This window comes from Megascapheus bottae, unplaced genomic scaffold (genome assembly GCF_031878675.1).
Source record: "Megascapheus bottae isolate mThoBot1 unplaced genomic scaffold, mThoBot2.hap1 H_1, whole genome shotgun sequence".
Lineage (NCBI taxonomy): Eukaryota > Metazoa > Chordata > Mammalia > Rodentia > Geomyidae > Megascapheus > Megascapheus bottae.
In genome coordinates, this window is record NW_028327858.1 from 55235 (window position 1) to 181971 (window position 126737).

The 126737-nt window shown below is 42.1% G+C and overlaps 4 protein-coding genes across 6 annotated transcripts; 2 read left to right on the forward strand and 2 right to left on the reverse strand.

The window, feature by feature from the left end:
* Positions 1-12124: 12124 nt before the first annotated feature.
* LOC150038954 (11-beta-hydroxysteroid dehydrogenase 1-like) lies at positions 12125-44471 on the forward strand. Its single transcript, XM_090328115.1, has 6 exons — positions 12125-12292; positions 13090-13220; positions 14152-14263; positions 14388-14573; positions 41126-41269; positions 43544-44471. Exons 1-6 carry the CDS (start codon positions 12205-12207, stop codon positions 43759-43761), a joined length of 879 nt encoding a protein of 292 aa, XP_090184241.1. The 5' UTR covers positions 12125-12204; the 3' UTR covers positions 43762-44471.
* An 18349-nt stretch (positions 44472-62820) lies between these two features.
* LOC150038955 (TRAF3-interacting JNK-activating modulator-like) lies at positions 62821-88416 on the forward strand. 2 transcript variants are annotated; one of them, XM_090328118.1, is made up of 15 exons: positions 62821-63192; positions 65724-65871; positions 65986-66049; positions 66628-66652; positions 66924-66953; positions 67051-67146; positions 75649-75720; positions 80030-80170; positions 80279-80416; positions 81699-81834; positions 82387-82449; positions 85422-85478; positions 86467-86603; positions 87322-87435; positions 88324-88416. In XM_090328118.1, the coding sequence occupies exons 1-15, from the start codon at positions 62833-62835 to the stop codon at positions 88414-88416; spliced, it is 1674 nt and encodes a 557-aa protein (XP_090184244.1). In that variant the 5' UTR covers positions 62821-62832. The 2 variants fall into 2 exon arrangements, with proteins under 2 accessions (XP_090184244.1, XP_090184245.1); XM_090328119.1 differs by having other exon boundaries at positions 63048-63192; positions 65702-65871.
* Positions 88417-88653: 237 nt separating this feature from the next.
* On the reverse strand, positions 88654-90890 carry LOC150038956 (UPF0739 protein C1orf74 homolog). 2 transcript variants are annotated; one of them, XM_090328120.1, is made up of 3 exons: positions 90581-90890; positions 90244-90452; positions 88654-90100 (listed from the first exon to the last, which is right to left on the reverse strand). In XM_090328120.1, the coding sequence occupies exon 3, from the start codon at positions 90034-90036 to the stop codon at positions 89227-89229; it is 810 nt and encodes a 269-aa protein (XP_090184246.1). In that variant the 5' UTR covers positions 90037-90100; positions 90244-90452; positions 90581-90890; the 3' UTR covers positions 88654-89226. The 2 variants fall into 2 exon arrangements, with proteins under 2 accessions (XP_090184246.1, XP_090184247.1); XM_090328121.1 differs by lacking the exon at positions 90244-90452.
* Positions 90891-93991: 3101 nt separating this feature from the next.
* Positions 93992-112059, reverse strand: LOC150038957 (interferon regulatory factor 6). The gene is made up of 8 exons (XM_090328095.1): positions 112008-112059; positions 107630-107814; positions 102738-102942; positions 101585-101713; positions 98496-98669; positions 96664-97056; positions 95673-95791; positions 93992-94586 (listed from the first exon to the last, which is right to left on the reverse strand). Exons 2-8 carry the CDS (start codon positions 107801-107803, stop codon positions 94362-94364), a joined length of 1419 nt encoding a protein of 472 aa, XP_090184221.1. The 5' UTR covers positions 107804-107814; positions 112008-112059; the 3' UTR covers positions 93992-94361.
* Positions 112060-126737: the final 14678 nt, after the last annotated feature.

Consider the following 126737-nt stretch of genomic DNA (forward strand, 5'->3'; position numbering starts at 1 on the left):
AGAGTAAAGGGCTATTGTCATAGCAACAGACTATACAGCACTTAGTTGGAAAAGAAGCAAGACAACTCCAAAAGAGCTTGTCTCCAATTAAAAGGGGAAACAAAGGAAAGGAAACAGATAATCAGACATAACTGTACTTTCACCTATGGAAGAGGCAGAAATGGGAGAACGGTAGTTTAAAGTCAGTCCAGGCAAAAATAATTAGCACTTAACACTATCTCACAAAAACAAGCAAAGAAGGACCGGGAGTTTGGCCTAGTGGTAGAGTGCTTGCCTAGCATGCACGAGGACCCGGGTTCAATTCCTTGGTACCACATACATAGAAAAAAGCCAGAAGTGGTGCTGAGGCTCAAGTGGTAGAGCTCTAGCCTTGAGAAAGTCCAAGGACAGTGCTCAGGCCCTGAGCTTAAGCCCAGGACTGGCAAAAAAAAAAAAAAAAAAAAAGAAAGAAAGAAAGTGGGGCACTGGCAGCTCATGTATATAATCCTAACTATCAGGAGGCTGAGATCTGAAGATGGTGGTTCAGAGCCAGCCCTGGGAGGAAGGTCCATTCACTCTTGTATCCAATGAACCACCAGAAAACTGGAAGTGGCACTGTGGCTCAAAGCCCTGAGCTGAAGAGCTCAGGAACAGTGCCCAGGCCCAAAGTTCAATCCCCATGGCTAAATACACACACACACACACACCAAACAAACAAGCAAACAAACAAACAAAATTCAAAGCATAGAGTACTAGCCCACATCTGTAATTACCCTGATACGAAGGGGCAAGGTAGAAAATGCATAGTCTTAGGCTGGCCCTGGGCAAAATGGAAAGACTCTACCTGATTTTTTTTTTTAAGTCTAGAAGTATGGTTCAAGTGGTAGGGCACTTCCCTAGCAAGCAGAAAACCTTGAGGTAAAATCCAGTACACCTCATATCCCCTCTCCCCAAATAAAAAAGGAACTAATAGATTACCCAGTTCATGTGACCCATTTATTTGAATTTATTGCTCTAGTCAGAGGGTTTGGAGAACATGAACAATGAGAAAGCAAATAAATAAAAATAGAAACGAAGCCAGGTGCAGTGGCTCAAGTTTATAATCCTACTCAGGAGACTGAGATCTGAGGATTGCCGTTCAAAGCCAACCTGGGCAAAAAAGTCTGTGAGACTCTTCAATTAACCACAAGAAAATCAGAAGTGGCACTGTGGCTGTAGCCTTGAGCTAAAGAGCTCAGGGACAGCACCCAAGTCCAGAGTTCAAGCCCCCAACCAACAAAATTAAATAGAGATGAGTATTAAGTCCCAAGAGAAACAGAACAGAAATGCAATCAAGATAAACTATATCACTTGGCTAAAAGTACATCAAAAATATTGATAGTGAGGGGGGGTGGGGGGGAGGGTAATGGGTACCAAGACATATGAAAGGGTATCAATGTATGTGAATTAATGCACCTTCTATCTGGCAAATATCATGTAACCCTTTTACTAATTACAATAAAAAAAGAGTTCAAAAAAAATAAAAAAAAATATTGATAGTGAGGGCTGGGTAGTAGAGTCCTTACCTGGCATGCATGAAGCCTGGGTTCAATTCCTTGGTATCACATACACAGAAAAGACCAGAAGTGGTGCTGCGGCTCAAGAAGAGCTCTGGCCTTGAAAAAGCTCAAGGACAGTGCACAGGCCCTGAGTTCAAGCCCCAGGACTGGCAAAAAAAAAATGGAAATTAATAGTGACTTCATTAAAACTATGATACTCTAGGATTAGGAAACTGGAAGAAAAGGAAGGTACTCCTTAGTTTTAAAAAGAAACAATAATGGGGCTGGGAGTTTGGCCTAGTGGTAGAGTGCTTGCCTAGCAGGCATGAAGACCCAGATTCGATTCTTCAGTACCACATACATAGAAAAAAAAAAGGCCAGAAGTGATGCTGTAGCTAAAGTGTTAGAGCCCTTAGCCTTAGTAAAGCCCAAGAACAGTGCTCAGGCCCTGAGTTCAAGCCCCAGGACTGGCAAAAAAAATAAGTTTCTCAAATTGCAAAGCCAAGGAATAATAGTAAAAGCATATCTTTTAACAAATATGGAGTTGGTTCCTGGGGAAAAGATAAGAGTTTAAAAGTGATTGCCAGGAGACACTGATCAAGACATATTGTATTCATAAACTGCTTTGTTAAATGGCAACTCCTATGTACAAGTACTCAAAGATAATAATAATAAAAGTAAATTAACTTTTGAGCAAAACAATTTTTTTGGTGGGTCATGGGGCTTGAATTAGGCCTGGGTGTTATCCCAGAGCTCTTCAGCTCAAGGCTACCATTCTACCCTAGAGCCAAGCCCTACTTCCTTTTTTCTAGAGGTTAATTAGAGATAAGAGTCTCAGGTCCTTTTGTGCCCAGGCTGGCTTTGAACCTTGATCCTCAGATCTCAGCCTCCTGAGTAGCTAGGATTACAGACTTGAGCCACCTCGCCTGCTACAAAACAAATTGTTTAAATAAGTGATTATCTCTGCGTAGGAGTAGGGCATGGGAAAAGAAAAGCAAATGTTATTATTTATTTTATACCTTTTGCTATCTTATGGCTTTTACAATCTTCTGCATACATTATATCAACAGAGGAGTTGGTTTTTTAAATGGCTCAGTCATAATACAGCAGTATCCCAAGGGTTGCATTCTGCTACCAGCCAGCATACTAATGACTGAAACTATTTACTTACTTCTCAAACAAGGTTTGGCTAAGGTATTTACCTAACTACCTAACACAGAAGTTTTCTGGTCTTCCCACAGGCTACTTCAGAATCACCTGAGGAATGTTTAAAATATATATATATGTATATATATATTATATATATATATATATGATCCACAGAGATAGACAGTAGTTATAATGGAACTGATTTTATTTAGGATTATTGTTACAGAGCAAGAGAGACCACAGAATAAAACCAAGCTCAGATGGTAATATTGCATGGACACATAAGAATTTATAGCAAAGTTGCAAGAGGGTGGATGGTAAGTGGAAAATTACTGAAAGGAAACATTAAGAATAAGACTAAGAGAGAGGGAGAGATTTCAACCAAACTGACCTAACAGGATTCTTGCTGAACACTGCCAAAGTGACCAGCAATTACCTGAGGATGGAGGAAGATGAAGAAACTGACTAAATATCAAAGGCGAACTGATCATGAGTTTTGACTAATTTAGCTGTATGTTACAAGGAAGAATGCAGCTGGATCTAACAGAAGGCCTGAAATCCTGACTACAATTAGGCATAGCCAAAACACTTCCTCAGGGGTTTTGTGAAAACACAGATTGCTGGGACCCACCCTTAATGACTTAGTGACTTCACAGGCACTGACCAAGGCTGAGAACCTGCCTTTAGCCCCCCTCCGCAGTCAGTGAGGTTTGGGAATTACAACTAAAGCAAGTCTGAGTGTGAAAGAAGGGTCAGGTTCAGGAGTCTGGTAATATGGATTTTATGTGAGAATTTCTAGGTATATATCAGTGTCTTACAAGTCTTTATCCTCTTCTCTTTCATCTTAACCTACAAGTTCCTCTAGACTACTGAAAACATATCAAGTAAAAAAAAAAAAATCATCTCCTGGTCTCTGGCCATAACCTCTGCAGTCTGAGCTTCTTCTTCATTCCTACGGCGCCCTCTCCTGGCAAAAGCTGTTAAAACTTCCAGCATCCTAAACTCAAAAATACTCCCTGGGCTCCCTGTTAGGTCATTGTGCAGGGCTATGGCCAAGTTCTCAAACTTAATGAACCCTGATCCCATCAGACAGAAAAGAAGAAATTAGGATGTGAGAAAGACTTTTCTGCCTTATAAGGGATGTGGATATTGGGAAGCAGTGCTGTGAGACAGAAAGGGAAGATGGGAGACACACACGATGGCCAAAACTGAGGAGGTAGCTCTTACAGAATTTCACTCCCCACCTTCTTTGCCTCACCCTCCCTCAAGATTTATGGGTAGATGGGGATTCCTCATTGATCTGCCTTCCAAAAAGTGAAAAGAGGGAAATGAGCGATGCCAAAATAGCACACTGGATTTGGAAACAGAAACCAAGAGTTCAACAGTCACACTCTCTTTCCTCGGTCCATCGTCAGTCATAGGCTCCTTTTCCAGAGACCTGTGCCATGTTGTCTGGAATTGGACTCCATAAATCATGACTTTCCAGAGGTCCTGTTCTCACACTTTATATAATGAGATCTTTCCCACAAGCTGAAAAAGATGCTTAGCCTAGCAGGTCTGTCACATAGTTTCCGCATGCTCTCTCTCTCCCTCTCTCTCCTTCTCTCTCTCCTCTCTCTCTGCCTCTCTCTCTGTCTCTATCTCTGTCTCTGTCTCTCTGTCTCTCTCCCTCCCTCCCTCTTTCCCTCCCACTCCTCCCTCCCTCCCCCTCTCCCTCTCCCTCCCCCTTCCCCTCTCCCTCTCCCTCTCCCTCCCTCCCTCCCTCCATGTCTCTCTCTCTCTCTCTCTCTCTCTCTCTCTCTCTCTCTCTCTCTCTCTCTCTCTCTCTCTCTCTCTCTCTCTCTCTCTCTCTCTCTCTCTCTTCAAATCAGGTACTCCTATGGTTTCAACTTCAACTTACGTGGGTTTATTTTCCCAAAGTTCTTTCTCCAACCTAGGCCTAAATACCTACTGGATACCCACAATCTAGGTATTTTGAAGACATTTCATTCACTAGCACTCATAAGTTGCTTACTGAGCACCTACTGTGTACCAAGCACAGTGCTAACAGGAGAGGATCTGGCCAGCAAGATTGGCCAGCCCTCCCAGAGCCATGGCTAGTGGGAAAGATGATGCTAATGGGAAGAAAAAGGGATGCGTGACATATAAAGAGAAGCATCCAGTTCTGGGAGCATCGTGCCCAGGAAAGATAGATAAGGTAGCATCCACATAGGTATAGCTAAAAGATCTTTAAAGATCATGAAGAACTTACAGAACTGAACTAGGAACTTCACACTTCATCCAAGGAACAAATGAGAACCACTGAATCCTTTGAAACTAAAAATTGTACTAGTCAGTCAGCTGCAGTGTAAGGAAACAGGCAGATTGGAATCCACAAGGATTGCCACTAGCAACTTCCACGTCTTGAACTCTGGGGCCTGGGGGCTGTCCCTGAGCATTTTGATTAAGGCTAGCACACTACCACTTTGATCCACAGAACCACTTTCAGTATTTTGGTGGTTAATTGGAGATAACAGTCTCATGGACTTTCCTGCCCAGCTAGCTTTGAACCGGGATCCTCAGATCTCAGCCTCCAGAATAGCTAGAATTACAGGTGTGAGCCACAGGCCCACAAGCAGCCAGCACAATTGTGTTCTTCTGCTTTATAAACTGTTTATGTTTTCATATGGTCTCTGGTTCATACTAAGTATTTCATGACCTTCATAGGACAGGTGACATAGATGAAAACTGGTGGTCTGAGGAAGTATATCACAGTGTGGATAAGGATACTTCGGGGGAGACTGATGAGATTGAGTGATTAATGGAATATGAAGACATGGAAAGGGATGTATAAAGAAGTACTACTCAGGTTCTAGATTATTCATTGGGTGATAGTTAGAAATAGTCATTGAAATAGAGATCACTAGGAAATAGCAAATAAAAATGAAATCACTGGAGAACAACTTGGCAGTTCTGACAGTTACATACGAATTTATCATAAAACCCAGGATGCTACTCCTGAATATAAACCCAAGAGAATAAAACCATATGTCCACATAGACTTCCCTGCCACTGTTCATAGCTGCCCTATTCATTATTCCACAGAAGGAGGGCAATTACAAATAACAGCTAACCAGTGAATGCATAAACAGAAGGCGGTAGAGTAATAAAATGGTACATGGGTTGGCAATAACAAAAGAATAAAATACAACATCATGCCACTATATGGAAGAATCTCAAAAATATGCTAAGTGAAATAATCAAACAAAAAATACCCTAATGAGCTGGGCACTGGTGGTTCATGCTTGTAATCTGACCTACTCAGGAGACTGGGATCTGAGGATCATGGTTCAAAGCCAGTCAGGGCAGGAAAGTCCATGAGACTTCCAATAAATTATTTATAAAAAGGCAGAAGTAGCACTGTGGTTCGAATGGTAGAGAACCACCCTTGAGCAAAAGAAGCTCAGAGATGGTGCCAAAGCCCAGAGTTTAAGCTCCAGAACCAGCAGCATAAAAATCCTAACAGTGTAATGATGGGCCCACTATTATGAAATGTATAGAAAAAGGCACATGTATAGCAACAAGAAGATTCTTGATCATCTGGCTCCAGGGATGGGACTAGAGAATGAGTATAAGTGGATATGAGGAATCTTTGGGGGATGATAAAAATGTACTGAAATAGTATTGTGGTAGTGATAGTTCCTAACTCTGTAAAATTATTAAAACTTACTGAACATTTGAAATGAGGTAATTTTCTGGTGTATAAAGTGTACTTCAATAAAGCTGATAAAGTAATTAAATAGTTTGGCATTTTGAATTTGAAATATTCAAAAGGAGGGGTTGAGTAAACAGTTGGCTATACTACCTAAAGCTAGGATAAAATGCTGCCCCAGAGAGAGATTGTTAAGGACTTAGTGCAGAAATAGGACTGAAGGCATGAGGATGAGAAAAATTACCTAGAGGAAAAAAGAGGATAGAATAATCAGGACCAAGTCAAGAAGGGAAGTACAATCTACAAAGAACATCAAAGAGCAGTCCAAGAAGTAAGAAGCTATCCCAGTGAAAATGAACTGACCACAGCCAAGAGAAGGGAGTAGGAAGAGTGGGAAGGGTTACCCAGGGGCCAGGTGGTTATAAACAAGCAAAGAAAGAAAAGACATGGAAGAAAACTCTAGGTGGGGCACAGTTCTAGGGGGCTTCAAGCTGGATGCAAGGCTACACCTGAATGGATGGAAGCCCATGCTAATGGAGGGAGGGGACTGGACTAATAAGCCTAAAGAGTGCAATATACACATGGGGCATTTTCTGCATGGAGCAAGAATGGCCTGCAAAGCACCAGTGGACAAGTGCATTCTGGGAAGAAGATGGAGAAGCCACCAGACTTCAGAGACTTCCTAACTGGAAATAAGTGAGAAGAATGACAGAATCTAGTCATGGCTACTGAAAACTCAAATACATGGCCCTCTCCATGTAATCCCCTACTCCTGAAAAGAATGCCCTTTACCTTTTCATTTATAGTGTCTGACCACTGGCAAATAATAAACTAAATAAGTATCAGTGGATGAATCTTCCACTCAACCATCATGTGTTATGTAACCCTCTTTTTTTTTCCCAGTCATGGGACTTGAACTCAAGGTCTGAGCACTGCCCTTAGACTTTTCTCAAGGCTAGAGTTCTACCACTTAAGCTACAGCACCACTTCCAGTTTTTTTCTATGTATGTGGTATGGAGGAATCAAACCCGGGCCTTCATGCATGCTAGGCAAGCACTCTATCACTAGGCCAAACTCCTAGCCCTTTTTTTAATTTTTATTTTTTTTTACTAGTCCTGGTCTTGAGCTCAGGGCATGAGCCCTGTCCTTGGACTTTCTCAAGGCTAGAGCTCTACCACTTGAGCCTCAGCACCACTTCCGTGGTACCGAGGAATCAAACCCGGGTCTTTGTGCATACTAGGCAAGCACTCAACCACTAGGCCAAACTCCCACACCCCCTTTTCTCTTTTCTGACTGAGAGCCTTTTGGGGGGCTTCTGTAGCTAGGCTGCTGGACTCCATTACAGGTAGACAAGATGGCTTATTAATGGCCATGATCCATGATATTTTATCCACACCTAAGGCAGAATGTCTCAGAGTTCCCAAAGCCCTATGTCATTTCCAAGGTTGCCAAGTAAAACACATCCAGTTAAATGTGGCTTTCAAATCAACAATGACTAATGTTTCAGTATAATATGTCTCTTTCAATAGTTAAGAGAGGAGAGAGATCCTTTAAAAGTATTCATTGTTTAGCTAAGATTCAAATTTAACTGGATATCTGATATTGCTATTTGTTAAATCTGGCAATTCTGTTTCCCACCAGAGGGAAACAGAAAGGGTATGTGTCCCTCATCTCCTTCCTCATTGGCCTGGAGCATTTACCCCTAATGCTCAAGTGCATGTGTGCATCTCCGGCTCATGCCATTGGCACCTGCGAAAACTCACCTGGCTGTCAATGCCACTTCAATGTGCTTCCTGAAAGTTGAGCTGATCAGCTAAGGAAAAGCTCTGTACAGGCCTCGGCCGAGCAGGGTGTGCAGGAAGGCAGCAAGCTCTCACTTGTGTGGTTTCCCACTTGTATGGGGCTCTCACTCAAGCTGCTTGTGTTTCACTGAACTTTCCAAGGAGTCAGTTTTTTCAGCAACTGTATAGCCTTTCTCTCCTCCATAATCAGACATGGGCTCTCCAATCTTATCTAGGTCCGTGCCATGGCAGTGGGACAAGGAAACAAATCAAGGTTGTGAGGTTCATGGCTCTCCCACACAAAGAGATCCCAGGAATCTACCCATCAGTGGTCCTGCCACAGACTGTTTCCTGCCAAGAAAACAGGACAGTTTATCCCACATCCACTTTTGACATCCAGTCCTGAGATCCCACTAGGTGAAAGTGAAAGTAAATCAGTGCATTGGAATTATTGGATCATACAGAAAGACTGACAAATAAAACTAACTTCTTCCCTCAGGACAGACAGGGATGGGGAGAAGGGGAGGAATAGGAGGAACTGTTACACGAAAGATTATATAACATGATCATCTTCTCTCTGTCTAGATGAACAGATTTAGGCAGCTGTGGTACAGATTTATGACTTCCTAAAATCAGATCTAAAGAACACTGAGCAGGGACAGGGTGGTAAAAAGAGAATATTTTTGTTTACATTCTGATATAACACGGACAGCCTTTCCAGTTTTAATGTGTTGGAGCCATTCTCAAGGGGTCAAGGTAGAGCCTTTGAACACCTACCTTTAACTCTGAGGTCAGCTACTACACCCCCAGCAAGATTAGTTTCTGAAACAAAGACATTGAACAGTCATGAAAAATACTACAGTAGCTGCCTTGGGAATGACAGGTGTTCTTTTCCTGGTCTACATTTAATGTCGAATGTATGGAAATCACACACACACACACACACACACACACACACACACACACACTGGGCCCCCTTACTTTTTTTTGCCATCTCCTATCTGTCCTTCCAAATCTGGCCCGTCCTTCACAGACCCTTGGCTCCTTCATGACGCATGTGCTTCTCGCTTTGCTATTTGGTTTTATTTATTCTGATGAGAAGGATTAAATGAGAGTTCCTGGCAGAGCACTGATATGCACCTGCTGCTGGACATACCCACTTTCTCTGGATAGTCACAAACTATTAGGCTGTGTGCAAAAGAGTTCGCTCTAGAATGTAGGTGACCATTGCGTGACCAAAGAGGAACAACAGGAAGTGCAGTCTACAACAAGCCCACCTAGCATTTCTTTGCTCTAACAAGAAAAAGAATTTGCTGGAATCCGGAGTCAGGTGGTGCATACATGTAATCCTGGCGAATAAAAGACTGAGATCTGGTGATCATGGCTTGAAGCCAACCTGGGGAAGAAAAATCTCCAGGAAAAAGTCAGAAATGGGAGTGTGGCTCAAGTGGTACAAAGCCAGCCTTGAAAGAAGAAGTTCAGCAACAGTTTAAAGCCCTGAATTCAAGCCCCAGTAGACACAGAGAGAGAGAGAGAGAGAGAGAGAGAGAGAGAGAGAGAGAGAGAGAGAGAGAGAAATTGCCAAATAGGGAATATATGGCTCAAAACAAATGCGGACACTTTGGGAAGAGCACTTAGGGGATGAGTTTGATCTCTTCTGATCAGAGGGCTGAATCCTAGTGATTTCTCTGGATTAAATCAGACACCAGAAAGGCAGAGATTTTCTTATTGCCACAGAATCTCAAAAACGAAATTAAAACAGCAAAAGTTTACTGAGTGCCTATTCTAGAACAAGTCTGGGGGCAATGCAGAGAGGCCGAGATGAAAAAGGAATAACCTAAGCTAATGAGAGAACCAGCCATGCAGTGAATTCTGGGTTTATTGCATCAAGTATGGTCCCTAGGACCCTTTTGGGAGTTTGAAAGGTCAAACTATTTCCATAATCATACTAAGACATTATTTAACTTTTCCAGAGGCTTCAGGATGTGTGATAATGTCATTGCCTTGACTGCTAATGGAAGGTATGCTTATGTATTATTGAATTTTAAAAATACTAAGTCTCAATTTCTAATGGATTAATATCAACACATGAAGCATGCACGCACGATTAAGCTTGGGAGGCTCTTTGTTTATCTTCTTGGTAGACAATTCACTTCCCTATTCTGCCCATGTTTTTTTGTTATTTTAGTATCATGGTATTTTAAAACAAAACTCCAAATCATTACCTATAATTTCACTATTAATTGTGTAGGAGTAAGAAAATAGACCTAATACTTTCTTCCTGTAAGGATGAAAATGAAGTCTGGTTTGTAATGTGGCTTGGTAGCATAAAGTCTTTTATGAAATTATGCAAATATATCTGGCAGTTCAGATAGTAGTAGGTAACCTCATTTTCACTTGGCTTTGATCTTTTTCCTGTTTCTGGCCCCCTCAAACCTTGAGTTCTAACTAGCTCCCACTGTTCTCAAATCATCCTTGTTTTGTGGAAGTGAACCCCCCAGCTGGGAGCCCTTGTTGACAAATTGTTTCATCTCCTCTGGGTCTTAAATTATTTTCTCTGTCGCTGAATTAAAAATTCACTGAACGTTTCCAGATACTGAATTTAGGATCATAACTCAATTTCTCTTAGCTTTGTGTAAATTCCAGCTCTCCCTCTGTCCCCAACCTCATCACTCCTCCAAAGAACTTGTACTCATTCTTATTGTCATGCTTCTGATGTTCCTTTTTTCCGTACTCTATTATGAGTACCTTTCTGCAGAATTTGCAGAAAGATTTGCTTTATGACAGTGTAATTTTCATGACTGGGCTAGTTGGTTTTAAGTTGAACAATTGAACAGTGGAATGTCTTAAGTTCTTTGGTGATTATATATTAAAGAAATTTTTTCATTTCAATAAATATTATTTTAGATGACCAGATGCATATAGGTATTGAGTCTTTGTCTTCTCTCCTAAGAGTATACCCTAAAGAAATCTTAATATAGATATACTGAGGTGGTCATTTCTATATTGTCTGTAATAATAAGTTGCTAAGCAGTTCTTCCTCCTGTCCCTCTTATCATTACTAAATCTATTATTACCTAAGTCACAGGAATTCATCCCACACTATTAGTTTTTCCTTCTGCCCAGGCTCTCTTCATCCTAGCATCTTTTCCATGTTTTTTGTTCCGCTATAGCATTTAGCACTTTTTTTTCCCCCACTCATTACTTCCTTGTTACATTGCATTCACTTGCCTGAGAAGCTTGAACTGGTCTTGGCTTTCCCGCCATCTGGGTTCTGGCTGGATTGCAATTTCCCTTTGATGTTGTAATACTTTGCCATTGAACTGGAGTATGAGGCTTATAGGGCTTGTTTACTTTTATTTATTTTTATCTCCCAAGATGTGTACTTCTTTTTTTCCCCCTTGAATTTATTTTGCTGTTTTGTGCTGTTATTTTTAATTGCTTCTGACTGGGGGGTGGGGCTGAGAGTGAGATTTGGCTTGAATTTGGTTCTCTTTGCTATTACATTTCTCCAAAAAAACAAACAACAAAAAAACTACATGCTCACTCGCTCACTTTCTCTCTCTCTCTCTCTCTCTCTCTCTCTCTGTGTGTCTCTCTCTCTGTCTCTCTGTCTCTGTCTCTCTCTCTCTCTCTCCTTTCTCTCTCTCTCTCTCTCCCTTTCTCTCCTTTCTGTCTTTCCCTCTCTCCCTTTGAAAAACCCCTTTTGAACAGCCATTGACCTCTGGTGTAAATGGTGTCAAGAAGGAGATGGGGGATGCTCAGGAATCCAGTCCTGTACAGTCATGAGCTTGGCCATCTGGAAGTCTCCTCTTGCTCAATGAAATGGAGTAAACATTGTCCATTATGAAATACACCACGCAGGCTGCCAGGGACGAATGGGATCCCACCCAAAGCCAATCGCTGCTCTGACAGGGAAATTGGCTAGCACTGCCTTGAGACAACTCCAGCCTCCCCCGTCCCTGATGTCACAATTCAGAGGCTGCTGCCTGCTAGGAGGTTGTAGGGAGCTCAGTAGGTTCTCTCTGTGTGTCCTACAGGACTCCTTGGGCCAGTTCCCTGACTGATGGCTTTTATGAACAAATATGTGCTCTCCATTCTGGTGCTCTTCTTGGCCTTCTACTACTATTCTGAAAATGAAGAATTCAGACCAGGTAAGTACCAGTATGTCTAATTTTGGAGGAATACGTTAGATAACACAGGGTTGCTAGAGTGTTCCTAAGGATCAAGATGTGTTCATGATCCCTAGTTGCCAATAAAATAAGCAAAAGAAGGGGGTTAAGGTGAGAAGATATGTATCTGTGTTCTCCAAGCTGTCCACAACTTGTGGACAGGAGAAGTGTGAGGAGAGGCAATCATATTGCCCAAATCTTGCCAAATAGGCTATGCTTTACTTGGCATCCCTAATAGAAATCCATTTTCAATTGGCAAAAAGGAAGGTAATACTCAAATTCACAATCAGCCAAAGAGCTAGGTTTACTGGAGAGGCTGGTAACTGGCAGGTTAAAGAAGAGCGGACCCTGAAGTTGATGACTAAGTGAAGTGAGAGAAAACCTTTGGGCTCCTTATAAACAAGTGTCTTTTGATTGCTTTTTGAAATTTCCCTTTCATTTGTATAAAATTAGATGAGTTTCGAATTTTCTGGAATGCCAGCATTTTAGCTGAACCATAACTTCTCTGACCTTATTCTTATGATCTCTGCACATGGACATTTTGAGAAATGACAGTAGGAAGACTTGTTTTTTTACTAATCAGGCCAAAACCCCACTTCACCACATGTTCATGAATGACTTGAACTGCTTTTTCAGTGATTTACAGTTTAAAACAAAGTGGCCTGGGTTCATAACCTTTAGAGATGAAAAGCAGAAGGAGGCCGCTCATCTCCTGAGAGGGAGAAGAGATGGTGCCGCCACTTCAAGGATGGTTCTCACCTCCTTGTCTGCTATTCCAGAGATGCTCCAAGGAAAGAAGGTGATTGTGACAGGAGCCAGCAAAGGGATTGGAAGAGAAATGGCTTATCATCTGGCAAAGATGGGAGCCCACCTGGTGGTGACTGCAAGGTCAAAAGAAACTCTAGAAAAGGTGAAGATTCTTTGCCCATTTATGTTCTCATATATACCTACATAGACACAGAACTAGTCTCTCTCTCTCTCTCTCTCTCTCTCTCTCTCTCTCTCTCTCTCTCTCTCTCTCCCTCCCTCCCTCCCTCCCTCCCTCCCTCCCTCTCTCTTCCTGTCAATTACATACTTTCATAACCAGGTTCACATATTCTGAGGAATACAGAAATATTCATCCCTATACCTCTCCACTCTGTGTGTGTGTGTGTGTGTGTGCACATGCTGTACATGCATCCAGCTTCATACCTACTCACCAATAATTAGCCATGGAGTCATAGAGACCTATGTTCAGCTACTGACATTCCAGTACCTTCTCTTGAATACATGTCTTCATGCCCATTTAGACTCTCTGGCCTCTCAGACATTCACAAGTCCAAAGTCCTACAGGCAGAGTAAAAAGTACCTACACCCATAATGCATGTATATCGTGGACATGGGCTTAAAATCCCAACACAGAGATGATTTATGTGTTTAAACCCCATTTTGTTTCAAAAAATATTTCCAACAGAAGGCAATGACAACAAAAGTAAGATTGGAAATCCACACAGACTAACAGCTGGGTGCCAGAGGCTCACACCTGTAATCCTAGCTGCTTAGGAGGATGAGATTCTAGGATTGCAGTTCAAAGCCAGCCCAGACAGGGAAGTCTGTGTGACACTTATCTCCAATTAACTACCAATAAGCTGAAAGTAGAGATGTGACTCGTGGTAAAGCACCAGCCTGTACCAGCATGCACACACACACACACACACACACACACACACACACACTCACACACACTCATTTCTTATCCAAACAGAGCTGCAAGCAAACTCTCAGCTGAGCCCCCTTTACTTGAAACTGCGTACAGAAGTCTACAAAGCAAGCCAGATGCTATTTCTGCTGTGTCTCTGCAGGTGGTATCCCACTGTCTGGAGCTGGGAGCCGCCTCTGCACACTACATTGCTGGCTCCATGGAAGACATGGCATTTGCAGAACAATTTGTTACTGAAGCAGGAAAACTCCTGGGTAAGGCTATTTCTCCTCCTTCCTGCTCTGCACTTCACCTTTCAAAGTTCCCACAAAGCATTTGGGCAGGGAAGGGAAGGTACCAACCCCAGATGCTTTCTCTTAACATAGCCATCTCTTGCAGGAGGACTAGACATGCTCATTCTCAACCACATCACCAATTCTTCATTAACTTTTTTTCATAATGACATCTACCAAGTGCGAAAAAATATGGAAGTCAACTTTTTTAGTTACGTGGTCCTGACTGTAACTGCCTTGCCTATGCTGAAGCAGAGCAATGGAAGTATTGCTGTCGTCTCTTCAATAGCTGGTAAGTGGGGCAGGGATCCCTGTGGAAGGCAGGAGGAAAAAAAAAAAGGTGTGGTGAACATAAATTTCTATTGCTTGGCATTAAGAGAATTTGAATGAAAACAGTAAACATAATGAAGCTAAAGCAGTGAAAGGAAAAATAAGATTGCTGTTATGAATTCTGATAATACTATATAAACTTGGAAGGTGAAATGCTCACAATGATACTAGGCAAAAGATGATTAGCAGATATGTACAGAGAGACAGATATACTAAGAAAGAACCTGGGTATGTTAACACAGTAGGAACTAAAAGAGACACTTGTAAGAATTAGTGAATCCAAGAGGAGGGGTGGGGGGAGAGGAAGATGGAGAGAGAGAAGGAGGGAGAGGAGGAGGAGGAAGAGGAGAAGGAGGAGGAGGAAGAGAAAGAGGAGGAAGAGGAAGAGAAGGAAGAGGAAGAGGAGAGGGAGAAGGGAGAGGGAAAGGGAGATGGGAGAGGAAGAAGAGAAAGAAGGAAGTAAGTGAGCTATAAAATCCCTAAAAATGACAGAGAAAGCAAACATTCAGGGCACCCTGGGGAAACCTGGTTTGTGATCAACAGATAATGAACCTGAAGAGGCTGCTGGAGTTACTGCCTCTCCTGGTCTTCCAAATGGAGATTTAGTTACAAGGAATAAGCAAGGCTTTGCTTTCTTCGTCATTTAAGAGCCCTATGTTGGTGAAGTTAATGGATTCAAAAATAGAAATTAGAATTGAAATGCTTTGACAACATATAATACCTGGCTTAGCTAGGATAAAATGAAATGAATTTTGCTATTGCAAAGACCATAATGAAAGAAAAAAACAAAGATTGGGCTCAGGAATGAGGCTTGAAGGAACTTGGTTAGCATGCATGAAGTCCTGAATAACAGTCCCTAACCATTAAAAATAAATAAATAAAAAGAATTAAATGGGGGCACTCTCTACTTGTACTCCAATTTAAATATTCAACTGAGTAGGGCAGAAAGAAATATCCATGAAGAGATCTCTGTGGGGTAATGTTCCTGATAGAACAGATAGTAGTAACATCAGAAAATATCACCAGTTTTTTGTTTTTGTTTATGTTTTTGTTTTGTTTTGGTCAGTTATGGGACTTGAATTCTGAGCCTGGGCTTTTCAGCTAAAAGCTACTGTCCTACTCCTTGAGCCACAGCACCACATCCATCACCAGTTTTTTTTTTGTTTGTTTTTTTTTTTAAAAAAAAAGGTCAAGGAGTTTCTAGCTTGAGAGATAGGTTGGCCTATTTCATTATGTAGCCAGGACGGAAGTTCTTCTACATGTCTTTGTTGATGAATCAGAAAGATACTGTTCGAAGATCCCAACAGCCCATCAGAATCTGCTAGCTAAATGTAGTTCCTAGCAATGTAAAAATGAATGACCTAAAAGACTCTGCAAACAGTGAAGTACTTCACAGACACCAGTTCATACTGAAATAACACCGTCCATGTGGTAGAGAGTTCCCCTTTCTGGCTCAGTGAGGCCCAGCACAGTGACTCCATAAAGAGGGAGTGTGTTTCTGCTACCCGCCAAACAGAGTGATTGATATGCATCCCGGTGCTTCCCAGCCAATACAGACACCTCACCCCTCCCCAGCCACAGACTCTCTGCACTGAAAGGAAGGCAGAGCTTCCAGATGCATACTGAGTGGGAGGGTGGTGGGCACATCCCCAATCCATCCAGGACATTGGCCAAAGCCCTGACAGTTGTGGCCTAAATGGCTTTCATGATTTCCGTTGATAAAGAAAGAATACATGTGGATGTTTCCCTTACTGTTGGAGAGTTTAACTTTTATACCATACTCAATCTACATGTGCTTGGAAATATTAAAACTTCTTGTAGAAGCCCAAATGCGTAATAGAAATTTGATAATGGATGGGAATGTGGCTTAGTGGTAGAGTGCTTGCCTAGCATGTAAGAAGCCCTGGGTTCGATTCCTCAGCATCACATAAACAGAAAAGGCCAGAAGTGGTGCTGTGGCTCAAGTAGTAGAGTGCTAACCATGAGCAAAAGAAGCTCAGGGATAGTGCCCAGGCCCTGAGTTCAAGCCCCAGGACTGGCAAAAAAAAAAAAAAAAGAAAAGAAAGAAAGAAAAGAAAAGAAAAGAAAACCTACTTCCTCTCTGTTTCACACTTTAGGCTTCAACTGTTACCCTAACTCTACTAATAACAGTAATAATAATAACAACAACAATAAAATGCTAGGCAAATGTGAATGCAGAGCTAGGGGGTTTTTTTTGTATTAAGGAAAATGAAAGGTACATTTCAAAGCAAAATTGGGCAAAATAAAGGACTGGGTTTCTTTTTAAGTTCTTTGTTTTGTTTTGTTTGCCAGTATTAGAGTTAGAATGCAGGGCCTCGTGTTTGCTAGGAAGGTGCTCTACCACTTGAGCAATGCCTACAGCCTAAGACGAGGTTTCTGAACTCTTCAAAATCAGCATAAAGAGTGTCAAACCTTGTCAATAACCTCTAAATACGCAGACCTCTTTGGAAGCACCACAAGTGTCTTATTCTATTACTTCATTCTCCCAATAAATCTTCAAAATAGATCAATTTTCAAAAATACATGTGTGCCTATGCACATAACAATATCTATGTAACTTTTGTCCTATTCAGGTGCATTCTTTTTCCTCTTTTCCATATTTTATTCCCATCAATTAGTTGTACAAGGTTTCATTTTGATATATCCACATACGCATGCAACAACCCGTGATCAGACTCACCACATTCATCATTCTTTTATCCCTCCTCCCTTCTTTCCAAACCAATCTCAATGCCTGCCTTTTCTGATTTACTCATTTTCAGCATTGTTACATACTATTTTAACAATGTAGTATTTAATTACGCAGTATTTTGAATTGATTAACCAGAGGAAACATCTCATTAAAACAATGCCACCAAGGAATGAAGTGAATTATTGAGCTAATCTATTTATCAGTTGAGAGCTGCCTGTGTGGTCTAAAGCAATTCGGAGAATTCAGTATTATGGGGTTAGAGGAGGAGTGAGGAAAAACAGGTTTCTCAACTGTACATATCAACTAACAGGATTTAGAATATCTATAACGTTGTTATAAAGACAAGAATTCACAGATGTTAATCTTGTCCCAAACTTCAGCTCTGGCACCTACTCTTTCCTGAAAAAGTACAAGTTGGCTTGTCAACTTGTATGTATGGTTGTATGGGTGGGCCTTGGGGACATGGTGGGTGGTGGTGAAGGGCCTGAAATCTAGGCTGTGAAAGGATCTTGGAACTAGAGTGGAAAGCAGTAATTTATCCCTCGTTGAAACTGTTCTATTGTTCTAAGAAAAAGTGTCATTTTGCCCTTAAATCCACATTAGCCTGGAAATAATTTTCAAGGGCACTATTTCCGAGATGAGTGAAGCGTCTGGACATGTGGAAATGGCCAGGGGTTTGGGCTGCCGGTGGGTGGATGGAAAAGCATGCAATGTGAGACACATGTGGACAGAGGTACACAGCTACAGGACTTAGAGAAATGTAAAGAAAAAAGGGTGAGAATTAACATCAAGAACATATAAATCCCAGGAGATCTTGCTGTTCAAAAGGAAGAGATTATATTTGGGCCCAAACTGAGGGATTTAGACAAAACCTGCTGGATTTTTTTTAAAGAATTTTGTGTTGTTTCTGCCTCCCCCAGAGGAAGGGGATAAGTGAAAACAGATGAAGAGACTCTCTAATAAATATAGTTACAATTTAGATCAGGTAGAGAAAACTAGATAGATACTCATGACCATTATCCCAAGATCATCCCTTAAGATACTGAGTGGAGCTTTAATTGTAAAGGTACTTACTTGTTAAAACATGGGTTTCCTTCAAGTGCACTTCTGGGATAAAATTCCAAGCTTATGCCATCCTTTGTATCTTTAAATTTACTCACTAACATGTCTAATGCTTGTGATAAGTATATCTCATTTGGAAATATGTAAATAAAAAATAAGTCTTAAGGGATGAAGTACATTAATATGCCCAAATTAGATGAATACACACATTGTATGTTTACAACTTAGTTTTCTAGCAAAAGTATGACACATAATAAGGTCATATTTAAAAGGTAGCAAGAAGCAACGAAAGTGTTAAGTAAATTTTTCATTAGAGTATAAATAGCCAGAGACAGTGAAACATGTCTGTAATTCAAGCACTCATAAAGCTAAGACACAAAAATTACTAATTTGAGGTCACTCTGGGCTATATAGCAAGTTCAAGGCCAACCTGAACTACCATAGGGAAATAATCCTTAAACAAAGCAAAACAAAAAGATCATAAATAAAATGTAAGATGCAAAAAAAAGCAAGGCTCCTATCAACTTTTAAAGATGTCCCTCTGACCAAAAAAAAAGTTATGCATAGACACAGTGAAAATTTAGAAAATAAGGAAAAATAAAAATCATTTATAGTCTTATAGATATAACTGTGCTGACACGCTGAAGAAATTCCTTCCAAAAATATAGATGCATAGCTACAGATATCTAAGTGAAAAATATTTAGATGGCTTCTAGTGTTCTCACTTTAAAAAAAAAAGGTACTACAATAAATGTTCTTGTATCCGAATGTGTGACTAAGTTGATGCTTACTTCCTTGAGCTTTTAGCATTAGATTAAATGATATGACGGATCAGCGTATTGCCTGTACAAGGAAGCTTCATTTTCACGTGTCTGTTTGTGTCTACAATGCATCTTGATCTTGATTCCCTCAATCATCCTCCCCTCTCCTCTCTCCTTTCCTAAACCAGTGTCAACAAGTTTCTTTGTTCCATCCTCACACATGGACATTAAGTACGCTGACTACATTTACCTTCCTTTCCATCTCTTCTCATTCTTCCCCTTCCCACAAGTATCCACCTACTCCTCTGTTCTCTGTTAAAATGTGTATTTTTCACCATGATATTTCACACATCCATATACCATGCTTTGTCAGAACATATAAATGCATTTACTTATATATATGAGTATATATGTGCATATACATATTTGTGTATAAAATGTGTATGTTTATTATAAATCTATCACACATGCTTACATGTACACTGAAATGGCTCAGATACCCATATATTGAGCTCCTGTCCACAACTGCTTCTGGAGAAGTGACCCTGCTTGGTTTCCCATGGATTTTATTAGGCTGTTGGCTTTGCAGACAATTACAATTAATGATAGAAAGGTAAACAGAGCTTGACCAGGGAATAACAATACCACTTGTCCTGTGCATGCAGTTTAAAAAATAGAGTTATAAATTAAACTTTCTCACAAGCCATGGAGACCTACATGCTTTTAATGCCTCATGGATCACCACGTATGATAATGGTTAAGACCAGGAACACTGCTGACGTGTTAGTCGTTCCTTTAACAAACAAACATGTCCCACAGTCCCAGAGACCCTATTCTAAGAAGGTGTATCTCCATATTCCCATATCTACATACACACACACACACACACACACACACACACACACACACACACACACCATTTTGTTTTAGTACCTTCTAATAGGCCATAGTGGAGCTACATGTTTTTTAATGTTTCATGGATCACCACGTGTGATAATTGTTAGGACCAGGAACATTGCTGACATGTCAGCTATTTCTTAGAAAAACACCCCCCATAGTTCTCTCACCTAAAGTATCCCCACCTATATATTTTATGTCTTAAAAAATATCCACATATGAGGAATCATATGGCCTTTATATTTCTGGGAATGGCTTACCTCACTTCATTCATTTTCTTGCAAATGATATTTCATCCGTTTCATGCTAAATAATATTCCATTGTTTATCTATGCCACATTTTCTTGATCCATTCGTCAGTTTTTAGACATCTGGGATGTTTCATAGCTTAGCTATTACGAATAGTGCTGCAAAAAGCAGGTGTCTTTATTATATCCTGACATTCCACTGGATAAATAACCCAACAGTAGGATTAATGGATCACATGGTAGATCAATTCTTAGTTTTTAAGAAACCTCATGGCAATTGCACTAGTTTACAGTGCCACCAACAGTATATTAGGGTTTCTTTTTCCCCACATCCTCTCTGTGTTCTTGATACTGCTATTGTGTTCCCTTATATTGTTTCTCTCTTGAAATTTTCTGAGCTTTACTCCCATTATTTCCTGTGCTTAGTGTCTGAAAAATAATGTTATGAAAATGCTCTTTTGTAATCTGTTCTGCTGGGTGTTCTATACACCTCTTACATAGGGATGGGCTTCTCTTTTTCAAGATTTTGGGAATTTTCCATTATTACGCTGTGGATAGCTATGCATTTAGCTATCTCTCCTTCTCCTAATAGAGTCCTGAGTTCTTGCAACTTCTTTGCATGTTCTTTTTCTACTCTGTCTACTCTGTCTTCAAGTCCTGAAATTATGTCTTCCAGAGCATCTACTCTGCTGAAGAGGCTTTCTATTTAACTTTTTAACTCCAGAACATCAATCTGATTTCTTGTAAAAGACATCTATTTTCAAGATTCTTTTCCCTGTTTCACACTGACTTTTTGTTTTATTTACTTCTGTATGTCTTTTTGCTTTTGTTTTTGGGGAGGTTTTTGTTTTTGTTTTTGGTCGGTCATATGGCTTGAACTCAGGTCCTGGGTGTTGTCCCTGGGATTTTTTGCTCAAGGCCAGTGCTCTATCACTTTGAGCCACAGCTCTACTTCCAGTTTTCAAGTGGTTAATTGGCGATAAGAGTCTCACAGACTTTTTAATTGGGCTAGCTTCAAACCATGATCCTCAGAACTCAGCCTCCTGAGTAGAGGATTGCAGGCGTGAACTAAGCTACTAAGAGTAAGGAGGGTGAGGGAAGAGATTCAGAGTAAGGAAGATTGGAATAGACTGTAAGAGAATAGAATGAGACAGCTAGAGGCAGTTACTAATGTGTCGGCATATTATTCAGTTATTGTTGGAAAAGGTGCTAATAACAGAGATGGTAAAGGGACAAAAAAGTATTAAAGTGAGGAACAGGCAGGTAGAATAGGCCACTATTTAATGAAAAGAAAGAAAAAAATAGTTTTTCTCCTTTGCTAAGAGTCAGCCAAACTCTATCAATAACATGAATCAGCTCTTCCCAGCTCGGTTCACATCGTAGGACTTTGAACACCGTAACCCAGCAAGTTGAAGAGAGCACTCTGCCTCTCCTTCTCTTTGCCCTGTTCAGGTTGAGCTATGTGTATGTGCCCTGGCAGTACCCCAGGTACAAAATAGATAAGGATTCCCTAGCACTGTTTGTCACCGGCATCTTTTGCTATGGAAGTGGGGAAGGGTAAATGTTCTCTGGCCACTCCATTAGTCACCTTTGGGGAATTTTACTGCTAGACTTAACAATGACACAAGGGACATCCATGTCCTGGATGGTGTGGTCATCTTCCCCTTGAATACAGTACATTGAATTACAGAGACATTCCAATTAGGCACCATTTTGTTTCCAGACTGTCATGGGTTTTTGCTTAGGACAGTAAAGTGTCCACTGATTAACAGTAGCCTCTCAGGGGTAATTGTGTGGCATACTTGTCTTTAGATGAAATTCCCTCTTGAGCCTGTGCACTCAGATCCACTGGCTCAATGTAGGCAAGAGTCCTAGGAAAGAAGTAGGTTACAGAAAATCTCAACAGCATGTTTCCCCAATTCTGATAGGGTAAGGGAAATTTGCCCCTGGCTCTGTAAAGCACCCACCCCCTGTAGAATTAGGCACATGTTTCTGACCTCTACCTACTTAGCTGGATTCCTCTTATGGAGTATACACACCCAGGTCTTTCTTTTGTGTTGGGATGGCATAGGACTCACAGATCCTGCTTGCCCCATCAGATTTGTACTGCACAAAGGGACATGAGGCTAATCTATTCCTGATTCTGGCATTTCCCCATGCTGGTTTTATTGTTGTTTATTCCATTGGTTTTCACATGTATGGGTTTCTCTAGGAGGGATAAGGAGAAGCAAGGAGAAAAAAAAAAAAACAGCCAGGCACAGGCAGCTCACACATGTTATTCTAGCTACTTAAGAAGCTGAGATCTGAGGATTGCAGCTTGAAGCCAGTCTTGGCAGGAAAGTCTATAAAATGCTTATTTCCAATTAACCTCCAAAAAAGAAGATAGAAGTATAGCTATGGCTCAAGTGTTAGAGTGCTAGCCATAAGCAAAAAAGTTCACACACACACACACACACACACACACACACACACACACACACACACACACAAGCAAAGGCCACCACCAGAGCAAGTAATAGAACAAAAAAACCTTTAATCCTATTGTCACTCTTGCAAAGGACTTTGCCTCTCAGGGCTCCATCTAAGATTCATGTCTTTCTTCTTTCTTATACAAGTTTAAGATCCATCATCTGGATTTCTACTAGTCTCTGACTGCAATTTTTTTTTTGCATCCTCAACTTAGGCTTTTCTTTCCCTTAAGCCACATATCTGGCATTGGTCAGCAGGGACTCAGGAAAACTAGTTGTCAACAATCTGCCTTTCTTTTTTCCAAGGAGCTTGGGAACACTTATTAGGCAGTGTGTTCAAACAGACTTAAAAGTGTTCCCAAATGAGAAAAGATATCCAATATGATGGGCTCAAGCCTATAACACCAGCTACTAGGAAAGCAGAGATCAGGGGATCAAGGTTAGCCCAGCCTGGGCACAGTGTTATACACTTGTCATCACACTGACAAAAGAAGCAAAATGAGTGGACTTGTTTGCAGTAGCCTGTACTCGTCATCTACAGCACCAGGAAACATAAGCAGGAGGACTGCAAGCCAGGATAGCCTGAGCTTAAAGCTAGACTTTGCCTCAAAAATAACCAGTGAAAATGGGGCTAGAAATATGACTTAAGTGGTACAGAGACTGCCTGCTGAGCTAAATTCAATCTCACTACTTTAAAAATATATAGAGAGAGAGATTCCCTTCTAGAATACTTGTTTGTTAAACATGACATTTGAAATACGATGTAAAAAATGCTAATAAAATCTAAATCTACATATATATATATATATAAACAAACAAGCAAGTAAGCAAGCATACAAGACTGAATAATCATGTCTCTTTCCCATTCTGCATGAGTTCCCATCTCACACCTTGCAAAGTTAATTGCTTCCAGAATTGACAAGTTTGATGATCAAAAAGAAGCTTTAACCTGGGCTGGGAGTCTAGCCTAGTAGAAGAGTGCTTGCCTAGCATGCACAAAGACCAGGGCTCAATTCCTTGGTACTACATACATAGAAAAAGGCAGAAGTGGCACTGTGGCTCAAGTGGTAGAGCTCTAGCCTTGAAAAAGCCCAAGAACAGTGCTCAGGCCCTGAGTTCAAGCCAGGACTAGAAAAAATGCCAAAGTGGTGCTGTGACTCAAGTGGCAGAGCTTTAGCCTTAGAAAGGCCAAGCCCAGAGCTCAGGCCCTGAGTTCAAGTCCCAGGACTAGTTAAAAAAACACCCTATAATATGAACTTCTTCGTTGACTTGTGAGATGAAACATGAGTTATTCTTGTTGAGCATTATATCCTCTGTACCTACAACAGCATCTAACATGATAATTCTGGTAACTCAGGAACAAGTCTCAAGTTTACAGGCTACTTATAGCTTTCGCCAGGACTAGAGATAGGGCTCAGCAGAAGAGTGCTTGCCTGTACCTACAAGATGATGGATTTGTTCACCATCACCACAAGGAAACATCTTTTGTCCTATAAAGTATTTTTCCATGGCCTTGCCGAACTGAAATGTTGGAGAAACTTTACTAACAAAATACAGTAAGTCAATTTCTGTGCAAGTTCTTGTTGCAAACTCTGAAAAGGAGCATACCTAAATATAAAAACAAAAATAATTGAAATATGGCAATTATAAAATTAACAAAGTAAAAGTAAATGCAGCGAGATGTAAATTTGCAGCTTTAAAGGTTTCCTCTTAACCCAAGGAAGATTTTTTTAATTGAAATAATTATTGAGGACTGGGAGCATAGTCTAGTGGTAGAGTGCTCACCTAGCACACACAAAGCCCTGGATTGGATTCCTTGGTACCACATACACAGGAAAAGCCAGAAGTAGCACTGTGGTTCAAGTGGCAGAGTGCTAGCCTTAAGCAAAATGTGTCCAAGGACAATACCCAGGCCCTGAGTTCAAACCCCAGGACTGGCAAAAAAATAAATAAATAAATAATGGGGCCAGGAGTTTGGCCTAGTGGTTAAAGTGCTTGCCTAGCATGCATGAAGACCCGGGTTCGATTCCTTGGTACCACATACATAGAAAAAAGCCGGAAGTGGTGCTGAGGCTCAAGTGGTAGAGCTCTAGCCTTGAGAAAGTCCAAGGGCAGTGCTCAGGCCCTGAGCTCAAGCCCAGGACTGGCAAAAATAAATAAATAAATAAATATTGATTTCAATGAGTAGAAGTTCACTTAGTGAACTTGACAAATCTCCACAAAAAGATTTATGCAAGTGCTTCTCAAACATATTCATTCATTCATTTACTCACTTGAAAAGTGTCAGCTCTGAGTCAGACACTGTGCCAGAGGTCAGGGTTCTGCCAAGGTGAGGTACCTGTCACAGAATCCACATTCCAATGAGCCAATTTTTACTGCATTATTTATCGTTGTGATAGCACTGGAAGCAATCTAAATAGCCACCTCCAGGGGCAGGCTTTTAAATTGTAGTAAAATATTATGTAAGTTTGTATACATGTGACTATACAAATCATATGCTTACACAGATATGTCATATAAGTTATGTTCATATATCATATGAAGTCAACAGACCTTTTGCTTTTCACTTAATCCACTTCTGGATTATTTACTGTATAATGCCCTTGGTGTAAATTTTATTAGAATAATTTTTAAAGTATAGGATTCCAGCTCATGTGTAAACAATTCAAATAATGGCTACTAAATACTAGTGGTTCATTATTGTTATTTGGTAGGGTTTGCTGTTGGTGTTGCTGCTTATGTTTATGAGATTATCAGTTGTCAAACTCTTTCATTTTGTTTCTGTTTGACAGTATGAGGACTGAGTCAGGGCCTTAAGCTTTCTAGGTACTCAAACTATCACCTGAAAAACTTTGTTAAAGGTTGCACCAGGGCAAGGTGGGCATTCTCACATTCTCCTAGTGGAATAAGATGTAGCTCTTTTATTCTATCTGTTTATTTATTGGCAGTGCCTAGAATTCACACAGGGCCTTGTTCATGCTAGACAAGTATTCTAGTTTTGAGGTGTATTTCTTCATTCAGGGCCTTACACTTGCTAGGCAAGTGCTCTTCTACTGAGTTAAATCCTCAACCCTCACTATTGATTTTAAAGGTATAGTGTTTCATGTTTTCATTTTTAAGCAATTTTATAAAAATGTACAGTAGCCTTAAACACATTTACATTATTTCACCCAGTAAACATAATGCTAAAAATCCACCAAGTAATAATTGACAGTTCTGTCTTAGATGTATGCATAAAAACATTTGTTGTAGGATGTTTTTGAATGTATTAATGTCCCCCATAAGCAGAAATACCAATGCTAAAGATACAGCTAGACAACTGGTATATCTCTGAAGTTAACAATCATAGCCAACTGAAGGACAGACCCAAATAACATATGGCTTAATGGATTTTATTATATAAGTTTTAAATTATTTTTCTCATGGATTTTGGTAGTTCAGGAATTCACATCTACTAAGCACATAAAAATAAGTCCTTTTTTAGCATTAGGAAATTAAATTTTCCCTGACTTCTCTAAACAAATGCTGAACGACATTTAGGGAATGTTATTTTGAAGAAGTGCCAATTCACTGGTCTTCTTGGGGAACATATCCTTCTCAGTCCACCCCTACCGAGACAGCAGGCCTTGTGGGAATTATAACCAAGAAGCATCCAGGAAATGAGGCCTCCCCAGGGTCTCACAGGGATGACATTAGTGTACCTGCTTCTCCCAGTAATTCTGCTCCTCTTGCATTTCTCACTATTATCCTCTGCTTCATTTAGTGCATAATTCAACCTGGCTGCCACAATCCCCCTCTCAGCATGAGAACTATCAACATACATCAGGCTTCTGCCTCATTGACAACTATCACTGTCTCTCAATCTCTCAACTCCACATTCTCCTCAGAGAAGAAACATCTAATTAGCCCAGTTGAATTATATAATAATCAATCCCTCCAATCTCTAGGAAGGTTCGATCATCTGATCAGGTCTAATCAGCGGAGGTCATAGGAAAGACAATGTTAGAATAGAATTAAGGCAGACCATTCCAAACCACTTGCATATCCTTCCCTAAACAGTGTTTTGTTTTTTTTGTTTGTTTGTTTGTTTTTTTGCCAGTCCTGAGCTTGAGCTCAGGGCCTGAGCACTGTCCTTGGACTTTCTCAAGGCTAGAGCTCTACCAATTGAGCTTCAGCACCACTTCCGGCTTTTTTCTATTTATGTGGTACCAAGGAATCGAACCCGGGTCTTCATGCATGCTAGGCAAGCACTTTAACCACTAGGCTAAACTCCCAGCCCTAAACAGTGTTTTTGTTAGCCAGAGTTAATATCTCCAAATCACCTGAATGCCCTAGTTATCAGAAACAACAACAGTAAAAATCCAAGTTAATCATTATAACATTCCTTTGTGAATGTAGAATCAGAGCAAAGGGAAGATTGTGGTTACAATGTGTTTCAATTATTATAAAATGCACATTTATCTACAGTTTAACAGCAAGGAAAGAAAAATATATCTTATAACCAGGATAATCAGGTTGACAATGGTTGTGGCATAGCTGTCATAACTTGTATATACAACACAGCCATTGCTGTTTATACTGTCATCACTTCAGTTGAGTTGTGTACCTGTTGGTAAAACATAACAACTTGATATAACATTTTAGAACACCTAAGTGTGGCTGCACACATACAAAGAGATGCCTAACTATCTTCTGGCATAGTATGTGTGTGTGTGTGTGTGCGTGCGTGCGTGCGTGTGTGTGTGTGTGTGTGTGTGTATAAGAGAGACAGAGATAGAAAGAGAAAGAGAGAGAGAGAGAGAGAGAGAGAGAGAGAGAGAGAGAGAGAGAAGTCAGGATCTTGTACTTGCTAGGCAAATGTATGATGAATCAAACTTATATATAGATGATTCAAATCTTATCCCAAGTCAAGAGCTCTATAGTAACAGAGAGGAAAAATACCTAGAAGCAGATGAAATTCTGTTATACTGTGTGAGTGAGATTTCTAATCACAGAATCAGCAAAACTAAAGCCAAAAGTAAAATTCCAAAGTCCTCTGAAATATGTACATATATAATTCAATATAGCAAGAGCCAGTAGCTCATGCCTATAATGCTAGCTATGCAGGCTGAGATATGAAGGATCACAGTTCATGAGAAGCACAGGGAGAAACATCTGTGAGATCCCACCTCTGAAATAACCAACAAAAATCTATACTGGGGTCATAATTCAAGTGACAGAGCACCAACTCAGGGAGCACAAGTCCCTGAGTTCAAACCCTAATACCACCAAACAAAAAAAAAAGGTGTAAAATATGCATCAGTTACTTGGAAAACACTCTTTTAAGAAATACTACGGGGCTGGGAGTGTGGCCTAGCAGTAGAGTGCTTGCCTCGCATGCACGAGCCCTGGTTTCAATTCCTGGATACCACATACACAGAAAAAAAAAAGCCAGAAATGGCACTGTGTCTCAAGTGGTAGAGCACTAGCCTTGACAAAGCTTAAGGACAGCTCAAGCTCCAGGACTGGCGAAGAAGAAGAAGAAGAAGAAGAAGAAGAAGAAGAAGAAGAAGAAGAAGAAGAAGAAGAAGAAGAAGAAGAAGAAGAAGAAGAAGAAGAAGAAGAAAAAGAAGAAGAGGAAGAAGAAGAAGAAGAGGAAGAGGAAGAGGAAGAGGAAGGAGAAGAGGAAGGAGAAGAAGGAGAAGAGGAGGAGGAGAGGAGGAGGAGGAGGAGGAGGAGGAGGAGGAGGAGGAGGAGGAGGAGGAGGAGGAGGAGGAGGAAAGAAAGACAGACTATGTACTAAAGGATGATATTGCACAGAAACTGTTCTAGTTTTAAAGGTGCTTCTGAGTACAGCAGAATGATGTATGATTTTTAAACTATGTCAATATAAATCTAAAGGAACTCCAAACAAGTTATAAAAATAAAAATTCCAAAGGATAAAAATCATGCCATTGCTCTACTGGCAGACTTTTTGTTTCTTGGTACACAACATAATGATGTGCCTTCTAACTGCTCGGCTCACAAAATGAACGAAATACAGCCTTCCATCAACAGTGAGTAGGCCATGCCCTCCGTGCCTTCCTGGAAGGCAGACACTCCATTCATTCATCTTGGACTCCCCCAAGCTCACGATTTTGGCAAGCAGTCAACACATCCTTCTTGAATGAATAGGTAGCAAAACAGCTTGTGTTAGACTAAGATGGTGACACATGATCCCATTTCCCGTTCCTTGTTTTCTTGGTGTTTCTAGGCTTCTGTGGTGGGACTTCTTAATGGAGACACTTCTGTCCTTTGGGGTGGGGGGCAGTTCTTCACCATACCGAACTGTGTGGTGTACTGTAGACCACTGGGTGTCCTTAAGACTGAATAACGCTATGTAAAAACCATTCGAGGGGAATGAGAGGAGGAGAAAGGACAGTAGCACAGTTTGTCAGATGTGAGCAGGACAGGCCAGGACGGTCAGTAGGAGCCATGGAAGCTTGACTTAGATACTGAAGACTGGTGAAATGAGGAGGGCATCCTCACAGCAGTGGTATCTTGTATGAAGTTTCAGAGAATAAATGAGCCAAGAAGGCTATCTACATGGATGAAGAAGGCATTTGTGGCATGAGATGTGAACACACAGGTAGATGAGAAAAGTATCCATACAGAAGAAGCAGAGGCAAAGGACAAATTGTCACATACAAGGAGCATCAATCTCATAAGTAAAATATACCCAATATATATTCCCAATATATATTAGGAATTAGGTTTTCACCATTGATGTTGCAAATATGAAAGGGGAAAACATTAGAATGGATCCTGTAGTGGACTAGAAGGTTAATTTTTTAATATGCACAGTAGATATAGAAATGTAGATATGTTTATCCATATATACATGACAATATTCTCCTCTCCCTGTCCACAGGGAAGACCTAAAAGCACTCTTAGGCCCCACACTTTGTTCTCTTTTTTTGGGGGGGGGGCGGGTCATGGGGCTTGCACTGGGCTTGGGTGCTGTCCCTGAGCTCTTCAGCTCAAGGCAACCGCTCTACTCTTGAGCCAAGTCCCACTTCCTGTTTTCCAAAAGTTAATTGGAGATAAGAGTCTCGGGTCCTTTTGTGCCTGGGCTGGCTTTAAACCTTGATCCTCAAGCCTCAGCCTCCTGAGTAGCTAGGATTACAGGAGTGAACCACCTCCACCTGGCCCACACTTTGCTTTCTACCTACATTTCTCCTCTAAAAAGATAAGATACAAGATGAACTCAAAAGTCTTGTTTCTTCATTAAGCAAAGAAATGCTCAAAGAAGCCGGGGCAGTGGCTCATGCCTCTAATCCGAGTTTAATTCCTTGGTCCCACATACACAGAAAAGCTAGAAATCAACAGGTACAGTGGCTCATGTCTGTAAGTCTGTAATCCTAGCTATTCGGGAGGCTGAGATCTGAGGATTGTGGTTCAAAGTCAGCCCAGGCACTAAAGAAAATAAAAGAATGAGAGACTCTTATCTCCATTAATCACTAGAAAATGGCAAGTGGGGCTATGGCTCAGGGGTAAGGTGGTAACCTTGATCTGAAGAGCTCAGACATAGTGCCCAGGCCCAGAGTTAAAGTCCCATGTCCCACAAAGAAAAAGAAGAAAGAGAGAGAGAGAAAGAGAAAGAAAGAAAGAAAGAAAGAAAGAAAGAAAGAAAGAAAGAAAGAAAGAAAGAAAGAAAAAGAGAGAGAGAGAGAGAGAGAGAGAGAGAGAGAGAAAGGGGGAGGGAGGGAAGAAGGGAGGGAGGAGGGAGGGAGGGAGGGAGGAGGGAGGGAGGGAGGGAGGGAGGGAGGGAGGAAGGAAGGAAGGAAGGAAGGAAGGAAGAAAGGAAGGAAGGAAGGAAGGAAGGCAGGCCATAAATGGTGCTGCAGCACTCTAGCCTTGAGAAAGCCCAAGGACAGCGATCAGGCCCAGGACTGGCAAAAGTAAAAATAAATTTAAAAATTATTGTAAAAGTGACCTGCAGAGCGGTTACATTTACATAAGCCAGGCAATGGACGCATTTCTTTTTGAACAGTGTCACCCCCTCCCTCACTTTCTCCCAGTTTTTCCCCTCCTAACCCTCCTTCCCCACCCAAGTTGTATAGCTTTCTCAAGACTAGCGCTCTACCACTTGAGCCACAGCACCAATTCTGGCTTTTTCTGTGTATGTGGTACCAAGGAATTGAACCCCAGGGATTTGTGCATGCTAGGCAAGAATCCTACCACTAAGGTACGCTCCCGGCCCTGTACAGTTCATTTCTAACATAATATCTAGTGGGTCTCACTGCCGAATTGGTTCACTTTTTGTCCCACCATCATGTTAAGGCCATGAAAGTTAAAGGCAGATTAGAAAATTGTTTCAAATGAAAGGAAATTGAAGTCAGGACTAAAAGTAACATGCAATCCTTAATAAAACTTATTACTAAAACAAGTGGCAAAACTTGACAGGGGGGCTATGGACTAGATGACAGGAATATATCAACACTAGAGGGTTGAGTGGTACACCCCCTCAATGTATATCCACGTCCGAACTCATCAACCCTATGGGCATGGCCAATGCTAGTACAAGTGGCTCACACCTGTAATCCTAGCTACTCAGGAGACTGAGATCTGAGGATCATAGCTCAATGCTAGCCTTGGCAGAAAAGTCCATGAGACGCTTATCTCCAATAAAATACTCAGAAAAGGCCAGAAGTGACACTGTCACCCAAGTGGTAAAGCACTATACTTGAACACAAAGAGGCTCAGGGACAGTGCCTGGGCCCTGAGTTCTAGCACCAGAACCAGCAAAAAAATGAAAAAAAAAGAAAAGATTGACATAATGTTTCATACCCATAATCACAGCGTTCAGGAGACTGAAGCCAAGGGTCTCGAGTTTGAGGACACCCTATGCTACACTGTGAGATTCTCAAGAATAGGAAAAGAGGAAGGACAGGCAGGGCAAAAGAGAAATAAGGAGAAATAGGGAGAAGGAAGAGAGCAGGGGAAGAGGAGGAGGGAATGGAAAGGAAAGGGAGGACTTTGAAGATGTAATTAAGACAAGGCTCCTGAGATGAGATCATCCTCAATTATTACAGTGAGCTCTAAATTGAATGGCCTCAAAGGAGAGAGAGGATAAGAAAAACACAGGAAGAGAAGATAAGACTAGGTAAAGAAAGGCAGAGATCGAAGTGACTGAGCCACGAAGAATGCAGATATCCAGGAAAGATTCTCCCCTGGGGCCACTCATTGGCAAGAACTAGGCACAACCAACACTGATGGCATACACATCAAGCCCAGAACTGTAAGAATGATCCCTGTTGTCTTAAGCTACGTAGTTTTCCATGAATTGTAACGGCAGCCCTGGAAACTACTGAATGATGCTCTTCGTTTTGATGATGGTTGTTATTTCATAGGATGCTGTCATCAACATACTCAAGGTGATAAGACAGAGGCCACTCCTGACCTCAGGTACAGCAATTCACTTCTAAATGACTCAGGGAAAAGAAACAAGGCTGTAGGTACTAATCTTTCAACTTTCCTATAAGTTTGAAATACTTTCAAAAGAAAAACATCCCCACCCTATTCCTAGGGGACCCGTGACGTGTAGGAAGTGTGAAAAATGGCTCGGGGTGGGGGGGAGGAGAACAGAGGACTTTCTCAGGGACTCTTTGGAGCTCTCCTGCAGGAGGCACCTCTAACTTCACTACTTCCTAGGTGTGAGAAGAGCCTTTATAAGCCACTTTTGCCCAGCTTTCTTCTCTGCTCCAGGAATCTGATGTTCCAAAAAGCTTCTTGACTCAGTTCATCCACAAATGTTAAGCTTCCTTCCACATGATCCACATTTGGGATCAGCCCATTAGGACATAATCTGTCCCGCAGTGTGCTTAGCTTTGTTCTCAAGTGAAGACAGTTTCCAAGCTGCCGAGAGCTCACTTTTAGACTTTTATGTATGAGCCAAATACCAGCCCTGGAAGACGCTTGTAAAGTCTTCGACAATGTTCTCTTCTTTCATGAACTAAAGTGAGGGAAATGCAACTATCTCTCTTATCCCAAGTCCTAAAAGCACATAAGAGACAGACAATTCTTCCCCCTTTTCGAAGCATCGGCTTTAGGCTGGCCATGGATTTGGTCATGTTGGCAGAACTGGTTGGGCCTACTCTATGACTGTGAAACTTCCTGAAATTGAGTCTTTTATTCTTGCCTTAGGGAATACTCGTGGATAATAGGAGAAACCCCATTTCACATACTGTTACACAAGTCTCATACCTGCACAGGAATCACCTTGCCAAAATCACCGTTGTGAAATTTTGTTAACAGGTTTCATCATGACTTATCTCTGGAGCGTTTTTTTATTGTTTCAACACCTTCCACCCTCCCTCATGATCAACCAATCTTCCTTACTACCAGCCCCTGATTTCATCTGCCAGCACTAACTGGTGTTTTAGTATCTCAGAGTTTTCTTCATGTCTCCAACCTCCACTGTTGATTTCCTTGGGATTCTTCCATCCTAAACACGTCTCTGTCCATTCTCCCCAGACCATTCCATCTGTCCTCATTGCCTCCATTATCAATGGACTTGACTCAATACTAACTGTGGCATCTTAGTTCCTCAAGGCCTAGAATAGACAGATTGACCTTTAGAACTTGACTCAACCCAAAAGAACTATAAAGTTGCAATTACAAGGGAAGATGTTTGGGCAGATCTAGAGACAGGCAGGGATAGGAGCTCAGATGAATTTCCTAGAAGCATGGATGAGCATTAAATAATGGAACGTGTAGCTCATTTGCATGGGGTCCCTGTGAAAGTCTGAAGGAAGGCAGGAATGAAACTTTCCAGTCCTGGACACTTGGTTCTGAGCACTCAATTAAAGCCATTGAAAATTCACCTTTGAAATGGAAATTATTACCAAATCTCAGCAAGGCTGCTGAGCTGGGAGGGGAAGGAAGAGATAAACAAATGTACCAAAAGCCTCCTTTGACCTCTTCTGTTCCACTAACAAGGCCCAGTGCACAGCTTCTCTGCCAGCTCTCTGGCTCTTGCGATTTATTTCTACAGTGGCTATGCCCCAGCATTTCTGGAACAGAGCTAATTACAAACATTCTGTCCCATTAATCACCATATCTACACTCACACATGTCAGGCCCCTTGTCTCATATTCTGCTTCATAAAAAGAAAAAGTCACCATAAGCTCTGCTGCTCTGTGGTTTTAAACTTCCAGAGGAGAATCTAGCTGCCATATGTCCACTCTGCTGTGAAGGCCCATCTTGGTACATACCAAAACTCAATCATGGACAAAGGCACTCTGGCATAACTTCCCATCACCTTTATGACTATTTCATGCATACTGAAAAAGTATGTTTAATTATCCCACTGCCTGTCTAAACCTTCAGCAGCTGTTCCTCCCTGAATGTGCTTGTTGTATAGGGCAGACTATAATCTTTTTCTGATCACTCTGGGTAATATAAGACCCTCTGGCTACTTCCAGTCTCAAGACTGGTCACCATTTAAAAAAAAAAAGACTGTCTACTCTTGCATAATTTCACAAAAGCTTCCTATCTCAAGCTCAAACCCACTCCTGGTGGGAAATCCAAGGTAGGAAAGAGAGATAAATGTTTCTCCTCTCTCACCTCTTATTTTCTAGCCTGAATCTAGAGAAGTGAAAAATGTAAGAAGTTAAGAAGTAGAGAAGTCTTACTTGGCTAGTCCCAGCTAGGGGAGTACTGGTCTCCTCTGGCCTGGCCAGCCATTCAGAGCTTCTGCTTTCTGACCACTGTGTAGACAATCAAATCTGTTCCTTGCCTGCGTTGCTTGCTCAGCCCCCTTCTGAAGTATTACTAGTTTTTACCTGGATGTGGCAGGAGTTGTTTATATTATTTGCTACAGGGTCCAGAGAATATAATGCAAACATAGGAGAAAATACCAAGGACTCATATAAGAGCCAAATGAAGGGAAAAGCCATCCCTGTCTGGAAGGTCAGTGTAACATTGCTAACTTCCTCTAACTCCCAACCCCTCAACTCCAGTCCTTTGGAGGTCTATGTATTGTAAACCATTTCTGGTGTTTGTGTTATCACAACCCATGTAAACACAGAGATAGTCTAGAACCTCCCTGAAGAATATGTAAGACTTGGCCAGGAGTGGTAGAGTGCTAGTTTAGCATGCATGAAGACCTGGGTTCGATTCCTCAGTACCACGTACATAGAAAAAGGCCAAAAGGGGTGTCATGGCTCAAATAGTAGAGCTCTAGCCTTGAGAAAGCCCAAGGATAGTTCAAGCCCTGGGACTGGCAAAAGAAGAAGATGATTCCATGTTGGTGAGGCCAAAAACTTACAAATACGGAATTTCAACGAGGTTTAGCCTTTGTATTCTAAGTATTCCTGAATATATAAAATAAATTCTTAAACACATAAAATAAAAACTCCTAAATACATTTTATAGAGAGAAGAATGCAAACAGTTCCTTATCCAAACTAATTAGCATTAACACCTATGAACTGGAAACAGCCTTTAATTCATTGCATCAAAAGTGCTGAGAGTGAAAGATTTTTCTTTACTCATTTTTCTGCTTTCTTTGCTAGGTTCCAGCCTTCCTTTAGTGAGCTTAGACTGGCTCATAACATTTATTTGCAATTCTAAAATCCAAAAATCTATGAGAAAAAAAAACAAAGTTCTGAAAACTAAGGATTTCCTTTTCATAATGAATTCTACATAATTAAATTAAGCTGTTCTCAAGCAGAAATAATATTTGCTTACAAGATGTCTCTCAGCTCTTTCTGAGGGTGTGTTTTAATACACTGTATACACCCCAAACCACTTTATAAAATCCAAAAATTTTTCTTATTTACATAATGTCTGGCTCAGAAGTGTTATGTAAGTATTTATAAAAGGGAAAATATGATGGATTTTGCTATAACTTTTCTTCCTACAAAATAATTTAAAAAATAAGTTAAAATAAAAGAGAGTCATAGTCTCTGTAGATTAAAAACTACCTACTGATTAGAAATGTGAACCACTAAAGTCACAATTGATTCCTGGTTTTCCAACTGATTAACCTTGCAATTCTGAGCAAATATTTAAGCCTGGAACTTTAAAGTGACGCATATATTTTTTCCCTAATAATAATAACAATACAACCTTCTGTGCTAAAGTTTGCCTCCTATTCCTGCTTATTTTTTGGAGGTTGCTTTTGTCTGCTGACTTGGCCCTTTCGATGCCAGGAAATGGATACCTCAGCCTCAACCTTATACCACCTTTGATTCAAATCCAAGGGTACAGCTGGAAATGTGGCTTAGTGGTAAAGTGCTTGCCTAGCATATAAGAAGCCCTAGGTTCAATTCCTCAGATCCACATACACAGAAAGAGCCTGAAGTAGTGCTGTGACTCAAATGATAGAGTGCTACCCTTGAGCAAAAAGAAGTTCAGGAACAGTACCCAGGCGATGAGTTCAAACTCGGGACTGGCAAAAAAAAATCAAACAGTAGCAATTAGAATCCTTGTGTTATTCACATCATACTATGTGTTGAAACCAGTGTACACATAATCTATTATGAAGCCAAACTCCTAAGGCTAGAAAAATTGTCTCTTGTGAAATATGATGCTAAGTATTTCTAAGATACTGCAAGTTTTTATGGTTTTGTTTGGGCTTGGGTTTGTTTTAGGTTTTACTTTGCATGAGTTGGGGCAGTGCTAAGGATTGAACTCAGGACCTAGCAGGTGTTCTACTACTTGAGCCACATGTCCAGTTTTGGTTTGTGTCTCACTGAACAGCTGAAATCGGCCTTACACATTTGATCTTCCTTGCCTCAGTCTTCCAGTCTTCCAAGGGCTGGTACAAATCATATATATATATATATATATATATATATATATTAAACAGGATGTTTAGATACATCAAATAACATATTAATCAATTATTATGTTGTATAGTATATACACTATATGTTATATCATATATTATATATAATATATTATATAGTATAAATGCTTTTTTGGTCAGGATAATGTATAGAGGGGTTATAGTTACATTAATCAGATAGTAGATACATTACTTCTCACACATTGATACCCCTTCAGATGTTTTGTCCCCATTTCCCTTCCCCCACCCTTCCCAATCATGTTGTTTTCCCCCCTTCCCTTTCCTATTTCAAATAAACAAATAAATGTGTATACAATATACCAGATACAGTAACAATATGAGATTAACCATAAAGGGAAAAAAAGAGAAGAGAAATAACATAGTATATTAGGAACAACAACCACACAAGATAAAGCTCTTGTTTCCATATCCGAGAGTTTATTTCATTTAGTCTCATCCTATATGATCTTATGAACCTAGGTTTTGAGCTATGGTAATCCTCTGCTAGGAGAGTCCTAGATGTGGACTAATTGTTACAAATGAGGAACCTATGTACTTTTGGATCTGGCTTACTTCACTTCATATGATTTTTTCCAAGTCTCTCCATTTCCTTAAGAATGGGGCAATGTCATTCTTTCTGATGGCAAGTATATGCTATATATTATGTATTGTTACATAATGTATCATATGTAATATTTTATATAGTACATAATTTTAAAATATAATGCTTATAATTATAATATATAATTTTAAGATTGTTTATAATGAAATCTACTTTTATCTTCCTTCCTGGTGCATGCCTTTGATTTCATGTTTTAAAAGTATAGCTCTAGATAGTAAATTCATCTATATCTTACTTGACTATTCCACATACACTCTCTAATGCAATTTAAATTCATTTATTAGAAGGGCACCCTTCTTTTCTCCAAGCAATTAGCTATTTGTCCTAGTCTGACTTTTTGAATAGCTCATGTTTGAATATTAATTCTGTTAACAATAGGAGCATTCTCTGAATTCTTTCTATATGCCAGAGGTTGTGCTAGTGCATTACATGGATTATTTCAGACTAGTAATACTATTATCCACAAGTGATAACTGAGAAATTGAATCTTCAGGATTCATACCCAAGTGATCTGAGTATACATACTTTTAAGGAGTATGTTATTTCTATAAAGAATTTGCATCTATTTTTGGCTTAAACAATAAGGACAATTATTGACAAAACTGGAGTTCAGTGGTAATGCAGGGCTCACAGCTGATTTGGCTCCTGTTCAATGTCCCCATCATTCTCTTGGCTCTGCTCTCTTCTGTGTATGGCTTTCTACTCAGGCTAGAAGAGTTAGCTGCAGCAATCCCAGCCCCATATCCATACACACAATTTCTAGCAAAAGTAAAAGAAGCTGGGCATCAGAAATGGAGTTGTGGCTCAAGTGGCAGAATGTTGATCTTGAGCAAAGAAGTTAAGGACCCAAGCTCTGAGTTCAGTTTAAGTCCCAGCACACACACACGCATGCACGCATACATGCATGCATGCATCCACGCATGCATGCACCCATTGCCACTCTCAGAAACACTCTCAGGAAAAAAAAATTTTTGAGTCAATCCAACAAGATTCACCTCAAATCTTATTGGTCCACAATGGATTACATGGGCCACATGCCCATTTCTACATCAGTAATGAATAAAAAGCATGAGATTAAATTAAATAAATATATTATACAGTCTTATACCTAGGGTTAGAGACAGTGTCATATTTCCTCTCACACAGAAGGTGTATAGAAGTGAGAAGTATAGATATAGGTTAAATTCAGCTTTCAGATGCAAAAGGTCAAAATAATCAAGTAACAGTAGGTTTTGCAAATTATAGGGTAGATCAAGGCTTCCATCTACTGTCCAAGATTGGCTGGTGCCACAGTTGTTATACTTACCTTCCAAGAAAAAAAACGAGTGAAAAAGGAGGGAAACATGTCCCATAAGTTACATAATCGATTTCTACTGGACAGAACTTGGTCATTTTGCACTATTTAGTTGATGGAAGTTGTGAGATGTGAACTGTATTCCAAATAACAATGAATGCATACACAATTAAAAGGTTTTACTGTCATAAAAGAGGAAAAGAGCTGGGCACCAGTGGCTCACACCTGTAATCCTAGCTATTCAAAAGGCTGAGTTCTGAGGACCTCAGTTCAAAGCCAGCACGGGCAAGAAAGTCCGTGAGACTCTTATCTCCAATTAACCATCAGAAATTTGGAAATGGAGCTGAAGAGCTCAAGGACAGTGCCCAGGCCCAGAGTTCAAGCCCCACAACCAACCAAAAAAAAAAAAAGGAGGGAAAGATATGTTGAAAGAAGCATAAGTTCAACTGGAGATCTGTTATAAGAAAGAAAAACTAATGAGAAAACAGTGGGTGGATGACAGCCTCACCTGAGCCACTGGCCAAGTCTGGACCAGCCAGCGGTCTGCTCAGGTTGACATTCTGTGTCAGGCACACACCCATACCTGGAACACAGCTATGAGCTATCCCAAGCCAAATCTCATGATTTAGGATGAAATTGGAATAGTTCCTTAAAACTATGGGCTTATATTTTTTTATCTATAAAACTTTTGTTAAAAGAGTCAAGGGGCCAGGAGCTTGGCCTAGCTGTAAAGTGCTTGCCTAGAATGCATGAAGCCCCTGGTTCAATTCTTCTGCACCATATATACAGAAAAAAAACAGGAAGTGGTGCTATGGCTCAAGCGGTAGAGCACTAGCCTTTGAGGAAACTCAAGGACACTGCTCAGGCCCTGAGTTCAAGCTCCAGGACTGGGAAAGAAAGAAAGAAAGGAAGGAAGGAAGGAAGGAAGGAAGGAAGGAAGGAAGGAAGGAAGGAGAGAGAGAGAGAGAGAGAGAGAGAGAGAGAGAGAGAGAGAGAGAGAGAGAGAGAGAGAGAGAGAGAGAAAGAAAGAAAGAAAGAGAAAGAGAGAAAGAAAGAGAGAAAGAAAGAAAGAAAGAAAGAAAGATTCAAAATAGAAAATAGCAAGGTTTTGTCTGTCTAATAAGCTGGTCTGTCTGGTTTATTATTTGTTCTTTATAGCAGTGTTATGATAGTAACTGCTTGACATACAGAAGTTTTGTTTTTTATAAAACATTCTGTGCCTATATATATTTTATTATTCACTATTAGAGTGATCATACATTCCAAAGGATATGATAAATATTTTATACACTGTCTTCTTGCTCTAGTTCAATTATTTTTCTGTCAGTAGGAAGTTGCATTCTGTTATAACTAAACCCTACATATAGTAGATAAAAACAGGGATACCTTTTTAAGCCAGGCATGGTGGCTTATACCTGTAATCTAAGCTACTCAGGAGGCTGAGATCTGAGGACTGAAGTTCAAAACCAGACAATAAAGAACATGAGACTCTTATCTCCAGTTAACCACCAGAAAACTGGAAGTGGCACTGTGGCTCAAGGGATAAGATGGTAGCCTTGAGCTGGAGCTCAGGGACAGTGCCCAGACCCAGAGTTCAAGCCTCACAACTAGGGGAAAAAAATATAGCAATACCTTTTTGTTGAGTAAGAAGTTCAGGGCTGGGCTGGTAGGCTTGGAAAATTCTTTAAGAATCTAAGCTTATTCTACATTTTGTTCCATTATTCCCAATATAAAGCTTTTACTGCAACTCTGCTATGATTCTAAGCATTGCATTGAAGTGCATTTAGGAAAAGGGAGGGAAAGGATGTAATATAAAAGCTGCATAATGCTCAGATCCATTTCTTTTTTTAAAATTAGGAATTTATTATCTTTCCTGGAAAGTACATCTATTAGATTAATCATTGGGAAGAACTATATCATATGACCAAAAGGCAAGAAAATCTTGGAGAGATGAGCATTTTCTTTCTTTCTTATAAAAAGAATCTCAGGGGCAATACCCAGACCCAGAGTTCAAGTCCCACATCTGACTAACAAGAGTTAAAAAGGGACAGCACAGTTTCTGTATAAAAATCCAAAGCAGAGGTTCAAGCCTCTTCATAAAGAGAATGAACATCCCCTTTCTACATCAGAACCATGGCCCCAAGTTGTCAAGAAGCTCTTGTCAACCCTAGGCTCCCCAGCTCAGAAGTGGATGACTTAAAAATCATGGGATTACTTGGTTATATCCTAGTCCAGGGCAATCTCCTCTCTTACTAAAAATCTATCCAATCCTTCTAGTGAAGTCTATCTTGTTCTCTGCCCTTTATTGATACACTGATACCACTGATACACAATTCCACTGCTATATTAATATTTTCCCCTTAAAAATTCAACACAATGGGACAGTCTAAGGTACAGTGAAAGACTAAGACACAACAGGGTAAGATAAGTCCTCAAGGTTCATAAAACCAATTAAAAATAAAGGCCAGATCTGCCAGACTCTAAAATGGATCCAGTTTTTTCTTTGTTTAATCTAGTGTCTTTCTTTGTTTTTGCTGCACTGGGGGATCCAATGCAGGATTTTATGAAAGCATGCACTGAACGCTATCACTGATCTATGTCCTCAGCCTTAGCCAATTTCTTTTATCTCTCATTTAGGGAAAATCCCTCATCCTATGATTGCTCCCTACTCTGCAAGCAAGTTTGCTCTAGATGGATTCTTCTCTTCCATTAGGAAAGAGCATTCACTCATGAAGCTCAATGTGTCAATCACCCTCTGTGTCCTTGGCCTTATAGACACAGGTAAGGTTAATATACTAGAATACATGGATGGAAACCAGACTGTATGTCTTACTTAGCATTGTAGGCAAAGTGGGATGCCATACTCCTTGATTCATGAGCACCAAGAAGCAGTGGGCAAATGCACTAACACTCTCACATAATGAAGTACAGCCTATGCCACATCCATCCACTGAACATCTTACACTCTTGTGGACTCTCAACAGTCACTACTTTTCTGCATCAACAGCAGTAAGGCATTGGTCCATTAACCCTCTGCCATGATGCACAAAGGAAAACACAATTGACTGAAACAAAAAATGGATAAACTTGGACTCACATAAAATGAACAGCTTGGGCCTGGTGGATCACACCTTCAAACTCGACTACCTTGGAGTCAGAGATTAGGAAGGCTGTGTTTTGAAGCTACCCTGGGCAAAATGTTAGTAAGATCTCTTCATCCCAATCAATAGCTCGGCCTGGTGGCACACAACTGTCAATCGTAGGTATATGAGAAGCTGGGGGATTATGAGAACTGGAGAACTGGATGATTATGAGAACTGGAGGATTATGGTCCAGAAAAGACCAGGCATAACCAACTCCTAGCTCAAAAATAACTAAAACAGCCAGGCACCAGTGGCTTATACCTATAATCCTAGCTACTCAGGAGGCTGAGGATCACATTTTGAAGCCAGCGCAGGCAGAAAAGTCTGAGACTCTTATCTCCAACAATCTACTTAGAAAAAGTCAGAAGTGGTGCTGTGGCTCAAATAGTAGAGTGTTAGCCTTGAACAAAAGAGGCTCAGGGGCAGTGCCTAGGCCCTGAGTTTAAGCACTAAGACCAGCAAAAAGAAAAATGGTATGAAACCATGTACCAAGTAGTAAAGCACACACCTAACAAGCACAAGCCCCAGGATCGCCCAAACAAATAAATAAAAAATTTAAAACAAATCCAAAGCTATTCCACAAAATGAATGATTCTTGATCTCTGCTCTTTGAAAGTGTCAAGGCCATAAGTGACCCCCTTGTATTGAGTGAAGAACTCTTTTACATTGGAGAAAGACAATATACAAGGAATTACTACTAAATACAATCCCAGAACATACAAGGATATTAATGAAACATGAGTCATGTAATTTAGTTACTTGTATAGAATTATATAGATTGTATTGTTGATCAGTGTTCCATGCTTACACCTGACATAGCAATCAGGAGAAACATATATACAACATATAAGGACGCACTTTGTTCAGTTTTTGTAAGTTCTCTCAGTCTAAATTCAAGACTCCCCAAAACATACAGCAAGTATGGTAGGAAAAGTTCTTTAAGGAACAATGAATATTTGTTATAGAATGAGACAGGCAGAGACTCCATGAAACAACAGAGAGAAAAAGAAAAGGATTCAATGTGAAGACATGAAAAGAGTAAAGGAAATAGTAGAGCTGCCTTCTACTGAGAAGTGGTCATGGTTAGGAAGGAAGTAAAAGGCTAAGTTCTACCTATGTTTTTACAAGTCAGTAAGTAAGCCATTATAAAATATACTGGGAGAGCCAGGCATGGTGGCTCTCGTCTGTAATCCTAGCTATTCTGGAGGCTGAGATCTGAGGATCAAGGTTCAGCCCTGGCACAAAAGGACCTGGGACTCTTATCTCCAATTAACCTATAGAAAACAGTGAAGAGGGGCTTGGCTCAAGAGTAGGGTGATAGCCTTGAGCTGAAGAGCTCAGGGACAATGCCCAGGCCCAGGGGTAGGGCGGTAGCCTTGAGCTGAAGAGCTCAGGGACAATGCCCAGGCCCAGGGGTAGGACAGTAGCCTTGAGCTGAGCTAAGGGACAGAGCCCAGGCCAAGTTCAAGCCCCATGACCCCCTGCCACACACAAATATATATATATATATACATATATATATATACTGGGTGTTTGCCCATGGATAGTTCCCATTAGCTAATAAGTAATCACATGATTCTACCCTTATTCTTGAAACCCCTCATATTCAACTTGCACCTCAACTAAACACTCAAGAGAAAATCATGATTCAGAACTCCCAAATACACACCTCTAACACTTCCAAAAAATCTGCATTCTGGAAGGCATGCCTTTGTTAGTACCAAATGTCTCTGGTCAACAGAGACTAAGCAATTCCCAGTTCCCCATGTATTGCCTCCAAGACGTATGAGGGTCAAGCACTAACAAATAGTCCCTAACTGCCAATCTGTGTGTAAACCTTCAGGTAATCCATTGTCTAGTCTTTGACAGCTACTGGTCTTAAATAATACCCCTCTTTCTTTGTCATCCACAGAAACAGCCATGAAGGCAGTTTCTGGGATGATCAATTTAGTAGCAGCTCCAAAGGAAGATTGTGCTCTGGAAATCATCAAAGGGACAGCTTTACGTCAAGATGAAGTATACTACGACCGCTCAGCCTGGACCAAATTCCTTCTTGGCAATCCAGGAAGGAAAATCTTGGAGTTTCTCACAATAAGAAGATATAATGTTGAAAAGCTTACAAAAAATTAAGAAGTAGCTTTAGGCTCAGAAAGGTAATGGACCTTGTGGCCATTCTGACCCATATTTCTTTTTTCTTTCTTTTTTTTTTACATTTTTTATTTTATTTTTTATTGACGGGGGTAATGTATAGAGGGGTTACAGCTACATTCACCAGGTAGTAGGTGCATTACTTCTCACACATTGATATCCCCTCTCATGTTTTTGTACCCATTTCCCTCCCCCAACCCTTTCCCAATCATCTTGTTCCCCCCCCCATTTTCCTATTTCAAATTAACAAATAAAGGTATATACAATATACCAGGTAACAAAGTCAGATACAGTAACAATATGAGATTAACCAAAGTCTGCCCCACATTTCTGAGTTCTTTCCACAAAAGCATCCTCCAGAGGGATAGCTAAACTATCCGCAGAGACAAGCAAGTCACAATTGGAATCACAATTTGCACAATGGAAATGTAATTTCCACAATAAATGTATGAGCCACTTTGCAACCTGAGGTTGCGAGATTGTTAGTGACCACAGATATAATGACAGGTAAAAGTTATATCAGATTCATCCCTTCTGTGTAATTTTGTGATGCTAAATACAATATTAATGGTAATAAAGATCATTTCAACTTTATAAATTCAATACTGATAGGTGTAATTTGAGTTCACTGGGTATTGATATTGTAAGAGAATAAGCTATACAAATAAAGCTTGTCAAAATTCATTTCATAACTTGTGCTCTGGACTTTTCCAAGCTGAAGAAATCACTTCTATGTTCATTTTGGTGGGCATCCTACTTTTCATCATTTCCATGTATTTCATATATTCTTCATATTATTGCATTCCCATTCTTTGGGGAATGCAAATACCTGAGCATGAGTCATGAAGGCAACTCAGGGAAGTGGCAGTCCTTAAGAATCTGAGCCCATCCAATATATAATTCTATGTAGGAATGCTCAACTGTTCATTCAACGTTTAGAGTGAACAGATTGGAATTCAAATTCCATTACTACTTTAGTCTTCATTCAGTCAACAACGCTTGCTAGTCATCATGTGACTACAATCAAATGAGAAGCAAAACACCTGTTACTGCTCACAACCTAGCAAAACCGTCCATTGGGCAAGACCCAACAGGTAAGAGATGACACTTCTATGTTGGATCATTTCCATGAAGTTTAATTTATAAAGAAAGGAAACTACTTACAAAAGCATGAGCAAAGCTTGGACATCACCAACAACAGTGCAGCATCTCAAGACTACCGAGAGGCCTGTAGAGACAAAAAGATAGAACTGTTAGGAGAACCCAGAACAGAGGTCAGTTTGGAGAGCACCCTGTGGCAGGAGCAAATTTGGTTAAGAGATCCAGTCTGCCACAAAGAGACATGGAGGAGGGAACCAGAAACAGAAACACCCCAGCCCAAATTATCTCTTGCCCTATGCTCTTGGCCAGTGTTTCCTATTCGCTTAGAAGGAGGATACAAAAGAGCAGACCATATAGGTCAGTGTCTCCCAAGACTAAGCATGATAGCAAAGGGTAGAAAGTATACTGGAAGGATCCATGGAGCATGTGTATATTTACATATCCAGCATGAACTCAACACTCCCAAACATAAGGCATGAATGATGCTAGAAAGTGGAAGCCTGGGGAAATCTTTTACCACCTCGAATGCTTGGGCAGCAGATTACATCAGAGATGGTTGAGCTGCTGGAGAAATGTACAAGGAACTCGATCTCAGAATATGACTATGGATGGAATTTTCTTAGAAAGAAGTTCCTCAGCCAAGTGTGGTGGTACCAGCATTTAGGAGACTGAGGTTTGCCACCAGCTTTGGCTATATAACCAGACCTAGTCTCAAAGCAAACAAAGAAATAAGAAGGAACGAAAGAAAGCGAGTATGGGAAGGGGGCTCCTAGCTCATGGTTCATAGGTATATATGCAAGTAAAACTTGGTCTGACAGGTGCCTCCATTTCTAATCAGTGAGATTAGCATTTGCAATCTTTAGAAGAAAGGAAGTTCCCCCTTCACCTGGGGAGAGGAAACACAGGGACTGATTTTCTAAAGGGAGGAGACAAGATTAAAGTGAACTTAAAATTTGTTTGGAAACAGGTGAAACTTCTAACTGAAGCCTGTCCCCAGGATCTGAAGAGATGAAGATTTCCAAAAGTAGGTCTGAGAATTGAAACCATCTACACCCACACAGCTTATTATCTTCATTAACATCACATTGAAATTCCATTGTCTTTCATCTGTCTGGCTTTACTATTCCAAGAAAGTCTGGCCCAGGAAGATAAATGCTGCAAGTCTGGTTTAAAATGCTCCAAATTTTGCCGGGCACGGTGGCTTACGCCTATAATCCTAGCTACTCAGGAGGCTGAGATCTGAGGATCAAAGGTTGAAAACCAGCCTGAGCACAAAAGGAACTGAGACTGTTTTTTCCAATTAATTTCTAGAAATTGGGAAGTGGAGCTTGGCTCAAGGGTAGGGCAGTAGCCTTGAGCTCAGGGACAGCGTCCAGGCCCAGAATTCAAGCCCCATGATCCACCAAAAACTAAATGCTCCAAGTTTTCAAAAGATAGCATCTAATGACTGCTACTCAGAAGGCTCTTCGGAACCCTCACTTCCTGTCTGCATTGTCCTGGCCAATCCCAATCTGCTGTATCACAATCCTTCCCCTGTCCTCATGGAACACATCACTGGAGCCCATCTTAGTCTAGACTCCCTGCTCTGAGAGGCTAAGGGGCTCTGTCAAGGTCCCCTCAGCTGAGCATGTGATACACTCAGCGTGAACTTATCAACAATTTTATTGGAATATGCACTTACTTAAAAATTGATTTGATCTGGCAAATATCATGTAACCCTTCTATTAATTACAATAAAAAATATCATAAAAAAAATGATTTGAGCCGGGAGCTGGTGGCTCAGGCCTGTTATCCTATCTCAGGAGGCTGAGATCTGAGGATTGCAGTTTGAAGCCAGCCAGGACATGAAAGTCCCCCGCAAGACTCTTCTCTCTAATTAACTACTCAGAAAAAAGCTGGTAGTACTACTGTGGCTCAAGTGGTAGAGAACTAGCAATGAGCACAGAGGAACAGCACCCAGGCCCTGAGTTCAAGCCCCAGGATCAGCAAAATAGACAAGTAAACAAATAAATAAACAACTGATTTGTTGCACGGTATCTCCTTTGTACAACTACTTAAAGATTTTTTTTATAAACTTTTTTTTTTTTTTGCTAGTCCTGGGTTGAGGCTTAGGGATTGAGCACTGTCCTTGGGTTTTCTCAAGGCTAGAGCTCTACCACTTGAGCCACAGCACCACTTCTATGCATGTGGTACTGAGGAATCGAACCTAGGTCTTCATGCATGCTAAGCAAGCACTCTACCACGAGGCCAAACTCTCAGCCCTGACTTAAAGATTTTTTTTAAAAGTTCTTTGACAGTTTTTTTAGGGAGGTACTCTTCAGGGCCCTCATTCAGTTCCTAACCTGCTCCCCAGCCCCTTTGGTATCTGCTGCCTTCCCTCCCCAAGTGTCAGTGGTTACCACACCTGGAACTGTTAAGTCTGCCCTTTCCTCCTTCCTCTTCACTGGCCTGGAACCAGTCATCACCTGACTGTTAATCACCTGTGAGTCAGCAAAGGCTCCCAGGCTTTGAGGTCACTTCCTCATCCTCGAAGGTCATTCCCTGAACTGCCCTGGTCCCCAAGCTCTGAGATCACTTCCTCATCTGTTGTGATCCTGCCTCCCGCCCTTCTCTATATAATGCATCCCCCTCTTTTCTTTTCTTTTTTCTCTTTCTCCTTCCCCTCTGTCTCCGCATGTCTCCATCTTGTCCGGATCCACAGTCTGCTCTTCCCCAGCAAACTTTCCTAACCTTACATGAACCAAATTCTAATGTCAGCATTCTTACTATTGGGCCAGAACCACTGAAAAGCAACCATCTTAGAAGTGGTGCTATGGCTCAAACGGTAGAATGCTAGCCTTGAGAAAGCCCAAGGACAGTGCCCAGGCTCTGAGTTCAAACCCCAGGACTGGTAAAAAAAAAAAAAAAAAAAAAAAAAAAAAGCAACCATCTTTCCTAAGTCACTTTATCAAGAGTTCAAAGATATGTGCCCACACCACATGTGGAATCTCAAGAATAAATTACTTAGCACTCTGGATCCCTGAACAGCACCTTGGCCTACAAGCCAAAAACAGATGCAAAAAAAAGACAACTATTTCAAGACATCTTGCCTCAGCCCCTCCTCAGGCCCTTCTAGTTTCTATAACCTTCTTGTGACCTTTGGGAGATAGTAACCAAGAGGAATCTGATTAGGAATTAACAACCAATCAGAATGATGTGGGGCCCAATTATTAAAGTGTACTTTTCAAAATATCTAATTACTATAGGGGCTGCCACTCAGTATAGGAGTCTAAATAGGCCTGAGTAGGCCAGGTACTGATGGCTCAGGCCTGTAATCCTAGCTATTCAGAAGGCTGGGATCTGAGGATTGAGGTTCAAAGCCAACCTGGGCACGAAAGTCTGTGAGACTCTATCTCTAATTAACCACCAGAAAACTGGAAGTGGTGCTGTGGCTCAAGTGACAGAATAATAGCTTTGAGCCGAAGAGCTCAGGGACAGTGCCCAGAGTTAGAGCCCCATGACAGACAAAAAAAAAAAAAAAAACCTCAGCCAACTGGAGAAGATGAGAGGATACGTGATGGAGGAGCCAGCAGCCAATATTTCATCGAATTCCTGAGACAAGAACCTAAGAACACTACAGTGCCCCACAGTGAAGCTGCACCTCTGGCAGGCACTGTCTGCCACTAGACTGCGGCAATAAACAGGTTTTTCCTGCAACACTAGTGGTCTGTACTGGCCGCTGAGCCAGGAGGGCTGTGTGGGCCATGCCCCACAAGCAAACAGCAATAAGTAAATAAATAAATAAATAATCTGTGTCATCCTAAACTTCTGCTGTAATTGGAAGTATTTGTGACCAGTGAAGCATTTCCCCAGTATATCAGAGGGAAGTTAGAGTCAGATAAGAGGAATAGCTGGGAGGAAGCATTTTGAGAAAAATTTGGCCCCTGAGAAATTTCAGGTGATGTGAACACACTGACTTAAATGCAAACCACTCCCCCTCCTCCTCCTCCTCCTCCTCCTCCTCCTCCTCCTCCTCCTTCTCCTCCTCTTCTTCCTCCTCCTCCTTCTCTTCCCCCCTTCCCCCTCCCACTTTTTTTCCCCTGGTTATTTGGAGTCTAGCAAACTTGTTATTTAGACTAGCTGAAATCCTCCAGATCTCAGCATCCTGAGTAGATAGTATTACAGGGAAGATCCAGCAATGCCCTCCTTTACTGGTTATTTTTGAAATAGGGTCATACTTTATAATAATTATGACCTGAACTGAGATCCTGCGCCTTCCCTGCCTTGCATCTCTGGGATGAGAAGTGCACGCATCCCCACCCAGTCACTGTGTTTCCACGGTAGCTGGGATGCTATGCCATTGATTGAGATGAAGTCTGCCCAAAGCTTTTGGCCCAGACTGCCTCAAACGACGATCTCCTGATCTCTGCCTCACAAGAGCTCAACAACCTATGCCAGCTACAACTATTCTTACATATAGTTTTCTGGTAAAAGCTAAAATTGTTTGACAAAGATGATGATTTAATTTTGACTAACTTTGCTAAAACTTGATACTAACTACCAAGAAAAAAAATAAGCCTAATCCAGGATATTATTAAGTCTAAGTAAGACTATTATACAAACTGGGTTCATTTTGCTCTTACTGGTTTTGTTTTTATATTTGCCTTTTTAACCTTTGTACCTGTTGACTGACAAAACTCTGTAGCTGACGTACTCAAAACAAAATAAAGCTTGCCTGACTTTGAGGACAACTACAGAACAGAGAGAACCAAAGTAACAAGGGACTTCAGGTGTGGTAAGCTTGGGAGCCAGGTGTAGTGGTTTCCATCTATAATCCCAGAAGCCAGGAGGCTGAAGCAGGACATACACATACATGTGTACATCCATCTGCTTGCATGAAAGTTACCACAGCCTTATTGAAAAAAAGGGTCACCTCCCTAGCAACTGTCTCTTCAAACTTCCACTGAGACTTGCTGTTCATCTTTGTAGCTAAGGAGTAATGTCTGAAAATATCTGATGTAATCCTTATTCGTTTTTACCTTAAGTAAGTTGCCATTGCTTTAATCTTATTGAATTCAGCCACAGTTTACTACAGTGTGCCGTCATCCCATTGCAGTGCCCTACACTTCCCAAATAGAGGTTACATTATTCTTTGGAGAAACACTGTATTCCATTTTGCTAGTTTGCTTTTCAAGACTGACATGTTTTATCTCAGCAATCCTCATACCAGGTCTATTATGTCAGATAAATAAGTCTAGAGATCTAACACCCTCTTAGTTAGCATCCCTACTAGGGCCAAGAATTAAACTGACATAGAGAGATGGAAGGAGAAAAGCATGTTTAATATAAATTTTGAAACTAGTTTTAAGCTTCAGACCTCAAATCCAGGCTTCTCCATGTGAGCTCCAGCCACTTGCCCCAACACATTAAGAATCAATTAGTGAAGAGCAGAGAAGATTTATTAAGCATTGTGAACACATCTAGAAGACAGGATTTCAACTCCTTTTCAACCATTACAGGGTAAAGACATCAGCTTTAGGGGTTTTTGTTTGATTTTTTTTTTTTGCTTTGTTGTCAACCATGGGGTTTGAACTCAGGGCCTGGGCACTGTCCCAGAGCTCTCTTGCCCAAGGCTAGTGTAGAGCACTGGCCACTTTGAGCTATAGTTCCATATCCTCTTTTCTCATGATTAATTGGAGATAAGAATCTCACTGACTGTATTGCCTAGGCTGGCTTTGAGCCACCATCCTCAGATCTTAGCTTCCTGAATAGCTAGGATTACAGGCATGAACCACCGGTGCCCTAGCAAGGTTTGGGTTGAGATAGAGGATGAGGACAGGGAGGGAGAGGTATGTATAGCTTGATGAGTCCCAAGTCGCTGGTAAGGTTGAGTGGAGCATCATCTCAGTCCTGGTTCTAGAAAGGGTTCTGGAAAACTCCTCTCTGCTCTTACCCGAGAGGAGCACTCCGGTCAAGAATAACCAGTCTTGATTGCTCGGTAGGTAGACTGTGCGGAGGACACTCTGCCGCTCCTTTCCTTGGGGGTAGCTTTCTCCATCCTTCCTGGTAGAGATGTTGTCAGTTCCACCCTTTCCTTGATTCCAAGGTGGCTTAGAACATGTAACACACGTATGAAAATACAGGCAGGATTCTAGGTGTTTCTCTTGCTTTGAAGTTAATCCACGGACCCAAGTAAGCAGTCAGTACTTTTCAACCAAAAAAAGTTTAAGTACCTGATATCATTTTACATGGCACGAGAGCCCTCATAAGAAAATGATGCTTGGAAAAGCAGCTAGAGTAAGTTACTTAAATGCTGAATTAAGACAAAGAAGAATAAAATGAAAGAAGTGATGAAAGGAGGGATTGGGCCTAGGTATTTAACTGAACAGAGAAGTGACTAGAAGAAGGAGGGTTAGTAAGGTTGTTTTGTGCAGCTTTCTCTTGTCATCAATTTTCTGTTCCTAAAGAAAAGAATGTTGGTTTAAATGTTAGTGCAGGAAGGATGGCTTTCAAATGGAAAGTGAAGCTTTTGCTTTTAAGAAAAAGCTCTGGGATCAGAGTGATGTCTCTGCTATTTGTGAAGTGCCTTGAACTATTAGTCATTATGCCAAAATAGCATTACTTTAATGACTTCAACAACAGGAAGACATTAGTTAATAATTGTATACTGGAAGTTTTGCTAAGGGAGATTTCAGGTCCTTTAAACACACACACACACACACGCACGTACACACCAAAACTATGTGGAATAATGGATGTGTTACTTTGCTTAACTGTAGTAATCCTATATATAAACATTATAGCTTATACTATAATTGAACTATATTATGTGTATTTTACAATATGCATCATATTGTAAAGTATACATAATAGTTATATAGTACACTACACATTATAAAGTACAACCCATTATGACTTACAAATGGTGAAATAATAGTATTTGTACCATTCATTATACATGGTCTGTAACACTCATATATCAATATCAAATATGAATAAATTCTAAAAAAAATATGCTGATCATGTAGGAGAACCGACATAACCTGGAAGCAGAAGATAGAAACCAGGGACAGGTCCAAAAGCCCCACAACCATCAGAGCTGAAGCCCCAAAGCCAACAGAAATAACAGTGCTCATGTGTCTTTTGTGCCAAGTCACTGATTGGCTAATGAGTGACCTTTGGAGTGGTGTGTTTCAGGGCTCCTGTACTATGTCTTTGGTCTGTTCTGATGTATCCTGAACTCCAGGTAACAGAATGAACCCATGACCAAAGAGCAAGAACACTTAGCCAGGCTTCCTTTCACCACCTCCTTATTTACTCTCAGGGATGGCAGCACCTGACACTGGCTGAATGGTGGGGGAGGAGGATTGCATCACACAATTTCTTTCCCAGTTTCTGCCAATTCAATTCCAAAGTTACCAGCACCCCAACACCTGTGAGCCTTCAAGTCAGTCATTCATACTGTTGTCCTAGAACCAGATGAGGAAGCATGGCATCTGGAACTCGGTCCTGACCCATTAGTCTATCATTGGCCTTAAACTGGGGCAAGCTAGACATGTCACTCTCAAAAACAAGGGAAAGAAATGTCAAGACAGCAGGAAGTCGGGGCAGATTCTTGGCTCTGAACAGAGGTTAACTTACATCCAAAGCTTTTCTTGACTGAAGATAGTTCACAGAGACCCAAAACTCTTTCATGTAAAAGAACCTTGGCTGGGAAGTGGGGCTGTGGTTCCAGGGGTAGGGTGGTAGCCTTGAGCTGAAGAGCTCAGAGACAACGTCCAGGCCCTGAGTTCAAGCCTCATGACCAACAAAAAGAAAGAAAGAGAGAGAGAGAAAGAGAGAAAGGAAGAAAAGAAGAAAGAAAGAAAGAAAGAAAGAGAGAGAGAGAGAAAGAAAGAAAGAAAGAAAGAAAGAAAGAAAGAAAGAAAGAAAGAAAGAAAGAAAAAGAGAGAGAAAGAATGAAAGAAAGAAAGAACGAAAGAACCCTGGCCACCTCTCCAGGGTTAGGCCACCTAACCGGAGAACACCAAACTGCTGGCCCTTGGCTCCTGCCATCTCCAGTACCCAGAAAGCTCTTCCCTTGCTTGCTGCCTACTCAGTATTTACTTCCCTACTCATGCACTCCTTTTTTGAGACAGTCTCCCTATATAGTCCAGGATAGCCTTCAACTTGCAATCCTCCTATCTCAGGCTTTCAAGTACTAGAATGACAGGCATGTGCCACCATTCCCCAGCTCCTACAAGACTTTGAAACAGCCCAACTATTACCTCCTGCAAGAAAATATTATTCTCTTTCCCCTATCCAGAGCTCTTAAGGTTAGGATTGATGATACATGTGTACCCTTCTATCTCTTGCATCTATAACTTTATATCTGGCTATTACTAGAATTTATCATATTTTAAGTTTGGCTTTAATATCACCACTTGTGTCTATATATAATTAGGTGAAGATCCTACTGTCTATTACTTAAGATTGCATCCTTGTACTAAATGTAGTTCTTGGCATGTATGAAACGTATGAAGTATTTAACATTTGTGAAATTAAAGATTTATAGGTCCTCTTACAGAGAATCTCTCTCTCTCTCTCTCTCTCCCTCTCTCTCTCTCTCTCCCTCTCTCTCTCTCTCTCTCTGCATCTACATAAAAGTTGTCCTTTGCTTAACACCAAAACCACAAGAATTGATCCAAAGATTATTGGATAATAGTAATATAATACTCTTATAGAGAGGATACTTTTGATTAAAATATGACATATACAAATCAAAATTTTAAAAATTGTGCCTTTCAAGTATCAGTGAGACTTAAGAATAGCACTATACTGGGAGAAAGGGAAGGGATGACATAGTTAAATATACCTGACCTAGTTAATTCCAATCACCTTCTCATATCATCTTTATAGTAACACTAAAAAAATTTACAAAAGAATAGCACTACAATAGGACTAGTAAAATGGGAGCATATTAAAGGAGGTAGAGGCAAGGAAAAAAATTATTTTTTTATGAGGACTTACTTTTTTTTGCCATCATGGGCTTGAGCTCAGGGCCTGAACACTGTCCTTGGCCTTTCTCAAGGCTAGAGCTCTACCACTTGAGCCTCAGCACCACTTCTATGTATGTGGTAAGGAAGAATGGAACCCAGGTCTTCATACAGGCTAGGCAAACACTCTACTACTCCCTGCTCAAGGTTAGTGCTCTACCACTTTGAGCCACAATGCCATTTCTGGTTTTCTGGTGGTTAATTAGAGATAAGAGACTCATGGACTTTTGTGCCTGGGCTGGCTTTGAACCACCATCCTCGAATATCAGCCTCCTGAGTAACTAAGATTACAGGCGTGAGCCACCAGCACGTGGCAATATAACATTTTTTTTAAACAGTAATGTTTAGCTCCCGAGATCAGTAACAAGGGTGATATCTGTCTAAGAGCAAATAAATTTCTATCTTTGCAGAAATGTGTGTGTATGTGTGTGAAAGTTTCCCTGGGTTTTATGCAAGACTATGGTTCTGCTGGGGTCTTTGTGAATAGTTCTTCTTAGGCACATCTTTACTGTCACTATTGTTATTATTGGATCCTGACAAAAGTAAGATTTTAATTAAGACAAATTTAACGGTATCTATGTAAAGTTCTTGCTAATATTGAACATCTCTTACAGTACAACTTTGAAGTTGCAAAATACTAAAATGACCTCTACCAACAATAACAATACAACATGAAGACATGGAGCAGACTGACTGCACCGGCCTGCCATGTAAACAAAGGAGTTATGAAAATGGTCATCTTCCTTCTGATGACTTTGGACTATATCAGGTCTGAGAATAAATATTTGTTCCTAAATTGTTTGTGTGGACATTTGATTAAACAGTTCTTCTGATGATTTTGGACTACAGCATTGGTTATTTGTCCTTGAATTGTTTGTGTGGACCTTTGATTAAACAGTTACCAGCTGGCTGCTTATAAGACAGAGTTCATAAGAACTCAAATGGGAACAGATTTAAGTATGCCTATACTGGGCCGTTCTGTAAAATTTAAGTTGTAGCTGTGCTAGTCAGATTTCTTTCCCTATAATAACTACCTGAGATAATCAACTTAGAAAAGTTTTATTTTTTTCCCTCACAGCTTTATCCTTTGGCCACCTTGCTTTTGAACCTGTGGCAAAGCACAGAATAGCAGAGCAAAACCACTCCCTTCATAATCAGGAAGTGAAAACAAGAAAACAAGGAAGAGGATGGGTACACACTGGGGATATACCTTTCAAGTGCACATCTCCACTGACCTAACTTCCTCCCACTAGGCTCCATCTCTCAAAGGTTCCATTACTTCCCAATAGCATCAATCTGGGGAACAAGGCTAGAGGATATTCCAGACCCAAACAATAGCAGGGTTTCAAGGCCACCACAATATTAAGTGTGTCTGTGATATTATTCTAGAAAATACAGCTTAGAGTTGAAGATTGTTGGGAGTGTTGAGCAGGAAGAAGCCCTTTACTAGGATTGACATTTTCTAAAAGAGAAGCAGAGAGTCACCCAGTAGAGTAAAAAAGAAGCAAGGTTATAAGTCCCAAGGTATAAAGGCCCCCACAACAGAGGACTTTCATTAGTGTTGTATCTTGGAAAAAGTCAAGTCCCATGCAGTTTAAATGTTTTCCTGTCATACTTGAGATTCCTTTTAGTTACTCCATTATATGGGTTACTGTAAAGAAACAAAGCTATAAACAAAAGTATTGCTTATTTTGTATTAATACTTTCATAGGAGCCATACAAGGTCTAGCATCCATCCAAGTGATTATTTCTTGAAGTTCTAGGATATGGTCATCAACAAGGAATGTTTCCAATGGGAAATGTTTCCCAATGGGAAGGGCAAGGCAAAACACAGATTGCTAGCCAGTTCATGCTTGGCGCTTCACTCAAAAGCAGCTTAAGACTGACACACGTAACTTACACCTATACTCTTAGCTACTCAGGAGGCTGAGATCTAATGACTATGGTTTAAACTCAACCATGGAAGTCAAATCCAAGAAACTCATGTCCAATTAACTATCACAAATACATAAGTGAGGTATTGCTTAAGGGATCAGCCTTAAGCAAAATTAAGCTAAGCAAAACCTAGAGGTCTTGCCAATGGCCAAGGACTTGTGCCTATAATCCTAGCTACTTAAAAAGCTGAGATCCGAGGCTCAAGGTTCAAAGCCAATCCATAAGACTTCTATTCCAGTTGTCTACTAAGAATCAAAACAAAACCCAGAAGTGGAGAATGCTAGTCTTGAGAATAAAAAATAGAAAATAGTTAAAAAGAAAAAAAGCTAGAGGCCTTGAGTTCAAGATCCAGCATGGGGATATAAGTAGCCTGATTAGAATCTCCCCTTGCATTCCATTTAGAGATGTAGATGCCAGGGACCTTCAGACAGAGGCCAGCTGGTGGTGAGACTGTAGAGCTCTCCTTGAGTTTAATTTGTTAAGTTAGAGTTTTCTTAATCTACTTTGCATTTTCAAGATCATTGCATAGTTATATGAATGACTCCAGTCACTTTAATTTTCATTCTACAGTGGCTACTTACCATGTAATATTTCTAAATTTTTATAGATTCTCTTTTTCATTATTTTATTGGTATTTATACTTATCTCCAAGTAAATCACAGAAAATGCCAGAAGTGGCACTGTGGCTCAAGTGGTAAAGTGCTAGCCTTGAGCAAAAGGAGCTCAGAAACAGCACCCAGACTGAGTTCAAGCCTCTTGGCTTGAGTTCAGTCTTGACAAAATAAATAAATAAATTATGTTATTAGTCCACATTAGACACACTAACCCTTCTGTTCTCTACTCATGCTTACTCTCCTGTGCCAAGTTCCACATTCAGGGTTGTGGAATACCCTGAAGGAATGTCCCATCTCAGATTCCAGTGCTTAACTGTACCTATTTTTCTTTCTTTCCTTCTTTCTTTTTTTATTGTCCATTGTGGGACTTGAACCCTGGGCCTGGGCACTGTCCCTGAGCTCTTCAGCTCAAGGCTACCACCCTACCCCTTTAGCCACAGCACCACTTCCAGTTTTCTGGCGATTGATTGGAGATGAGTCTCACATACTTTTTAGTGTCGGGGCTAGCTTTGAACCGAAATCCTCAGATCTTAGCCTACTGAGTAGCTAGGATTATAGGCGTGAGCCTATGCGCCGGGCTCAACTGTACTTATTCCTTGCTTTTTTTTTCCCCCTTAGGGAACAGGGGAAGTAGTTGCAGTGAACAGGGCTGTGGCACTCCCCACATGCTCACAAACATTACAAAAACTACTTGAAAGTCTCATTACCTGCCTCAAATGTGTCAAACCTATCTGACCACCATGCTGAAGAATTCATTCTGACAAGGCCAAAGCTACTCTCAGGATTGGATTATTGGGACAATAATCTCTACTCTTACCTTGAATTTGGGGGGAATTTCTCAACTAGAACACTGGTAATCATTTATTTTTAAATAAATTCCCTTTAATTTCCCCCCAAATTTCCTAACTGAATGGACTAGAAAAGTTTTTGGCAAGATTCTGTCTGCTCCGTCTACCTCCCAACCAGAGCTGCTTCATAAAAGAACAACTCTAGAACTGTCCTTCATGCTGAAGTCCACAAAAGACACAAAGTACTTCAGAAGAGCAGAAACTCTTCCAAACATCAGAATCTGGAAGAAGTGACTAAAGGAGAGGGGAAATCCTTACAAAGAAAACTACCTGGTACGTGCGAAAAAGCTACACTGAGGGGCCGGGAGTTTGGCCTAGTGGTTAAAGTGCTCGCCTAGCATGCACGAAGGCCTGCGTTTGATTCCTTGGTACCACATACATAGAAAAAAGCCAGAAGTGGTGCTGAGGCTCAGGTGGTAGAGCCCTAACCTTGAGAAAGTCCAAGGACAGTGCTCAGGCCCTGAGCTCAAGCCCAGGACTGGCAAAAAAAAAAAAAAAAAAAAAAAAAAAAAAAAAAAAAAAAAAAAAAAAAAAAAAGCTACACTGAGAATGTCTATTGTGTTTTACTATCAAAAATGCATTTTGGGGGTGCCAGCCATGGGGCCTGAACTCAAGGCCTGAGTACTGTCCCTGAGCTTCTTTTGCTCAAGGATAGCACTCTACCACTTCTGGCTTTTTCTGTTTAGATGGTACTGAGGAACCCAGGGCTTCATGAATGTTAGACAAGCACTCTACCACTAAGCCACATTCCCAGCCCTGCATTTTTTTCCTACCCATAAAAACTGCAAGGATTGAGCCTGACCCGGAGGCCTATCCTTGTCTAAATCTAGAAATGGATCACAACTTGATCCATTTCACAGGGCCCAGACCAATTGGTAAGCAGAAAAAAGGGTGACTGGGGTGCCCTCTGATGGGAGGAGCTCCTCAGCCCAGTGCTGGGAGGCCCCACTGTTCAGGGGCCCACTCAGATCTGCAGAGAGCAAGAGAGAGGAACTGGGGTTTGTGAGCACTGTGGCTTTGTCTGCTTCCTGTTTCAGCAAGGCTGCTTTGCAAGAAGAAAGACAGAACCAGAAGGGAAATTTTAAGGGGGCCCAGAGCCTTGGATTGACTGCTTCGCACAGCCGCATCTTGTGTTCCATGTGAGATCACAGACAAGAGCTTCCCAGGAATGCTTTCCTGAGCTGCAGAGAAAAGAACCTGCAGACCTGGAGGTAATTGGCAGAAGGATGTCTTGTGTTCAGGTTTGGCGCCTTTGACTTTGGGGTGGGTCAGAAGGAGCTGCACTACCCAAGTTCTCTTGGTGTAAAGGAGGCACAGAAATAGATGTCAGAATATAGTAAAAGTGCTGATGTTTGGGTAACCAAGAAATCATCCTGCATTGGATTCCAGAGCCCTAGCCAGGCATGGAGAAATAGCTCCCATTGCTCCTCTACTCCATCCAGATCAGGTTTGGGGTGAGTCAAACAACTTTCTGTTTGAGCTATTTGGTGGCACTGATGTACATTAAATGCCCTTTCATGGTTCTCTTCAAGGTAGAAATCCCCTTCGCTTCATGTATACCTTCCTTTCCCAAGCTTAGGGGCAGATCTCTCTCCTTCAGCTAACACTGAGAGCTTGAACTAGGAAGGACAGACACCTGCAGGAAGACATCAGTCTCTGTTGCACTACCAGGAAGTGGAAGTCTAGAGACTTACACCAACAGTGAGTGACAAGCCACGTAAGGTGAGAAGCAGCAACCTGGCCTCTCCCTGTGGCAGTTAGGAAAGCCTCCGTCCCCATGTACCAACTCTTCCTCTGAGCTCCCATTGGCCCTAGCATCTTGCCCAGGAGTACCACATAGATGCCCCAAAGCCTGGCTAGTATCTACATGACCGTTCTCTGAACCCCACAAGGATCAGTTCCTTTTTTCAATAGCCTATTCCTGTCCATCAGACATCTCACAGGGCTTCTTGATTCCAAACAAGTAAGTATGGTCAAGACAACTCAGAAGGCTGGTACGGTTCTGTTCAGTGGAGCCACGTCACATTAAATCCCACCTGGTATAGGAAGCAGAAGATCTGGGGCATGCCCTTCTCCCAGGGGCCACATCTACAGAAACTCCTCCTCTGAGTAATAAGATTTGATGTCTGGCCCTAGAGCAGCCACATTTAGTGGCTGTGTAGGTGGACAGCTTAAAGATACATCATCTCAGGCCTGTCTTCCTCTCCACAGCCCTTTCCTCTTCACTGCCAGAAGGTTGGCAGACTCAACATTGGGGAAGGGGATTTATCTCCACTATGAAACGCTAGACAACCACGCTGAACAGAGAGGGACATCATACCACCCATTTCAGTAGTGTGATGTTAACACTCTGAATGCTAATTGTTCACTCTCACCTCTTCCCTGCCTTTCTGCTTGGCCACTTTAACATGACTGTGTCAAGACTACAGAGAAGTCTTTTCTACTTGCAGCCCAAACTCAGAGGTCAGAGAAACAAGAGCAGTAAAAGTGATTTCAAACTGGAGCTACATTGCCTCCAGCTGGAAAACAAGGTTCCACTTCAATGAGGAAGAGGTTAGGGGAATCAAAAGAAGAAATCAGGGCTGGGAATTTAGCCTAGTGGCAGAGTGCTTGCCTAGCATGCACAAAAACCTGGAGTCGATTAATTGGTACTACATACATAGAAAAAGCCAGAAACAGTGCTGGGGCTCAAGTGGTAGAGTTCTAGCCCTGAGAAAGCCCAAGGACAGTGCTCAGGCCCAAAGTCCAGGAAGAAAAGGAAGAAGAAAGAGGAGCAGGAGGAGGAGGAGGCGGAGGAGGAAGAGGAGGAGGAAGAGAAGTCATGCATTCTTGTTCCTAGGAGTACCCATTTAGCTTGGAGATTTTATTTTATAATACCATCTTAGGCATCTAATACCACCATAATGCTAGTCATGATAATACCTTATATTTATTATAAAATGCACATGTGTGCCATGTACTAGATATATGGTATATATTTTCAAGGTAGGTTTAGCCCCATTTTATAAATGAGAATACTGAGGCTTAAAGGTGTTCAATAACTTGTCCAAATAATATCCACTTATAGGCAGTTACAGAGCCAGAATGTGATTCCATACAGTCTGTCCCCAGAGCCAGGTTTTCCTCCTTTATCATTAGAAGACTAGCCAAGTGTTATGGCCTAGAAATGCCATAAGTGTCGGTTCTAGAACTCCTTGTCCAGAGGAAGTAGGGCACAGGTATGCACCATAATCCTGAATCATCTATAACTCCATAGGGTCTCTCTGATCCTTTTCTAAGTTTTGTTTGTTTGCTTGTTTGTTTTGTCAATTGTGGGGCTGGGACTCTGGGCCTGGGCACTGTCCCGAGCTCTTCAGCTCAAGGCTACTGCCCTAATCCTTGAGCTACAGCGCCACTTCTAGTTTTCTAGTGATTAATTGGAGATAAGAGTCTCAAGGTCTTTAGTGCTGGGGCTGACTTTGAACAGCTATCCTCAGATCTCAGCCCTCTGAGTAGCTAGGATTATAGGCATGAGCCACCGTGCCCAGCTCTTTCCTAAGTTTTTAAATAAAGTGACAGGTGGGAAGTCTAGGCATGTCCCAGGGAGTGGAAGTGAGGTGAAAAGTCTACAAAAAGGCAAGAGCCATTCAGAGATGGGATGCAGAGGACAACACTGACAATCTCACCATTCTTCTGAGATCAGCACTAACCAATACACAGTGAGCCTCACCAAGCTTCAACTGTCAGACATCAGAGTGTTCACACAAGGCTCCTCCAGAGTGTGAGATTGCCACACCCACAACCCCTACAATTATATCCCTTACAGAATTATACTGAGCCTCGAAGGGCAGAAAGGTCATTACCTGTGGAATCTGTTTAACCTATGAATATACCTGAGGGGCCAGAGAAACCAAATGCCTGCTGATTGATAAGATTGAAATGTCCTCCTTTGACCTAGCCAGGAACCAAGTTGTGTGGATAGTGAGGTCATGGGTCAGAGAGAAGAGGCAGCAGCTGTGAGGGGGAGTACCTCTTCCTTCATCAGTCCCTGGTCTGACTCCAGTGTGCAGAGGAGGCAGGGCACAGAATTTCCGATGCCTAGAATCCTGTTCATCCAACTCCACACCCAACTCAGTAAAACTAGCAGTCACTTGTGGGAGAAAGTAGGTGTAAAGAGTAGGAAATAGAAAGGCACAGAAGGTGGGGGGAAGAGAATTAGGATTGGAGTGCAATGTGGACATCTGGTAAGGCAATATAGTGGGGCTTGGAGGATGGCCTCATCATGGAGCCTTGTTTCCTGGGGACTTTAGGTTACTGTCCTTGCTTGTTGGGTATGTTTCTTTGTGATTGCAGGGGCCTTACTGAATACAAACCAAGCACTCACTGGTCTAGGTGACACAATCTGTGTCTGGACTAAGAAAAGCAGATATGGCACCAGACTTAGTCCTGATAGGGAGATGATTTAAAAAAAAATAGAATCCTCTTCTCTGAAAGCTATTGATTTAGATACTCTGCATGTGGCAGATAGTCAGTACAGGTTTGTCTCCATCAGTAGCTAAGAGAGTCTAGTCAGAGTATGAAGTAAGAATGTGCCATGGCAGGTACCAATGTCCTGACATTATGGCAGGTTTTTCTCCAAATCATGTCACTCTAGACCCATAAACTGGTTGCTATGGAAGGAGCAAGAAGGTAGCACTGGGTGTTGGCCACAAGACCAGTCATTTTGTGAAAGGGGTACAGTCTTCCTGAATGACCCTCTCCAGGCCTTAAAGAAATGTCACACAATTACTGCATTAACAACCTGGGCTAAAAGAGAAGTAGAGATGTAACTTTCCCTCTTCTGTTGGGGCAGGAGAGGGTTGGCCATAAAGATGTGATGGCAATTTAATTATTTCTCTATAAATCTTGAAATGGAACAAATACATGTCATTCAAAGAGCTACATGCTCATTATGAGTCATGTGTGTGGACATACATGCACAAGATGCACACAAATACCAGAGACTGAACTCAGGGCCTCAAGCTCTTGCTCACAACTGATGCTTTTCTACTTGAGCCATACCTCTAGCCCAGGAATTTCCTGATTAGTGTCCTAATCTTTTCTTCCTGGGCTGGATTCAAATGGTGAGTCTCAAATCTCAGTCTCCTGAGTAGCTAGAATTACAGGGTAAGCCACCAGCACTCAACTTCATTATAGGTTTTATCAATCATTTCTCATGTCTCCCTTACTTAGAAACATGGTTGGTTGTGAAGACATGGAACAAATGGCAGCCAGAGAGACCCTGCTTCTTTCGACAGGAGGGACAGAGACGAAAGCAGAAATTTGTTTTTATTGGGTTTTGTTAGTGAAATAAGGATTGAGCTCAGGAGTCCTGGCTCCTAGTCTGATGCCGTGGCATCATGGGTTTTCAACCCATCTCAATGGATCATGTTATTTCTGCCCCGTGCTCTGGGGAGATGGTCATTTTTCTGCTCCTCTTACGACTCCTCCCTCTTGACATCTGGCAGATCCGGGCGGCTATTCGAGGAACTGGAAGCAAGCACAACAGGTGCTAGGGAGGTCATGATGATCAGCCCAGACTCCAGGCCGTGCCCTGGCTTGGCCCGGTGGGTTGAGAGCTATGAAGCTAAGTGTGAGCGCCGTCAAGAGACCCGAGAGAGTCGGCGCTGCCGCCCCAACGTGACCACTTGCCGCCAGCTGGGGAAGGCGCTGCGGACTCAGCACAGAGAGCAGCTCCAGAGAGCCCGACAACAGCAGTTCTTCAGGAGAAGGAACTTGGAAGTGGAGGAGAAAAGTCAGGCCCGGCATCCCCAGGCTAAGGAGCAAGGTCCCTCCAGGAGGCCAGGCAGAGGGACAAGCCAGACAAATGCCCTCAAGGAGCTACTCTTCTGTGTCAACAGAATCCCATCTTCTGTACAGCAGGTGGGTCATACCCAGACACATACTATGTTGTGGGGGTAGAGGGAACACCATGGGAATGGATGGGTTCAAGGCCACTATCAAGGGATTAAAAGTCCCCTCTTGTACAGCCATATAATAATATACTATTAGTACATTTGCATGCATTAACACGCAAATGTTATGCACATTAGCTTATATGACATATCAGCATATAATACGTACATGTGGACGTATACATATATAACATATTAGCATATGCTACTATATTAGCATACCTATATCATAGCATGTATTACTATGCTATGGTAATCTGCCATAGTGCCCAGAAGTTAATAACAAGCCACAGAAATATACCTTTAAAGCCATCTGTGAAGCTGGGCATGGTGGCTCACACCTATAGTCCTAGCTACTCAGGAGGCTGAAATCTGAGGATTAAGATTCAAAGCCAGCCAGGGCACAAAAGGACCTGAGACTCTTTTTTTTTTTTTTAATTGTAATTAATAGAAGGATTACATTACATTCACCAGATAGAAGGTGCATTACTTCACAAACATTGATAACCCTTCTCATATTTTTTGTCCTGATTTCCCTCCCCCCACCTCCTCCCCTCATCTTGTTTTCTCCCCTACCCTATCCTATTTCAAATAAACATATATATAATATACCAGATAACAAGGTAAGATACTGTAACAAGATGAGATAACCAAGGGACAGCAAAAGAGATGAGAAATAACATAGTACATTAACAACAACAATCACACATTATATGGCTCTTGTTTCCATATAAGGACCTAAGACTCTTATCTCCAGTTAACCTCTGGAGAACGGGAAGTGGGGCTTGGCTCAAGGGTAGGGTGGTAGCCTTGAGCTGAAGAGCTCAGGGACAGTGCCAAGGATGTGATCAAGCCCCATGACCCCCCCAAAAAAAAGAGAAAAAAAGAAAAAATTTTAAAAAGCCATCTGTGAAATATGAATCATAATGATTCTAGCCACTTGCACATTCAGAGGAAGATGTTGGGATGGTTTTATTTGCTTAGCACTTTTTTGTTTTGTCTTTACCTTCTAGGAGAGAAAAAATAATTACAAAAATAACCTCATTGGAATGTTCTTCTCTATTGCCTGCATACAGGCCTATATACCACATTGAGTGGTATGCAAGTGCACACAAATGTATCAACTGAACTGTGATAGATTCAAGGGGGAATTCCACTAGCATGCTTCCTTAGAAAGGCAAAGTCAATGAAATAAATACCAGGCAGGGGGTAGTTGAAGGGAGTGGAGTGGGGCCAAGGGGAAAGAGGTACAGGAAGGAAGAAGAAACTAAAAGAGAATTTAATCAAAAAATTGGTGTAAATTCTGCAAAATTAAATAGTGAGGGAAGGAGTAGATAGGTCAATGATGGGTGAGAATGTTGACAGGGATGACATTGATCAAGGTGTCTTGTGCTCATAAACTTGTCTGTCTTGTCCTTTGTACAACTACTTAAAGATAATAAAAAAAAGAAAAACTAAAAGAAAAAAATAACATCATTGCTATATCTAGTATCGGTCAAATTTCAGCCATCTATGCATACCTTCTACCTGTCTTATAATTTTCATTCAGCTCTCATCCATCAAATATTTTGAAGGCTTGTTATATTTCAGGAACACAGGCCAGTCATCTTGATGCCTCTACACAGACAGACAGACAGACAGACAGACAGACACACACACACACACACACACACACATTTTCTTCTGTAAGGCTACAGTTCCTACTTATCTTTTTTCCTTGCACCATTCTGACTCCATTACATTGCCTGATCCAGGAAGCCTTCCCTGGCTTCTCTAGGCTACCTCTGCTTTCTGTGGGCCTGTGAGATAATGAAGCTAAGTCTATGTAACTCACAGAGAATACTAGTATGATCCAGAAAGGAACAGTAGACTTTTTGAATTTGTTTCAACATGAATATAAAAAGAGCACTCTAAATTGTGACAACCCCACACTACAGCATTCTCACGATAACTACCTACTTTGCCTTCTCTTCACACAAAACCTCAGTGATTCTGCAGCTTTAGACAAGGGTGAAGGAAGCAGCTTTCAATCTTCATTGCACTGGCAGGGAACTGAGACCAAAAAGGCAAGATCTGAACCCAGATTATTTATTCCCAACTCAGATTATTTATTCCCAACTCAGACCGTTTGGATTACTATAACAAACTCCCATACAGGGTAGCTTAAAGAATATACACAAAGTTAGTTCTCACAATTCTGGAGTCTGGAAGATTCCAGCAGATCTGAAGTCGGGCGGGACACTTCCATATATACACATTGTATTCACCCAGGATGGAAAGCAGGCAAGGATGCAAGCAAGGTCTATCATGTATCTTCTGACAAGGGCACAAATCTTATTCATGAGGGCTTCACTATCTAACATATTTATTTCTCAAAGGCTCTGCCATTAAATTGGGAGTTGGAATTAACCAACCCAATCACCAGTTCCCCTTCAAAATATCATCTGGAAATTTCTTCTAATTGATTCTTTTTTCAGTATCTCTCACTTGCTTTCTAAGGTGACAGGAACCAGCTCTCAGGTGTCACCAATTCAGCATCATCCTTCCACAAGTATCCAGGGAGATCTGTCGACTCATCACTCCTCACAGACTGGGGCCTTTCTACTACAAGCCTCTCCCACCAAGAAGCCACACAGACACCACCGGGGTAAGAGCAGAGCTCCCTCATCTGTGGAAAATCCTGCCTATTAGCCCAGCTCATTAGCAATGGAAAGTCTCTGCCCCTTCCCATTTCTGAATCACTTTATCCTCTGTCTCTCAGGCACGCAGACAAAGGCAGAAAAGGCACAGTCAACAATTAAGAATGATGCCAGTCAGCAAACCGAGTGAGTTCCTGACATGTTTATGCCTCTAGCCTTCATACATCTCATCCATTTCTCGTGTGTGTGTGTGTGTGTGTGTGTGTGTGTGTGTGTGCGCGCGCGCGCGCGCGCGCGTGTGTACTCTAGTGTGCCAGTACTGGGGCTTGAACTCAGGGCCTGGGTACTGTCCCTTAGCTTCTTTTGCTCAAGGCTAGCACTCTACTACTTGAGCCACAGTACCACTTCCAGCTTTCTCAAAGCTAGAGCTCTAGCACATGAGTCTGAGCACCATTTCTGGCTTTTTCTATGTATATGTGGTACCGAGGAATCAAACCTGGGTCTTCGTGCATGCTAGGCAAGCACTCTACCACTAGGCCAAACTCCCAGCCAGACTTCCAGTCCTCAGGTCTCTCTCTCCAGAGTTGTTAGGATTACTGGTGTAAGCTACCAACACCCAGCCATTTATCTTTTTTCATCTTTAATTGACAAAGAGAAGTCCCTTCACCATCCTACTTGCTTTCCAGAAAGGATCCCAGAAGCAACTGCTTCCTAACTTGCTTGATCTTTTGGCTCACTGTCATGTTTTGTTTTTCTCTTCCCAGTTATGGAGTTGCTATTCTGGATAAGGTAAGAAAATCATCACTTTGAAGAAGCTAGGTCAAATGGCTTCTAAGCCCTGACATTCTGGTATTCCCTGATATACTCACACTGGGATGGAGGGATATCTTCATGGATTACCAGAGGGTGTTGAGCATGTATGCAGGCTTAAGGGTAGGTACCATGTCAGACTTAACACTCAGAGAGCTGTCACCCAGGAGCCAGCTAAGACCCTAGTTCTACATTCTAGTATTTCAAGAGACTGAGTCTTTCTGAATGTCCCTTTTCTCTTTCTTTCTAGGAAATCATCCAGCTTTCAGAGTACCTCAAAGTAAGTGGCCTGGCAACCTCTACAGTCACTGTATCCCTTCACATACTCCAGCTTTCTCATCCAGGTTAATATTATCCTCTTGCATTTTGCACTTCAGGAGGCTCTACAAAGGGAACTGCTCCTAAAACAGAAAATGGTGGTTCTCCAAGACTTGCTGTCTACCCTGATTCAGGCTTCTGACAGCTCTTGGAAGGTAAGTGATAAAAAATCTTTGGATAAAGCTAATGTATTTCTGTATGTACCCATTGCATTTTTCTTGGCATACCATCTAGCAAGAACAGAGACTGTCTTACAACTGAACAGTATGTTGGGAGCTAGTTGCCAATGCCTCACACCTGCAATCCTAGCTACTCAGGAGGCTGAGATCTGAGGATTGTGGTTTAAAGCCAGCTCAGGCAGGAAAGTCCATGAGACTCCTATCTCCACTAAAGTACCCAAGAAAGCTAGAAGTAGAGCTGTGGTTCATATGGTAAAACACTAGCCTTGAGCAAAATATCTCAGGGACAGAGCCTACGCCATGAGATCAACCGCAGAACTAGCCAAAAACAAAGAAACAAAAAATGTATACTAGGATGTAACAAGAGGTATGGGAAGGGAGAGCATGGTTAATGTCTGTGATTTTTTTTTTCATACCAATATTCATCCACGCCAGCCTGCCCCCAGACATGAGTGTCAGAGTGGGAAAGGACCTTAGATATCATCTAGTCTCATCTCATTTTTCCCCTGAAGAAATAAAGTCTTAAAGAGGCCAAGTAACTTGCCCAAAGTTTCATAGCTAGTTAGTGAAAGAACTGGAACCTCAAAAGATCAGGACTCTAATTTTAATCTATTATTTCTATACACATTCACAAATCATGTTCTTCCTACAGAGCTCTGAGACAGCATCAGAAATAATGAGATTGTTTAGGCAGCACTCCTGCATTTACAGAATTCATGATTTTGTACAGGAGACAGATGCCTAAGCAATACAAAGATAAGGGGGGAAACATGTGTTCAGGATATACTACACTAAAATCTGGAATGAATGATTCCCAAGAAGAGAACCAAGGGAATGTCTATAGTTATGGAAATATTTGCCAGGCAAATGTAGAAGCAGAAATAGTAACTTAGGCAGGAGATAAAAAGCAGGCAACATATAGTGGTTAGATATTATAGAAAAAAATGGTTCTTCATCTTCATTTATAATCCTAGGACCTTTTGTACTATTTTCTTAATTACTGAAATTCCAAAGTGCTTTTTATATTTATCATATTAGAACATGCCTCTTAATAATTACAGAAACTTAGAAATATTTATTAATTTTGAACTAACAAGGCAAGGGCAGGGCATGGGTGGCTCATACCGATAATCCTAGCTACTCAGGAGGCTGAGATTGAGGATCGCAATTTGAAGACAACTTGAACAGTAAAGTCCGTGAGACTCTTTTTTTTTTTTTTTTTTTTTTTACCAGTCCTGGGCTTGAGCTCAGGGCCTGAGCACTGTCCTTGGACTTTCTCAAGGCTAGAGCTCTACCACTTGAGCCTCAGCACCACTTCCGACTTTTTTCTATGTATGTGGTACCGAGGAATCAAACCCTGGTCTTCATGCATGCTAGGCAAGCACTTTAACCACTAGGCCAAATTCCCGGCCCCAGTCTGTGAGACTCTTATTGCCAATTAAGCACCAAACACTGGAAGTGGAACTGTGGCTAAAGTGGTAAAGCAAAAAGTGGTCTTGAGCAAAAAAGCTCAGAGACAGTGCACAAGCTCCTTCAAGCCTCAGGACCGTCACAAAAAATAAACTAGTACTAGTAGTAGTAGAAGTAAATTATGATATACAAATATAAAATATTTTGCTCCCAATACTGGGGATTGAAACTAGGGCTTAACATTCTACTACTTGAGCTACACCCCATTTCTTGTGAAGGGAGTAGCATTGTTTTACATTTTTTCACTTAATATCTACCTGAACAAAAGACTGCTAAATTCTCCTGTTTTCAGGTGGGTTCAATTTCTTGCAATACATTCATTTGATGTCTGTGAAGCAAAGTTGATTACAAATACAATTAGTCAAAGAAAAGAAAGGCTGAAGATCATGTAAAAGGGTCTCAAGGACTCTCACGGATTTTTCAGACTCCGTAGTAAAACTGGTATGTTCATATTTTCAAGCAGGATGATGCTACTACTGATAGGATATAGTAAGACGCAGCATGAAACCCAGTAGCCTCCATAAACATTGTGCCCTACCAAGAGGACGTCTTGTGCTTAGACAAAGGAACAAGGAGAAGGTAGGAGACAGAGCCAAGAAATGTGCAGTGATATTTAAAGGACTTCTCAAGCTCAGCATTTCCTCCTCACGGCAGTCACTGAACCTGGAGTTGAGAGGAAGTCATTTACATTGGCAGAGCGCGAGCCTGGAGCAGACAGCAGTGTGTGCCAGGTGGTTTCCGGTGCTGCACCAAACTAAGATCATCGCACTCACAATTGTCCAACAGACATTTGATAGGTTCCAACTTGCTGCTGGACCCTGTGCTTCAAAAGTAGAGTCTTGGCTCTTAAGGAGGAAGACAGAGTGATATAATGTACTCTACAACAGTATGATACAATGATAGTGGTAGTTAGGCATTGGTGACTTACGTCTATACTCCTAGCTACTCAGGTGGCTGAGCTCTAAGGATCAAAGTTCAAAGCCAGGCCAGGCAGGAAAATACATGAGACTCTGATTGCCAATTAACCACCAGAAAATGAGAAGTGGAATGTGGCTCAAAGTGGTAGAAAACTAGCTTTGAGCAAAAGAACTCAGGGACAGCACCTAGGCCCCGAGTTCAAGCCCCACAACTGACCAAAAAAAATTATGACAATTATATAATGTGATACAGGGAAGAGGGAAGGTTCCACTAGCAAGAGGTCAAAGTAGCTGAGTCCTGAGGGATGTGCAGCTTTCAGTCAGCACAGAAGTAGAGTAATGGACAAAAGGAGTAAAAAGGAAAAGAACGTTTAAAGGAACCAGATTGTTTCCTAGCCTAAATATCAAAAAGCATGGAATGTGACTGGAATATCATAGTACTAAAGAAAGAACCTCAGACAGCTTTCAAATTATGAGACTGGAACCTTTTTCTGTTGAACAGTTCAACAGAGGGGGGTGGTCATGGGGTTTGAACTTGGCCTAGGGGCTGTCCTTGAGCTCTTCGGCTTAAAGCTACTGCTCTACCCTTGAGCTAAGCCCCACTTCCTGTTTTCTAGAGGTTAATTGGAGATAAGATTCTCTCTCAGGTTCTTTTGTGCCTGGGCTGGCTTTGAACCTTGATCCTCAGATCTCAGCCTCCTGAGTAGCTAGCGTTATAGGCCTGAGCCATTACACCTGGCTTATTTTTATCTTTTAATTATCTTTAAGTAATGTATACAGTATCAAATTTAAAATAGTGTATGAAACCCCTTTTTAAAGGGAAGACACATTTATACACATGTGCACACTCTTGTGTGACTGCAAACTTTTTGAACGCACATGAATACATGCTGTCTCTAGTTTGAGAAATGCTGCTCTAGGCAAGAAGCAGCTGATTTGGGTCAAAAGTCCCACATTTAGCACCTTACAGTGTGCTTAACCCTTATCGTGAAACTAAATTGAAAGTTAATTATCAGTAGTGGGGTTTGTTGTTTTTATTCTTTTGTTTTGGTGCTAATCCTGGGTTTGAACCCAGGGCCAAGGTGCTGTCCCTAAGCTAGCTAGCTTGTTTGCTTGCTTTTCTTTCTTCCTTCCTTTTTTTTTTTTACTTTTTTGCTTCAGTTGTGGAGTTTGAATTCAGGGCCTGGGCCGTGAGCCTCTTTGTGCTCAGGTCTAGTGCTCTACCACTTTGAGCCACAGCACTGCTTCTGGTTTTTTTGAATACTTTATTGGAGATAAGAGATTCACCAGAATTTTTCTGCCCAGACTGGCTTTGAACCATTCCTCAGATCTCAACTCCTTCTTAAATAGCTAGGATTACAGGTATGAGTAGCAGTAGTGTTTGAAAGTTTCTCCAACAATAAGGACCCTGGCTCTGAGTGGGGATGGGAGCAGTAGAGACTCAACCTAAATAAGCTGCACTCAGAACTTGAATTATAACAAGCTTGGTGGAGATGAGGAAGATATTTTAAGATCCATGTCTAGCATAAACTTCAAGGAGAGTTTCACCCATTCTCCAGCCATAGAGCAGAAGTTCTCTGGTTTTGTTTTTTTCCCCTCCCTATTCCAACCCCTCCCAATCCTCACTCTTCTCCATCCCCACCCTCTCCCATTTTTTTAAACAAAATAGTCTCCAGCTCTTCCATTAAGAGCTCCTACTTTTCAAATGTGATAAAGGAACTCTATCACTCCATGAAAGCTTCAACTTCACTGGAAGGACAACTCTTGTCAGATACCTTTGTGGTGTCTGGAAAGATAATTAGAATAATAATAAAATATTATTGAATAGAGTAATAATTCAAACCAGGACTTGGACATCCAGCCTGGTTCACAGCTCACTTTTTTCATTAGGCCACCCTGAGTTGAACCTGCACGTGTAGTAATGCTCCGACTGAGCTATTAGAACCCCAAGGATAAACACACCATTGCTTCCATTTCTAAATGGAATCCTCATGTAGCCCAGGCTGCTGCTGAGAATGCTGTATTGGTCACAACCTTCAGAGTAGAAAGTATTTAACCAGTTGATAAAAATTCAATAGGCATTGGGCAATACAAAAACAAGAACAGGATACCATTGGGTTTTCAGATCTGCAGAGTAGAGTCACGATCTTGAGATGACAGAATAGCAGGGGATTGGTTACAAGTCCTACGCAACCTCTGCTACAACAGACGAGCTGGGGCTGGGTTTCTGTGGTGAGTTGGCAGTGTTTCAGAGAACAGAGAGGCGGGAGGGGGAAACTAAGCAGAAGCGGGAGCTGAAGCCCTCAGACTGGCACCATGTGTATATGATTTCGATTTTACTTACAATTAACTGTGTCCTCTGGACTCTAGGCTCTTCTGCCTAGAAGGTCAGAAGCAGCCCTGTAAGAAATGATTCTTCCCACATACTGTAACTCTGGGCTCCAGTGCAGAGACAACTGGGGCTCAGATCAAGAAACTACATGGCCCATTTGCAACAACTTGGCTATAGCTTTCATGCCTGCCCTGGGAAGTCTGGGAAGGCAGAGCTGTGCACAAGATTTTGTTCAAGCCCCAAAACTTGGGTGGCCCTTTATCTCCACTGAAGGGACCAAGTGAATTGTCTAGTATTGCAACATGAACGGAAAAGTAATCTAGGGTTGAACTAAAATACAAAAGTAGCCAGACAAGGCAAAATGTTGAACAAAAGCCATACTACAGGACAGAGGAGGGAGGAAACTATTCAAAAAATTATAGGAGGCTGCAGACATTTGTCAGTATTTGGGTCCTGTTTTCTTTTCGAGTTCCAACAAGACAGGCAATCCTTAAACATGGTGGGTTTGATCACATTCTTCAGAAGAATCCAGGCAAAGGAAAATGCATGGAATCGGTAGATACAAACCAGGGCAGATGGGTGGCACCAGCTGATTTCAGGACTTGAGGATGAATAGGCCACTTGGGGAAGGCAGCAGATTTACCACTTACCCCAAGGCTCAAACAGTAGAAGTCTTTGTCCATCTCTTTCATCTGTCCCCAAGCCCTGTAGTTATTATAGATGCCATATCCCTGGCTTTCCAGCTCTCTTTCTCTCCCATGAGACATTGGGGAAAAACATTAATAGCAGGAGTCACTTAAAAAACTTGGTTTTGGCAAAGTTTTTTGCTTTTGCAAGGCCAAGCTGAGTAACACAGGAAGCTGAAAGGGTGGGGGCACCCCTCCCCCCAACCCCCATGGTTAGAAGAATTAGTCAAACTAGATCAAAACAGGAGTTGTGCTGTGCAATACCACTTCCTGCCTCCCCAAGGCACCCCAACACTCATCTAAGGACGTAGACCTGAAAAAAGAGGCCCTTCCTCTGTCCCTACTCTGTTACAGACCTCAACTTCCATGAGGATTGAAAACATCCAGGCCTCTGACTGAGAGGATCCACAATATCCCAGTCAGAAGATAAGTGGAATTTCTAGAAACCACAAGCATCCCACATGGCTTGGATGAAAAAGTCAGAGAAAGAATATGAAAACCAGTTACTGGTAACAAGGCCCATGGCTATTTCTCTGGGGAACTTGCTATCCTTGTGGCACCTCAAACCCTATTTCTCCCCACCCTCGCCTCTGCCCCACTGCCAAGACCCTCCTGAGAATAACATCCCTACCTTGCAAAAAGAAGGAAGTATATATGTAGGGAGGAAAAAAGGCAGGAGGTGGCTGGGAGTTTGACCTAGTGGTAGAGTGCTTGCCTAGCATGCACGAAGACCAGGGTTTGATTCCTCAGTACCACACAGATAGAAAAAACCTGGAAGTGGTATGTGACTCAAGTGGTAAAGCTCTATCCTTGAGAAAAGTCCAAGGACAGTGCTCAGGCCCTGACTTCAAGCCCCACAACTGGCACAAAAAAAAAAAAAAAGCAAGAGGTAAGTTGTTAGCAACTCAGCTGAAATGTTGAAAAATTTAAAAACAGAAGGTCTTATCCTGCCCACTTTTTTCTTTTCTTAGACAGTTCAAAATGCTGTTACCTAGATGCACAAGGCTCCAAGTTCTACACTCAGCAACACACAAAAATTAAAAAGGCATTGTATTCCAGAGCATTGGTAGCTCAAACCTGTAACCCTAGCTACTGTTGAGCCTAAGATCTGAAGACCAGTGTTCAAAGCCAGCCCAGGTAGATAAATCCAAGAGACTTATCTCCAACCAACCATCAAAAAAGCTGAAAGTAGGGAAGTGGCTCAAGTGGTAGAACATGAGGCTTGAGCTCTTAGCATCCAGGCCCTGGGTTCAAGCCCCATAAAAAAAGAAAAAGAAAAAGATTGGTTTCTCCTCGGGTTAATGGTGTCTATCTTTCCTCTTTGTTTCCATGTGGTCCCTTCTTATTCCATCCTGGTGTCCTGATCTCCTCTCTTTATGAACATATCTCCATGCTGAATTACTGCCCAGCCTAATGGCCTCATAGTAACTTAATTAGTTCTTTAAAGACACAATACCTAATTCATAACCAGTTATTTTGATATTGTTTGCAAGAATTCTATGAAAATGGTCTTATTAACTTCCAAAGACATAGGAAAAAATGATAAATATTTAGCTGATTGAAAATTAGCAAATAATTCTAACCTAACAGAGCTTTAGCATAATCAACCTTCATGATACAATAGCCATGTAAATAATATATTTAAATAATAATTTTAAAAGGAGAAAAAAATTCTGAATAATGAGATTATGGGAGTCAGAATTGCCCACGAGAAAAGAGATGCTTTCATTACTGTATTCATTTACTTATTTAAATTTTTGGTATAAATGCTGATGCTTGTTCAGGGTAACTTTTTTATTCAACTAGCTTTCACCACTTGAGAAACACCTAATTGGAAATAAGAGTCTCACAGATTTTCTTGCCTGGGCTGGCTTCAAACCATGATCCTCAGATCTTAGTCTCCTGGGCAGATAGAATTACAGGCATCTGGCTAATGTATTTTGTAAATGTATTTTACTGGAAAGGACAAAAATATGTATTTAGTTATATATAATTCAAGTATAACTTAAAATTAAATCCACTCCATTTATAGATATAAAGTCACATAATAGAAAAAAAAGACAATACCAAATATGGACATATTCTAAGGTACTGAGGATTACAGCTTTCCACATATAAATGGATGAGGGCATATAAATGGATAAACAAAGGTGCACAATTTTGCCATAAGCAAGACAGAATCCCTATTTTCCCAGGAAAGGGGGACCCCCATTATCTTTACTGGCCTTACTAGCCTGTTCTTTTTTTTATTTTGGGCTTAGCATCAGTACTTGGGCTTAACCTCAGGACTTCATACCCTAGCTTGGCTTTTTCCCCTCAAAGCTGGTGTCCTACCAGCTCTACTTGAGCCACACTTCCACTTCTGACTTTTTAGGGGTTAAACTGGACATAAGAGCTTGGATTTGTCTACTGGGGCTGGCTTCAAACCATTATCCTCAGATCTCATCATCCTGAGTAGTTAGAATTACAGGGTGAGTCACTGGCAACTGACTTTACTGGCCTATTTGTTCTATATAATACAGGGGTTCTATACAGATGTGGGGTGCAGAAGTGCCTATAGGGGAAGAAAAAAGGACATCTTAGAGGTGTTCCTTCCAGTGACTCTCTCCTATGGTCCCTGAGCCATTTGCTAAAGAACCTCAAGGTAAAAAGAAGACTTGGGGGCCAGGAGTTTGGCCAAGTGGTTAAAGTGCTTGCCTAGCATGCATGAAGACCCAGGTTCAATTCCTCGGCACCACATACATAGAAAAAAGCCAGAAATGGTGCTGAGGCTCAAGTGGTAGAGCTCTAGCCTTGAGAAAGTCCAAGGACAGTGCTCAGGCCCTGAGCTCAAGCCCAGGACTGGCAAAAAAAAAAAAAGAAGAAGACTTAGGAGGCCAATCTGAATCGTCCTTGTCTAGTCCAGAGTCCCATTCAAACATCCTGCTGTCACTTCTGCTCCCCCTACTTCCTGAAATAAATTAGTAACATGAGCATTTTTGAGCCATGTGTCAGGCATGGGCTGGGAATAGAGTACATTTCTTTGCAGATCGTATTTTGTCACAGGCTTATTATCTCCTCCTATTTTCTCTAGGGACAACTTAATGAGGACAAACTGAAAGGCAAACTGAGGTCCTTAGAAAACCAGCTCTATGCTTGTACCCAGGTAAGCATTCTGGAGGATGTTTCCAGCCCATGAATCTAAAAGTAAAGCGTGTACTTGAATCTTAATCTTACTTTCTAGGAAAGTGCTACCAGGTATGAATTAACATACCTATTCTGTTTGCAAATTTTTCATTTTAGTCTCTATTATATGAGTTCTGCATCCTCCCCTCTCTTTCTCCTAGTATCCACCCCTTTGCACCCTGGGAAAGAATCCAGCACTAAAAATGTTATGGCCTACTGGAAAACCTAGAAAACTCCCGCAACTATAGAAAATTACTTTTGATAAATATGTGTAGTACCCTGCTAACTCCATAGGTCCCAATATTCAAACAGATTAGATGTTACAAGAAAGTTCTGAAAAACTGAGTTTTGTTTCTTAGTTTGTGCACCCTTTAGAAGAAAGGTACAGTATTGCTCTTATTTTTTGTTCTGGGACCTTATATAGTGTTGGGGGCCGAGCAATGCCATTCTAATAACTTTCTGCTGAGACCTGTAGTAGGGGTAAACAAGTGGACCTCTTTATCCTGCCCACCTGTTGTGCTGATAGGCTCCCGCACCCAATATAAGGAGGGGAGTTTTAGAGATTCCTGCCTTGATGAAGCTGCGTGGCGTTTCTGTTTGTGCTCCGGAGAAGCAAGGCTGAGTGCGGGAGGACAGTGGGCCCTCTCCTCTCACAGCTTGGACTGGTTGGGGTGTGCTTTTCCCCATCCCTCCTCAGGAGGGACTGGGGATGAAGGACCCCGACAATATAGCGTCAGTAATCTCTTCATCTGACCTAATCTCGGCTTACAAAAAAAAATCAAGAAATCTGATTCCATGCTTAAGAAATGGTAGATGCCCAACAAGTGAGAATATGCAAAGTATGAAGCTAGGAGGAGAGGAACAGCTGGTGGACTTTACTTATGCGGAGTGAGAGAAAGTAGCATTGGACTTGCCATCAAGAATCGTTTATAATATGACCTGCTTTGTTAAGCTCTTATGAACTTAAATATGCCAACCAGGCTTTTTACGTTTAATATACTTTTTACTAGATTATATATTTACAAACATCATAACAGGAAAAATAGAAATAGAGGCAAGATATTTTTGAAAAGTCTAACATAAGAATGCAATTAAAAAAACAGTGCAATGAGAGGAACATGTTTTCCACTTACCATAAATTAGACTCAAGGTGTTAAAAATCTGATATATACCAGGAGTTTGGCCTAGTAGTGGAGCGCATGCATGAAGCCCTGGGTTTGATTCCTGGGTACCACATACACAGAAAAAGCCAGAAGTAGCACTGTAGCTCAAGTGGCAGTGCTAGCCTTGAACAAGAAGTGTCCAAGGACAGTGCCCAGGCCCTGAGTTCAAGCCCCAGGGCTGGCAAAAAAAAAAATCTAGATATATGTGTGTTCATATTAATAATGGGATATTTAAAGGTGTGTTTGTCTCCCAAGTATTGTCATCCTGTAGACAGTTCAAGGCATGATGGTATACCATATGGAGCACTTCAGAAATTCCAATAGCATAATAAGCCAGAACTTTGATACTCCTTGTGTGTTCTTCAGACCATCGGCAATGAATGACCTTTCTGGAAACCATTAAAAAGCTAAAAGGAAACTTACTGATAGAGAGTGCTGAGGCCTTGAAAAATAATAGTAATAATCAGAATTATGGAAAGGAGGAAATCATTTAAATCACTGTTAGAAATAGATACTTGGAGGGGCCGGGAGTTTGGCCTAGTGGTAAAGTGCTTGCGTAGCATGCACGAAGACCCAGGTTCGATGCCTTGGTACCACATACATAGAAAAAAAAGCCGGAAATGGTGCTGAGGCCCAAGTGGTAGAGCTCTAGCCTTGAGAAAGTCCAAGGACAGTGCTCAGGCCCTGAGCTCAAGCCCAGGATTAGCAAAAAAAAAAAAAAAAAAAAAAGATACCGAATTAGAATCTGCATTTCAACAAGGCCCCTAGGTGATATGACTGCACATTAAAATCTGAAAGCTATAATCTTTATGGTAGAATTTATGCTGCACAACATGAAGTATAAGTAATATTGCCATAGGTCAGATTACTTAGAAGGAAAGAAAATTAAATAGGAGTTTTCATTTTGAGCTTAATTAAAAAAAATTAGGGACTTCGTAGTTCCTAGCTAAGAAAATTTTGAACTAATCATGATTATGAAATTAAGCCAGGAATAGGACATAAAATAGAAAGGTCCTACTAATTTCATAGGATTTTCTTCCCACTTGGTATTTTAAAATATCTTTCTCATAATGCCACATTTTAGTCAAAACAGCAAATATATATTGCCCAGTTTGGATAGTCAGACTTGGTAACATAGCAAGTCCAGTACTTAGAAAAGTAAAAGTGACAAGTCTAAAGTGTTAGGCTTACCTGCACTTAATACTGTCTTAACTTTAAGGGTGGCAAATACCAACCAAGGATTTAAGAGACTAAAATATAATGCAGAGTGCCAGTCCACTCATTTTCAACTGGGGATGAAGGATGAAGCTTGGCCAGTAACCAGCATGGTTAAGTCCATGTATGTCTTCAACAATCACTCCTGGATTTGTTTTGTTGTTGTTTTAACAAAGGTTTCAATAAGCCAGCTATCAGTGGCTCACACTTTAATTCTAACTACACAAGAGGCTAAGATCGGAGGATCTAAGTTCAAAGCCAGGCCAGGCAGGAAAGTTCATGAGACTCTTATCTCCACTAAAACCACCAAAAATAGGCTGGAAGTGGAGCTGTGGTTCAAGTGGTAAGCACTAGCCCTGAGCAAAAGAAGTTTAGGGACAATGACCAGACCAAGAGTTTCAAGCCCCAGAACTGGCACCCTCCCCCACAAAAAAAATCCAAATACATAAGACCCAATCACATATAAATAGAAAAATTTCCGAAGACCTCAAAACTAAATGGAAAGTGTTCCTATTGATTCCTAAATTTCCATTATCTGGATTACTGCTTACTCTCCAGGCTATCTAGAATTGATGGTAATAGCTGCTTGCCTTCTCCACAATTATAGGACAAAAAGATGAAGGGCATAGGTAGAGCCAGGCTCTTGGTGAATTTGCAAATCTGTTTTTGTGTTTTCCCTGTTACTGAAGCTAAGAGGAGTATTTTTTAAATGCATTCATTTTAAAACATTTATTGAGTTTACCAAAAAAATTCAGTTCTCTGGGGCTATTTTTGTTGTCGGTTTTCTTTTTTTGGTCAGTCATGGGGCTTGAACCCTGGGCCTGGGCACTGTTCCTGAGCTCTTCAGCTCCAGGCTACCACCCTAACCCTGAAGCCACGGCAACACTTTGGGTTTTCTAGTGGTTAACTGAAGATAAGAGTCTCTTGGACTTTTGTGCCCAGGCTGGCTTTGAATCTCGATCCTCAGGTCTCAGCCTCCTGAGTAGCTCGGGTTGTAGGCGTGAGCCACTGCACCCAGCAAAGATCTTTTCTTTTTTTTTTCAGCAGAAACAGCATTTTTCCCTACTATAAAGCTTCAGTATCAGTAAGGGAGAAATACTTTATTATTTTCAGTAGAGCAGAACAATGGAGGCTGGTAAGTGTACTATGCAACTGAATACTTAGAAGGATCACTTCATCCACAAGAAGTTAGGAGGATGGAGGTAGTTAAGATTTATCTGAACTGATGCTTGAATCTTGAACATGAATAAACAAGGTGAAAAGAGTGAGAGGCCCTAGGCAGAAACGGTGATTTGAGCAATGGAAGAGGCCAAAAGGCATGGTGCTTGGGGAACTCTACCTGCAAGCAGTTCAGCTTGGGTAAAGTAGGACAAAATAGCAGCCTGGGTTGTAAGCTGCCAAGTCAAGGAATTTGGACCTGATCCTTAGCAAATAGGAAGTAGCATGATCAGATCTGTACAAATGCAGATAAGAAGAGTATTCCATTAACCTATATATTAGTGTTAGAGTCTGAATTAAGGAATTATCCAAAAGGATGGAGAGGAGACGGATGTCAACTGTTTAGGAAGCTGACTTGATAAAGCTCAAGACAAACTGATTTCTGAGTTAGGAAGAGAAAAATTGATGACCCCCTTGGCTTAAGGATTAAAAGACTGGGTAGGTGATAATGCTAGGCATGAAAACAATGGATTTCAAAAGCCTTTGGAAAGCCTAGGGTGCAAGCCCCAGGGTGCAGTTTCAAAACCTATGACACTCACCTCTCATGGCCTAGGGGATCCCTGGAAAGAAGATGCCTATCAGATAATGGTATCTCACTGGAGGCAAGGACCAAATTCTTTTCATGTCTGTATCACAGGTCTTTTGGTACATGTAGGTTCAATGTGTATTTGTTGAATTGCATCACATTTTTAGAAATATTCCCCTTGGGGAATGAAAAAAGTACTATTAGAAATGGAAGACCAGAAACACAGCTATGAGCAGAAAGCCAAGGAGTCACTGCAGAAAGTGCTGGAGGAGAAAATGAGTGTGGAGCAGCAACTGGAGAGCACACAGGTAGGGATGCAGTGGTCCTTGAGCTGACAACCTCAGGGATAGCTCTGGGAACAACCCTTCTTCAGTGGAGAAGGCTTCCACCAGAACCAGCTCTCTGCTCTTCCTCAGCGGTCCCTAGCCCTGGCAGAGCTGAACTGTGAAGAGTGGAGAAGCCAGTATAAAGCTCTGAAGGAGGCCTGGAAGACCCTAGGGATCCAGCACAGTGAGCTAGAGAATCAACTCCACATCCTCCAGTCCAAACTGCAGGTACCAGGGGAGGCGGGCTAGGGTGAGAAAAACTGCAGAAAGCACTGAGCTTTTAGTTCCTCACTCAACTGCCCACTTTGTACCAGACTCACTGTTTTAACTCTGAAATATAAATCTGAGTTTAGTAAAGATACCTGACCTGCTCATGCAAATGAACTGTTCACTGAAATGACACTATCCCAATGCAAAAAGCAGCCCAACCCTTTGCATTTCTCATGAACTTACTCATGTCTTACCCCAACCTACTATATGAACGCCTTCTCAGTAGAATAGCAGTTTAGAATTGCACATAACTATGTGTGTACAACAAATACCACTAATTTGCTTGTGGGGTACTAACTCAGCCTGAGAATGCATTTTTTTAAGTGATTAGAGTGGACTGTTGGCATGAGTAAATGTTCCAAGAGTTCCAATCTGCTAGCTCGGAAAGGTAACCACCTCCTAATTCTTGGTTGTCTCATCTTTCAAAACGAAGGTAGTAAGCCAGGCTCATGCCTATAATCCTAGCTACTCAGGAGGCTGAAATCGAGGTTCAAAGCCAGCCTGGCCACTAAAGACCATGAGACTCTTTATCTCCAATTAACCACTAGAAAATGGGAAGCCTTACGACCGGGAGGAAAAAAATGAAGGCTACAGTACTTATATGATAGGATTGTTGTATGGATAAAACAGTAATCCATGCAAAAAAAACTTGATATAATGCCTGGCACATGTAAGCATGCAGTACATATTAGGCATTGCTTTGTGGAGATTTCACTTACATGGTTTGGAACTTTGAGGGTCTACCCTCAAAGTTGATCTTTACAATTTTTCTGAAATGGGTCTCTCATAGCATTTCGATAAGAAAACATGTATGAAACTTGTTAAAGGAGAGGACCTCCCTTGGCCATTATGCATAGCATGAACAACTCAACCTTTGTCCTTCTTCCCACCACCTGTAAGGCAATTTGTAAGCAGGTGTGGGGGACTGTTAAGTCTTAATTATGTGTGGAAATGGCCCTATTCCCCAGAGAAAATGAAAACATACAAAAGTTATACTCGGTATGTCTTAATCTAGAAATTTATCAAGGTGGCCAGACATGTCCCTTGTGGATGAATATTAAAAATGGAATGTACTGTTATAAATGTTAAAAGAAAGCAAAACGAAGAATCTCATGTTTTCATTCCCCTAACATGGTTTGTCCAAATTCAGCCATTTTCTGTGACTTTCCTCTTCCATTGGACTTCTCCCCATCTCTACCACGCACTAACCTGCTGTTGTGCTGGCCCTTCCTCCTTGCAGGGAGCTGACAGCAGAGATGCACAGCTCAATCAGGCCCTGAGACTTCTGGAGATGGAGCACCAGGAACTGCAGGCCAAGATTGAATGCCTACAAGGGGACAGAGACTTGTGCAACTCCAATACCCAGGACCTGCAAGGTATCCTCCTCCTCAAAAGCCTCAGGAGCATAAGGAACCATAGCAAGTGAGCTCAGAGAAAGAGGCTAAGGGGGGAAAAAAAGCTTCAGCCTTCGTTTGTTTGGCCTTATGATTTCATTTTTCCTTGAGGGAAGGGCAAAGCTATTTTAATCAGCCAAGACAAAAATTAATCTTGCTGCACTTGCATGAGCTCTCTTCTCCAGCCCATCCCCCTGGCTAAACCACAGCTGCTCCCATATTAGTCATGTGTCAAGGCCACATTCCTAATTTGAAAGGGAAAGGTCAGGGGAGACACTTGGCAGAATGAAAGCCTGTGCCGGCTGGGAAAAAGAACCAGAGTATAAATACAACTCTTAGTTCAAACCCTGTGGTGCAGACCCTTAGTTGTTGGTAAGATTCTTGGTTCCCGTTTCCCTCTTCAGAATGAGACAAGCAAATTATCCCACTTGACTATCAAAGACCACAGACAAGGCAGCACTTATTACTGATTTCCAGGTGTTGAGTTCATTAAGATGGCTTCTTCGAGTTCAGTTTGCACTGTTTCATTTTCAGATCAACTGAAGAGGTCAGAGGAGGAAAAACATGTCCTGATGACCAGAGTACAACAACTGCAGAGTAAGTTTCCTTTACAGAACCTCAAGTTGGCTCAAATAGCTTTTGGTGCATCTGGGGTTCCAGGTCCTCAAAAGGGTATTTGGAAAAGGGAATAGAGACCCTTACTTTTAAAGTCACTACTTTAAAGTAGGGTCATTTTCATAGCTCTTCACACATCACATCTTAGCCTGTTGTTTTTTATTTGTTCCCTTCCTATTCTTAACCTTACATGCTAATGTAACCACTTGCATTTCTGTCGGAACTGGACAACTAAAAAAATATTAGGAAGACTGGGCATAGTGGCTCGCGCCTGTAATCCTAGCTACCCAGGAGGCTGAGATCTGAAGATCTCAGTTCAAAGCCAGGCACTAAAATCTGTGAGACTCTTATCTCCAAGAGTAGGGCACTATGGCTCAAGGGGTAGCGTGGTAGCCTTGAGCTGAAGAACCCAGGGACAAAGCCCAGGCCCAGAGTTCAAGTCCTACAATAGACAAATATTAGCAGCCAGGAGTATGGCCTAGTGGTAGAGTGCTTGCCTAGCATGCACGAAGATCTGGGTTCAATTCCACAGGACCACATATATAGAAAAAGTAGGAAATGGTGCTGTGGCTCAAGTAGTAGAGCTCTAGCCTTGAGGAAGCCCACAGACAGTGCTTAGGCCCTGAGTTTCAAGCGCCAGAACTGGCAAAAAATCGTGTGTGTGTGTGTGTGTGTGTGTGTGTGTGTGTGTGTGTGTGTGTGTGTACATAATCCTGTCTACTCAGGAGGTTGAGATCTGAGAATTGAGGTTCAAAACCAGCCAGGCCAAAAAAGTCCCGAGACTCATTTCCAATTAACCATTCAAAAACTAGAAGTGTCAGATCATACACTATCCTAGAAGTGCCAGATCATACTCTAAAAGTTATCCAGCCACTGAGCTGGTGGCTCACATCTGTAATCCTAGCTACTCAGACAGCTGAGATCTGAGGGAAAGTCTGTGTACCATGCACTCACAGGCCACGCCCTCTCAAGTGTGCTTACATACTTTGCGCATAAAGGTAGTAGCTTGTTAAAACTGACATTATAGAAGGAAAGGTTCTCCCTGCTCCCCTATGCATACCATGTCCTAATGACTGTTGGATGTCTGCTACAAACACTTTACATCTTTTATTATTTCAGTTTATTTTTGTCTGGCATGGGCTTGAGCTCAGGGCCTCCATGCCATCCCTGCGTGTTTTTGCTCAAGGCTAGCATGCTAGCACTGTGAGCCACAGCTCCACTTCTGGTTTTCTGATGGTTAATTGGAAATACGACTTTTCCTGCCCAGGCTGGCTTTGAACGGTGATCCTCAAATCTCAGCCTCTTGAGTAGCTAGGATTATAGGCATGAGCCACCAGCACTCAGCTAGTTTACATCTTTTAAAATTGATACCACTTGAGGCCAAAAGGTTGTAATACTCAAAAGCAAGTTGAGACACATTAAGAATCTTCAGGAAGTGGAACAAGAGATAAAAAGAAGACCTTTGTGCTAGTTTTCTATACCTGAGTCAGAAGATCCGAGGGAAAAACATGTCAAAGGAAGAGGGGTTTGTTTGGGTTCAGAGGTTTCAGTCCATCATGACCTCAAGGTGAGGTCAAGGTCAACTTGTCATGCATTGGCTGAAAGGACATATAGGAAGCTGCATTAATTTAAAGGAGCAGGCAGCATGTTCATTTCTACAACACAAAGACCTTGAGGAGCAGCATTAGGGAATTGCCTGGTTACTGCTAAATGAAGGAATTGTGGGCAGACGGAACAAATGAAATTGTTTCAACAGCGTGATCATGAGAGAATCCCATGATTGTGTCTGTGAAAAGGAAGTTCTAGAACATGTATAATGTGAAGCTATTTACATCAAAACCAAAATGTCAGGAAGCGTGGATGGAGCATCAGTATCTGAGAAGAGAATGGGGAGAAGGATTTTTACTTTTTTACTTTATGAGTTGTTTTTTTTGTTTTGTTTTGTTTGCCAGTACTGGGCTTGAGCTCAGGGCCTGAGCACTGTCCTTGGACTTTCTCAAGGTTAGAGCTCTACCACTTGAGCCTCTGCACCACTTCCAGCTTTTTTCTATGCATGTGGTACCGAGGAATGGAACCCAGGTCTTCCTGCATGCTAGGCAAGCAGTCTACTACTAGGCCAAACTCCCGGCCCCACTTTATGTTTTTAATATAGTATTTAAGTTGCTTTTCTACCATACATGTGATTCAAATTGTAAAGAAAACGTTCAGCTGGCAAAGCACAACATATGTACAAAAGATGTAACTAGGAAAAGAATGTATTTGCTTCCTATCATGCTGTTTTTAACTGTATTGTGGCTAGTTTTACATCAAGATTTTATTGCATATACTTTTTAAATAAATCATTTTTTTCCAGAAAAAACTAGAAGTGTCACTGTGGCTCAAGTGATAGCGAGTACTAGCCTTGAGCACAAAGAGGATTTAGGGACCTAGGCCCTGAGTTCAAGCCTCACAACACAATTTTAAGTCATCTATATTGAAGATGTATAGGTCCTTTCCTAGCCAGATATCATAGTGCACACCTTCACTTAAAGATATCAGGAGGCTGAAGCAGGAGAATCACAAGTCCAAATCAAGGTGTCAGTAAGGTTGGTTTCCCCTGAAAGCTTTGGGGGTTGGTCCTATTCCAAGCCTCTGACAGATAGCCATCTTCTCCTTCTGTCTCTTTACATTATCTTCCTGGATGCATTCAAATTTCACTTCTTATGAAAACCCCAGTATCTGGATTTGAACCCACTTTCCTGACTTTTTTAATGAAGGCAGACTCTTATCTCCTAGAAGGTCACATTCTGAGGTATTTGGAGTTAAAATTTCAACATATTGAATTTAAGGGATAAAATTCAATTTTTAACAGATGGGAACATCTTTAACAATTATGGTTCTATGCAAAGATCTGGCAAGAGACTCTTGGAAATTAAGTCTGATAGCACAGGCAAATTATTTGTGTTTTCCAACAGGTCTGCTTCAGAATCAATCCTTACATCCTCAAGAACAGGAGAAACTAGTACAGAAAGGTCAGCAAATTTACTATCATGAATTCTAAGATAATACCTCTTTCCTATCTGGAAGTCCCATCCAGTCCTGAGAGTCTTGTCATGGCAAGGATATAAAGGAGTCTTAAGGAATGGTTTGATCATTGGCCCTGAGAACACTTTAATTAATTGCCCTTCCATGCTGGGAGATACATAAACTGTGAAAAAGTATCTTCTACTTTCTCTGGAAAATCTTTGTTTATGTTAAACATTGCAATAAATTAATTTTGAAGTCAGGGTTTCATGTCAATTTTTACACACTCGACTATACAAATCACAATTGATTTCTCAGCCCCAACCCATTAAGTATTCAAGTGTCATCTAAGTTAAGCTCTCAATAGTATGTTGCCCACACTTCCTGAAAAGAATTCCTCACTCATTTGGAAGGGGCAATTGCTCCTCATTTACCACAACATGTTTTCGCCTCGCCATTTCTGGTGTGACATAAAAGTTACCATGTCCACACAGAGGGGATAAAACAATAAAGGTATCTGGCCATATATACGGGATTAAAACAATAAAGATAAAACTAACAATAATCCAGAACTTCTAATTCCTGGTCTAATGCTCTTTTCATGGAGATTAAAACTAAAGAAAATCCTAAAATTTGAATGCCATCTTCAGAAACTTGAAATAAGGACACAAGGGAAACTGAGTAATACAGATACATATAGCAAAATCACTTGAAAACTAGAAACTACATAGCATACAACCAAAGAAAATCAGTAAGTATTCAACATTAGACAACACTGGAGATAAGAAGAAAAGTAAGACTCCAGTTATCAAGTGAGCAGGGAAGATTCCAAAGGGGTTTTTTCAAGTCAGAGAATTTTATTCTATTCCATCTAGTCAAGGGCAAGCCCTTCCCAATTCCTTTCTACCCTGACTTCCAGAAATTCTCACTTGGTAATGAGGCCCTTTGACACAGGTGTGGGCCTTACTGTCACTGAGAATCTGGCTGCTTTTTTAGATGAGGTTTTACCAGAGTGGAATTCAAAGCCTTCACCCAATGAAGTGAAGCCTGAGGGCGCAGGGAAGGAAAATGACTACGATCTTAGAGACCAGCTGCAAAAGAAGACTTTGCAGCTCCAGGCCCAGGAAAAGGAGGTAAGACCATGTCCTTGGCCTGTGATGGTTCTGGGAAAACTGATGGGAGCCAGGTAGAGGGCAGGACTTCAGAATTTAAATTGTGAATCAATGGCCAGTGACTTGTCCATATTTCTCACTTCCTTATTTATGCCAACCCCTATTCAAGGTCTTATTAAGTAGTTTCCTTAAAAATTCTACTTAAACTCAAGCACATTTGAAAAGCACATTAGTTTCTCAAACTCTGTCCCAAATTGAATAAGCTTTCTATAGTATCTTAAGCTCTATATAGTGTCTTTTAACTAGTAAAAAATTTTCCTATGTACATACTCACAAACATCACATGCACATCTCTGGAAGTATAAGCAATTGATTTTGGGAAAGAAATTTGTACTAAAATCACTTCTAGATATTTTGTATTATAAGAACTCCATTTTGGGGAGAAGGGGAGGGGTAAACCACCGGCACACACACAAAAAAACCCCACTTGTACAGACAGTTAATGAGAACGTATATACATGTATTAAATGTAATATATATAATCAGTCATTCAACTGAACACATTCCATACAAAACTAGGTGAGATAGCAAAAAGACAGATGGAAATCTGTGATAGGCTGGGAAAGAAGAATGTTCATTCAAAAGAAGTGAAAGGAGCATCTTACTCAGAGCAGCCTCCCCTGCCTGGGTCTATCCCAGACAGAACTGGTGGTAATGACTTTGTTGATATTCTCCCCAGTGCAGAGAACTGCATTCAGAGCTAGACAGCCTCAGTGATGAGTACATCTCCTGCCTGCGCAAGCTGCAACACTGTCGAGAAGAGCTGAGCCACAGCCAGCAGCCGCCTCCGAGAGTAAGAAGGTCCATCCTGCACAGTCCTAGACAATGGTGGAGTGGGCCTTCTTTTAGCCAAATCCTACAGATCAAAGTTATCAGCCCACAAGATCATCAGGTTATCCTGTCCTACTCCACTTGGGTTTATACTATGCTGACAGGATAGCAAGAAACCCTGGCTCATACACCCAAGCCCAATTTTCATGAAATTCTTAGCCTGAAAGGAAAAACTTACTACACAAGTCCAACAACCTCAGATAAAAATCCAAAATGTAAAATGTGATGAATCGAAAACTTTTTATGCACTGACATGATGCTCAGAAAGTTTCAGAGTGGGATAGGTTCAAGTGGAAAATACTTGTGTTGGCATGTCCCTGAAGCCCTGAATTCAATCCCCAGTTCTGAAAATAAATGAACCATGGGGTTAATGAACAAAGGAACAAAATCTTGGATGTTGTAGCATTTGGGATTTTGTATTAGGTATGTTGAACTGGTAAAGCTGATGCAAAGGTTACAAAATGTGAAAAAAAAAAAATTCCTAAATCTGAAGTACTCTTTGTACAAGCAATTCAGATAAGGCATACTGAACCTGTATTAGCTCAAGGAAAAAAGGATGTTCTTTTAGGCTTCAATGAAGGCAAGAGGACAGAGAGAGAAGAGCAAAAGTATTGAGGGACATGAACAGTTATCTTCACTCTTGATTGTTCATATCAGTATTCAAATGTCTGGCCCCTCTATATAATTCCATGCAAGACAGATCACTAGTGAAGTGATTTTATCAAAGAGGAAGTGACACAAAAATGTTTCCTTCCTGCCACCGATCCAAGATTTTTCACTGGGATACAAAAAGGTTATTTTTGCCCTTTTCTCCTACTCATATCTGCCTTCTCCTGTCTTCTCCCTCCAGAGGCAATGTGACCGATGGCTCCCAGTGCTAATAGTGGTGATTGCTACAATGCTAGCAGTGTTCCTGGCCAACAAAAACAACCCGGTGGTCTGAATAGCCTGCGATTGCTGCCTGGGATTGTAAGAAACTCAAGAGGTTTGGATAACTTCATAGCCTGGGTTTTCCCTCCAAATGAAGTGGGACTTTGACTTTTTGTTTATTTTAATGTGTACCAGTCCTGAGGCCTGAACTCAGGACATAGGCACTGTCCCTGAGCTTTACCACTTGAGCCACACACAGCTCCACTTCTGCCCTTTTGGTGATTAAGTGGAGATAAGTTTCACAGACTTGCCTGCCCAAGCTAACTTTAAACAACAGTCCTCAGCTCTCAGCATCCTGAGTGGCTAGGATTATAGGAGATACCCAGCTATTTTTTTTAATCTACTATAAATAAATGTCACCTTAACAAAATGTTCTCAGAACCTTCAGTTTACTCCTGAATATTACAAATATGACACTTAGGTATTCAGGTCTACTCTCCTTAATCCAATTCAGTTGGAAATATATAAATAGGCAGAAACACTCATAATACTTCTCTAAGGCACTACCCAGATTGGACAGGCTACTATACAAGACTATGTTATCTACAACCCTTCCTTTTCCTATGATTTCTTTCCTTCTACCTCTTATCAATGAAAGATGAATAGACATGGCTGCTAAGATGTCCTAGTAAAGAAATTACAAATGTGTACTACCAATACTTATCACCACTGCTCATTCCTGTATGTGACCAACTGATCCCAGCATTCTCCTCTTGTATTCTCCAAACACTAAAAACTGGCACTTTTTAGGATTCCACTTGGACACCGATAAGCCAGAGGTGATTGTTGACTAAATACCTTGTACATGGGAGGAGAATTAAAATCAGAGGGCCACAGCTGGCAGTGTGACTATCTCAGAAGAGATTCTAAGCTCAGCAAAGTCATTCTGAGTACTAAATCGGGTTCTGAGATCCTTCTCCCAGGCATTTAGAATATCCCTTAAGGCTGGAAACAAGCTCTCTGGGACACTAAAGGAATAGAGCAGGATTGGGGGCTGACCTTGCAGCCATGACATCTGGGCAGTGAATACACGTAATGGGGTCATGGCTAAACAGTTGTCATCAACTTGGTTCACAGGAAAGGCATAAGAGACAGGGTAGCCCAAGAGGATGCCAAATACAGTACAGAGATTCCAGTGTGAGGAATGGAGCCTGCTGTGGGAGGCTGCTAAGGATGAGGTTCTCTGCAGCCCCTGCAGATGTGTGATGATCTCAGTCACAAGAACCTTCAAATTCTGAAGCTGCTCCAAAGAACAGATAGAAGGGTGAGGCTGGGAACTGGAAACATCCACAAAGGCTATGGTCCCAAGAAGCACCTGCTCCAAATGCTGACATGCTTGCTCAGGATCGACAATTAGGCTGTTCTCTCCAATGTCAAGAATGTGAAGTCCTGAGGCCAGGAACCCCAGTTCTTGCAGCTTTTCCAAATACCCCTGAAGCATCAATACTCCAGCAGAGTTGCAATCATACAGTATGGCGGGCTTCAACCCCTGGACCACAGCCAGTAATTCTCCAGCTAGGTGGAGGCAGGCAGCTCGAGGTAGACCCTTTCTCTTTCCCATGCCCAAAGTCTGCTGAGCAGCTGCCACCAGCAACTGAGGGTTCAGTGTTGACATGGTGTCTGGAAGCAACATCGACCATGACCTCCTTAGCTAGACACAGTTTATTTCCCTGGGTCCAGGACCTTTGAGGAAGAGCCTAGAGAAAACGAAGTGGTAGCAGGGAAAATGATTAACATACCAACAGGTTGTTTTGTTGTTGTTGTTTGGCAACTATTTTCTTCTTTCCTCTGATTTAGAAGGTTCATCTAGGTCAATGAGGTAGGGGATTACAAAGGCTACCTGGTTTCTCTGGCTGATTTAGTCCTCGTCCCCTAGAATTCGTCTGTCTGGCCTAAGAGCCAGATAGAAACCTCTGACGTCTGGCTTCTCTTCTGAAATGCTGTCGGATTAAAACCTTCAGAAGTTGAGACAGAGGACACAGCTCCACCTGCCTTCCAGCCACGCCTGCTCCCCATTCTGCTCCCTCCGCTCGCTGTACGAATCTCACCCTGAGACACGAAAAATAAACGACAACGGCCAAACCCGCAGGAGGATTTTATTTTAGCCTCTGCTGACTGCGCGTTCCCGTTCGGGGAAGAAGCCCCCCCCCGCCCCACCGCACCCCCAACACACGTACCGCGCCTGCGATCACCGACTGGGTAAGGAGGCCGAGGTCTCCCCCACAGACGCTCGGCCTGCACTTCCGCCGCAGGGTCACGGGCCCAGGAACTCCTTCCGGTGTCCTGCCAGCCGCCCGGAAAGGCAAGCCAGTGCCTGGCACGCCATCCACCACGACACTGGAAATCCCTCCCGGAAGAGGGCCCGGGCAGCCAGCTGGGTTCCGAGACAACCACCTCATATCCGGAACAACCAGCTCGGCTCCAGGTTGAAAACCTGAGGCGAATGAACAACCATCCCGCTCTCCCCGCCCCCCGCCGCCCGGCCGGCGGGAGCTTCTCCCATGACGTCATCGCGCTCCCGCGATAGGCCTGACGGGACAGCCGCCCCGCGGGCCGGAAGTGTGCACCTCCCGGATCCCGCCTCTTCCGGCAGCGCCGACCACCGCCCCGCCCACCCGTCTGCCTAGGGAAGAGGCGGGGCGGCGGTGGAGGAAGGCGGGGGAGCCGATGCTCGTGGCTCTGGGACCCCGTTCCCCTTCTTGTGTTGCGGAGTCTGATGTCCCCTCGACTGGGGGGAAGCATTTAGTAAGGGTGGGGGGGAAGGAGGGAGGGGCGGGCTCCCGAGTACAAGCCAACGCTGGAGGCTGTGAGGTCTGAGGTTCTGGGTTCAAAACCAGCCCGGCAGGATTCAGTCCGAAAGTCGACAATTAACCAGCAAGAATCCAGAATTGGAACGGTGGCTCAAGCAGTCGAATGCTACCAGTCCTCAACGAGGAGAGCCAGGAAAGAATGCAAGGCCCTGGGGGGGGGGGGGGGATCTGGGATGCTTTGGCTTCTATCTGGGAAAATGATCTTTTCCTTCAAGACAACTGACATTTTGCAGGATATCCTAACCCGTGGGTGCTGTAAAAACCTGCCTTTTTTTTTTTTTAAACTTCGATGTGTTTGAATCCTAAAGTTGCTAGGTCGAGTTCCAGGCGGGGGAAGATGTTCAGTTACTAAATGCTAGATATGTTCCTGGGCTCTGGAGGTATATTATTGTACAAAACAGTAAACCTACCTTCATGGTTAAGAGTCATTTTGCAGATTTCCAATGATAAATGATGATCATGGTTTTAGACCAGATCATTACGAAGGAAAAGTTTTATTTGACCTAGTGTTTAACACGTTTTTATCTACCAGCAATTTGGCCCCATACTATGAAGGGAAAGAGTTTGAGAAAACCTAGTTTGTTGAGAAATGTGACTACTTAATTTTAGAAAGTTTCCTTCTCCTTGGAAATTAACAACAAATCCTCAATATGGAAGACTTTCTTCGTTCATTTATTACAGCAACCAATATTTGAGAACACATGGTTATAAGACACTGTTGCAAGGACAAGGCAGAAAATTCTAAGACAACTGTTACTTTTAGTAAGTTTGTAATCCAGCAGGATACAGATGCTAATATAGTTACAAAGAACATGATAGTTCTGAAAGTGAAAGTTTGGGGTGCTTTGAGAACATATATTAGGGATGTTAATTATATGAAGGGACCCCACCCAGATTCAACATTATCTCCCACTTTACCTATACTGTGTTCTTTTTAACTTTCAATTAATCTAGCATAATGGGTTGTACAGTGAAGAAAAGCCAGTGCTAGTGATCACTGAACTCACCAATTTCCAAGGAGTAGAAGACACCTCGTGAGTGAGTGGTATAGCCACCCAAAGGGGACAGAAAAGACTGAGTGCCCAAGAATGGAGGATTCCTGGGTATCAATACCAGAGAAACTGCTAGAGGGCATGAGGAGATACTTGCATGTACATTCCCAGCCTTCTGATAAAAGGTTTAAAACAAGAGCAGTGAGATACCTATGGTTAGGAGCACATAAAAGCCAGGCTGGGCATCAGTAGCTCATACCTATGGTCCTAGCTTAGCTACTCAGGAGGCTGAGATCTGAGGATCCCCACAAGTCCATGAGACTTTTATCTCTAGTTAACCACCAAAAAGCCAGAAGTGGATCTGTAGCTCAACTGATAATGACCTCCCACAAGCAGACACCAGTATTCAAGAGGATTGGGGCTACCGCTAGAGGTTCAATTTTCCATTTAGGTCTTGGAGTTTAAGTATGTATAATATCATCTTAAAGAGAAGGGTCAAGGGCTCAGCACTGGTAACTAGATAAAAGACAGTTTGTGGCAGTTTTAGACAGCTTCAGTGTTCTACCCCACTTTTACCTTCATGGTTCACACCCAAATACCTCCTCTAGCAAAGGAGATGAGCAGGTTTGTGCCAAATGAGCCTTCTCCAGAAGTACACTGCCCAACCCTTCTTCACCCTACATTTCCTAACACACCCAATGCTTCATTTATCTCAGCTACAGAGATCCAAGTGGCATGCAGATTCCAAGCAGCTAAGCACTGCAGTACCTAAGCTTAACACTTGGGGAGCAGAGGCAGGAGAATCACTTTTGAGGGGAGCCTGGGTTACAGAGTAAGACCCTATGTCAACAGTCCCATCCTACCCAACCCCCAAAAGAGTCTACAAACAAGAACTGTCCTTTGGGGCCAGGAGTTTGGGCTATAGCATGCATGAAGACTTGTGATGGATTCCTTGGTACCACATACATAGAAAAAGCTGTAAGTGTTGCTGTGGCTCAAATAGTAGAACTCTAGCCTTAAGAAAGCCCAAGGACTGGCAAAAAAAAAAAAAAAAAAAAAAGTCCTTTTTGGTTTTTGTAGTTTTGTAGTCAGTATATTTTGATGCCCAATTCCTTCACAAGTGTTCCTCAGAAAAGGAAACAAGAAAAAGAGATCCTATTGGGCCTGGAGTTTGGCCTAGTGGTAGAGTGTTTTCCTAGCATGCAAAAAGCCCTGGGTTCGATTCCTCTATAACACATATACAGAAAAAGCTAGAAATGGCACTGTGACTCAAGTGGCAGGGCATAGTCTTAAGCAAAAAGTATCCAAGGACAGTGCCCAGGCCCTGAGTTCAAGCCCTAGGAGTGGCAAAAAAAAAAAAAAAGCCCTCTGAAGTGTACCAGTGAGTCATGTGTCTGTCATATACAAGGTGAACAATGACAAGGTATATGCCCGGCAATCCATTCTTTCACAGAAGCTCTTAAGCTTTCTATGTCACCAGCTTCCCTTTAAAGACTTGATTTATGAGTTTTTACTCCACAGGTCAGGTGACTTTCAGACTTTGGCTCCCATTTCTATTTAGATATAAAGCTTGGTTACTAAGCAACCAGTCAGTGCCTCTCTCCCCCGTCAGGGAGCCAGCATACTATACTAGCAGAACAGGTCAAACAGAGCTCAATCCTGGACAAATCAGTGCTTGAGGGAACTTTGAAGACAGCAAGAAAAAATGTGGTATAATAACAACTCAGAAAGATCCTGTTCTGGGCAGTGTTGCCTGTACAAATATAATGAAGTATTCTAGTCAGAGTTTAAAGGCTGGATGCATTTGCGGGCATCTTCTTTATTTACAAGTAAGAAGTTTGAAGCCCACAAGTTAAATGACCTGTACAAGAAGCAAAGCTGCAGCTAGAACCCTAATGTCCAAACTCCCAGATCAAATCTCCTTCTACTATGTCATACTACCATTAAAAGCTATAAAAAGAAAAAAGAAATTGACAGGTGATTTTTCATAAATTAAATCAACTCGTAAAAGCTAGGTGTGTTCGGATAGTCACAAACTTCTAACAATGTAAGAGGAAAGAGATTTAAAAGCTGGTTAAATCTGAAAAATAAAAAATATCTGTACAATATTGTAAAAAAAAAAAAAAGAGGAGGAGAGAGGAAGATGGCATTTGTGATTACTGAGCAGGCAGGGCAGGGGGGAGTTGCATGCTGGGGGTGGGTTGCATGGGTTGCCAGCTTTCCTGGGTTTGGAGAATGCGGTACAGCTGCTTGAGTTGAGTGACGATGTTATCTTTGATATCTGGAGTCGAGATCTGCAGGCGGACACTGCCACTGTCAAAGGACCGTGTGAAATCACCAGAGAACATCTCATAGATCATCCGAGCCACCACCGGAATGACCTGTTCAGGCACAGAGCACACAAGTACTGAATGAGGAACGCTTGGTTACAGCTGGAGCTATGCCTCCTGAACCAGGTCTTCCAGCAGAAAAGGTGGGGGGTTTTGGGGTTGGTTGTTTTACAAAGCAGGAGAGCAAAAACTTTAGAAAACCAAGCAGATCCTGGGAGAGTCATTCATACTAATATCTAGTTAACAATGTACATCTTGATCCCTCCAAATTATCCCATCAATGTTCATTTTAGAAGTTGACTCAAGTGAAGAGTCTAGATGTAGTGTCATACTATATGCCTAAATGATGGCTTACCTAGCAATACTTTTAAACCAAATGTCATCTATTGCCTGCCTCATTGTACAACTCTGAGGCAACCTCCAAACCTTTCCACATTAAGGTAAAAGCAGTACCACTGGTGGCTCACGCCTGTAAGCCTAACTGCTTAGGGGGCTGAGCTCTGAGAATTGAGTCAAAGCCACCATAGCAGGAACTTATTTCTAGTTAATACTAAAAAAGCCAGAAGTGGACCTGTGGTTCAGTGGTAGAGTCCTTAAGTACAAAATTTCAGGGACTGCCCCAAGGCTGTGTACACGTGCACTTGTTGGTCCTGGGACTTGAACTCAGCATATGGGAGCTTTCTCTTAGTCTTTTACCTCAAGTCCAGCACTCTACCACTTGATCCACAGCTCCATTTCCACTGTTTTAGTAGAGATAAGAGTCTCACATTCTTGCCCAGGCTGGCATCAAACCTCAGTCCTCAGATCTTAGCTTCCTTAGGAGCTAGGATTACAGATGTGAGCCACAGGAAAACTGCCACCCTCCAAAAAAAGCTTCTTAGAAAAACTCCCATTTCCAAAGGTTTCAGCAAAGCTTCAGTGTTAGTGAGAGAATGGAAGGATAAGGTCTCTAGTAAAGCTGGCACTTATTTTAAGAATCTGGTATTTTTCAGCTTGATCCTCTGTATAAGGCCTTGTCTGATACCTCTTCTGATGGGATAAGAATACATACAAGCAAATAAATGCTAAATCAGAACATTGCCCAAGATAGGAGCTGAAGCATTAGCAAAAAAACCTGATACAAGCTTAACTCCTTACCTGAACCAAGATGAGTTTCCTTTCCAGAGGCTTTCCATCTGGCCATTCTTCCCCAAAGCATAAGTAGATCTCAAATGGTGGCTGCTTCTCTATCTGTCCTTTCTGGTGGGCAATGAGCTCTGCAGAGGGTAAAACAGCAAGCTTGGTACACTGGATCAACCATATCTATATCCATTCTGCAAATACTATCTTTCATGATGCCCAATAGTGGTCACTAGCCACATGTGACTATTAATTTCAAATTAATTAAAATTAAACAGCTCCTGTGTCACAGTGGTCATACTTACATACTCAGTCGCAATGTATGGCTAGCAGTTATCATACTGGACAGCAGTAATATACAAATTTTCCATTATTTCCCAGGGTTCTACTGGATATGATTGATCTAGGCTTGGGATTCAAATTACATTGTGAAATGCACATCTCAGTTTTCTTTCTAAAATTATCTGCTTCACTTCATCATTCAAATATTTTGAGGGGAAGAAAAAAAGTATGGATTTTGCTGAGCATAATAAAACAGTTACGTTGACATTGGGTACTGGTGGCTTATGCCTATAATCCTAACTACTCAAGAGGTGGAGATCTGGAGAATTGAGGTTCAAGGGCAAAAAAAAGCTCCAAAATCACCATCAAAAAGCTGTGCTGGAGGTATGGCTCACAGGGTAGAGCTCCTGCTAAGCAAGCCAAACAAGCATCAAGCCCTCAGTATACACATACACACACACATACACACACACACACACGCACGCACATGCACACGTAATGGCAAGACTGCCTCCCTCTCCTGCTACCAAATTCTGCTAGGGCTTGACCCCTTCCAGGGCTTGACCCCTTCCAAAAGAAACTTTTTGGTTAAGATCTTTGCTGGGCCAAGAAAAGATGGAGGATGAGGGGAAACATGCAAGATATAAACACCCAGGGGATGATACCGTCATCAACATTCTGGGAAAAAAAAAAAAGGTGGAGGCGGGGGTGGGGGGGAGAAACTCACCGCTCAAAAAGGTTTCCAGGCAAAACAGCTTGACCTTCTTTTGTCTCTCAATCAGGTTGGGAGCAACAAGTGATGGGGCACATGGCCCAGACCAGTATACTTTGCACTGGCACAGCCTGATGGCATAAATGGCATGGCCACTGACCTCCAGGATCAGTCCTCTGTCCATGACATCTAGTAGCTTGCTAGTGAAGAGCTTCTGCTTTTCATTGGTAATATGCTCTGGACCTGGGAATTTGACCTGCTCAAGGCTGACAGGACCAAAAAGCTCTTCCTGGTCAGGCATAGGACCCAGGTCCCCATAGAATAGCCGGCAGCCTTGGGGGTTGCTTACGGTCATGGTCTGCCCATATTCCTTCCCACGGTACTGAAACTTGATGTCCAGGTCAGTCACTGCAAGGTGAGAGACAACAGTGAATCCTGGCTCCCATGTGTCTGCCTCCCTGTCCCTAAGGCTCATACAAGTCCATTAAGATCAAGTCATGTTTCAGTCAACATTCAGAAAAGCCATGGCTGAGCCAGGTAGCACAGGCTCATACTCTAATCCTAGCTACCTAGCAGCCTGAGATCTTAGTATCACGGCTCAAAGATGGGGAGAAAAATCCATGAGGCTTTTATCTCCAGTTAATGACCGAAAAAAGCCAGAAGTAGAGCTGTGGCTTTAGTGTAGTAGAATACTAGTTTTTAGCCAAAAAGCTTCAGGGATAGCACCCAGTTCAAATTCAATAAATAAATAAATAACTAAATAAATTTAGTTAAATAAATAAATAAAATAAATGAATGAATGGCCATAATTATTCCTGCAACAAAAAGAGACAAAACCCTCCAATAGTTACAAAAAAGGCTGCCTTGAAGCAAAGGACTTAAGATAACGAACTCTCTCCCTTCAATCACCATATGCTAAGGTCCTAGAATTTCACTAAGTAAAGTACTGTGATATCCCTTCAAAAATAGGCCATTAGAGGAAATTGAAATCTTGAAGATCCAGTGTGTCTCAATTTTGGGTCCTTTTTTTAAAAAGCTAGAAGAATAAAAAGAAATAACAGGCCATCTTTCTGAAAATCACCCCTTTAACTCAGCAAAGTAAATTTTCACCCAACAAGTCTCCATTAAACCCATTAGGTCTTTCAAAGCCATTAAGCCTCTTGGGAAAGACTCCTGTACTCAGAACCTGGCCACATATAATACAAAAAGAGAAAACAGGGCAGTGACATCAATTCTTCAAGATAAACTCACTGTTGGATGCCAATGGCTCATACTTGTAATCCTAGCTACTCCAGGGGCTGAGATCTGAGGATCATGGTTTAAAGCCAGCCAAGCAGAAAAAGTTGGTGAGTCTCTTATCTCCAATTAGCTACCAGAAAAGCCAGAGGTAGAGCTGTGTTTCAATGGATAGAATGCTAGACTTGAGCAAAATAGCTCAGGAACAGCACCTAGGCCCTGTGTTCAAGCCCCAAGAGTGGCTTAAAATAAAATGTACCACGTTCAGAAAGAGCTCCTCAAGGCCTTCAAATTCAAGAGTCTCCTTGACCAGGGTCATGAACCTCCCTATATCATAACTTGTCTTGTCACTAAATTCCCTAGTCAGACTAATGGTGAGTAATCCGGAGCTCTAATCAATCAGCATATGGACAAGTAAGTACAGACCAGTTTCTTTACTTCCTTGGTGATTCACTGAATAACTCCTAAGGAGACACAAGAGTACCTGTGGAATAAATACCTATTCTTTACATAACAAAGAGGAGACAAGAGAGGTGGAGGATATAGCTCAGAGGTACAGTGATTAACTAACAAACAAGAGGCCTTGAATTTGATTCCTAGGGCTCACTTACTTGGAAGAGAGCTAATCCACAGCTCTGGGGAGCTATGAAAGGGCTGAATAGGTGCCTGGGGTACTTCCATCTCCAGCGGCTCTGTTTTGGGCCACACTGCTTCAGGGCTACAGTTGCCTACACTGCAGTTACCCACACTGCAGTTGCCCACACTGGCTGGTGCCATGGGAGAACCTAGAATAGAAGGATGTGGATGAACAGTCAGGGAGACCACCCATGTACCTGGCTTGAGCCTTGTAGAAACTAACAAGGTCTGCAGACAAGGATCAAACACTACTAATCTGTGACTTAATTTGATCGTCCAGCCCATCAATACTTCCTATAACTCATACGAAATACGAGCCTGACTTCTAATCATTTTATTTCTAAGTTCTAAGAACTTTTCTTTGTTTGGCTAAACATTCACCTAAAGACTATTTCTTCTGGAATTAAATTAGAAAGGACATGAGATGGTCCTATCAACTTAACAGAAGGTGGCTGCCTTCCATAAAGTGAACTCAAGTGAATTGCTTAGATTTAAGTAAGTATTAATGTTTAGGAATGTTATGAAGAGAAACAAATACACTTTAATAAGCATAAAATTTCTGGAAGGATACTCAAGAACCCACAAGATTGTCTCCACCAGAGAAAAAACTAGAAGACCCAAGAGCAAGTCAGCAAGAAAACCTTTCTTCTTTTACAATTATAAGTTTTAGACCATTCAAAAGTATCCAATTAAAGTTTTTTAGAGAGTGAAAACCCAATCCTACTTCCCTGTTACTGTCAAAGTTTGTTCATTCTAAAATCCACAGCTCTCTCCTTCGAGTTTATTCTTCCAAATACTGCTTTCTCTGACTCAGTCACGTTAAAATCACAGAGGTTAACATTTGAGTTGAGGCCTTCTAATGTGGCTAAATCCGGGTATCTAGTTATATCTTATGTAATATAAAATTTTCCAATAATGATCCAAGGCAGCCACAAACATAAGAACATACAGGGCTGGGAGTTTGGCCTAGTGGTTGAGTGCTTGTCTAGCATGCACAAAGACCCAGGTTCGATTCCTCGATACCACATACATAGAAAAAAGCCAGAAGTGGTGCTATGGCTCAAGTGGTAGAGCATTAGCCTTGAGAATGCCCAAGGATAGTGCTCAGACCCTGAGATCAAGGCCCAGGACTGGCAAAAAAAAAAAAAGTACAGTATTAGTTTTCATAAAATATAAACAAAACTAGGAAATCAAGATTCTCAATTTGTTTTCCTTTTGGTATGGTGGTACTGAGGGTTGAAATCAGAGACTTAAATTTGTTAGGCAGGCACTTTACAACTTAACCTATAACCCAGCCCAAGGTTGTAACCTTTTAAGAAGTGAGAATAGCAGAATGAGTCAGGGGAAAAGATTTCCATATATCTAATTCCTAAAACTTCACTAAGTGTTGGCCAGGAGGGTGGCCTAATGGTAGAGTGCCTGCCTAGTATGCACAAAGCCCTGGGTTCGATTGCTCTGTAATACATACACAAAAAAGGCTGGAAATGGTGCTATGGTTCTAGTGGCAGAGCACTAGCCTTGAGAAATCCCAATAACAATGCTCAGGCCCTGAGTTCAAGCTCCAGGACTGCCAAAAACAAAAATCTTCACTACGTGGGAATGTGGCATGTGGCCAGATTTGCCTAGGGAAAAAAAATTCACAAAATTTTCCTTTACCTAGACTAAATGGGCCAGGAGCAGTGTCTCATCCCTGTAATCCTAGCTACTCAGGATGCTGAGATCTGAGGATCAAAGTTCAAAGCCAGCTCTGGCACAAAAGGACCTGAGACTCTTATCTCCAACTAGCCTCTAGAAAACGGGAAGTGGGGCTTGGCTCAAAGGTAGGGTGGCAGTCTTGAGCTGAAAAGCTCAGGGATAGCACCCAGGCTGAGTTCAAGCCCCATGACCCACCAAAAAAAAAAAAAAAAATGGACAGACAGTAAGTATCATTATTTCACCTTCAGGAAGTAGGTTACCCCAAACTTCTAAAGAGAGTATCTTGATAATACCAAGTTTCAAGGTAGAAAAAGTTCTTCCATTTGACCCACAGAATCCAGACAGTACTAAAAATACCTCAAAAATCTACAGAACTAAATGCAAATTATTTGACAAGGAGCACTTCAGTGAAAAGATGGAGTGAAGATGCAGTACAAGGACAATTCTACAGTTGTGTTTTGTGTCCTCAGAAAGTACCCTAGGAGACTCCATGCCTACAGTCACATAGTAACTCCCAATCCCTCAAGCTATCTTCCTTGATTTATTTGCAAGTCCATAAAAGGAAGTTTCTGGCAAATAAATCCTAGCATAACCTAGAATAAATAGCCAGAGAAATTCAAATGTTCCATATTATAGCTTAAGTGGAATGATCGTCATTAAGAAAGTAATACAGCCAGGCACTGGGTAGCTCAAACCTGTAATCCTCATTACTCAGGAGGCTGAGATCTGAGGATCAAGGTTCAAAGCTAAGTCAGCAGAAAAGTCTGAGACTTTTATTTCCATTTAATCACCAAAAAGCTGGAAGTGGAGCTGTGGCTCAAGTGGTAGAGCACTCATCTGGAGCAAAAAGTGCTCAGGGACACTGCCCAGACCCTGAGTTCAAGTTCCAAGACTGGCACCAAAAGAAAAGGAAGAGGAAAAAGAGGAGGAGGAGAAAGATAAGGAGGAGGAGGAGAAGGAGGAAGAGGAGGAGGAGGAAGGGGAAAAAGGCAGAATACAGAATTTATTCCAACAGAAATACTAGAAGAATTTGCCTACAACATGAAACTTACATCTGTGCTTGTTCTAAAAGAAACTTGAGAAAATTTATAACCATTAGTATGTTGATGTGTAAAACTAAGAATTAAACTTTCATTTTTCCTTCTTTGGATTAAATAGTCCCTGGAACCTTAAAGCTCCCCACAGTGGAATCAATGAGCCAGCACAGTTCTCTTGCTTGTCAGTCCTGCTTACTAACAAACAGCCCAGCACTCTGAACCCAGGGCCCAATCACTGCTCTGAAGGCAGTTATGGACAATGGATCAACATTCAGAGAATAAAACTCCTAACACCCTCCTTATCCTTCTGTCCCACCTACAACCCCACTTACCATTGATGTTCAGAAAGGGAAAGGTGTCCTGGATGGGAACATGGTGCTGTGACTGATCGAGCTCATCTTCCTCATCTTCATCATCCACATCATTATCTTTCTCGTCCCAAGGAGCAGACCCTGTGGATCCTACCCAAGACACACAAGCCCACAATCAAGCAATTCAAGTCAATCAAGCAGTTCAAGTCACACTGCAGCTGACTCACCACAAGCTAAAGATTGCTAGCACACAGCATCCTCAAGATCAGTATTGCACCCGCAGGTCCTAGCTAGAAAGAGTGAGAACCAAAGGTGTATTAAACTCCTAGTTCCAACTCCTCCTACACAGTCCTAATGCAGCTGTCTTTGCTTCCTCTACTCAGAAACTACAGGTCGCAACTCCTTTCTCTTAGAAATGTCTGCAGATTGACACAGCTACACATTAGCTTCCTGAACCTTAGTACCTCTTGTAAGGACTCAGGTATATCAACTTCTCACCTTAATGAATTTAATGTAAGGTAAAGATCCCATTTCTCATGGTTAGGCCTCACTGGACTTACTTGAACTACATATCTAAATTATCTGGCTCCTATTACTTATTACACCTTGAGTAAATAGGAGGATAAGGTGGTATTCTCCCTACAAATTAAACAATCACTCATAAAAATAAAAATAAAAAAAACTAGCAGCTTTTACCTGTCATACCAACTGATTCGTACAGAAGAGACAGAATGGAGTTGAAGAAACTCAGGTTCAAGAAACCCAACAACTTTAATCAAGTCTCACAAAAGTCAAGTTATAATATCCAGATTTAAAACTCAAAACATACTAAGTTCTAAAACCTGCTACAACCATCTTCCCCACCCCACCCCCACCTTTCCACTCCTCTCCCTCCCTGGCTGGCTTCTCAAGTTCCACGAGAGGTTATTTTTACAGTAGAATTCTAGATTCTCTTTACTTTCTCCATCTGTAAGAATCCTTGGTAGTAATCATTCCTCTCAATGAACATGAAGATTTTTGCTGAGTTTATAACAACTTCTCCTCTGAGTTCTTAAGGAATGGCTTTCTACTTTTACCACCTAAACTTTTAAAACTAAACTGCTTTTCAATCCATTTGAAGAGTCCAGCCTAGAATCTGGCATGATACCACTTCTCCCAGGTATCTAGGCCTCACCTGGGTTAATGATCGAACTCTGGGGCTGAGGGATGTCACACACTTGGTATATCTTCACCGGGTTCATCGGCACCTCCTTGGTGCCATCATACATCAAGTTGAATTCCCTGCTCTTGTTGAGAGCACAGCGGAGCTGGGCCTTCCATTTCGCTGGGTCAGGATCATCCACCCCTTCCTGGTACTTTCCTGTCTCCACAGCCCAGGCCTGAGAAACCAGAAATGGAAGTGAGTGCTTACCATTGTCCAGAATTACAGCAAGGTGTATGTTTACAGCAAAATGTGTGCTTACCATTCTCATACACACACACACACACACACACACATCTATAAATATAACTCATATTCTTGACCTTTTCACTTACAGACTTTGCAGCAGGCAATATTGCCCCTAGAACCAGACAAAGCAAGGCCAAAGGGAAATGAAGCTCTGTGCAAATACAGTCTCTTGAATGAGTCCTTTCTCAAAACCTGTCCAGATAACAATGAAGAGTTGAAAATAAAGAAAGGTCTGGCAAAATATGTGCTGAAATGTTCATAATTCTAGATACCAGGACTTCGGGCAACCTGTGTACATGCAAGTGTGCATATATGAGTATGAGTGTGAGTGTGTGTGTATGCTCACCTATACCTTTCCTGGATCTTGAACTCAGGACCTGGGTGCTGTCCCTTGAGCTTCTTTTGCTCAAAACTAGTTAGTGCTCTACCACTTGAGCCACAGCCCCTCTTCTAGCTCTGAAGGTAGATTATTAGAGATAAAAGTCTCTGGGCCTTTCTTGCCCTGGCTAGCTGGCTTTGAAAACCAACAGCCACAGATCTCAGCCTCCTGAATAGCCAGGATTAATTACAGTCCTGAGCCACTGGCACCTTGCTTCCCTTTATCTTTTTAGCAGTTTCTTAAAGAATAAATATGGAAAGAGAATGGAAGATGATGTGAAGAGCAGGGTCTATTCTTCCGTCTTTTCAGATATATACAGAATTGCAAAACCCAAGTGCCTTTAAAACAGGATGCACACCATAGTTTTGTGGCTGAAGCCCTAAGTTAAATAATTTAAAAACAAACAAAAAACCTATACCCAGAACCTTTCCTTCTTTTTTGAGCTCCTATGTTTTCTTTGTTTAGGGTTTTTTTGTTTGTTTTGTTTTTTGTCTTTTCTATTTTGGTCCTGGGGATCCAACCCAGGATGTCGCACTTGCTAGGCAAGCACTTTGCCACTGAGCTACATCCTAGCACGAACTCCTATGTTTTCTATATCACTCGGAAATTTCATGCCGTAGCCACACAAGTGGCCACTGGCATGGATTAAATCTTCTTTGGCTCCTCTTGGTTTCCAAATATGGGAATTCACAGTGTTATCCCCAGAAAAGAGGAGTAAGATAGTCTCTCCAGTAAAGAAAACGAAAACCTAAGCTGCTCATTCTATAGAGTATGTTTCTCAGGATTATAGCAAGGAGTAGAAATTCAGCCCATTTCCATGTCCAATATGCATTTATGTTTCTACTCACAAAAGGTCTATTTCCCTGGCTGCTAATATACGCTGGTCCCTAAACTTTCTTCAAAAGTATGATCTCCTCTAAAGTAGAAAAAGGAGCTGTCATTAGAGAGAACTCATGGCAGGAAGCACATACTAAACTCTTTCAAGCCAACAGGGCATTCTGCCAACATCTCCCTGCCTTTGATTCTGACCACAGACTTCTTTCTCAAGCTGCAAATGAATTCTTCTGCAGCATCCTTTGAGATCTGTGATCTCCCTCGGTCACCTACAAAGCCCCACAATTGTGAGGAAGATTTTTTCCACAGTTACTCTAAACGTCCCCCCTCTAACTCTTAACTCCTTCTCAACTTCTTTCTCCTCATCTTCAGGCCCACTTCCTCTTACAGCCTTCCCAGATTTGGGTTCTGGTATGGAATGAAGAAGAGCTTTTAACAAAGCTGCACTGGCTTGGGTGGCTTAGAAAGCACTAGAAGACCCAACTGCTGCTCCATTCCATGCAACACTAATAGGAGATTTTAACTTCACCAGTCCCTAATGTCTGGGAGGCACATCTACAGTACCTGGTGTACTTGGCTGCTGCTCCCTCATTGTCTCTTCTGTTTGTTAGGTCCTTATGTTTATGCTCACCCTGGCCCCACCCAGCCTGATTGGGAATGTGCAGATTTTGGCAGAAGTATGTTTCCACTACAGTCCTGACCCTCCATAGGGATCAGCCAGACGAAGCCAGCCACAGTCCAGCTCTGGCTTTCCACACAACACCAAGACCATTCAAATGGCATTAGGAACACAAGGCTAATGCAGCAGAGGGCCACAGCCTTTTATGAGTGTAACTTCAGAATCAAGAAAGGCTAGCCTACAAGATATCATATGGCAAACGGAATCATAAACATGACTTGTCCAAACTCATCCCGACTCCAGCTTCAGTGAGATTATGTTCACTGTGTAGGTCCTTACTTCTCTTCCTAAAATAGAGATGAGCCCTGTATTTTTATGACACTTTACAAATCCCTTTCCATACTTTATTTCATTATATTCTCCTAAAAATCCTAACAGGCAGGCAAGGTTCATTTCATCTTCAATTTTCTACAGAGGACACTGAAGCCCAGAGGAGGTATATGCCTTGCTCAAGACCACACAAGTGGATGATGGTTACAGAAGTTCAAGGTAGATATTCCAACTCCTAGTCAGAGTCAAAAGGGGCAGTATTAAAGCAGAAAGTTGAGGGGGGTGGGGGACAGTGACATGAGTTCCAGCCTTGATTCCACTGTTTATTGGCTGTGTAACTTGAGCAAGTTACTCAGCCACACTAAGAGTCAGCTTTGCTCATACATGAAAGCAGCATGGAGAGAATGAAATGAGATCATGAACACAGCACCCATTCCATGCTAATGTCTCACTTGTATATCTTGCTAATGTTTCATTCAAGTCTGGGATGTGTAAAAGCATCCTTCCTCTGCTCCTGACTTGCCTGTTCCTCCCTTAGCATTGTGCATACAGATATACTGATACAAAGCTTTCCCCATGTCAAGCATACACGACACCTTCAGGTGTAGGGCTTTCAGGATCTAGCCTTTTCCCCACGGACAAAGGCTTCAACAGGAAACCCAGGTTCAGACCAAATCTCAGTTAAAATCTATCAATTTCAGTTTCAGGCCACAGTGAGGCAGCCTGAACCAGAGCATGTCGGTTCCCCTCACAACACCAACCACAATCACTGGTGCTGGTTTTCAGGTGTTGTCCTTAACATTTTTCATTATTTATAACTAAATTAAGAGTGCTCATTTACATCCCTTCTAAGTAACCTCAAACCAATGTTCTGTCTGCCTTGCCTCTTTAACCTGACGTAACAATCACTGGGGGACCACTGCTAGGATGGCTTTCCCCTTGAGCTCTGAAACCATCTCTTTTTCAGCCCTGTATTGATCCAATCTCAGCAAAAAGCTAGAGTATCAGTTTTGACAGACTCATAGTCAGGACAAGCTTACATTTTTGTCTTCTAGATAACTTCTCTATGTCTTGGGCTGCAGAAACTAAGCTACTCCTAGGATGAGGAGGAGGCAGCAGGGGGAAGACGGTGTGGTGTGAAAATGTGGTCCATGGAATTATATTAAGCCTTTTCCCACGACTACTACCTACCCACCTACTTCTGTCTGAAGTCAAGCTTTGGTGTCACATAAATTTTGTAAGATGCTTATGTGATCAAATATTTGCTTCAGTAAAATGATTATCATATCTGAGCTACTTTTTAACTAAGAAAACATAATTAAGATTGAAACTGCAATCTGGCAAATATAATGTAACCCTTCTATTAATTACAATAATAAAAAAAACAAAACTGAAGTTGTAGCTACGTGGTAAGTGTCCTGGGTTCAATCTTCAGTACTGAATAAGGGGAAGGGGGAAGAGAAAGAAAAAATTAAAACTAAAAATTTGTAATCAAATCATATTAAATTTTTAAGCAGAGAATATAAATAGGGAAAATATTTTCATATCAAAAGAATAACTTGGGCCCGGGAGTTTGGCCCAGTGGGAGAGTGCTTGCCTAGCACTTGGTACCACATACATAGAAAAAAGCCAAAAGTGATGCTGAGGCTCAAGTGGTAGAGCTCTAGCCTTGAGAAAGTCCACGAACAGTGCTCAGGCCCTGAGCTCAAGCCCAGGAATAACTTGCTGATAACCTCTATTAGGAGCATGTTAAACCCTGGTAATTCTGCCATGGTCTGGACAGCCATCCCTAAGCCTAAGCACTTCTCTTAGTGTCAAGAACCCGAGTGAATGAAGAGTCAACCACTGACCTTTGGTCATTTGGAACCACTAATAAACACTAATAGATTAGTTAAACTCACCTTGATTCCTGTGAGACATAAACTGAGTATCATTAACCAATGGGAAAGAATAAAGGGTTAAAAATAAGTGTGTGTGTGTGTGTGTGTGTGTGTGTGTGTGTGTGTGTGTGTGTGTATCCCAATGAGAAATTACTATGCCTGTTAAGAGTTTGGGCACCATCATATACATTCCGCTTCATCAGAGCTTTTGTATTTAGAGTACTCTCCATGCTAAAAACAAAAAAAGAAAAAGAAAAAAGTAGCCAGGTTTTGGGTGCTGGTACCTCATACCCATAATTCTAACTACTCCAGAAGCCAACATCTGAGGATCATGGTTTCAAGCCAGCCCATGCAGGAAAGTCCATGAGACTTATCTCAAATTCACCACCACAAAGCCAGAAGTGAAGCTGTGGCTCAAGTGACAGAATATTAGTCTCGAGCAAAAAGTTCAGGGACAGCTCCCCAGGCCCTGAGTTCAAACCCCAGGACTGGCTCAACAACAGCAAAGCAAGAAAACAAACAAATCCAGAAAGGTCTAAGAGAACTTGGAGAAAGAACTAAGAAAGTCCTTTACCTTAAAAATGGTGTTTTCTTCCTCTTGTTGGGGGCTATGTCGGGTAGCATGTTTCCAGGGAATCTGAAAGCGTTTGGAGTCTCTGTGTAGCCAGATGAGCCCAGGGTAGAGGCCACTATCCACCTGGGCCACCAGCCAGGGCTTCAGCCGGACTCTTCGAGGATGAAGGGCCATGATCTGGAGGACTGGGAGGAGGGGGAGAAAAATAAGGGGAGGACAGGAGGTTTAGGCCAGTCACCGGGAACTTTTCCCAGCTATCATTCCCTTATGCTGGGGCTACAGTTTCATTAGATTACAGCAAAGAAACTAAATATGGGAATAAACTATGCCAAGTAGGGGGGAAAAAAAGAGGTTAAAAGGTTCTTTTGATTCTTATACCAAAGCCATTTATATACTTCCATGTTCTAGCCAAATCAGACTTATCAGGCAAGTAGATCGCATTTCTTCTACTTACAATCCAGAAGCCGAAAAAAGGTGATGTCATCCCCAGGGAACAGTCCTTCCTCTAGGGCTTTGGAAAAGAGAAGTAACTGCTCTTTTCAAGCTTACCTCAGAAGAGGGAAGAAAAAGTTATGGAAACAGGAAGATGGGCTGAAGGCTAAGCTCTTTATAAACAAGCCAGAGTATTTCAATAAGAAGTGACACCATCCTAACTAAGAGAAGGAAGTAAGGGGCTAGTGCTGGGTTCCAAAGTCCTCACTTACATGAGTGAGCAGGCAGACAGTCCACCGGGATCTAAAGAACTGGGCCAAATCAGCTTTCCTTTCTTTCTCTTACCTTCTATACCAAAAGGGGCAGAGGTAAGGTTTCCAGTATGTGAAGATTTGGGGGACTCTAAAGACCAAGGCTTTGCAAATACTTCTTTTGCAACTGAGTCTGATAAAACTAAGAAGCCCTACAATAATCAAATCTCACAGTCCCCAACCTTAGCAAACTAAAAGCAGCCATAAGACAAGCTGTACCCAGCAAGGCCAGCCTCCTCTCTTACTTCTGTTTATCTCCCCAGATGCTGGCATGAACTGATTGGTTACAGGCGCCAGCCTGGGTAAAGTCTGCAATTGATTCTCATAAAAATACATGGCATAGCAGATAACATTCGACAGCAGCTGGCACTCAGCAGAAAACAAACACCTGCCCAGATCAGTTACCTAAAGGAAAAAGGAAAGATCACTCTCAAGAAATAGTTGTCTAGGATATTGTATTTGGATTTTTGGTATTTTCTTTTTCTTTTAACATGAGAAATGGATGCTTGGAAAAATAAGTCATTCAACAAATATACTTTTCTCCAGTTACTGTGTACCAAACACTGTGATAGCTACTAAACAACAAAGCTCAGTGTTTTCATTAGATTTCCCTTCTTGAAAAAGACGACAAATATCCCTTCTGGAGAAAATGTACTTTGGAACAAGAAGCCTACAATGGCCTGAGAATAAGTTACCTTCCTATCCAGTACTGAAACCAAAACCAGTTAAGTCAGCCCAAGATGACCAGGACTTGTGAATGACTCCCAACATTTCTTCCCTCATCAACCACATTCCCAGCAGATACAAAAGACTGAAATATAAATTAGTCTCTGGCACTTTAAGAGCAAGGTAGGTCCAGCTCACACCTGAGCCTTCTGACCCAATTACTGAGTCCTGCAACCGAAACCTTCCCCCTGGGAACACAGCTCAGCTCAGTGAACAGGCTTTGCATGCTGTGTTCAAGTGCCCAGTTTCTTGGCCTTGATGTGGGGTGGTTTGTAGGACAGCACGTGAAGCTATGGTATATCTACACTTTATTAAAAAAAAAAAGTGTATATTCTCCCTGGGGCAAGTCTTCTCTTCCCTAGCCTGAGCCCTAAAAGGGAAATGGGCCACCAAAGGAAAAAGATAATGGAGAAATTGGAAGTCAATCAACCTAGTAGAATTGGGAGAATTTCTATTAGAGTACCAGCTAAATGCTATACCTCTGTCAGTCACATGGAAGCCACCTCTTGACTGATCGTGGACTGACCCATGGTGACAACCAGGCCACTTCAAGGAGCTGAATCTACTGAGGAAGAAGGAGGGGCATCCACTCAGAGAGATCAGTGACTAAAATCTAGAGTTCTCAGTGTTCTGAGTGGCCTCACACATGAACAACCCACCTCAGCCTCAGGGGATTCAGTGCCAGCCTTTCCTCCTCAGTCCCTTACCTCCCTAATTGCCAAGATCGCCCTGGAAATGCCATCTGAAAATGAGAATTCTTACAAGCAGAGGGAAAAATGAAAAAGAAAACTAAAATGAGAGAAGAATGGTTCATTCAATCATATCCACAGGCTGCAATATTCAGCAGTTATTATTGAGCATCAGAAGGATTTCTGTTAGATTAGGAGATTTACAACATGACTCCAAGGAGCAGGACTGCAGTACGATCTCATACCTCCAGTCTATGTCATAAATTGTTGTTGGTGTGCAAGCTCCCAGAGTCATGAAAAGCAAGGTACCAATGCAGTGTATTTGTAATGGTTAGCTGGGAACAGGACTATGGGCATCTTTTCTTTTCCTATACACTTGTACAAATCATTCACATTCTCCTCCAGTGATATGTTTCAACTGATTTTTTCAAATCACATTTATCAACAGTCCTCTTATCTGTATAGGCCTCTTCAGTTTCCTGTGTATTAGACATGTCTAATTTCATCCTCACGATCCTAGAATTGATATCCTCATTTCACAGACAGATTAACTAAATCACTGAAAAGTTAAGTGCAGTATCCGGGGCTCAGATCCAACAATCCCCAAACAGAATGCACTATACCAAACCCTGCCACTGGAGTCTTGACTTCCGAATCTCTCCAGGTTCTTTTATACTGAGAACAAACCAAAATCAACATAGACTCCTCCCTGCCTTTGGAAGACCTACTGAATACATGAACCCCACTCTCAAAAGCACCTCAGCTTTAGTCTAGTTGAAATCAGCTGGAATTCCAGCAGCCATCACTGGGAAGTTCAACACCTGTGTCTCTAACAGGTCTTAACCATACAAGGGACAAGGATACCACAGGTCTCTTACCCTTACTTCGAACAAAGATCAGGGACCCAATAAGCCTCCCCAGGAAACTTTCCTGTATCACACCCCAGTTCGAGGAAGCAGTCCTTCATAAAAACCCATCACCACTTACTTTCACAGCTTCTGCTTGAGCCAGTTTCCAGGGCCCACTACTACCTCAAAGCCAGGATATAGTTGTTGATGGTTTTGCTCCTAAACATAGCTGCCATTTTCTGCAGACAAGTCTTAGAGGCAGTCTCATTTCTTTTCCTTCCCACCCTCCTGAAGGGAACTGAAATGGCCATCTGTTTCCAGGCTTCCCTCCATTAGGTTTGGTCCTGTTCAGGGGTAAATTCTGAGCCTCCAGCTATAACTCCACACCCTTATTCCCTGGTGCACCTTACTTGGAAGGTGTTGGAGAGCTGTCATGCATTATTATTACATACACATTAAACTGCACCAATCCCCGTTTCAGTGCCTTTCTTCTCTCCCTTCCCTGGCTTCCACTCTTGACATCTACCAAGACAACCACAGAGGAAGGGCCTGGTGACCCTTACCACAAAGCAAAGAGTGGCACCCCAGGCCTCCTTCCCAATGGAGCCTGGGAGAGACTTTCTCCCTCTTTCCACAACGCCTCCAGCCCCTTCAGGCAAAGAGGGCCTCACCCCCGGAGCAGCCACGCCTGGCGCCACCCTCCCCAACACCTAGCTCGGCTACTTAGAAATCCATGGGTGTCTCCCAGGCCCAGAGCAGAAAGGCCTGAGTGCTAAATAAATTCCGGGGAAAGAAAACCAACCAAAGCTCCAGATCGCCCCCCCCCCACACACACACACCCCGCCCCCTACTACTATTTTCTCAAAACACGCAGGACCAGGAACACGCCGGAGGAACTGGGAAGTTCCCACCCGAGCCAGGGGCAAAGTTGCTTAAGGCAGGGGGAGTGGGGGGAGAGAAGAGCGGAGCGGAGTGGGGGATGCCTCCGCTCCAATCGACGGAAGCGGGGGCGGGGGCGCATGGGGCTTCAGTGGGAAGGAAAGCCAGTCGGCTTAGTGGGAGGTCCGGAGGGGCCCAGCACGGCGGGGCTACCTGGAAGTCGACCAGCACCCGAGCCCGGGTAGGCTATCACCAAACCGATGTCCTAAAGCCACGCTCCCATCTTCACCTAGCCGGCACCCAGCCCTTCCGCGTCCGCGGAGGTGTCGCCCTCCCTCCAGGTCGGCTTCCCGAAGTCGGCGTCCCCACCTTTCCCACAGCTAAGATCACCTGTTGTCAACGCGCCCCTCGACGGCCCGGCTCAGGGTCGCTCCGCAGTGCGCAACTGGAGACTGTGGGTCCCTTTCCCGGTCCCACCACCAGCCCTCCTTACCTGCCCAACCCAGGTGCGCCGAGCTCACGTCAGCGCCCAGCCCCGGAGCACCCCCGACGCTCCGCGCGGCATGGCCACGCCCCCTCGGGCCTGGCCACGCCCCCGGCCCGCGCGATTGGCCGGGTGGCGAGCGATAGGATACTCCGCGTTCCTGAGTTGTCCGGCCCCGCCCACCGCCTTCCCCACCCCACTCCCCCGCTTCTCACCTGGGCTAAGAAAAGTCCCAGGCTTCGGCCTCGCCCTACGCCTCGGGGTTGGTGGTCCTGGGAACTGGAAGCGTTTGGGAGGTCAAATCTAAGTCGACTGGGTGTCTTCCAACTTTTATACCCCACAATTAGCCCGCGGTGTGGAGACAACACTAATAAGGGTTTGAGATTCTGAGTTGGCCCTACTACTCAGGGGCCTGAGGAAGTGGAGTTTACTGTGAAGGGACACCGTCCTTCCCCCACACACACCCCAGCCCCCCAGGACTGGAATTCCACCTTTACTGGAATTCTGCCTCCTTACCCCTGTGACTTAAGGGTAAGTTACTTACCTTCCTCAATTTATTGTCTCACCTAGTCAGTGAAAACAATAATGATTAAAAACATAGCTCTGGATCCAACGACTGGTGTTCAAACCCCAATGCCATTAGGTACTGCAGAGAAGGGGTGTGTGTGTGTGTGTGTGTGTGTGTGTGTGTGTGGTGTGTGTGTCAGTACTGGGGTTTGAATCTGGGGCCTTAGCGTTTTTTTTGCCCAAAGCTAGCACTCTACCACTGGAGCTACAGCTCCACTTAACGTCTTTTGCTGGTTATCTCAAGATCAGATTTGTCAGCAAACACCGACCTAGATGCATGATCTTCAGCTCTCATACTCCTGAGTAGCTAGGGTAGGATTACAACTATGAGTCAGCAACACCTAGGTAGAAAAGTTTCTAATCTCTGGGTTTTCGTGTCTTGGAAGAAAATGAGGCATCTGCCTCGTAGTGGGTGTTATGGAGATTGCATAAATTATTAAATATAAGTTACTTGGAATAGTATGGTTGAGGGATACAAAAATACCTTATAGATGGTGCCTTGCAGAATAAGAGGATAGTCTTTTTTCTTCTTCTTTTGCCAGTCCCGGGGCTTGAACTCAGGGCCTGAGCATTGTCATTGGGCTTTCTCAAGGCTAGAGCTCTACCACTTGAGCCACAGCACCACTTCCGGCTTTTTCTATGTGTGTGGTACTGAAGAATAGAACCATGGTCTTTGTGCATGTTAGGCAAACTCCTGGCCCTAAGAGGACATTCTGATTATCTGAAAATCAAGTCCTTGTCCTAGCCTCAGCCATATAGAGCATACACTTTCTGGGAGCTCAAAATGAAACATATTCTCTACCACCAAGCACAGGTGAGATGAAGAATAGGTGAGCACTTAAATTTTGATGTTAAAAGCAATCAGGGGTGGTGGAGGTGGCTCAAGTAGTAGAACATCAGCCTTGAGCATAAAAGCCAAGTGAGATTGTAAGCTCCAATATAGAAATTTAAGCTCCGATATACAAAAGAAAGAAAAGGGTAAAAAAAGAAATATGAAAAAGAGAGAAAAAGAAGAAAGGAGGGGAGGGGAGAGGAGGGGAGAGGAGAGGACGGGAAGGGAGAGAAGAGGAAAGGAGAAGAGGGGCGGGGTGGGGAGGGGAGGGGAGGAAAGAAGGCTGGGAATGTGGCTTAGTGGTAGAGTGCTTGCTTAGCATGCATGAAGCCCTAGGTTTGATTCCCCAGGACCACATACAGAGAAAAAGCCAGAAATGACGTGGTGGCTCAAGTGGTAGAGTGCTAACCTTGAACAAAAGAAGCTCATGGAAGCGCCTAGGCCTGACTCCAAGCCAGAAGAAGAAAAAGGAGGGAGGGAGGGAAGGAGGAAGGAAAGAAAGAAAAGAAACAGCAAGTAATGAGCAATAGCCCAGCACTCAGGGGTTGAGACAGGAGAATCAAGAATAGAAGGCCAGCCTGAGCTACATGGCAACTACTTATCTGAAAACAATGATTGTAATAAAAGGGCAGGTACTGGGCCAGGATGGTGGTATAGTAGTAGAATGCTTGTCTAGCATGCACGAAGCCCTGGGTTTGATTCCTCAGTACCACGTACACAGGAAAAGCCAGAAGTGCTGTGGCTCAAGTGGTAAAGCAGTAGCCTTGAGCAAAAAGTGTCCAAGGACAGTGTCCACAGATAGACTGAATTGTATCTCCCCCCCCCCCCATCTATATGATAAGTCTCGGTCTCCAGTACCTCAGAATGCGACTTCATGATAAACCGGTTAAGATTAGATCTTTCATGTACTATGACTGCTGTCCTTTTATGTCCTTTTAGAGAAACCTATTCCTACATGCATGCATAGAGGGAATATTATGCAAAAAGACAAAAGAGGGAACGTTGCCATCAACGAGACAAAGACAGAGGCCTGGAATAAACCAACCCTGCCTCACAGTCCTCAGGTCCTAATGACACTTTGATTTTTTGAACGCATAACCTCTAGGGTGATGAGATAATAATGTTAAGTCACCTCTTCTGTGGTACTATGTTACAACAGCCCTAGTGAATTAAGATCAGTGGGTTGGAGAGCCCCAGATCCATAATAATGTGAGCTTGTTCCTAGCCTCATCTCAGCTTTGGGAATGCAGCCAGCGAAGGCCTGGGAAGGCAGTGAGACCCTGCAGCCTGACTCAGCCAACCTGTGTCTCAATCACTGCCTGTGGCCACCATTCCCTCGACTCAGGGGAGAGTCTGGCTCATCCTCCCAGCCCACTCTGTACTGCCAATGAGCTCATGAAACAAGTAGCATCTTCCCTCTGGCCTACGGCTGGTTGCTAGACCCCAAGTACACCATCCAATTTGGGTGTGTGTGTGGATGTGGAGAAAGACCACCAAGAGAGTGACATTTCAGGGGAGCCAATAACCTCATGGCACACAAACATGAGCCCACACATAGGAGTCTACATTTGTACTAGCTGACCGTGACTAAAGTGATTTCTTGAGGATCATCTTTAGAAAACATTTTAGAATCAGGAAAATTCAGGTCAGGCAAGCTCTAAATCTCCTAGGGGTGAAACTAGCTTACAGATGTTTGACAGACATAGTATTGAGTCCCCAAAGAGGTCAATTAGTTTGCTCAAAGTTACAGTGCAAATTAGCCCCACCAGACGAGTGCTCATACTCAGAGATATTTCCACTTGGACCCTGCTCAGTATCCCTGCAGGATCTTTCTGACTGACACTTTCTGACTATTGACTATTGAAACCCACCCATGCATCTGTGTTATAATGTGCAAAATGAAGTGACTTTCTTGTCACTCTGCTAAAGAATACATGAAACTGGGCATGGAGGCTCATGCCTGTAATCTTAGCTACTCCAACAGAAAAGTCAGTGACTTTTAATCTCTAATTACTGGGCAAAAATGGTGGGAGCATTGCTCAAATGGTAGACTATCCATCTTGAGCACAAAGAGTTAACAAATAGCATCCAGGCCCTGAGTTCAAGCCCAAGTACTAGCATAGAAGGCGAGGAGAAAGAGGAGGAGGAGGACAAGGAGAAAGAGGAGGAGGAGGAAGAGGAGGAAAAGGAGGAGGAGGAGGAGGAAGAGGAGGAGAAATAATGAGAGAGGAGAAAGCAAGAACAATTCAAGTGGTTATTAGGAGAAATCCTGAGCTCTTAAAATGGTGAAATCTGGCAATAGGCTATCCTCAACTCTGAGGCTTGCCCCCTCTACTTGGTTTGAATGATAAGAACATTCTGCAAACCCCTCTAAGACCCTGGAGGAATTGGTTCTTCTGTATCATCAATAGAGCTCCCTCGGAGTGCAGCCATTCCTTGGGTGGCTTTGGCCTCTGATGCTGCTATCAGTTTCCCTTCCATTGCTGCCCAGGTGGGGCAATGCTGACTCACGAGTGAGTCTGAGTTTCAGGCAGTGGGATGTACACTTACTTCAGCACAGGGGTTCTGATTCACAGCCACCGAGAACTGGGAAATTCCCCTCTGCTGCTCACTCAGCTCTTCTTTTGTGGGGAGGGGTCTTTTCCCTGCCCGGAAATTTTAACTTGTATAATAGCAAACATGAGACAATAAATCTATAAGATCCAAGTCTCATTCTCTTGTAAGCAAAACAGAGGGTGTGGTAAGTAAGAATCCAACCAAAGACTCTGGGCAGTTGAGAGCTTAGTCTTGCTAGAGTCAATGATAGCTATTAATCAATCATTCAGGCTGGTTGAGTTGCTGAAGATTGAGTGAAGGCATCACGCTAAATAGTCTAGTTCTATACTCTCTTCAAAGAAATCGGACTCCACCAACCTTCTGGAATTCATGAGGTCTACCCCAAATCCTTTCTTGGGCTGGATTTAGTTTTGCCTCCACACTGGTATTTCAAGGCACCTGGGCTACAGATGTTCATAATTCATTGCCGAAGCCACAGCCTGACCTGTAATGCACATTGCTCTGTTATTGGCACTTGCTCTAGTCTCTTAATCTTATGTGCATTGTATCCTAGAATACATTCCAAATCCTAGAATCATCAAGAAGACAGAGTAATGTAGCAGGCCAGCAACAGAAATGTGTATGAGATGTGTGAGTGTGTGTGCACACCTTGTTTTCCAGCCCAAGTGGTACTCTAGTAAAATTCCTCACCAAAGTGTTCAGTGTTGCTCATTTATGACTCCCCTTTAAACCTTGAACCAAGGTGAGCACTGGCACGTGTTCTCAAACAAGCATCTTTCTTTATTTCAAAGTTGATCTATGTGGGAGGAAGAGAAGAAAACAATGAGAGTAAATCATTTGGAAATAAGCTCATTCCCCTCCCCTTCCTCCCAGCATTCTTCCGTCTATTCTTCTTCACCTTCGGTGCAAATTTGAGAGTCTATTTGCCATATTGTCTGGCTTGGGGAGTTTCCCTTGGATCTTGCTGAACAAGAAATCACAACCACCATGTGTATGTGATTTCATAGTCATGATGGAAATGGGAGCCTGTGGGGACAGAGCAGTGGCCTGATTCTGGCTTCATGGTAAATACCAAACAACCTACCATGTGATTCTATGCTGCTCTGAAATGAAGTAGTGGATACAAAAGTGATTTGTAATAAAATGATGGATGTGGTATGTGGATGGTAGCAACTGTCACTGCTGTCACCTCAGGTGATTCCTTTGAGTAAATTATTCTCTCCTTAAGGGCAACCAGATAGAAATTCTTATAAACCAGGAGTTTCCAGAGCAGTTCTGGGCCCAATATGAATTAAATGACCACTTGGATAGTTTGTTGTCCTTGGAAAAATAAGTTGTATATGTGGATAGAGAATTTCAGGGAACTGTTGTAGCAAGAAGCTAGATGGCTGTTCCATGTGACCTCTGTCCAAGCTGGGAGCAGTGGTTCACTCCTGTTATCCTAGCTACTCAGGAGGTTGAGATCTTATCTCCAATTAATCACTAGAAAAAAACAGGAAGGGGTGCTGTGGCTCCAGGGATAGGGCGGTAGCCTTGAGCTGAAGAGCTCTGGGACAGTGCCCAGGCCCAGAATTCAAGCCCCATAACTGAAAAAAAAAAAAAAATCTCTGTCTACGCAGACCACTCCAATACAATGACAATAGGACAAAAAGCATGGGAGGGAGATAAGAACATGAGACATTTCATTCCCTCCCCCCATCCCCTCCCCTCATCTTGTATTCCCCCTTCCCTATCCTATTTCAAATAAACAAATAAACATATGAGAGAGAGAGAAAAAAAAAGAACATGAGACATTTCAATTAAAACATTAGAAAACGGGGCTGGGAGTTTGGCCTAGTGGTAGAATGCTTCCCTAGCATGCACGAATACCCGGGTTCGATTCCTCGGCACCACATACATAGAAAAAAGCTGGAAGTGGTGCTGAGGCTCAAGTGGTAGAGCTCTAGCCTTGAGAAAGTCCAAGGACAGTGCTCAAGCCCTGAACCCAAGTCCAAGACTGGCAAAAAAAAAAAAAAAAAAAAAAAAAAAAAAAAAAAACATTAGAAAACAGGGCAAAGAGAAGCAGAGAGAGAGGGAGGAAGGGAGAGCAAACATAGAAATCAGTACACACTATGTGGAAGTGAATCATGTAACTTGTGGGCAGAGATGGAAGGGATAAACTGGGAGAATGTGAAGAAAGGAGCGACATTGTCCAAAATAAGAAATGTACTCATTATGTGACTTAGGAAATGGTAACCCCTCTGTATAGCACCTTACTAATAACAATCAAATTAAATTTTTTAAAGTATTTGAAGAAAGGGCCGGGAGTTTGGCCTAGTGGTTAAAGTGTTTGCCTAGCATGCACGAAGATCCGGGTTCAATTCCTCGGTACCACATACATAGAAAAAAGCCGGAAGTGGTGCTGAGGCTCAAGTGGTAGAGCTCTAGCCTTGAGAAAGTCCAAGGACAGTGCTCAGGCCCTGAGCTCAAGCCCAGGACTGGAAAAAAAAAAAGTATTTGAAGAAAAAAACAGCAGAATTAAGGATTCTGGAATACTGGTATATTGGTTATAAATCTTCCAGTACTATTTGATTTTTAAGGCAGATATTAAAGTATTTTCACAATTACTTTTCTGTGTGTATGTTGACACTAAGGCTTGAACTCAGGGCATGGGAGATGTCCTTTAGCTTTTTTTTTTCTCCCTGCCCCACCAAGGCTGACATTCTGTTACTCTACCTCCAGCTATTTGGTAGTGAATTGGGAATAAGAGTCTCACAGATTTTTCCTGCCTGGGCTGGCTTCAGATCTCAGCCTCCTAAGTAGCTAGGATTACAGGTACAGACCACCAGTGTTCAGCTATAATTATGGTTTTTTGTTGTTGTTGTTTGAGGTTTTTTTGTCATTTATGAGCTTGTACTCAATGCCTCAGCCCTGTCCCTGAGCTTTTTTGCTCAAAACTAGTGCTCTACCACTTTGAGCCACAGGGCCACTTCCAGTTTTCTGGTAGTTAATTTAAGAGTCTTACAGACTTTCCTGCCCAGTCTGGCTTCAAATCTGATCCTCAGATATCACCCCTCCGAGTATCTGAGTCACTGGTGCCTAGCGTATAGTTTTTTGTTTGGTTGGTTGGTTGGTTTGGTTTTAAGGAAAAGGAAAGAATCTGTGAGGGAGCAGAGCATCAGTCACCTTCTAGTTCCAGCCCTTGGTATCTCTGTGATTTCTACACTGAGATCTTCAAAAAACAAAACAAAACACCCGATTGTGCCTTAGAATAGTCTATCTCAGATTTCCATTCTCTCATTTCCTAGTTTTATGAGCTATTAGAACCTCTATTTACTCACCTCATAAATGACAAGACTGCCTACCTACTAGGGCTGACAAGAGTATTTAATGACATAACTAAAACAATAATGGGCTTCAGAAAATGTTATATTCAATATTCCCTACCCACATCCCCACATCTGTTGACAGTGGTAGGATGCAGCTCTGAGAAACTAGAGTTTCATGAAAATCTGTGAAATTCACAAATGTGTTCCTGTATATTTATGTTTGAGCCAGGAATAATATGAAGTATCTTATTTCTGTTGACTAGAGTAAGAGCTGTCTAAGTCCGAGCCTAATGAATAATTCCCTTGAGGAGATGTGGCTTACTAAAAGACAAAGGATAGTATAATTCTTTACCGTCTTGCATCCCTCCACTTCCTCTCTTAATCTGTGGGACATTCTTTTAATGTAGGAAATATATACCCAACCTCAGCTGAAATTGCCTCTCTCTTAGCCAATTATCCTGAGGTTCTGGAGAAAAGGCAAAGATGATGTCTACGGAGATTTCTCCTATCTTGAGTAGTTCTGAACTGGCCAAAGAAGGCCTATAGATTCCTTTTTAATACTAATTTCCCAACGTAGCCTAACACTTCAGTTGCTTAGCATTTAAAGAAGTCATTTGATCTTGTTTCTATCCTTAGACATGATAATCCAATATTTCCCTTACTTTATATAACTTAATTTGCAGCTTAGTATAAGCAAAAGTGATAAAGGTCCATAAAAATAGTGTTGAACTCATGTAATTCTTGGCTAGGGGACCCTCAGGAGCAAAACAGGCTCACTAGGTTTTTCTAGTACAGACCCAGATCAGAGTTCTGGGATTATCACACATAAAATATCAGCAACATTTCTTCATTTGTTATTTAGTAAATATTTATTGAACATCTACTATACAGCAGAAAAACCCTGACCTTTTGAAACATCCTACCTCCTACTATCTCCTCCTGCTCCTATCAAAGTCTGTTTCAATTTCAATTCTGTTCTCCTATTATTGCAATTATCACCTAATAAAACCCCCAATCTCATTCCAATTTTTTCCTTCTGAAACAGCAGCCTGAAGGAGCTCTTATCTGTTCCTTTCCTGCTTAAGAACGTCCTATATTTTCCTGAACTGAGAGACTTTATCCGCTTACTCAACAAATGTATCTCACTTATCATTCTAGTGTGCCAGGCTCTGTTCTACATGCTGGGGCCACAGCACTGAGCAATAAAATAGGTGACAATTTCCATGTTAGCAGTGCTTATATTCTAGTTGGGAAGGACAGACACTTAAGATGATTAAATAATGAATATTAGTTGGTAGTCATCTTGAAATAAAGAGTAACTGGGCAACTAAACTTGGCTAGGAAGTGGTGTGAGGTAAAGAGAAATAGAGAGAATAAAGAGAAAGACTAACCAGGAAGATACTTGAGTGGAGACCTAGGACTGAGATAGAGTGGATCCACGTGGCTATCAGAGAGGTCACTGGCAAAAGAGGGGGACTGCCAGGCATAGGGGTCCTGAGACAAGAGTATGTTTGCCTGTCAGGGCAGGCAAAGAGATCATAGTTGGAGCAGCAGAGTAAGGAGAGACAAAAATGATAGGATGTGAACCATCAAAGGCTTTTATTTGCAGGTTTGTGACAGCTGCTCTTTAAAAAAATTTTTTTGTGGGGTTGCACTCGTGGTGCTTGAACTCTGGGCCTGGGTGCTGTCCCTAAGTTCTTCAGCTCAACCACTTCTTGTTCTACCACTTGAGCCACAGTTCCACATTGTTTGTTTGTTTAGTGCTGGTACTGGGGTTTCAACTCTCTTAGCTTTTGACTGATACCCGGTCATTTGAGCCATACCTCTACTTCCAGCCTTTTGGAAGTTAGTTGGAGATAAGAATCTTTCAAATCTGGCTGAGCGCAGTGGCTCACGCCTGTAATCCTAGCTACTCAGAAGGCTGAGATCTGAGGATCAAGGTTCAAAGCCACCCCGGGCACAAAAGGACCTGAGACTCTTATCTCCAATTAACCTCTAGAAAATGGGAAGTGGGGCTTGGCTCAAGGGTAGGGTGGTAGCCTTGAGTTGAAGAGCTCAGGGACAGTACCCAGGCCAAGTTCAAGCCCCATAACCCACAAAAAAAAAAAAAAAAAAAAAGAAAGAAAGAAAGAAAGATCTAGAAGGCCTTGAATGAAAGAGCTAGATTTTTCTCCTAGTTCCAATGAGAGGGATTTTAGGTTAAAACAAAATGCAAAGAAACAAAACGCCAGGTTCTGTCCTAGCTGGTGCCTGTGTTCTCAGGGTCTGACACACGGTAGGTTTGTAATGCATCTTTACAAAATTTATTGGCTACAGTTTAACAGCATTCCTACTTTATACCTAAGGAAAAGTGGCGAGCAAGACTACGTTGAAAGTAGTTATGCTCAAAATTCAGGTCCAAATAGACAAGTCAAGCCAACAGAGCTGGAATAAGAGTAGTAGTAACAGTTCTTCATCAGCTTCTTAACATCCTCACCTTCCCCCCCCAAAACTTAGGACTGTCCTAGGCTTGGCTCCAACTTCATTTGGAATCCCCAGAGAAACTCCTAATCTGAACTACCTTTTTTTCTGTCTTCTGTTGTCCAGACCTAGGAATCAGAAACTGGACAGCCCACACACCACCTGTCCCTCCCTTCCTCAGCGCCATCTGCATAACATTGAACTGCTAGTGGCAGCAGTTGTTCTGTCGCCTGTAATTTCCAAAAAAAAGGATCTAGCAAGCCAGGCCTATGCTGGTCAGGTGCCTGCCAACTAAATCCCATGGTGATAGCCAGGAACATTCAAAGCTCTCTGTTTTCTATTCTAGTTCACTGTCCACAGAACATTCTTAGCAGAGCTGGGCATGGTTGCTGCATACATAGAAATGATGACAGTATGGGAAGCAATGGAAGAATTACAGTGCCAGCATTGAAGTCATCAAAATAAGTCAGAATTTCTACTAAGATCTCAGCTGAAATAAAATAGGCGCTTCGTTCTTTCCTTACTTCCTTCTTCCCTTTCTTCTTTCTTCTCTTTCTTTGTACTTTCTCCTTCCTTCCTACCTTCCTGTAGCCAGTTAATAAATATGAATAAGACTGTCAGTGTTCTTTATGCTCCCTAACTGGCAAATAATGATTTGACTGGTGCCCATAAGCAGAATGTAGCACACTTTAGTCTCACACACTTTGATGGAGAAGGGAAGGTGAGAAAAACTGACATATTTATTACTTCAATTCATGGGACTTTATTCCTTCCAGAATTCAGGTTAATATTTTATTGTAAAAATGTGTTGTTTCAAATTTAGAGACATAAGGCCAGATAGTATGATACTAAATGTAAGGACCTCCAGGATAAGGAAACAAAAGCCATATAATGAGTGATTGTTGTCCTTAATGTACTATGTTATCTCTCATCTCTTTTGCCATTCCTTGGTTATCTCATATTGTTACACTATTTCATCTTGTTATCTGATATATTTTATATGTGCTTAATGGGGGAAATCAAGATGAGCGAGGGGGGGTGGAGGGGGGAGGGGGGGAGAGGAGGGGGGAGGGAAATGGGGACCATGTCATGAGAAAGGGTATCAATGTTTGTGAAGTAGTGCACCTTCTAGCTGGTGAATATAATGTAACCCTTCTATTAATCACAATAAAAAAAGATAAAAATGTGTTCTTTCATTTTTATCCCTCGGCCAGTTAGAGTGTTTTCTGTTTAAATTTAATTATATAGTAGGATATATTAATTGTACAAAATAATAGGTTTCATTATGACATTTTCATACATGAACAGAAAAGTTATTGTTGTACTGGAGAATACAGTTCTCTGTAAGTGATTGACTGATATGAACTATTCTGGAATCTTCCAGAATCCTGCCCTTTGAAGAAAAGATGTGGCAGAAGATGCTGCCTGTCTGCATAAGAATCCCCTGTACTGTATTTTCCAGTCAGGTTAATCTTGGACCTTTCTATTTTTTTTAAATGGGTTTATATTTTTAGCCCTTCAGGGGAACTATTTTAAAATTTAATTTTAAGAAGAGTCGTACTCTAGCAACTCAGAAGCTGAGACTTGAAGAATCTCAGTTTGAAGCCTAGCCAGGTTTCATCTCCATTGAATTGCAGACTTTATCCCCCCGTTAACCAGCAAAATGCCAGACTGAAAACATGACTCAGGTTGTAGGGCAAGAAGGCTGAAAGAGAGCAAGAGGCCTTGAATTCAAGTGCTGGTACTGGGGCTCACACATTTTTAAGAGAGAGAGAAAGAAGGAGGAGGGTTAGTGTGTGTGTGTGTGTGTGTGTGTGTGTGTGTGTGTGTGTGTGTTTGCCAGTGCTAGAGCTTGAACTCAGAGCCTGGGTGCTATCTCTTAGCTTTTTCCAGCCGGGACTGATACTCTGCTACTTGAGCTATAGTTCCACTTTGGGCTTTTTGGATGGTTAATTGGAGAAAAGAATCTCTGGACTTTCCTCCTCCACTTGGCTAGAAAACAGGCCACAAGCCTCTGATCTCGTCCTCCTGAGTAGCTTGGATTGCAGGCATGAGCCACTAGCAGCACCTGGCTGAGAAAAGTTTTATCCACAGCTTGAAAGTAGGAAGTAGGAAGCTGATCTGGTCTGATCTGTTTGACGCCATGCCTTCACATTAGGTCAAGAAGGGAACTGAAGAACTGGAGTTTTGGAATGTTAATCTCACCTAGAGGCCTGAAGTATTATCCCAGGATGTGAATGTGTTTGGCCATCTGTCTATCCTAGGGGTGCGAAGAAGGCAACGGGCTCTGTCCATGAACCTGATGGAGCCTAAAGGGCTGGATCTGAAGCTTTTAAGAGCCTGGGAACTTCTCTGCAAGTCTCAATGTCTGGAGGCCCCAAAGAGTTTCGCTCTGGCTCACAGCAGACAGGCATCACAACCTCCCAATACTGTGGCAAGTAGCAGCTTGCCTTCACTTCTCCGCCCAGCCAGGGAAACTGTGGCATTTTTAGTTCAGGCCTAGACCCGTCCTGGCAGCCCGGATTCCACTGCCTAGGCAGGAAGCTGATCTCAGCCCAGTAACCTTTTCTTTTCTTTTCTTTTTTCTTTTTTTGTTTGTCAAAGAGGACTTTCTATTCCAGCAATTAGAGGGTGATAAGGGTGAGAGCCACATGTTTCTCTTAAGTTACAGAGCAGTGAGTGGTTAGAAGAGTATAGAGAAGAAGAACAGGGAGAAAGGGCAAACTTGCAAGTGACTGCTTCATTCCCCAAATTCTAAAGCAAAGGAAGGCAAGATTTGGGAAGGCTGAACTCTGTATTGCTATGCAGCCCTTAAGCTATAGCCCCTCATTCTCACATGAAGGTGGGAAAGAGGCTGGGCCTGGGCAGATCTGCAGAGTCTTTGCTCCCTGGTGCCCTGAGGGAACACACCTTGATTCATCCAGTCAGGAAGGAACCCATGTGGGGTGTGTGTGTGTGTGTGTGTGTGTGTGTGTGTGTGTGTGTCTGTCTGTCTGTCTGTCTGTCTGTCTGTTTGAGGAGCATTAGGGCAGGGTTGCCAGATTAACAAAAAAAAAAAAAAAAAAAAAAACTATGGTTACATTTAAATATATAAATACATGAAGCAATTGTTGTTGTCTATCTGAAATCCAGGCTTAGCTGGGTGCCCTTGATTTGATCTGGCAATCTCAATAGAAGAAGTTAAAACTCCAGGGAATGGGATGAAGGCTGACAACTCCATTGCAATGATCCTCCAGTCCCAATGAAGGGCAGTCCAACTTCTGGATCCAGATCTTTGTCTCAACCAGCTCTCCACCAGAAGGCGAAAGAATCCCTTGGGTACTGGCTTTGCAGGCTGCCGCCTGGGGCGCAGCCCACACAGCCAGGGCCCCTCTCACCTCAGTTCTTAAACTCCAGGCACTTTCATGTCAACTGTTAATGTTCCATCCCAGAGCCCCTTTGAAGATTAAAAAGCTCTCCAGAGAAGGAAAGTGCTCTGTTGTTGTAATTAACATAATTAAAAGCATTCCCAACCCCCCCCCCCACCAAATCCCAGAGAAACATCAGTTCTTGTGATAAATAACCTAACCCATTCTCCCAGGAGATGGCTAGCCACTTCCACTCCAACTCCAGACATAGCCCGTATTTTTTACCCTGTGCTGCCTTAGACTTAATTGTTTGGTTTCACCTTTTTGGGAGGAGACACCCAGCTCTTCAGGCACAGTACACACCCTCTCCTGGGACATATCTATGTCTACTTTCCTAAGTTGGAAACACCAGGAGAATAGTAAATGAGGGCTACCATTTCAGCCCTAGCTCTGGCCCCCAGCAAAAGGATACTGTCTCATCTCTCTCCACTCACAGGCCTTGCCCACTAGGCACAAACTGCTTGACTGCCCTGTGAGGCTGTTTCTGTACAGTTTCCAGGCAAGCCTTTCTCTAAGTAGCCTATTCCATAATGGTAACCAGGGTAGCTAAAGGTTATGCCTTGAGGCTCTGTACTGAGGAAGGAGTCTGTCATCTTAATTGCTTCTGGGACATGAATCCTTCCTGATTTCCCCAAGGAAGCAATAAACTCTTCCATAGGAAGAGCCAAAGCATTTCATTCCCTAAAGGTCTAGCATAAAGGAGACGTTCATTGCTCCTAATTGGGTTGGGTCAAATTAATGTATTAGTGACGGCCAAAGAAGCATTTCTTGTCTCCCTCTGGATCCAGGGCTCCTAGTAGACAGTCCTAGAAGTTCCTGGCACGCCTGCAGTATGATTGGTCTCTGACCTATTATGTGATTGTCAAAACTTGAAATATTCTGTGTGGCCTCTGTTGGCAGTGCAAAGTTTCTGCCCAAATGAGCCACGTACTCAAAAACTTTTAGACTATAAACTAGGTAAGCTAAGAGTCAGAGGCTCATGACTATAATCCTAATGATTTAGGAAATATGTGATCTGTGGTTCAAAACCAGCCTGGGAAGAAAACCCATGAGACTCTTATCTCCAATTAAACAGCAAAAGTCAGAAATGGATCAAGTACTATAGTGCCAGACTTGAGCAAGAAAGCTAAGGAAAAGGGCCTTGGCTCTGAGTTCAAACACCAGTAATGCTGTACTCCTGTGTGCACACGCATGCACACACACATTTTAGACTGTAGATTGATGATGATGATGATGATAATAAATTAAAAATGATCATTTCCCTGTCATCCTGAATCAGTCTTTAATAACTTTTATTGGTCCCACCTTAAGTTCCTTTAGGAAATCATAAGACACAAGAAATAGTCCTAGGGCACAGAGGAATGGGTTCTCAATAGCTGGTCTTTTCCACTCTTCTCCCTTCAATACAGACACACACACACACACACACACACACACACACACATCACATGCACACACATATCTGACAACAGCAGAACCAACTCTTCTCTACTCTTTATGTTTCTCTGAATTTAGCTTAATAGAAAAAGCACTTAGACAGCATGCTAACAACATAATTGCAGCCCATATTGAGCACTCGTGAGCCCCAATGTCATTGAGACTTGGCATC

Excerpts from the sequence above, each read along its gene's own strand:
- LOC150038955 (XM_090328118.1), top strand. The coding sequence starts at position 62,833 with ATGATGATCAGCCCAGACTCCAGGCCGTGCCCTGGCTTGGCCCGGTGG. Across the intron at positions 63,193-65,723 it reads TCCCATCTTCTGTACAGCAG|GTGACAGGAACCAGCTCTCA; the intron begins GTGGGTCATACC and ends TTGCTTTCTAAG. Across the intron at positions 87,436-88,323 it reads GCCAGCAGCCGCCTCCGAGA|AGGCAATGTGACCGATGGCT; the intron begins GTAAGAAGGTCC and ends TTCTCCCTCCAG.
- LOC150038956 (XM_090328121.1), bottom strand. The coding sequence starts at position 90,036 with ATGTTGCTTCCAGACACCATGTCAACACTGAACCCTCAGTTGCTGGTG.
- LOC150038957 (XM_090328095.1), bottom strand. The coding sequence starts at position 107,803 with ATGGCCCTTCATCCTCGAAGAGTCCGGCTGAAGCCCTGGCTGGTGGCC. Across the intron at positions 102,943-107,629 it reads AAGAAAACACCATTTTTAAG|GCCTGGGCTGTGGAGACAGG; the intron begins GTAAAGGACTTT and ends CTGGTTTCTCAG. Across the intron at positions 98,670-101,584 it reads TCCCTTTCTGAACATCAATG|GTTCTCCCATGGCACCAGCC; the intron begins GTAAGTGGGGTT and ends CTTCTATTCTAG.
- LOC150038954 (XM_090328115.1), top strand. The coding sequence starts at position 12,205 with ATGGCTTTTATGAACAAATATGTGCTCTCCATTCTGGTGCTCTTCTTG. Across the intron at positions 14,264-14,387 it reads TGAAGCAGGAAAACTCCTGG|GAGGACTAGACATGCTCATT; the intron begins GTAAGGCTATTT and ends CATCTCTTGCAG. Across the intron at positions 14,574-41,125 it reads TGTCGTCTCTTCAATAGCTG|GGAAAATCCCTCATCCTATG; the intron begins GTAAGTGGGGCA and ends TCTCTCATTTAG.